This window comes from Gymnogyps californianus, chromosome 11 (genome assembly GCF_018139145.2).
Source record: "Gymnogyps californianus isolate 813 chromosome 11, ASM1813914v2, whole genome shotgun sequence".
Taxonomy (NCBI): domain Eukaryota; kingdom Metazoa; phylum Chordata; class Aves; order Accipitriformes; family Cathartidae; genus Gymnogyps; species Gymnogyps californianus.
In genome coordinates, this window is record NC_059481.1 from 19,077,831 (window position 1) to 19,222,009 (window position 144,179).

A 144,179-nucleotide genomic window follows, 5' to 3' on the forward strand; every position below is an offset into this window, starting at 1 on the left:
TCCTTTAAAGACATACACTATGTTTTAATTTATTTCCACTGCCTGTGCAATTCTATTGAATCTGAAAGGCTACTCATGTGCATAAAATTAAGCACAGTGAAGAATGTGGGAATACTTCAAGCTACATTTTAATATGAAGAATGCTACATAAGCATAATAGTATGAGATTCTTCTTAGTTCTTAAGTTCAAAATAAAGACCTGCAGAAAATCTATATGCTGTTTTGTACAAGTAAATGCCAGAAACCACATCTTTCTATAGTAAGGGCCCATACTGTTTACCATGTTGGCATGGCAGTACTGAGAAAATTAAATTTCCTTCACCATAAAGACACACTTTCTTCCTGTGTTACTAGTACTTTGCTTGGTTGTATTACGTGCAGCAGGCGTAATTTACTGTGGACCATTTAGAACAACTCAGTGTAAGCAATGCTGGGCATTTTGTCAGGGTGACAAAGGGGAATTACATTGCACCCATATATGGTAGACAATGCATGGACAACATGTAATATTCTCTGTGGGTAAAGTTCACTTCTGGGCAGAAAGCCAACAAAAGGCTCATGCACCACTTAAGTCCCACTTAAACCCTATTTTGAAGGCTTAATAGTACATAGGCCATGTTCTGGCCTCTTGCCCAGGAGTGAATTTTACCATGTTAGCATCCCCTCTCTCTGCATGCGAAGGGGGCAAAAGGGCAAAGCTTTTGTGCTGGGCAGTGAACTGATTTCTGGAAGACAACACTGGTCTCCTCTACTCTAAAGAAAGCAACAAATCCATAGAACAACATCTGTCCTGGTTTAGCGCTAATCCACCTTCCCTGATGTAGCGAGAGGTTACATTGTGCCAATAGTTCTGTCCTACAGAGCCAGGAATCTACCTAATGATTGACACATAGCTAGTACTGAAATTTCTCTCTGTGGCTGTCCTGCACTGCTAAAGATCTTCAGCTATCCTTCTCCAAGCTTGGATTAATTTTACCTCTGTGGTGACCATTAAGAAAATTAGAAAATTTTATCTCTGTCATTTCAAAGATTTCTGAGATCACTACGCTTGTTGAGCCCATAATCTAGAGGGGAAACGATAATGCTGTCTTATAACTCCATGCCTGTGAAGGAGTTTTCCATTTCAAGAGCTCACTATACACAACAGTGTCCAAATGACTATTCTGCTGTCACTGAATAGGATGAGATGACCTATTGCAACAACATGCTACATGAATAGTTTTCTCTGTTTCCCGTGTTAATTCATGTTTAAATGTACAGTGTTACTGAGTGTATTAAATAATTCCTAGAAAATAAATATTCATTATTATCATTAGCTTACAGTACTTTGTATTTTGACATCATATATTCTGGAGTTCTCTGCAAGACTGGGGGCTAAAGATACTGCTTACTTGCAGGCAGTTATAAACACAATCCCCAAAGTACAAGACCTCATGTTAAAGATGAACATGGTCAGTCTGTCTTACAGCTTAAGCTTTGTGTATGTTATTCCTCTTTTAGTTAATGAAAGCTCAACATGCAGAAGTATTATGAGATATGACTTTCTGTGAATGGATTCCAACCCATACTGATTAAGTAGACTAGAAATCTTATTTCCTAATCAGATTTTTTAAAAGTGCATTTCCTTCCTAATTAGTAAGCAGAACATGGAAAACAGTAAGTATACAGTTCCCTTTAATAATTATTTTATCTTTATTTTTGAAACAGAATACTTTAATGATTTACTTAGAATATCTTTTAGACACCATTTAAAAGACAGAAGCTTATGCCCATTAAAAATAGAACTCCTCTCTGAAAACTGACTTTATGTCACCAAAATACTTGTGAGGTTCTAAAAATATTTTGACACATTTTACTTTTCAATCGTTATAAAAGGATTTTTTTTGTACATATTCTTATTGTGTCTTCATTTCCAGAATTGTTTTTAATTAAAAAAAGACTGTTTTGTTACAATGGATGATTTCAACCCACAAAATATCCTATTGTGTTTGCTATCAAAACAAACAGGTGCACACAGCAGCATGCACGGTATGCAGTGCAATTGAGCAAACAGTTTATGTAAAGATTTAAGCTCATCTGAACAATGTGAGTTCAAGTGATATGAATTGAAGCCAAGTATTCTGGATGAAGGGCTCAGTTCTGAGGGGCTCTGGATGGAGCCCAGAACCTGTTGATCTTTGTGGGAACTGTGGGCACTTTATGCCATGTAAGAGATGACAGCCTCTGTCAGGATTAGTTTCTCAGTTTGAAATGCCTATGAATATTTATCAATAGGAGAGCTACTTTTCTGTTGAAACACCATGCTCCCTCCTGCCCACATATGAAAAACTCTTTCTGTTCAGATGTTTGCAGAGGTTTCATAAGACACGAAGACATGGAAAATAAAATCTGCTAGAAGTCAGAGAAAAGATGACTAGAAGTTAAATAAAGATATCTGTGAAGTTCAGGATGTCTCAGTTTCCTATGTGGTTGGCCTTTATGGATGATATAATTCATTTTTTTATTCCTGGATAGCCAAGGTACCCAGTATGAAATTTTCATGGAGAAAACACACTTTACAGCAATTGCATGCCTTTCCTTCCTACAGTCTCAGAGTTGTGAGGGTAGGGAAAACAAGGGGACAGTGATACAGTAAAATTCTCCTCACTAAAAGGCAAAGCAACCTGTCCTTTACTGACAGTGTGTTGTGTGGCCATCTATGAATATTTCATTAATGCTGGGCTGGGGCCACTGATTCAGTTCAGACTCCCAATTAGCACTCTGCACCTAACTGTCTGTTGTTACCTCTTTATACTCTGCTGTGATGTCTTCATTTATCTCAAGTGGATGGTTCCTTTATGTCTCACCCTTCCTACCCTTCTGCTCCCTTTCATGATATGTTGATGCCTGTAAGTTCTTACGTCCTCATCCTGCAATGGAAGGAGCTGCTTGCCAGGAATCCCTGGGAACGTTCTGGGGAAGGAGTTCATTGTCTCATTGTCCCATGGACATCCTAATCATAATAGCAGTAAACACTTTCCTAACCTGGCCTGTGATGTTACTTCTTTTACTGGCCAAGTACCCTGATTTCTCAAATGGCTGAGAAATTCCCCCATCAGCTATCCCTTTATATCTCTTCTATATGAACAGTCACTACATACTGTTCTGGCTCTAATCTAGATTCTATTCTCTTCTAGATAAACTAGGACCTTTATTTGTTCTGAAGAGTGCTATGCACATCTATAGCACAATTTCTATTAATAATATAAATTCATTCTGGTCACATGTAGTCCAGAAGATCCCGGACACTGCAAAAGATGACTCTCCCGGGGTCTGGAGATGCGGGGTGCCCCAAAAGGAGTTGTGGTGTATGGCGATACTAAGCAGCTTCACATATTTTTCATCTGAAATTGTTTGAAACTCTGAACTAGGCTGAATTGTTTTGTTCTAAGATATTAAAAATATTTGAATCCCTGCGACTCAGGATTGATTCAGCAAGTACAAACTCCTCCACCCTGAAGTGGAGTTAGAGAGTGGTAGGAAAGAAGTACTTTTCAAGGTGAAACTCCTAAGTAGACAGTATCATTCTTCCCAATTGACAGTTACAGTTTGGTGATCCCATACTTCTACATGCGAAAATACTTGACCGTCAAAACATAGTTATTGACTCAGAGAAGGAGAAAACATGTCTGCTAACTCATTATGTGTTAGCCTCTAATTCTGGATGATCATTATAAAATTTTGACTACACATACATAGGCAGGTACAGTTTTTGGGAACAGGAGATGGTTCAGTTTTGTTTCTACTTTCATTAATTTCTACCGCTATTATCTGAGAAAATCTTATACTGTAAAATATATGTTTATATTTATTTAGACACCATCACATGTGTGTGCATGTTGTGTGTGAAGGGTCTTTATTTATCTACCATCTTGATATAGAATGTAACGAATCTCTATAAGAGGGTAAAATGAAGAAAGATTTTTCCTTGGAGAGCTGTATTGAGAGTTGTAAGCTTTATTAGATAAATTTAATCTCATAGACATTTTGTGAATAATTCTCCATGGGCTTGTTCCTTCTGGGTCCTTGCTTTTATTTCCAGTAGTCGAAGTATTAATAGGGTTAAAGGTGCTGGCATGGTGAATTTATGGTCGACATCTCACAGTCCGTTAAAGCAAGATCACTAATGGGTGACCTTGAGGTTCGACCATTCCAGACTCAGGAAGATCAAGTCTCAGACCCCTCCTGCAAGTGCTCTGACCTCTCCATTCTTCCCCTCTATGGCCTAACCTTTAACTCACTGATCTTTGACCAAATTATTAAGCAAACACCTGCTTAGGTCTCTGACCAAAGACTGTAGACCAGGAGAGCTACCATAATTTCATGTGAATTAGCTTTAATAATAACAATACTAGCCTAAGGAGAAAATCAGAGGGTAGGTTTACAGTAAATAATCATGCTGCTACAGAGCACATACAGAACGGACCCTTCAACAGCTCTTACCTACAGTAAATCAATGCTAATCTATTTGACTGTGATAATAATGGCTCGTCAGCAGATATAGTTTCTTTATTTGACTTGACTAGGACAATGACTAGGTAAAATTTATTTCCTATTACTAAAGCAAGACAAAGACTAAAATTAATCCTTTGATGCCAGGGATTTCCCGTCGGTAATAATGCACAAACTGCATTAGTGTTCAACACAGTTGCTAAGAGTAACTGGAACAGAAGAAAAGGCTGAAAAATATCTGATGATGTCAAATATCAAGCCTGCGTAATGTTATCTGAATTACAAATGGAAAGAATGGTCTGAATTTCCCCGGATTTCCTTGGATTGCCTGTTCCTTTTTCAGGTCTTGTGATGTGATGTGGATTAATCCATATAGATATGGATTCTTTCTAACTAAATTGTCATTTTTTTTTTTAAGACTTTAATCACAAAAAGTAGTGGAATCTGAATTATTATACAACAATAGCAGACCCATAACAGACCCGCATAATTTACTAAATAGCGATTTTTCAGTTCACAACTATGAACACATGCTTACTCACAGCTGACTTTATATGCTAGCTAACAATGTATGCATGCAGTAACCTCGTGTCTGTTCATGGAGGCAATCTGCATGGATAAGCTCGGCATTTGCAAATATAAGTGTAATGGTCCTATGCAAAGTCCATCTTTTACCTCTCGTCTTTAAAGAGAATTATGAAGATAGTTTATTGTTGTAGGGGATGGATTTAACCTTTAGTGCTGCTAATAGGAGACGAAAATGAGATGAATTGGATGAGGTTTGGTTATAATATTAAGAACAATTGAAGCGAGGGTGCTTGGAGTTAGTGGATGCTATCTGATAAAAACCTTTGAGAGATGTACAACTCTAAATATATGAATCAGTTATGTGTTACTCATTTTGAAAGTCAAGTAGTTTTAGTACCGATCTAAAGCCCGCTAGAGTTAGAAGCTTTTTATTGACTGCTGGGGCAGGTCTGTCTTTCCCCATGTATGCAGAACGACTGCTGAAAAATTCCCCCCCTGTCAATTTTGAATATGCACTTACATGTTTTTTAACCATATGAAGAAGAAATAAAAATATCATTGATCTAAATAATACTTTCAAAATTAAACAGTAACTGTATTTATTTTCTGTTCACTTGAATGGCTCTGTTTCTACATTATTCTGTGCTCTTTTGATCTGTTTTCCAGGATATTGGTTGTCCTTCCTGAAGATATATGGTTATATTTTCATTAGTAGAATAAAATCTAGCTAACAATATTGTGAATGAAATTAAAGGCAACTTAATATAAACCCATCTGCTGCCTGTAAAACAGTATTAAATGTTTGTTTGATCAATGCATTCTGTTTCCTGTGTACAATGTTATTCAGATTGACTGTCCAAATTTAAACTGATTTACATAGATTATTATTTTCCATTCCCTGACGAGATTAGTTGTAAGATTAAACCTGGTACAATTGGCTAGATAATGTCATGGAGTGCATGCACATATATACTTGAAAACATATGTACTTTGCTTATATATAGGTATTCACACCCAGAGAGGCCTACAGAAACTTTACAGGAGGCCCAGAAAAATGTTGGTCAGATAACTAGGAATCTGTTGCATAAAATCTGCACTGGTTGGTACTACGTCCTTAAGCAAAATTTGTGGCTTCTTTTCTGGAGAAAAGAAATGGAATTACTTACGGTGAGGTATTAGTTTGAGAGAGGAGGTAAGTTAAAAGATAATCAATATTCAGTAAAAAGTTACAAAGCAAGCACTGTAAAGAGTAAATGGATTTTAAAATGATGTGTATTTGAATGCTCTTGCTTTACATAGCCATTAATTAGTGAAACACAAGACCAGATGATTACAGCACAACAGAGATGTTTAGTTAAACACACTGCCTACTTCTTTTCGTATCTGTCAGTATACAAGGTCAAATTTTGCCCAGATTTACACAAATGCAGCATCACTGAACTCATTTGCTGCCCTCAGTCGTATCAGGCACTTCCACAGATGATGAATTTTTCCATTTCATGAAAAAATACACAGTCGAGAGCTTGATTGAAAGCCCATTAGAATCAGTGGAAGTCTTTCCTTTGACTACAGTGAGCTTTGAATCAAACTTTATAAGGTTGTGAAACATCCATAAGATATTCGGCCACACATCAGTCTGTACTATGATACACTGTATATTCGTATTTTATTAATATAAAACTAGTTCACTTCACATTTTTGCTGTACGTTTAGCAGAAAATGATGTTAGCAGTGCTTAAAACGGGTCAGATTTGGATCGTAGGTATGTTGGAAGTTATACAAATATGAGAAAAATACTAGCCCATAAAGCTTTCAAATATTTTAATATTTTTTTCATAAATAATAGCAACCCCTCTTGGTTTAGAAATAAAAGGGAGAATTTATCAATATAAAAATTAAAGAAGTCATGTTAATATATTATTCATTTTTAATGTAGATGTGGGCAAGTTTTACTGGCATGTACTTTCAGTTCTTTGTTGCTTATATCCTCCTGATGCATGAAGTAGTTAAATTTATAAAACCAGAAAATTTGTGTGTGTGTGTGTTGGTGGACGTGTTAAAGAAAGGTTTTCTTACAGTAAGAAAGGAAAATAAAAACGTTTTTGCCTTTGTTCATACCTGCTCCTAGTGGTTAAATGTTGCATTCTATTACCTATAAGAATAGAAAACAATTTAAATGTAACATTATAAAAGAAGGAAATATAACATGATTTTATTTGAAGAACAAACTAATTTTGTGCTTACTGATAATTCAAGCAGAGAATTGTTTTAAAATATCACTGCAGGTAACGTCAAAAGGAAAGTAGGTGCTCTGGCATATGTAAGACAGGAAAAAGAGGGTATTCCTGGAAGACGAATGCACATCAGTCAAAGGCATCAATAAATAAAGCTCTTTTTCATATGTAAATGGGAATTTCTAAAGTAAAGAAGGTATTGTTTTATAAATAGTGAGATAATATTCTTGAAAAAGGTTACCAGTGATTACATAAGTTATCTCTTCCATAAAGAAATTTAGAGCTCATAGTTGCTCTTTTCATTAAAAAGGCTTTTCATCTAGTCTCACGCAGAAAGCCAAGCTCTGCATTTTAATTAGAGATAATAAATAATTATATCACTTAGGAAACTGAAACTATTAAAGTCTTATTGTGACGCTGTACAGCTATATCTCTCTCTAAATATATAAGTATATACATTCAGCTTTTGATTCATAGATCACATTAAAGGAGATAATACAATATAATACTTATATAAATATGAACAATATTCAGGGCCTTTTGACAAAGGGCAAAATACCTTTATATGCTTGCAGCAGAATAAAGCATCTTAAAATCTGACCAGCATGGCCAAAATATTAAGTGGCCTCAGTATAAATGCAAATAAAGACAGTAACACCGCCCCACCCCCCCCCCCAAAAGTATTAAACTAAGGAAATATCACATGACTGGATTTTAATGGGGAATATGTTCCCCTTGACGTTAGCAAACTCTGGATGAAGCCCTGCCAGAGCAAGAGTATGGTATTGGTTTTAACGCAGCCAGCTCTAAAGGAAACATTGGAACCGTCTCTCTCGTTCGAGCTTCTAAGTGCAAATTCCTCTTTTTTTATTATCACACATAGGGGCATCGTCTCTGCAGGAAATTAGTGCACCAGAGTCAAGGGCAGAAAAAAACGCAGAGACAGACTTCCCCAACTTATACACCCCACAGGGACCAGCTGACGTTGAAAAAGCAGAGAAGTGAGCCATTAAAGTACGGTTTGGGATTGACACTGACCTAGGCCTGCCATCCGGCATTGTCCTGCCATCTGCACAGACGTGAACTTTGCCTCTAAAATTTGGCTTCTCAATTAACATGTCCAGCTGGGGGGGAGAATTCCGTCATTTGCCTAATATCATTATTGCCACTGCTCTGACATATTAATATTAAAAATATATGTGAACAGATCAAGGATTTGCCTAAGCACTTCTCTTTTTATTTCACATAATAGGCAGGAGGTGAAAGAAGACACAATATAATTTGAAAAGGATAACCCTGATTAGGCAGTGATTGGTACACAGCTAGAGCTTACATTTAAAAACATTTTCATTATTAGCAGTGCCTGTCAAATACAATTCTTTTTTTTTTTTTCCCCCTGTTGTGCAAGTAGATGCAAGGTCATGTGATGTTCTGAGGTTTCGGTAAACAGAAAACGAGTTATATCTTACCAAGGTATTTGCAGAATAGACATTTTAACATAGCATTTTTGCCAGCGGACATTCTTTTTTAACTGGTGATTTTGTGAAAGCTAGACAGAGGCTTCAGTTGCATTCTTATGGTATGGTGAAATCAGTGTCTTCTCTGGGAAATGAACTAGGCCTTAGGATAATGAATGAGACCTTAAATATTGGGAGCTGGAGAGACTGGAGACAGAGTATGTTTGTAAAGCTTGGCACGATGCAGCTCCTCGTAAGCTTAAAGATGCTTTAAATGGATAACTAATAATAAGATTATATTTATTTCCAGTCCCCACTGGAGAAAATAACACGCTTTCCATAGCCTCTCCAACATTATGCTGCGTGCAATATTGTGCTGCCTTCAAAAAATGCTTCTAACATGAAGAAGTCACCTTGAAAATACTCATATTCTGCCTGCCTCCGAGTCCTGGGTTGTTTTCAGCCTTGAGCCTATAAACATGTGTGTACTTGCTTACTTTTTATACCTCAGAGTAATCACATTGAACCCTCAACAACTTGTGAGTAAATCTAAATCTACCAATAGCTGAACACATCTCTGTAAAATCCACAAGCTCCTTTGAAAATTACTCCCTTAACATGTTTGTAAAAGGTGGGAATTTTCGAAAACATCTCAGTTGCTCAGGCATACAAACATCAGTGGTTTTTAATAAGCCCCCATACTACCTAACTCACATAGGCACTTCTGAAAAAAAAACGCAAACTATTCCTTTTCCTACAATATGGAGTTTTTCTCAGGTGTTTCCTCATGACTTCTAAAGTCAAGGGTAATTCACTTCTCTGTTATAATGAGGCCTTTTGGAGCTGGATGAAATGGTGCAAGTTTCCAGATACTAATATGAGTCTTTGTACTGAATTTAATTATTCCTGGTCTTGTCTTAAATCAGTATCAGTGCAAAACATAGACAAGAACTGAGACTTCCATTAACAAAAGGTTCTGAGGATTAAATCGTTTCTTTGAATGTATCACATACTTTTATCATAACAAAACAGGGCTGTGCTGTCCCTTGTTGAAATATGCTTGTCTCTGATCTAATCTTAAATGAAAGAAATTCTATGTCCTTATATTCTAGATGGAGTGGAGGACCTAACTTATGGCAACTCCTCTGTCTGTTAACCTCGAAACAATGGAATTGCTCCTAAAGTTTTCCCACGCAGTGCATTAGTGACACTATAACTTCTTCTCAGAACATTTTTAACACTGTCTAATGCAAAGTATAAAGAGCAATAGAAAAAAAATATGCAGAATAGCAGCAGGAAGCAAATGCCGTTCAGATATCGGCTGTAGAGAGCAGAAATTCAGTACTGCTGTTTCTCCGAACTGACTGCAAGCTCTGGAAGTTCAGAGTGCTGCTGAGCACATCAAGTCAGAGGCTGCGAGGAGATGAGAACGGCTGATAAACATGTGGCACATTCCCAACAAGGCCATTTGTATCTCTGGGGTGTTTGTGTGGCCTTTTGTGACTTGAAATGTTATGAATGTTTCAAGCTGCTTTTAAATCTTGCCTTAAACACGTTGGATTTGCTGTTGGATCTCCTCTGCAAACTTGTCCCGCTGAAGAAGTTGTTGGGTGGACCAGTGGTAAAATGACTGAGTGATCTGCTGCTTGCAGTGAGGCATCTCTGGGAGGTAGATACTGATTTTTTCAGAGGTCTGTAGGCTGGGGATGTCCTCAAACACTACCCTCATCCCCTCCATGATTTCTTTTCCCTTCTCAGTGAGTACAAATTTACCAGAAATGCTTCAAGCTTGGTTTTACAGCATTTGCAGCTCTTTTCTCCCTCCAGTGCTGTTTTTCTTTGGGAGGTAGATGACATCCCTCTGTTGTTGGGTTTATTTCCCCTTGTGAAAAATAAATCTGTTTTCAGAAATGCTTCAAATACTTTCCTGTGAGCAATTCTGTCTTCTGTCTTATGCCCCAAAGGCACTCTGAGCTGAGCTGATTTAAGGATTTTGAAGGAGGACACTGGAAATGCTGATATACAATATAACTCTAAGGCACCTTCTTAAGCACATGCTAAAAATGGATTATGGCTTTTATTCTTTACTCACACTTCATCTTTCCAAACGGCTGATTACAATTTTCATCTGTTTATTTCAACATCACGTAGTGGGCAAGAAAAAGAAATGTACATCCTGTTTCTGGTCCCAGCTTCTACTACTTATAATATGATTGCGATCACACCATTAAGGTCCATACTTCAGAACTATCCAGGAGTTGGTCTGGGTTTTGGTACCCATGTTGACACATGCAGCCTGGTCCTCAGAGGGTTTGAGCATCAGTAAATGCAACTGAAGCTAAGTGAGCCCAGGACTTCTAGAAGTCTCTCCGTCTCTGTAGTTAAAAATAAAGCCAAAATGACTGGAAATTTCTGGAAATGTAATTTGTACATTCCTGCTGTTCCCATTTGCCATGCCGAAGAAAGATCCCAAATAATTTTATCAACACAGGTGAACTGGGCCTAAAAAATTATTAGAAAAGTATTCAGGATGACTGATGGCAGGTTGATACATCGTCTTACTATAGTCTTGGATCCTAGGACATAGAAATTTTTGGAATATAAGTCACATCTTTAGTTTTATATAAACTCCGGTTCCTAGTCATCAAGGCAATTCAGCAATAAATCAGATAGTTGCATTTGGTCTCTTTGAGTACTTAAAGGCAAGGCCGGGATTATAGACCTTGGCTGAGAACACTATAATTCTGCTTTTACAATATCCGTTACAAAAGGAGTTACCAGTTGTCTGTAGATATTTATGCTAAACTCTCTGGAATGTTGTGGGATAAGCAACACAATGACAACAACACATTTGTAGAAATGAGACCTTCAGAATTACTAAAACTTACAAATGCTAAAAGTTAAACTGAAAGCCTCTTGTGTGGATCACATCTGAAGTTGGTTCTCAAGAGTTTCACCAAGGTGCTTTGATATCCATGGCATATATGTTACCCTACTGATGTGTCTAAAACCAGGGCTTTTTTCTTGATTCAGAATCTTTTCTATTATCTGTTATAGCTTAGCAACAATTAACACATCTTCTCACTTTCATAGTCAGTACTTATTCAAATAACACTTTCGACAGTTTCAAAGGCCGTAGCTTCATATTTTTTTCTTCTTTAGCACATAAACTTCTCTGCCTTGTTTTCATTAAATGGAAATGCTACATAACTATTGCAAGGAGACTCAGACTGAAACTGGACCAGAAACATTAACTAGCTCAAATGAGAAATACAAACTAAAAAGCTGTCTGTCCATTTTGGAAACATGCAGATAATGTGTATGTCACTTGAAATTCACATGCATTTGGGATCTGCAAAGAAAAGTAATATACAGCAATGATATCTTTGATCATCGAAAGAACTCAGAAACATAGGAACTGTGTCGAGTGTGGTTATCATCAACCCATTTTCTATTCCCAGTGCACAAATCATTTCATGCATTCTACAACCCAAGCCACGATGCTGGGCTTCAAAAGCAATTTCAGCAGCAAAATAAGGTGCTTTTCTTCAATTTTCAAGCCATTTGTATGAGGTTAGTGTTGTTTACCCACCTGGTACACTGATATTTACATACCCCTTTAAAGAAAATTGGTAGGTATGATTTATGGAGTACTGTAAGAGCACAATTTTCCATGTAGTGCACCTAATCTGAAAGGGCACTTGCAAAGGTCACTCTGGCCATACAAATACCAAGTCTTCTCTTTGGAATAAGTTAGGATATTCATTTTTCTTGGAAAATGTCAGCAGTACCCTACTCCAGGGGTTAGTTTATGCAGATAAATGCGTAAGCCTTTAATCTTAAGGCAAAAATACTCTACACAAATGTAAGAGAAGTCCATCTATCACTGTTAAGACCTGTAATTTGTTTTTATTTAAATCCCAAGCCAGGGCAGCCTGGGCAACAAAATTGTTAACATGGTAGCTCACATCTGAGCCAAGATTAAAGTATATAAACATACATCTGCTTTCAACCTGGGTGAACAATACAGCATGTCTTCTGAAAGCCATAATCCGGATTTCAAGCATCTTCAATATCTGTTCTTGTTGTGCTACTGTGAAGTCTCAGAGTGCCTGACCCTAGCATGTTAAATTGTCCAATAAGTGCACTGTGTATTTCCAGCATTTTATCTCTCAATGAAGAACAGTGACAAATGTTTTTATAGTAAACACACCAGAACTAAAAAAAAGATTCGTTTTCCAACTTTGGACAAAAAGGACATAAGCCTAAGAGTTGCTTTAAATAATTCTGGTGCCTTTTTTCGTATAAAATATTGATTTTTTTTTTTAATGTGGGGAATACTTTATGGTTTTTTTTTCTATTTATAATGGCCCGTCTTAATCATTACTGGAAGTTGTTATTGACAACAAGAAACGCTTCCATCTTGGTTGTTAATCATATCCATGTGGGAAGTTGTTTTTATAGATAGTTTTTCATGCCTTGTTTTAAATCATGTTGCAGAATATTTTATAATGAGGAGTCTCAGCTTTATTCAAGTTCTCTCAATAGCCAGAAACAAAGAATGCGATCTTAATGAGGTCTAGGAGATTTTAAAATGGAAATAATGTTGAAGTGCTTTTTAAAAGTGATGTTTCAAATGTCTAAACTAGGGAAACTAATACATATTTTTTAGAAAATGCTGGTCAGTACTACTGAAATTTGTCAAGGTCTATAGTATTTCATACTGCATAAGGATGATGGATATAGTCGGTGGATCCAAGTGTATTGCTATTGTCCTCCCACTTTTTTTTTTTTTCCTATTTAAACAAGAACAGGGCGATGTGATATATAGTGCTTGTGCATCCTTATTTTCACATGAGCCATCTTAAAAGAGATCTGGACGTTGTGTAATTTATTACAACAATAGCAAAGAAGTGTGGTTCAAACAAGGTGAATCACTGAATTAGGAAGCTCCTCAGGACTTGATGCAACACAATGGTTTGTTTTGGAAGAATAATTCTGTTTCATGTGTTGTAGAATGTGCAAAATAGGACTTTTAAATGAAATTTTAATGCATATTTTTGTTAGCTACCTTGGATTTTCTCCTATGTGCCTTTCACTAGTTATTTCTAAAGGTAGAGCCATTTTGTCTGCAAGGTAACGTGCAGGAAAACCTCAGGAAGTAATCTACCTGCAAGTCTAATCCTTTCAGGTCTTTAGTCACCTTGGATGATATCCTGGTCCCTTAAAGTCAAGTCAGCATACACCTATGTACGAACACTGCCATACTAACGCTGTTTAAGGCTTCTCAGCATAGGGATTGACCAGTTAATAGACTGAACCACAGTACTGGCTGTGAAAATGAATCTATATAAGGCACTTTTAATTGCAGAGAACAAGAGGTGAATTTTTTTCTTTCTAGATTTGTGGATACTGTTGGGCTCATCTTTCCTTTGGTGCTTACTTTATCTGTACACTGTTTCACTTAGAAGCAACACACCCATGAAATGGAGATTAGCTGCAGTACCCAAAGCTCAATAGCTCTGTTAGCATATATTCACCAAGGTTAATTAATCTTGAAGTAGCTCAGCTGTTTCTACAGGATACTGAACTATATAGTTATATTGTAAGGAAAAAAAGGTTCCTATATATTCACAAAAGGTGTAGCCACAAGAGAGAAACAATTTGGGGACTGAGGTGCAGGTAGCCTTGTTACCATAAGAGATAGTAATTAGGAATAAGTGTGAACCTGTGTGAAAGCTGTGTGAAAAGGAACCCACTCTGTACGGAAAGCTATGAGTGAACCAAAGAGCTGAAGTGGATGAAAATACCAGCTTAAAATCATTGTTTCATTTGAAACATTAAAAAAAACCCCACTAATGATCTTTTTTTTATAGACCTTGAAAAAATTACACTCAGAGGGTTTTTTTTTCAGGTTCATCTGTTGTATTCTTTGCCTCGTTAGAACAAACTCTAATACAGGGAAATGAAGTCCTTCCACAGAAGAATGTAATACTGGTCAAAACAAACAGTTTCATTTTCCTTCTACTAATACCTCTGAAAGTGATGTACAAAAATACTCCTGTTAGAGAATCTAAAACTTTCAATATGGACCATGTTGAAATCTTCTGCAGCATCTCCATATTGCCATTAAAAAAAGTAACACAAACTGGATGAGATTCCAAACAGGCGATTAGTTTGCCATTGAAGCATAACCAATGCCTCAACTAAAACAAGCAAACAAGCAGTCGAACATGTTAACATAATTTTCTATCATTTCTTTTTGATGTGGATTGGATGGAAAAAATCTGGGATGCAAGCCATGATGTAGATTTTCAAAATTGATTAGCATTTTTGGACAGTGGCAGCAATTTCTGTGGTGGTGTAATTTATTTTAAGCTAAAATTGATTAGTGGGGGTTTTTTTGAAAAATGTGCACCAAAATTGCTATGCAAATCAAGGTAAATGGAGCCATGAAACGATGCTAGAAACACAAACTATAGTAAAATATTAGCTCAGCCTAGTGAAGGCCAGTCAATATTGCAGTATACATAAGATGACTGTGAACAGTTTTCCTTGGTTTTAGATTAGAGATTTGTAATTGTCAAACACTTCTTACAATGTGTAAAACAGATACCATGTTTGTGGAAGAAAGGTTTTGTTCATTGTCATGGCATTAATCATGGATAAATTCACTTTAATTCTAATGTGGATGTAACGTGTAATTCCACAGAAATTCCATTGTAGCTTAATGTTAATGTCCACTTACTTTAATGTTTCGGTGACTTTAAGAACTGTCATTGCAAATGTTCAGTCAACCCCAGCTGACTGCTAGTATAAATGGATCGTATTTTTACAGCTCTTTGACTTCCTCTCTATTTCCAATACACAAAACCGGTCCATACAGAAACTATGTTCTTTTGGTGTTATCAAACACAAACAGAAAGTTAAGGAGTGAGTCATACCAGGGCAATTCTCAAAAGAATGAGATCCTGCAAAGGTCAGCTTTTCTTGCTCGTCAATTGTTGACATTTAAGCATTTATTTCAGACGTTGCTGATAATGTTTTCTGAGATAGTGGGGAAGAATTGCTGTGGTGGTATGCAATTATGAGCATAATGAAATGCAAAAATGCAAATAAGGTGATACGTGCCAGTCCTTTGGAGTGCCTTTTGTCAGAATTGCAGGCACCATGAGACTTTGATAGATACCATGTCAGTACTCATTGCTAGAGCTGTGATATCTTTTAAAGAAGCATCTCCAACGTGTTATCGCTGGATGCTAATTAGAAGTAACCTTTGAAGATGAAAAATCCAGAGGTCATATTCCGTAAACTCTAAAAACAGCATCGAACTAATTGTGTCAATATCATTTTGCTGCACAAGCCAGCATTACCCTTTTTTATGCTGCATTTATACATCAACACTGTAATATCCAGTTCGGTGATACTTAGCATCCCTTCTGCCCCACAAATTTTTTTCATGTGGCTATATCCTGTTCATTAAAGGCTCTGCATTTTTGGGTAAACCATGAAGATACATTCTTGCATACTTCTTAAAAAATTTAGATACTGTCCAAGGTCTTCATAACTCAGGATAGTATTAGATCAGAGAAAGAAGAGTTGGACAGAGTGGATATGATAAGCTACAAATATACTGAGGCTGAAAATCAGAAGAAGAGCAACTGCCGTAGTGGAGTAATGAAGTTTCAATAGGGATAAAATGCTTTAGTAGTTTAAGATGGGATGTGAACTCCTTTTAAATTGTTTTTTATGAAGTAGTTGCCTGCAGTAACTGGGACATGACCTTGCTGAACTAGAAGGTCCTAGGTTCCTAAAAAGTGCTGTATTTTCACCGTCAGGTACCATACCTGCTATACAGTTAAAATGGAAAGAAAACAAATACATTTCGTACTTTAGATTAGAATGAATTTGGCCCTGGAGCACGCTGGTCTGATAATGCTGGTCTTTCAAAGCAGATGCTTTAAATGCAGCATTTGAATCATTCCATTAATTTTGGCACCCACAATTGCACTTACTGGAATGACTCGCTACAAAGGGAGGCACTTAAAAAGTTCACTGCTGTTTTGGGGCCAGTTTTTCAGCCCGTCAGGGAATGAGGCTCAAAAGTCTCTGTGGTTATTCCACTTTACAACATTGGGTACTGATAATCTTTTGTTTCTTTGGTAGTTTAAGTGAGCATGACCTAGAAATAATAATTAAAAAGTTGTGTCCACGAGTTCTACCTGTCAGAGAAGCAGGACTTAGGCATGTGAAATGTTCAGATTTAGTCTGACTTCAGCCAGCTTGATTCACTGTTACAAATTCAAAACACATTCAAATGTCAGACCCAGAGCAGGACTGCAGGTAAATGTGAAATAAAAGCAGAAAACAAAAGGAGGAAATACTTTAAAACAGTGGACTGGCTTAATGAGTCCTTATACCAGTTAGCTCTTGTAATTCCCCTAGAATCAGGGATGAATCAGTTCCTGAAATGATTTCTTCAAAAATTGTTTCTGTTGCCAAATGTTCCTGTGAAAGTGAGAAGAAAATTCCAAAAGCAAACATAGTTGTTCAACAGCCACTGAAAAAGGGGGCACGTTGAGCTTAATTGCATGGAATAGCTACAGCTGTCAATACTTTATTCTCTTTTGCAGCATCTAATGTATTCAGATTGGGGTTTTTGACATGGAAACCTTAAAAGAATTAGAATAATTTCTCTGTTTGTGGGTTGTTTTACATACAATATATATCAGCTTTGATGTTATTTCACTAGGGAGCTAGTTGTCAATCCCTGTGTACAGTTTTTTCCAAAACTTTTAATGTGGTTTTCTTTTATGATGCTCTCAGATATAAAGCTACTGTACTTTGGCTACCAACTTAATCAATCCTCATTATAATTATACTCAGCATATTATCAACTTTGTATTGCACTCAAAATTACCTGCCCCTGGGGAATGGTGCTAATAAGAATACGAAACAGATCTCAGACAAAACTTCGGTCTCTCGTGTTTCTTGCAGATTTAATTTTTAGAGGGCTATCTTTGACACTTTTGAAATAGAAGATGCTGCATTCTGAAAACTCCTTTCTTGCTCTCTCTTTCGTATTTGTCTGTGATAGGTTCTAGTCATCAGCTAAGGCTCCCATGTGCTATGATAATGAAAGAGGTAATAATTTTTAGTGTTACTGGAAGATTGTTTTGCCTCTGTCAGAAAAGCTTGGCTGTAATATAAAATCTCTATTATACCAGGACTCACTAGATGAATTAAAGCGATGAGCGTACACCTGCTACTTTAGTCCTGTGTTCTGCAGCATGCCAGTAAATTTAGCTTATAGGACTGCTAAACTAAAAAGACACGGGGTGAAATCCTTACCGAATTCAATAGCAAAAATCTATTCACTACCCATGTTTGCAAAGCTTATTTATATTTGCCTAAATGAAAGTTATGGAATTCAACTGTTTTTACTGCCGTACCTTCCGGTATCCCATTTTCCTATCAAATTATGACCATGATGTGGTAACCCATGTAATTAAGATTTGTCCTGTGTAAGGATCACTGCTCTCTGTTATGGTCCAGAGAGGGACACTATGAACCAGGGCATCCTTGTGTTGGATCTGTGTCTCATCACTGTTTATTTCTAAATATGCCAGTTCAGTTCTGCTACTGGGTGTAGAGACACAAAGTCCAGCCTGTGCCTCATTCTGCCAGTTTTGTTTCACATCCAGAAAAACATGAGCATCTGCCAGGACTGGGTTCAACAAGGAGTGATTCAGTTTTGGAACTTAACTGCATTTATTTGTGGCTTAATGACATTGCAGCAAGTAAAATCAATGTTTAAGCTTAATTCAAGACCTAAGAACTAGATGAATATTTCTGGTGGGGGCATACGCTCTTACCAAAACACAAAAAATCCCATGAGGGTGCATTGCCTGTCTTCTTTGGTCTAGCAGTCTGTCTGTACAGATTTCCGCACAGCTATAAGAAGGCTGCTGCTGATTGTTTTCCAGTGAAACAGACTCCAGCCTGATTTTAGATCTAATCCTGAGCTGATTTGACATTTCTGTGTGACATATAGTTTGAAGGAAACGTCTGCACAAGTTGCAAACCGTTTGTCTTCTTCAGAAAGGGTGGAAACAGTATGATTCATTTTCCTTGATTACCACTGAAGCTTACAGGTGTTTTTCTCATGCTGCTGCTGCTAGGATATGATAGACATGAAATCTAGAGAGAAAGCTGGTATCCTACTCCTATGAAGTGGTTCGTTTCCGATACTGTGTTCCTTCCAGGTGTCATAGCAACACAAGGGAAAATGCCATTAGGAAGCCATATTTTGACCCAGTGCATCCTTTCTCATTGAGAGTATAGGGAGTTATCTCTTAGCCTGGGTTTCTTAAAAATTAGGTTCTTCGTCCGTATAGGGGAGAAGAACATCCACCTGCACCGTATATAGTAACCCATTTCTTGTGGAAGGAGATGAATATACAAAAAATGGATATATTTGCATTGGATGGATGTTGTTTTGATGTCCCCCTCCTTTACTCCTAGATTTTTTTCTGAGAACAAGGGCATGTGGCTACTGTGGCATTCACCTGTGCTACACTGGCACTCCGAAATTCAGTGCTCTAAATAAAAAGACAAACACCTCGAGCTTACACTGCTGAGTCTGAGTCACGTCAAGATAAACGTGGCTTAGCTTCCTCCCTGTTCAGACTAGCATATTTTTTAAAGATGTGTTTATAATTCCCATCACCTGAAAAAATTCAGATTTGCTTTTTAATTGAGAAAGAGCCCAGCATCCCATGTACTCATATAAATACTTAAAATCCTTTAAAATCACGGTATTTAATGTAGTCAAAGTAACCCATGCAAAAGAAGGGCCACCTGACAGACTACATTTCCCAGGATCCCACACAGGTGCAAGCAGAGGACACAACCTACTCCCAGGTATAAATGCTCACATGTGGGTGCATGAGGGGGATGTTGGAATGTGTGTGGGGTGGTGGGTTGCTGATTTTTTTTGGTGTGCAGGCAGATGTGTGGCTCCAGTGCTTCTGTGCGAAGGTAACTTTCTGGCAATTATTCCAGGTGTTTTTCTCAATGTCTAGTTGCTTCCTTCAGTATCTACTTTTCTTTCAATTAACACTTTTCCTATTGTAACAGCTTTAAAAGCATAAGCTTTTTAAGATATCCCTTCCCTTTGTGCTTACCGCTCCACGTTTTGCTGTAAGCTTTGTGTATGTTCTGTGCTATAGTAAGACAAAAGAAATGTCCTGCTGGCTCTCCTAGTGTTGACGCTGGTTGTAATGGGGTTGTGAGCACCTGTGTGTGCGTGTACTGGCAGTGACCTGTGTTTCTGGTGCCAGGTATTTCTACCCCTTGGTCTAGGCAGTTAGTGACTGCTGTAATTACAGGAAGCTGTTGCATCCCAATAAATATTAGGCTGTGAGCTAATTAGTCTCAGACACCTCATAGAGGGAGACATCCTTCTGTGCACTGTGAACAGTGATGCCCAGGGGTGGTGGCTCCAGGGGTGCAAGAGGAGAGTGCTAAGCATCAGCTCTTTGAAGGCTCTGCTTCCTTACTGGTTCCCCTGCTTTATTGTTGGGAGGGAATGAGAACACATCCTAGTCCATCCAGCTCAGACGTGGCCTGTCTGACCCAACTAATGCTGCTGGCACTGCATGAATTTCTACCTCTGGATTCTCTAGTGTAAGCAGCTAATTTATGGTTCCTTCTTCCACTGATGGGGGAAGCAGCTCTTTGTGCCCTTTATGCCCCACTCATAAAAGTCTGGACTTAATTTGGCCCATGTGAATTAGGCCTGTAAAAACAAAAGGCAGGTGATGTTTGCAACACCAGGCTGACTGAATAAATCAGCTCTATTCTTTTTTTCTTTTTTTAATATGTTAATGTGATACAGTGAGCCTAAAATAAAATCCTCATTAATGAAGGAAAAATAAAGTGCCTCATGAACTGTATGCCACAGCCATGCATGTGACACTCCTCCACTTTATTAGCCTGCTGCTGTACCTCGCCAGTGATCTCAGCCTGCTGAGCTGGGCTGCCCATTTGTTCCCTGGGATGGGAGGGTAATTAGTTCTCCATGCTGGCTGTGTCCTGGGCCTCTCCTGAGCAGAAGCTGACAGCCATGTGTAGCATTGTGATGTGGAATACTGGTCATTAGGGACAGAGCTGAGATTACCTATCTTATTTCCTTTCTGACCTTAGGTCAGAACTGAAGCACAGTCCCTGAGGTGAAGGGCTTTTGCTTTGTATCTAACACTACCATGCTAACTAGCTCCCTCAGAGCTGGCACCTTAGGAAGACAGCAAATCTAAAATAAACATCATAACTAACATGAGTAATGTGAATGAAATGGCCCTCTCTGTATAGAAACACACTTTGTCATTTATGGTCAGTGTTACCAGGGAGGCAATGAGAGACTTCAGTATGTGTGTTTTGACATTTCTTGCATTAGTTGTAGTCTCAAGTCCATACTCCTTGTGCTGGTTTCATGGTGTAATTCCAAAGGAGGGAAAAAACCCACCCCAAATATGTGCAAGAGTCAAGGACTGCTTAATTTCTGGTGTAAAAAGACTATAACTGGGACTGATATTTCCCCACTGCAGGAAATCCCAGAGTGTTACTGAGTTAGACAGGATTCTACGAGTGTAGGAAAAAGATGCTGTAGAGTAGGATTCCTGGTGATAATATCGCTGTGCCATGGCTACACTCACTGGCAGTCAAGATCACCGACTCCTACCTGAAGAGGTCTTCCTATGCCATACAGCGGTGGATAGAGAGGCTGTATAAGGAGCCAGGCAACCGATGGAGCAAGGGGATGGCATCAAGGATCTGATGGGGAGAGGAAGGAAAAGAAAAAGGACAGCAAGTCAGGCTTCTGGAAACAGTGGCCCGGAGTCGCACTGAGCCTGGACTGAAGTGAGATGGCTCCTCTATAATAGCTTTCTCTTGGCTCCACTTAGAACCTATGGGACCCAAGGAAGTCCTAACTATACCTTTATAAGTGATATGCATTATCAGTTAAATCTTCCTAAGAACCTGACTCTAATCTTAATATTTCAGAATTAAAGAATAACATGTAAAGGAATCATCTTTTTTCCCTTTTGTTTTATTCATTGTTTCATTACTGAATCTACACCAGTGTTGTATTCTGAGTATGGCAGAAACACGTGCGTAAATAAACATAAGCATATAAATTATAACATCACCTTTTAAAACTCCTAGAGCTATAATTAAAACCATGTTTGTTTTATTGAAATTTACGTTCAGCAAATCTTTATATAATACAAGATTTTTATCTTTGTATCTATATAGTTTATGTAATACAATGTACTTGATTAGCCAACATTAGTTTAAATTCTTCATGGTATTCACTGATTTCATAGCAGTGACTATTTTGTCACAATTCAGTATGTTATTTTACAGCTGGCTTCTACCACTGCTGGTAGGTAACTATGTGATATATAACTTGCAAGCAGTCCTGCTGTTTGTTACTGGCAATTAATTTCTCTGGTGCCTTTCTTCCATTCAGGCCAGGCCTTTATGTTCTAAATCCAGCTATTCTAATACTCCCCACTTCTGCTGTGTAGAAAAGACTCAGACTGACAGATTATCGCAGGGCAGTTAAGCATGTAATTGCTCAAATGAGTTAAAATCCCTTCAAATATCTGTCTTTGTACCTCATCACACCACTTCATGGACTCAAATATTTGACAATTGATGAAGATAAACTAAAAGGATCTTCATTAGCTACCAACCACCGTGACAAGCTTCTTTCAGCTAAAGGCTGGTGAAGTTTGGGACTTATTATCTACTTAAAAACTGCAGGAAAGCAGAAAAATACTTTAGTGTACTTTAGACTAGAGAAAACTAGAAGCTTACATGGTAGCTGGGGTCAAACAGAACCGTGGTTTGCTAATCTAGAGCTGTACTTGTTACAAATGTGCGGTAAAATACCCATGGAATCTTACAAGATAAAAACATAAAGGAAATATTTCAAGCTTCTGATAGCAGCAATCATCACAACCTCCCAGCTAATGGTAAATACAGTGATCTTATTCATTACAATGTAAGTGTGCATCAGAAATCCATTTGTCAAATGATGCCCCTTTTTATTGCATTGTGGTTTCACTGGTGGGAATAAAAACTTTGATTTTTGGTACAGCCACCTGGATTTCAGGCGCTGTTTTTGAGGTCGCTGAACATCACTGCACCTAACGGAAAACTCAGGGCAGAGTGGGCTGGGCAGACTGTGTGCTCATGTACAATGTATCTGACGATACCCCAAGTCATCTTACATTTTGAACACCAGTTTTATGATGGCTAGGAATTCTAAAATCAGCTGATCATCGTGTTGAAGAGGGCTGTTGGAGCACTGCCAGAATTGTTGGGTGAAATCGTAGCTACATGGAGTAAGAGGGGGCTAGTGTGTCACTTATCAGGGAAAAATGTTGTATGCATGTGTGTGTACCTATACACGTACATGGCATACACGTGCTTTATTTTCACTGTTCTGCATAGCAAAGAACAGGCTTTGAAAGTGTAAAAAAAGATATATACCACCTGTAGAAAGGTAGATGCTTGATCTAACATAAGATGAAGTGGCATGAACAGATAGTACTGTATTTAGTGTAAAGTCCGCTGAGATGAAGCTGCAGTTCAGGTTTTCGTGAATACTCCTTAATGGGCAGATGGGATTTGTACTAGTTCAGTGCTTTGCATTGCAGCAGTGGCAATGTTTTCAACTAACTCTGCAACGTTCTGCTGCAGCTGCATAGGGGCACACAGCAGTTTAATATAAGAGTGTGTGTGTGTGTGTGTAGTAGATGTTTTAGGAAGTTGTATGTTGTATAGAATTAGACCCGTACAGTAAAGCACAAAGCCGTGGGATCTTGGTGTAAATCAGAAACAGTAGGGATGTTTTCTTCAGGCTCTTAGAAAAATGCACTACGCTCTTATATTCTGTATCATACCTGCTATGAGCTTTTAAACCATATAAAGTATTTTCTGGTACAGTTATGGATTTTTGTCCTCAGAATACTATTCCAACACACGTAAATATAAATTGTGCAGTCTCACAGATTATGCACAGGCTGCAAATAATAGGCATCTATTTGTAGTCTGAACCAGGTGGAAGAATCTTTATAAAACACGTTTGTTCTTGTTCTTCTTGAAAATCGGTAGTTTGGGGTGGGCTGCTGACGTTCCATGGTGTCGTTCCTCAGGGGTGTCCCTGCACCGGCATGGGCTGCTCACGGGCTGCGGTCCCTCAGGGATGTGTGCTACAGCGTGGGGTCCTCCACAGGCGGTCGTCCTCTGAGGTTCCCCCTCAGGCATGGCATACCTCTATCTGTGTCTCAACCACGTCCCCTTCCCCGATTCTCCCTTGTTTTCTTCAAAAGGCGCCTCCTCCTCTATCTCCTCATGTGTCTCCTCAGCCCTTCCCTGCGGTGTGCCCTCAGGTGTGTCTCCCTTGGCAGCGCGGCCACCGCAGCACCGCGCGCTCCCCTGACTGGCCGGCGCGGCAGGCCGCTGTCCTCCCTGTCAGAACCGGCCGGGACCGGCACGGGGCAGCGTGTGGCGCCCTCCCACACAGCGCCCTGCAGCCCCTGTGACCAAAACCCTGCTGTTTATACTCAATACAGCCACACAACTCCAGGATTTGCCCTGTTCTAGTCTGTGACAGTGAGGGATGTGTTACCTAAAATGCCCTGGGCGGGGGGGAAATCTCTATTATAGTCGCATTTATCTAGGTACGGACTTTTTTCTGTTTCAACCCTATCATGTTTATTTGGAATATAGTATGTTATATATAATGTTGTAATGTGTGGAAGGTTCTTCCATTGTATATTTAATGTTTAAAGTGGTTTCTGTGGTGATAAGAGTTGAGACAGGACAACTTTAATGGACCTCTGGTTTTATTAAAACGAGGTGGCTCTCGTTCTCGTGTTCTGCTATTACTAACTCATGGCCAAAGCAACTGAATCCCTTATCTGTAGTGGAACATTGGACTTGTTGCATTTTTATCTACCATCTGAAATTAAAATACAGTACTTCACATTTCAAATGTGTTTCAAAAAGTATGATGCCTAAAAAGCTTTTTTTTGTCCTTTCAGGTGTTGGACATTCTCTCATGATCTTATTCATCACATGTTTTTAAAAGCAAACAAACAAACCCAAAACAAAACAACTTTTTTAATTTTTTTCCTAGATCCTGCCACATGCTAATGATCTGAATGACCAGTGTAAAACCCTCCACTCATTTAATTTCCTTGCACTGAGATGAAGCTTGAAGTGTTCTGCAAAGGAAGAATTGTGCTTGATTCCCTCTGCTCATAGTAAGTTGAACTTTAAGCTTTCTATTGAAGTTAATCACACTTTCTCTCACGAGTAAAAATGTTTTTAACATGAAACAATACTCCACTGAGGTTTGACAAACTATATTTTAATTGTAATTGATTTATACCAAAAGATAAAATGAGTTAATTAGGGCATGCTATCAGAATTAGTGGCAAGGGAAATACTCTATACAGCTGGCAGGTAGGGGGTAGGAGATGAGAGATTTTTAAAGGGAATAGGACACTGGCATTTTTAACCTCCTAGTGCTGAACTGAGTAATGAAAATATTCTACCTCTGGCTTTTGCACAGATTGAGTGTGTGGATTTTCTGTAGTATGGAGTCTAGATAGAGGTTGAATGCAGTCCAAAGAGATTTAATTGGATCTGTCTTACTGGTACTCCTTCATATTGATATGGATAGTATTTTTTTGTTCTATCAACAACATAAAAAAAGCTTCTTTGGACTCAGAGTTTCTGGGTGGTGTAAAGCTAGGTTCTGGTTCTGTACGGCTGCCAAGCTGAGCAGGTACTATCCAATATGAGCAAGGTTTAGAAAAAACAGTCCCTTAGTTATTGGTAATGTTTCTGGTCATATTGACAAGTTCCATTTCAAGCTGTTGTAAACAGGTGTCACTTTATGCTGCTTGGCAGTGGTGTGTAGTGTGTCATCATTATGGCTGTAATTCGGTCATGGAAAGCTTAGCAAAAATCCAGTTATCATGGTGGAGGCATTACAAGGGGTTATCTCGTTGTCATCAAAAATGTGTCTTGTGCAGGCTTGTCATTGTGGAGACATAAGTCATGGAATGTGCTAAAAATTAGACGTGTGTTTGGCTTATATACGCTCTTCAGGGGGATGTGCTGTGTGGGTAGGGCTATGTCAGCTACCTAAGGTAAACCCTTTTTCCAATTTGAGCATAACAATAATTGCTGTTGTGTGAAGTGACGTGTGTTGTACAAAATGATGTTTGCTTTTATCTGAAAAAAAGTTTTGTTCCAGTTTTATGTGGAATTATTTTCAAGGTGAATTGAGGTTTAACAATTACAGCTGTTCTTCTGGTGTCAGAACATTCAAAACACAAGTAGTTGTATGATATTTAAGCCAAATTTAATTCTATCCCTTGAAGATCTGAGCCTAGAAAGACTGCAATTTAGAATGTCGGTTCCTATGTGATATTATTTCTTCTATGAGACATTTCCAGGACATGCTGCCCTTATGAGATCCATGTATGCAGACTGCATGTAGCAGTCACAGAGGAAGCACTATTTCCCTCACAGAACTCTTGCAGATAATTTATACACTTTTTCGCAGATATAGTTGCATATTCTGGTTTAATATTGCAAGGCTGAAATTTGATGTAAAAGAGCTAGGGAAGTGATATATATCACTTCAGGGACAAAGAGATGGTCTAGTTTACTCTCCTTATGGGACTCTGTCAGAAATGCATCCATGCCAACGTGATAGGTTTGTCATTTTTATCCTTACATGATTCAGGTAATTCAGGTCGTGCTATTGTAATATCTGAGATGAGGTAATTATTTAGGAAAGTCGGTATCAGTGTAGACTTTAAAATGTTATGGAGGTATTTCCATATGTGAAGAAAGTACCGTTCTTAGGGAAGGCTTAAAATCTACAAATGTCAATTTTGGAGATGAATGTGGGCCATCTGCATATTCCTGTTTGTTGGTTTTAGTTGCCTTGAGACCCTGTAGCACTAGGAGAACTAGTTAATTTGGTAAATTTTTAGGAGAAATCTCTCCTTAAAATTACAGACTCTTTCTAATCACAAAAAGTTGAATCAGAAAATACACAGGACAACAAGAGAGAATGGATTTTGGCAAAATTTAGTGCAGCCTTCTGCATTGCACCTTTGTCCTTCTCATCCTTTTGTGGAGTCCTTTCCTCTGTTACTGGTCTCATCCTGCATGACAGGTGAGGTCGGATGTGAGATAGTCAATAAAGTTTCTCATGTATATTTCAAAGAACAGCAGTCAATTAACCTTGAGAGAGTTGGACGTTCTCTTGTCTATAACAATAGGCCAATACGCTAAATGCAATCAGGCTATGGGTACGTATGGAAAGAGCTTGAGTCACTCACATGCAAATAAGTCATACTGAGGTCCTCTTCCCACTTTTAAAAACACCTTTAAAACTGTAGTATCTTTACCAAGAAACGTTCCAGTTTGTAGCAGAATTTCTTCCAGTGTGGCAGGGCATTATTATCACTGTTTCAATAGCATCATATTAAACTCATCTTTTCTGAGCATGAAGAAAGACAGGGTCACTGATCGGAGTGTGTGTAAACTAAACTTGGTCAGAGATGCAACAAGACAAATTGTCAGTGGGATGAGGAATTAGACTGGATAATCATCCAAAACAAAGCTCATTAATATTTCTAGTGATACGGCCAAATTTTGAGTTTTCAGGCTTTTTGCAAGAGCAGGTCAAACAGCTTTGCAATTTAAAATCTGGTAAACCCAGTGATACCTTTAAGGCAGGGAATAGCTTTGGGAGAAGTGTCACTAACCCCAAACTTCCCCTTTGCAATTTGGAAATTTGGAAATCTTTTAGTCTATTTACACATACCGTAGTCAAGTCAGAATTGTACCTATTTATTTTTTCTTTGTTATAATTGTAGCATTCAGATTTTAATAAGACTACAGGTTTAAAAGCAACTAATTATGCTTTTAAAGGAAAAAAGTTGCTATTATTATGACCTAACTTTTCCTTAAATCGAAGATGCAGAGAATATTAGAGTAGGGTATGTTGGTTTTTAGGAAATATCCTCCTCAGGTGAGGAGACGTGTGTGTGTATGTATGTGAAAGGCATTTTATATGCAGAAAGGATCACATGAAAGTAGCAGAATGGAAATTACTTTTTCATATCTGTTAGAAAGAAACCCCTGTAGACGTTGATATCCTTGCAAGGACTCATCTTCACCTTATATAAGAACTGCACTCATCTAGTTATTTTAAATTGGTTGCAAAATACAATTATACATAAAGAAACACAGTAAAGAGCTCTATCAAATGCACTAGAGCAGTAAATACTGTTTTCAATTAAACACTAATCTAAAGGATATTATTTCACTGTCCAAGACCTCTCCAGATTTTTTTTTTTAACAAACATGTTTTAATTACAGAATTTCATTTGCTGGCTCTGAAAGTTTGTCCTTTTAATGAAGAAGATATTTTAAAATTACTCACTATAGTTACTTGCAGAAGGCCTCATCCCGAATTTCATTAAGCACACAAAAATCCTTTTGAAGTGTTCTTTTTCAGTGAAAACATTATCAGGCCCAGAGTTGGTATGCTACTGAAAAAGAGTGTGGGTCAAAGTCTCATACTGGGCAAATCAGTACATATCTGTTGATTTAAATGAAGTTATGTTAATTTACTTCAAGTGGAACTCTGAACAACTATTTTAATGTCTAAAGATGTAGTATAAGATTGTTAAATATTTTAAAAGCATATAAACAGTATTTTTCAGGGTCTGAATTTTGGTTCAAATAAGATATTCACAAAATATTGAATAGGCTTCTGCCATTCTTGGAACTGCTTGCCTCATAGTGTATCTATATTGCTGCAGTACTAATTATACTGTATTTTTTCGAGTTGATTAAACAGTTATCCAATAATGAGATTCAACTGTAAACTACTGCAGGAAAAAAACAGGTAATTAGAACTCTGTTCTCACCTCAGTTCAACAACATGAGCAAACACCCCTTTTCTACAGGTCACTTTGGGATAGCACTAAACAACACACTGTTATTTGCGTATGCAGTTTGCATGATGTTGACGCTGTGCTGCCTGGATTTGCTGTACAAAGGAGCAGTTGTTTTTAATTTTCAGGAGGCACGTGCACAGATGTATAGGATGGGAACAAAGAACAAAATATGTTTTAGAAAGTTGTTTTGCAGTTTCTTGTTGGTCCAAATCTTACATTCACATGATAGGCATTTATATGGCAGGTAATCCATATACACACTGACTTTGTCAATACTAAAGAGTAATCAATAATCACTGAATTCAATAGTAATAGATAGCCTCTTGGGTCCCTGTAGTGGCAGAAGTTAATACTGACTCCCGAAAAGAAGCTTTTCTATCGTCTCTGTTCTTGCTGGGGAAAAGAAGTTAGTGAGCCAGACAAGAATTTCTCAGATTCATACCATCGAGATTTTTTTTAAATTTTTTTTTCCTTGAATTGTTTGGGAATGAGGGCTGTTCAAATGATCAGTTGTAGCAAGAATAAATTACTTGTTTGTGATCGCTTTAAGAGTCTTACCTATTCATGTGTTTGCACATCAGCGTTTTTAGACCAAGACTCAAGTCTCCAGACCCACCTAGATTCACCAACCCTGTTCATTAGAGGTTCACTATAGGCGGAAGGTAGGGTGGGAATGGCATTAGCTTACCAGCAAACAGTTACTCGCACATATAAATAAAATGGCTTGCTCCCTTTTTAACATGGAGGCCTATTTGTCCTTGAAACAGTTGCCTCTTCTTGTTTATGCTTGAGAAAGATTGTTCTAACTAGTGTTGGGTTTTCCAAACACCTCTGGAATAGGTGTCCTAATTCCATTAGAGGTCAATAGGCTTTGTATGCCTAAACCCCTTGGAGTCCTCTGAAAATCCCACTTGTAGGACACAGCATCAGTGGTTTAAACAGTTCAAGGCCACTTTACTCATTTGTTAAAGGACCCTCCAGATTTCTTTGATCTTTTCCTCAGAAGAAGTTCCCAGTGTTTTTGAAGGTGTAACTGCTTGTTTAGGAGGCAGAAGGCTGCCCCACATGGTGTGTTTTAACCATCACAGCATGTAAGTGTTGTGAAGTAGCTATGTCTAAACCTGTAGTTGATAGTTGGAGTCCAGGTAGCGCTTTTACCATAATCCAATAATGTCCAGCCACTCTGGTTTTGTAATGATTTCTGTCTCTGCTTGTTTCATCATCCAGGATTATGACCTCAGGAACACTACTGCTCCACATAAAAGATTACTAGGGTAAAATTAAAACATGTAAGAAACTTGTTAAATGTTGTCAGGGTTTATAATTTAAAACTGCTATGTTATTAGATATTGGAACAGCACAAAAGGTAACTCGTGCAAAGGTTTTAACCTCTGGCCCCTTCTATACCAATTAAAGTATAATGTATAATGAAATTTTAATCTCATATAATTAAACACAGTATTAATTTTGTAAAACTAGAAAGGCTTTTTAACCTGTATTAATCTTCCTTTTTGAAGAAAATAAGTGTGTTTCGTGCAGGTTGCATTGTTTCTTTTTAATTAAAGAAAAGAATTAAATTTCTTTGTTTATACAAGTTCATAAAATATTTTTCTCTACGTCTTTTCTCTTAGGTTAAATATCAAAAGCAAGTTGTTTGGGTTTTTTTTCTTATTAAGAAAAAGCATTGTTGAATATAGTTTCCTTAGGGTAAGGTAACAGACTACACAGATTTAATTAATCAAGAATATATTTATACTGTAAAATGTCTAATATATCATTAAATCCTTTCCTTCCTTGCCACACAGTATCTCTGCTCAGAAGGTATTAAGGTCTTCATGTCTTAATGAGACTTATGTCATTCATTAATCTTTTTAAATAAAATTCTTGTAGCTTATCTATATGTGTATATACACACACAAACACATTTCTTTTAAACATTCTAATTTTGCAAGACTTAAATGGCAAGATTTCCAATGACCAATATTAGAATATGCCCTTATAGGATGGAAACAGTATTGTAACACAAGATTGCTAGTAAAATGTCTGAGAAGAGTATAAGGAAATGTCTGTAGTCTAATAATTGCTTTCTTTAGAAGTTAAACAAAAAGAATTTACAGCTGGAAAAGATTCTAGGGATTTTGAGGAAGATGCGTGTGATATCTAATACTCAAAATGCATTAAAAGCTGTAGCATAAGCAGTTGGCATATAATGGATAATTTGGACTCATTATTGATGACATCTTGGTGTATCATCTCTGTGGCCTTGGTAGCATAAGCCTTAAAGCAAATGAAGCACAGTTCTGTTTTGCATGGGTAAGTGTTGTATTAGGTGCTTGAGAGTGACAGCGCTAATTCAATAGAACAGAACGTGGGTGGAGGGACTTCAGAGTTTCTTAACACACCTACGGCAAACTAATGCCCTAGCTTTCTTTTGTCCAGTGCCTCCATGTGATTATGCAAAAATAAAGAAAATGGTAGCATATTTGTATCTGTTGCATTTTATCCCCCCTTTGCACACCCGTTTCCCAAGATGGATGACTATGCTAATGGCACAGCAATGAGATACGCAGGCCCAGATACTTCTTCAAGACTAGGCCAGCCTTCATCTGATGGTAACTTACGTAGTCAAACACTACTATATCTTTTCTCTAAATTGCCTGTAGAATCTTTTAAAATATTACATCTTCCCCCCCGCCCCAAAATCTGGGGGTAGTATCAAGAGACTTTTTTAATAACATGCTAAAGGCTGTTCCTAGAAATATTACCCAAGTTTCAGAATAGGCATCATGCTTGATGAGCAGCGTGACATTTTGGTAATGTTCTTGCCTTTCTATTTAAAACAAAAGACAGCATAAAGCATCAGAAAACTCAGGTTACCAAAAGAAGAGATCTTTGGCTTTTATAGATACATTCACTAGACTGTCAAATGATGATGGATAGCAGGCAACTAAGATAAATTAGCATCCTGTCAGCCCTGAATAGCAGGGCAAACTGGCTTTCATCCAGGTCCGTATTACTTTCCTGTGTGTGTATGGTACAACTGGGTAACCCATTTGGAGATACCAAGGCATTTCTTTCATGTGCCCAAATTATAGCATTCTATGATGTTTTCAGGTGCAGACAACAGTTACTAAATCTCATCACAAGAGTTTACTGATAGTACTAAAAATCCTAATTCTTGATGGAACTGATGTTTTGAGATTTGTGGTGAGGTTCATTGTTACAGAACTGGGGTTATTATAGAACACTAGAAGGACAAGATGGTAAAATATCCATGTTTGCAAGTTATGAAGGAACTGTGAAGCTGTTTATGAATGGATGTACCTTCAATATACAGAAAACAGAGGATTAGAACTAATGCATTTTTCAGGTGAAAAAGCAAGGTGCTCATGCTTTCTGTATACATGTTTGGTTGAAAAATTAGTATTTGTCAAAGTTTTTTAGCAGAACATTATTTTGACAGTTCTAAACTTAGTGGCATAGAAGAGCAATTGGAGGATTGTCTTTATTTGTCCAGTAGTCTGCTGTGGGAAGACAGCTGAAGGAATCCAAGGGATAAATTTGGCATTGGCCCTTCTGTGTGTAGAGTGAGTACTCTCTTCACCCATCTGCCAACCTATGGACCTAGTCATGCTACCACGGGGATCAGTAAAATAATAATTAGGCACAGGCAGAATGAAATATGTAGTCCTTCTGTAGGTAGGACAAAGCTCCTAACTCTACTGTCAGCATGTTGCCTCATATGGCCTTAACCCACTCAGAATCTGTTGTTTCCTCTGAGAGGTTCTTAAATGGCAGAATATCTGCATGTAATTAAGAAACAAAAAGTAGGGTTGACAAAAAAAGTCTCATGTTCATGAGATTCTCAAACCAAGCATAAGCTTATTTAAAGTGAGCAGAGGTATTAGAAAACATGGAGGCTAAAAGAATAGAAAACAAAATAGGACAATGGAAGGAGGGAGGAATTCAGTAATGTTAAAATAAAAAGACTCTGCACTGGGCAAGTTTTCCCCAGATTACCTGCCTTTAATATTAAATTACTGTTTTCTGGCAGGATCATCTGCAAAACTCTGATTTTGTTTCTTCTTCTGTTCATAGTCTGATAATTGAGGCTGAATTCCCTTGTCTTTAATATGCCATATATTCTCCACCTGGCAAAGGACTCAGACAGATACAGATAAATACCCTGTAGACATACAGACAGAGAAACTGCTGTAATTGCTTTCATAATGACTCTCAGACATCAAAGGAAGGCAAATAATGGTATTTAACACTGTTTCCATTCTTTAGCTGAAATGAAATTTTATAGAGTTATTGTCAGGCAGTACAGTGAATGTACAAGTGCAACTGTCATAGTCTACTCATATTAATTAGCTGCCCACAAGAGGTCCAGGATAGTAATGGCAAAGTTCTCCTCATTTCAGATGGTCTGATATTCAGACAGAACCATAAGTACAATAGCTTGATTAACATAGTTGCTTAGATCAGGTTTTCCCTAGGAGTATGTCAATTGGCATTTTGAAGAATCAATTAATTAGCACTCCAAATAATCCATTCTTGGGTTAATGAAAGTATTTTGTACAGCTGCAAAAACTTACGTGAAATAAAATCCAAGCCTTTCCAAAGTGCTAAGGTGGAAGACTTGTAATTTGGAGAATGCTGGTGTACTCTGGACAATTTCATAATAAAAAGTTATTAAAAGAAACTCAGTTGACCAGAGCTTATCCAACAGTTGAACTTGTTCTGATTTGTTTGTTTATGTTCCAGAGGAGAAGGGTATTCCAGGGCATATAACAGTACAATAGAAATTAGAACTTTACTATGTAATAATATGATTAAAATACAAGGTTAATTAGGCTAACCAAATATCAACGTTTTGCCTAATATTACTTACCACTTATGGAAGTTAGATCTTGAAGACACTTTAGTTGATTTAGATTCTGCAAAGCTTTACTCATAGAAATAGTCAGTCTAAACCCATGTGATTACTTTCACTGAGGTCACTGAATTTTTGTTGGTAGCCCAGAAGGCTTTGAAATTAATGGAAGTACTTACCCAAGCAAAATTCTTCATGTAAGGGAACTTTCAGAAATGGGCTTCTACTTTCAACTCCTCTGGCATTGAGATTTGAATCCTGTACAGATGGAAATTGCAAATTGGAGGGAAGATTTTTTTTTTAAATTGCATCTGTAAAAACATAGCATTTCTTGAAAGACACTTGACATTCATTGCAAGATTTTGTTATGTTTTAAACTCTTACAAGTTATAGATCATTTTCAGTATTTTCTGTCACATACTTTTTCTGTTTTTTTGAAGGTAATTTATCACTTTTTGCTCTTGCTGTTCTCATTAGTGATGTGCCAAGGTAGAGTGCTTACGTGAAAATGCAAGCTTGTTTTCTATCAGGCTGGCTATATGTAAATCCAGACTCAACCCACCCCAGGCATCATGCTTTCTGAAAATCAAGGTATATTGCCACACCAAAAAGCGTGGTAATTTTAGTAAGCCATTAAATATCATTCCAGAAAATACTGGAATATAAATACTAAAACATGCCTACACTGTTTATGCTAGTACTAGAAATGGTCTTATTTTCCTCATTGTCCTTAGTTCTTGATCTCCAGCTAGGCCTTTTTAGACAACTTTTTGGCTTGTTTACCCTTCCATCTTCCTGCCTTGCCCTTCAGTCCAGTGGAAGCCAACAGAATAACTTCATCTCATACAGAAAAGCAGGTGTCTTTCACCTATGCAAGAGCCAAAATAGTGAGAGAAATAAGGTGCTCCTGTATTTGAGGATAATGTTAGGCTCAATTTCAGTCTGTCTCTATTTCAAGGCCTCATACTGTTGTTTCTCCTACTAGTTGAATAAGGAATGACTCTATGAAAACAACTGGAGCTGTGCTGATGTGAAAAAGGGGCATATACTCAGAATAAGTCTCTACTTGTATTCTGAAACTTCAGTTATGCTTTCAGCTAAGCGTGGTCAAACTCTTGTATTCTGAATGCCTGAGTCTGCCAGTTTTGCTTCTTAAAAGAGAATTTCATTTATGCTCTTGAGTAAGATTAGGAAGTAAATAAAATATCCCAACAACATGTCATCAAGCAACTTCCATAGTTAAGAATAAAAATTTCAAATCTCAAAGACTAGTTTTTCCAGATGATTTGGAGTAAGTAGTTCATAAAACCATAGAATCGGTGTTTGAGCTCTTCTATGCCATACTATGGTTCCTGTATTAGTTTAGGAATTGGTACAGAATATAGCCTTGAACATGGTGCATTGGTGCTTGTGGTGTGAATGCTATGGTAAAGCCTATGAGCTGAAGAGTTGGGTGTTCAATAGCTTTTGTAGCCACCAGAATCAGGTGAATTTCATCCAAAATCAATGATTACTGCACGGAAAAAAAGTAGAGATGAAATTCCAATGGACTAATTTCTCCTTTGCCAATGGAGTATATTCTATCATATCTTCTGGTCTTAGATTTGCAGCTCAGACAGCTGCTCCAAACTTTGGTTAGGCTTTACAATTTGCTAAACAGCGTTTTAAGATAAATTGTTCTGTTAATCTGGCTCATTTAAGCACATTGAGTGAGAATGTCATTTGACATCATCGCGTTATATCAAAAACCTGAAATACCACTAGATAAAGCTCTATCTGTATTCAAAAAATTGAAAACTTACAATGCTTCAGTGATCTGAAATAGATAAAGAGGGTGGCATTGTGGAAAAAGGTGATAGACTGGGACTCAGTTTAGCTGGATTCATTTCTGATCTGCAAGAGATCTTCTGCATGTGTCACTATGCCTCAGCTTCCCATCTTTAAAATAAAAATAAATCTTTGTGGTGTTTTTGTATGTTTAAAGCCTGATATTTTCTGCAAGGACGATTTCTAACGAAAATACCTAGAATACCCAGTATATGTTAATCTGGTGATTTAGATGCATGTGTGTAACAACCTAGAATTTTTTGAGGTTCGGTTAATTTTACTATGGGAAAGATCACTGGTATGCTGTAAATAATTTAGCTCTATGTTAAAAAAAACAAAAAAAGAAATATAGTCTAATTTTATTTATACATTCACTTCCCTTTCCATGGATGGATTTCGGGAGCTAAACAATGCTGCACAAGTAATTGAAAACAGAATTATAAACAGTAAAATAAGTCTGAGTATTTCCAACATATATTTCCTATATTGGAAATATAGCTTGTTTTCCAGCTTTCTAGAAAGGCTGTTATGTTAATAATGTTCTAAACCTTCCTTTTACTATAGCCAGCGCTTAGGAAACTGGTTAAGATCTATTTATTCCACATTTGTAGGTCCCTTTTGTTTTAAATGCTTAACTCTGAAGTTAGTTGTCAGAGCTTATTATGGACTTACGCCAGAAGTGAGATCTTCCTTATTTTGCTAATCAGCTTCCTCCATATCTGCATGCTCATTTTCTGATATCTGATGAGGCGACAAGGTCATTGGACATACAAGTACTTATTTAAAAACCGACATGAGAGTGAGATAGAGGTTAGTTGGGTCTATCAGAGCTGTCAATCAATTAATGAAAATTATTGAGCAAGGACACCGTGGGGGAAGCGAACAGAAGGAATGAAAATGACCATGGAGATGCAACATAGGGAAAATGACAGAACTGACTAAATGTGCTCACGTGAGTACTAAAACCAGACATGCTCACATAGCAAGTGAAAGACAGCACTGGGAGACACTAGGGCCAGAATATATGCCATTATATGGACCAAAAGACTGACAGATTACTTCAGCCTTTTGTCCAAAAGCACACTGAATGCTGCATTTGCTAAGTAAAGAATAAAGTTGAGCAGTCCCCAATGCATTCTGAATGGCTTTTGTTAAGGTTCTACAGACTTATTGCGAATTTGTAGCATGTAAAAAAAAAAAAAAAAAAAAAAAAAAAAAAAGAAATGTCTAGGGCTAGGCTAGAGTTTGCTGCTATGGTCTGGAATTTGAAATTAGTCGAGGGGGTACAGAATAGATTCCTACCTGTAAATAAACTGCAGATATAAATGGCAAAATAGGGCAGTACTGACAGAGCCTCACAAAAGCTCACTTAAAAGCTGCACTATCACTACAGTACACGATGTACTGGCACAAGACAAGAGTATACTGTTTATCAGTACAAAAAAGAAATAATTTATAACTTGATCCTTGGGGGGAAAATGGAGAAATAAAAAATAGACAAAAAAAGAAACAAGAGAGGAGAAAAATTGCCAATATGTTTGTGTGAATGAAAGATAGTGAGGGGAAAAATGAAAAGAGAGCGAAGTCAGAAGCAGGGAGATACTGACACCAAATCTCTGCAAAGCGTTCAAAATTCTCCAGCTGCCACGCTTTTAATTTGCTACCATTCTAATTAAAATGCAAATTAAATTTATAATTAGCATCAGCGCTTTCTAAAGAAACCTCCTTGTGTGCAGCACAAACATATGGGACGATGGTATAGTGTAAAGTTTGTAAAAACAGAAGGAGAGACACAAATGGAAGGACAGAAACGTTGCTACCAAATAAGTTTCTGAGTAGGAGGGGGTAGGGGAGAAAATGGGGAGACGTAGTGGATTTTAAGGGATGGAATTGGGTAAGTGTCCCAGTGTAACAAAGAGATTGCTGAATATGAAAGATCTGTCCGGGAGTTACTTTTTGTTGAATCAGGTGTCAGAGGTCATGCTGCATGTCATTGGTGTTGTATAGAGCATGCCAAAAAGGCATAAAGGGTCACAGCTTCTAATCAAAAAGTCTATGACCAAAAATGAACCGCTGCTTGCTTCCAGATAATTAATTTAAAAATTGATGGGAAACAAAGTACTAAAATCACATCATGATTTGAGCACATATACCATTTTAAAGCTTGCCACTTCCCATGTGAGAATCAAACCAGAAAAACTAGAGTCAATGACATGGAACATGCAGAATCTTTGTGCCTTAATTTATCTATGTAAATCTGGTGAAATTTCATTGTAGGAGCTTTTATTTTCTTAAAATTTTATTAATTTTACTTTGTGGCTGATGTGGAATAAAAGTTGGAGACAATTAGAAAATATTCAAACACTTTGATGATGAAATGAATTGCTCTGGTTAAATGTGTGTCAGTATGTACATAACTGAGTTTTAGTGGGAAAACCAGTTGGGTTCATTTATATTTGCAAGTGTCCCTTTAAGATTTGCATGTAAACCTTGCACCACGAATGCCTTTGCAACACCCAATCAAAGAGAAAAATGGTGTCATGTGATATACCAGACACATCACCACTGAGACACTGTCCCAAATTAAAACGTTAATTAGAACAAACTGTGGCATACACGCTCTATTTTTTGTGACTATTATTATTATTCCATTTGTAGAAAGCTTGTGGCTATTTCATGAGTAGCAAAAGCAGCTGCATTAATCTGATAAATGATTTGTTGCAAATTTTTCCTTCATCTCTACTGAGAATGCAGTTGGGTGCTAGTGCTTTTCTGTTGCTACTTTCACTGTGTATTAAGCAGCTAATGTGGTATTAAAGGTTTGATAAAACTACTAAGGACAAAATTGGCTTCATTATAGTAGCGTTTGGTTGTAGGGGTGTCTTTGAGTTCTCAGGGGAAGGGAGGGGAATAAAACAAGTCTGATCTCAAAAGCAGTAATTTACTTATTTTTCCACTAAGGATCCTTGCAGAAGCTTGAGTGCTTTTAATATCCTGGGAACTCTGCTTTATTTATTAGCCAGGCTCTCCATCAGATATTTTAAAATTTGAATGTAACAGGAATGAATATTTCATAGCTGTGTGTTAAACTGTTACAAAACTGATGTAAAGCAGGATTGTGGGAATATTTTTGTAAGTCATAAAGTCAATTAAAAATGATAAGCCTGTAATATTGTCATTGTGATAGCATATGCAAAATGAATTTTTGTACTGTCTTGGGCATGCAGACAAATTGTGACAAACAATTTTTGCTGTTGAAATTCACTAGAATGCGTTTAGTTTACTTTTAGGGGGGATGAGAAGGAAGTGCTCTGTTCCAGTGTCCAAGCTGGTGCAGGCTGGCAGTGGTCTGCTGGCATTAGCGCACCGAATTCTGCTAGATGTTAAACTCTTTATCTTTTAATAAAGATTAAGAAACCACACATTATCCCACTTATTTTAATCAATATTTAAAAGCATATCTAAGAATAACTGAAAGTGTAATGTCAAAGTACGCCTTTGTTCTGCAATTTAATGTATATCCTGTGAGCAAACACACACCAGCTCTGTTCTTTATTCACTATCAGTTCAATTTTTGGAAGTTCTAAACACTTGCAACTCCAACTGACTTCACTGCAAGTCTTATTGATTAGCTCTGAAAATCTGGCTGTGGATCCCACTGTCCATATGGATGATATCATTATGTCCTCTTCCATATCAACATATGTCTATCAAAAATGCTAAGGAATTGTGATCAACTGAAATAAGGGGGAGGGCAGCATGTCGAATAGTGATGAGAAAGAATACATCATAACGGTATGAAGTTTCTGGGAGAAAAAGTTATTTGGGACTTTGTGGATTACATAGAATATATGGAAACTTGAACATGTTCTAAATACAGATTGTCTTAAGCCTATTTTTCAGAAATAGACAACTCTGTGCCACTGTATAACTTTTTTTGTGGTATTGTATGTATGCATCATCATTACTATTAGTCTGGAGAGTGCATTATTTATTCTAACTGCTGCTCCTGTATGTAGCCCAAATGACTACAAGAGAGCTGCTTGTGATGAAAAGGTGAAGTTAGGTATTCGGAAGATATTGCAGATTTAGCTGAATTTGATTTGTCTAAGCATGGGGCCTGAAGCCAGGGTAGCGAGCACTTGCCCTTTAACCTAAATTTAAGCAATTATTTGAGACACTTAGGAGCAAAATTTCCTTTCGTTCTATGATCGCTAGAGATGGGGAAAAACCTTTAGAGAGAAGCTCTGCATACATAAGAGGTGAATTGTGGCAATACTTTTTTTTTTGACTGGGGATCTAACTTCAGATAAGTGGAATTCAAGACACAACACTTTAGCAGTTCTGCAAAATTGTAAGTTTACAAAACCCTACGCTTTGGAATGAACTTTGGCCCACATTGTACAGCTTTGCAAACAGATTTTAAAGTAACTCATTGGTTTTATAGAAACTGACAACACGAAATTGGAGTGTTTTCTAACAGCAAAATAATTCTACCAGCGCCATGATTTGGGAAGCATTGTCTTCTGCACAGAATTTCAGTTCCGGGTATTTGAAAAGGGAGGCAGTGAGCCTAAATAAAGTCTTCTGTTTGACAGACAAAGGGTGAAAAACAAAAAGGCATAAAAGGATTGCTTTGTGTAATTTTTAATTGTTGTCCTTTTCTTATTCAGTAAATGAAGTCACCTTTGTAGTGGTTTCATGAACTGCTGGGTAATCAAAATTATTATGCTGCCACCTGTTGTCCGTTAATTATTCTGAGAAGATACTCATAAATCATAACACTGGACAATAAATCAAACTGTCAGGACCCAGGTCAAAGGTTATGCATGAAAAGTTATAGGTCACCAACAGGGTGTGAAAGATCAGGGTTGTGGAGCATCACTCATTGTCAAGTAATGTTGGGAGAAGTGCCACTGGAACAAAAGAAAAACTAAAGTACAGAAGAATTCAGGCCCAAAGATAGGCTCCAAGCTCACACACAAAAGGAATCAAATTGACATGTCATTACACTGCAGATCTGACAACCAGCAAGATTGTCTAGCAATGCCCTGACTCAAATACTTTTGTCTCGACTGATCCTTGTTGCAAGTCAAGGCTTCTTTTGAAATGTTTCATGTATCTGGGCCAGATTCTGCTCCTGCAAGAAGTCAATGAGTGTCTTGGCCTCTGTGTATTTGGAATTTAAAGCAGTGTTAACTTTTTTGCACTCACTGAAGAAGCATGAGAGAGTCTGTATTTGCCAGGGCTAAAATTCATGAGCCTCTTCTCAAGTCTGAGTGATTGGGTGTCCAGGGTTTATCCTATTTGGGATGAATTAATTCCCTGGCAGAAAAGTAAATCCAATGTTACAAGAGAGTTCTTACTCCAACCTGCAGTCAGGCCTACGTACATCTCTCAGAAAGCATAAGCAGATAGGCTACACCTACCTTTCCTTAAGCCAAGACAGTGGGCTTCACACTGGTTCTGACTATTGCAGTCTCAACAGGAGAAGTAATGCCAGGGTCACCTTTCCTGCTGGATCTGTGCTCATGTCAGGAGATTGGCTTTCTGAGAAAAGATAAAGGAATGCATACCATCTGATGTAGCGTCCCTGAACTAATTCTTTTCTTGCCCTTTCTTCCTGTTACTCCAGCCCTGCTTATCCTAGAAGGCTGTTCATTCCCCATGGTTATGGGTAGTATAGATGCACCTCAGACTGAAGTGGCAGAGACTAAGCGGTGAGTGCACTTGCTCTGCACCTTCTCTCTCTTCACCTCAGGTTTTAGCAGGTGTTTGCAATGCCCAGATCCATCAGCCTAAACCTGTGCTCATCCCAGCATTACCTGCAGTAGGGGGAGAGTACATTTCCTCCCTGTAAGGCGAGGTGGGGTAGCATTATGAGGTTCAGGTCGGTCTGTACTTTTCTAGTTACAGAAGTGGAAATTGGGTCTTCCTGGAGGGAAGGTATTATTGGAGGACTTTGAATTGGATTCTGGAACAATGGGTGAGTTCAGTCCTTTTTTTTGTATTAAAAAATAAAAGGTTTCAGCAACGGTGCATAGCATGCTGGCGTGCTCTGAAGATACGTTCTATGGTTTGTGTTTGCTCTTAAAAACTTCAGCTTCAGTTCATATCCTTCAATTTACTTATATTGAATTGCATGTATTTAAAATAGAATAATTACTTGAAAGCAAATGTGCGTTGACAGGAAATCACTGATTTAAAACCTGGCTAGAGGTAAACTGTTTCTGATGTGAAAGAAGTGACTTTAGGAAAAAAAAACCCCACTTTAAAAAAAACCCCACCCAATAACGAAAAGGCTGCTGGAAACAGCTCTGATGTGCTAGCAATGTGATGTACTGTCTGCTGCCTGCTGTTTGAGTTAACTTGCTATTAGGATCATCTGCTGTAGGATCTGCAGCTAATGGGCAAGCAACTTTAATTTAAAAACATGATTTACTTCCAGGAAGTGTTATGATTTAGGTTTATTTTAATTGGGTGGTTTTTGCTCAGATAACCTGGATTTTTGTGGTGTTTAATAAAAAACAAAAATTAATTCAAGCCCAGCAATACTGTTAGCTTCAGCATTGACTTGGTCTTGATCTCCCTGTGAGCTCAAACCTGGATGAATCTCTTTCTTGTCATTCTGGGGAGGTCACTGAAGAATTGAGACATGGGTCTTGCCTAAATAGAGAAAAACTTGCTTGTAAATTAGAAGCAATTGAGGTTTTGATTAGATCTGTTCATTTCCCTTTGGTCCTGGTTCCTGAACATTTGCATAAGTGGAGTTCAAAGAAATGGCCATGAGCAGTAATTTTTTTTTAATTTTTTTTAAGCCTTTTAGAAAGATGCAGAATTCATTGATGATGAATAAACTTATGATGTAGAACTTTAGAACTATTAAAATCACTTGGGGCTCTGCCTTTGTGTTTCACCCTGGATTTTTATTTGTGGGCAAGAGTAAATTAATGTATTTTAAAATATTGTACAAGGAGCGACTTTTTTTTTTTCCTTTTGAAACACAGAAGAAGCTTGAATTCATGAAGGCCACTAGAAATTTTGTTGTTTTTATATTAGATGCACTGGTGGTGGACAGCAGCATTAAAAACTCTGAAAGAAAACTTTATTTGCATTGAAGGAGGGAGATTTTGTTTTCTGTTCAGAGAAGCAAAGACTTGTGACTTAACAGTAAATATCAGAGTTCAGCTACGAACTTTTCATTGCTCAGTACCTGCCGTGGACACTATAAGGAACAACTAACGTATCAGCTAGCAAATTTATTTGAAGATCTGTAATTAGAGAAAATTGTCAAAACCTATGATATGTACATAGATATTCCACAAAAAAGGGAACTTAATGCTCAGTATGTTCTTTATAACAGTTTTACTAATTACTTTGTCTTGAAGAACCAAGCACTGTATGTATACAGGAACTACCCAAAATGTGTCAGCTGTCAGGCTGTGGAGGAGCATGGGTTGCCACTCTCTTGCAACTTTCTTCACTATCATACTTGATTTCCTAGTAATCTTCTATGAATAAAATGAGGGTCTGGCTGTGGAAGTTTCCTACAAGCCTAACTGTTGTAACAGCACATAGAATATCCGCTAAATAATCTCCCCACCTTCTAATGAGTGGAAACAACACTGAAATATTAGGTGATTCTTCTTATTTTATCACTTTGGCGGGATCCTGAATATCATTTAATGAAATTTCATGTGTGTTAGATACTGATGCAGTGCGGGAGAACAGCCAGTGAATAATGTAGCATTTGTAGGAACTCAGCTCTCTGTTGGTAGGATTAAAACTCTGCAGACAAACTTCCAGGCAGCTTTACAGGAGGAGGGAATGTAACCCCTTTCTGTGGAGGGTCTGGAAGAGGCCAGACCAGACCCCAAAATGTGGGCAATGTATCAGGCACATATAGATTCACTGTACCCCTGTGTTTAGTTGACAGCATCCCACTGGCGCCTCTCAGCCTGTGAACCTCTCCACACTTGGATTTCCCAGGGTGCACAGGACCACAAAATAAACCCTACAATTATTCTCTGTATCTTTTGGTTTTGAGCAATTATCATATGAATGTGTGAACTCTGTGCGCAGAATGAGAAAGCTGAGTGCAGGTCCATGGTCATCAAAATAGTTATGAACTTTCTATTCCAAAAGTGAGATTTCACTTCTTGCATGTTACAGGTTTTTTTTCCTTGTAGTTCTTACAGATAATTATTTTCTTTTTTACTTGCCTTGATAGTAATGAACTATTTAGCCATCTGCTCTACTTTCATTTCACATAAAAGCAATTTCTGGCAATTCAGTGAAGGTCAATGAATAATACCCAATACTTTGATATGAAACACTTAAGGACATAAGTAACTTGACCCCAGAACTTTTTGCAGAATCAGGCTGTAAGTGCTCAAGTAGTGTTCCCATGACACTTGGACTCTGTCAGAAAAAAACAACTATACTTTGGATTAGTTGTATCAGTTTTTTGGTAAGATTTGTGATCAAAAGGGATTGAAATTAAAACTTTGCAAAAGTTGTTAGCAAAATGACATTTAATTTTGATAGAGAGGCAATGAGGCAGAACATTTTGCATGTTTGCAAATAAGTTTCGTTTTGATGTGTTTGGCATTACTGATTATATTAATTAACTTAACAGCAAGTGTGAAGATTATTTATGATGCATTAAAAATGATTGGATCTTAATTGCTTCCCTGTAAGAACAAGGAAGTTGAATTTCGGGTTGTGGACAACTCCACGGTTAGTCTTTTCTGTGACTTTTAACTGTTGTGCTTTAAAAGCGAAGTAATTGAAATAAAACTAACCCATACTACTGAAATCAGTGACTGATTGTGCTTGAGTGGTTTAGGCTGATGACACTAATCTGGTTTGTTCTGCTAAGTCTGTTACTTCATTAAGACCCCATTTTTTAAAGATCCACATCTGATTTCCAGAATTACTTGAGTAGGGAAGATCTTGCAATCTTGCAATCAAACTCAAGAAATGAGTTCCTTCATGGAAATCAGTTGCTTCATGAATGCACCACTCGGTTACGAGCAATGAATGTAATTTTTGGAAATGTGACTCTGCATCAAAATGTTGATGAACTCAATCTCTTTAATAGTATGTTTACCTTTATACAATAAACTTTTGTATAAGATGCAGCTTTTTGATGTTCTGTTATAGCATCTGTTACATCAAGGTGAAAGTACTCCCTTTTTACATGTTAAAAATTAGATAATTTTGTTTTCAGCTCTTTTAATGAAAATTTACTTTTGCACCTAGCATGAAGCAGATGCTATCTTAGACCTAAAGTGAGAAAGATCGGTATCCTAAGCAATGGCTTCACAAAGAGAGGTGCTTCAGATCATGATTGTTATAACCACAAAAAGCAGGTTTGTTGATACCTTTTTATCCTTAATATATTTAAAATTGCGTAGTTGATAGCATAGTTGGTATGAGAGCATGTGTAATATCTGTTTGATAAGTGTCTTCTCACACCCTGAGGTCTTTTATAGGCAATTTGCATTCTACAACGAGAGAAATCAGCTGGAGAGGCTTTATTGTTTTGTATAATAGAAAGGAGTGTGAAAATATTCCAGCCTTGCAGATGGTGTTGCTCGTTAGCCCTGAACATATACATGTAGAAATATTGTTTCCCCTTAAAAAATAGGGTCTCCCCATCTTTCCTTCGTACAATATATTTATAAAGGGGAATTCATAGTTTAAGTCATAGTTGGGTTGTACTGGAATCATTAGTCGTTCTTGAAAGGAAAAGTAATGGGATAAAGTCCTTTGAACTTTGATATGCTGGGTGGTTTAGAGATGACAGAAAGCAAATGCTTCGTTTCTTTGCTGTTGTCCGAATACTGAGTCCTAGATGTCTATATTAAGATCTGCTTTTCTAAAAAGTGTAAGCATAAATCTCGATTTTTTTCACATAGCAGCAAAGAAAATCTGATTTGATAAAACTTTGAACATATAGATAGAGGTGGATTGATGAAAATGTTTGTCTAAAATGTGGCATACATAAAAGTTTCAAATGCGCCAGAAAATTGAAGATTTTCACTGAATGGTGTGTTGTGAGAGAGTCAAAGACCATATGAAGTCTTTCTAGTGTATTCGAGGTTTGTGAGGTGGAAGGGTTCCTTTTGACTTTCATGCCCTTTGGTTTAGATCCTAAAAATTGTATTTTGCTTAAGTTGGATAATGAAATATGACTTCCATTACTCTCGCAGCAGCAGTCAGTAAGAACACAGAAGTGCTTAGCTTTATTAATGGAGGACACCATACTGAGGAAAGACTCTTCTGTGTTCAAAATCATACGAATCCCAGATTAGAACTCTCAGCTCTCATGCCTCAACTGTACAAGAAGAAAGTTACAAACCTCTTAAACGTTACGGCCAGCTGCAAGGTGCTGCAGCTGACATTGGAGGCATTTCACGTGGAAGTTCTACGTGAATCCAAATACTTTGGTATTGCAGGAGGCTGCAGACAAAGGTGACTCTTACTTTCTGGTGCTTTCTGTTTTGAATGGCACTGTAAATACTGCAAGACCAATTGCCTTCTTGTACTATACCAACGCTTATGATTTTTGTCCAAGGTATTCATTATTCCCGGAAGTTGTACGTGGCAAAACAGTCAGTTGCATAAAATGACAGAAATTGAGAATGTTTGATTAAATTACTCCTAGTTAAGCAGCTGTTTTCATATTGTTATGATAATTGACAGTATTCAGAACTTAACCTGGGTTCACAGTACTGTCATTTGCAAATCTGGTCCCAAGTCTGTGCTCATAAAAAGTGTTCTGGGGAATCTAACTGGGACTGAGAATGGCCGTAATCTCTTTACACTGCTGTATCTCTGACCCTTTCTCCTTATTCAATGAAAAGGAGTTTTTGCAGATATCTATAAATTCCACACTGAGTAATTGGAGGTGGCCAGATGCAGTAGGAATAAGCATAATAAAAGAATTGAGAGAAAGAATCTTCCTTTCTTCACAGGCCTCTAGGTCTTTAGCGTGCTCTGTTGAATATCACCTACTCGTCGAAACCCGCCATAACAGAAGGAATTAAAAGGAATCAGTCTTGCAATACATGCAGGTTGAAATGAGATACAGATTTCTAGAAGAGTTAAGTAGAGGGAAAACTCCAAATGGTGGTGCCCTTATTAAATTTAGACCCTGAAGAAATAGTATTACAGAATTACAGCTATTCAATATTAATTGCATTTTAACATTGTCTGAAATATAGACTTATTTTGAAAATAGTAGCAAGAAGCACCATATGTGACTCCCAGATACATCGCAGAACTGTGCATATAGTTATCTAATTTGTCTCTTTTATAAAACTGCATTTGATGGGTGGCACTGTGAATGGTTTATGTCAATTAAGTACAGCTCATCAAGAGACTTGAGTGTAAGGTATCAAACACACTGTAGAAATAAAAAATGCTGCTCATGTGAGAGGCTTTTGGCCTTTGATTATACCTATCAAACCATCTTCTTTATTTCTTTGCTTTGCATGATGCTGATAGCTTTATATGAGGGAATTTCACATCCTTTCTAAAGTCCAGCTTTTTATATTTTGGAATTGCTTTCTATAGTGTCAGTGTCCATCCGCTTTCCCCATCTTATCCGTGTTTTTATTTGGTTTCATCTATGGGCAAATCTCTTCTGCTGCTGTTGGGTAATGAAGTTCCTCATTTTATTCACTGACGTTTTTGCATATTAAATAAACGTTTGTCTATTACTGCTTCAGAAATAAGCCTGCAGTTGCAACAGTCTCTGTATAAATTTAATTCCTGTTCCATCTTTTGGCACTCTGAATGAAAGCACTATAAGCAAATCTGGGAAGCTGTGAGTACCTAATACTTGTAGAACTTACAACTCTACAGAAAGCCTTGAAGCCTTCATAGTTCAGGGCTGAGGTGACAAGGCAGTATGGAAGAAACTGCTCCATTACATAATACTGTGCGTGTGATGTGTACATGGCATGGTGCTTTTCCTATAAATACCTGGCTTACTTCAATGGTGGAAGCAGGAGGTGGAGCTAGATAGGCTTAAATCTGTTCTCAAATAGCTGTTCCAATTGTATATTCCTGTAGAAAAGTCACTCTGCTTAATAACCTCCAATGGCTGGTGGTTCATCAAGATATTGATTTTAAAGCTTTATTGATTGTTTATAAAACACTGCACAGCCACTTTCCAAGCTATTTAAGTGATTTGTTTGTCCCATATATTTTACAATGACGAGACTATTGAAAATCCCTGTGCAGATTCACTCAGACCATTACACATTATTAGTTTTCTCTTGCAGAATTTCCCCTCCTCCAGGGATTCTGAATATGAAGCACCTTGCTATTGCAAGGTCTTATACGGGGTGTTTGTTTTATATATGCTCATAACAGGATAATTATATTGCTACCTGAAACACTTTGGCACGTGTGCAGAAAGAGGGCTCTATGTAACAGTGATTGATAGTTTGAGCTTAAAAATTGTTATGGTGCGTTAAAAGTATACTAACGTTTATTACTTTTTACAAGGCTACAGACATTTAGATTACAGTCCAGGCTTCCAGAGCTATGACAAGTCTTCAGACTGAAGCACGCACAGTGGGCGCTCTTTCTCTTGTACTTCTCTTTGCACGTGTGTTTACCGCGTGGAATGCCCAGTTTAACAGGCAGCTTATTCTTTATTTTTAATAGCCACCAGTTAGTTAAAAACAAAAACCAAGGAGGAAAGTCTCCAAAGTTCCAGCTCTAAAAATAAATGTATAGGGGTTTTAAAACTTTCTAGTTCTCAATGTTCAAAACCATTAGGCAGCCTTGAAAGCTTGTGAGTCAGGATTCCTCCCTCCCCATCCTCCCCCGATGCTGGCATAAAAAGCAAGACAGACTTTAGTTTTCTGCAGTTGGTTTTGGCATTTTGTTTTAGGGTTGTTTTTAGCTGTTTGATATATTCAGGTCATACTTCAAAACTTTTTTATTTTATAATTCTGAATGACAGCTGATATGCTACTGTATGCAGATGACAAGAAGTTTGAGAGTTGGTGATGCTGAGCACACGCATGCCTACGTATCAGAATTGCAGACCCTCCTATGTATCCTGGAATAGTGAATTAAGCTAATGAACCCAGCTGATGACTGACTGTGTGAAAAATGACATCAGATATTGAAACAAATGAAATATGCTCTTCTGCAGTAAATACGTAAACTCTCCTTCACACAAAGTAATCCTCTTCTGCCACTGTTAATGTTTAGATTCCACACTCATTCCTTTTTGGCCCTATCGCGCTCAATAGAATAGTTAAAAAGCTGATTTTTATTTTGTACTGTGCTCTTTCGTAAGTCCCATTATAATATAAACCAATGCTGCACCTAAAATTCTGTGGGAGAAATATTGTCTGGTGAAAACAGAATAATTTGCTTGCAAATTTTCAGCGACTAATGCGATATATATGGCACTTCATAATACTTACACATTCCACAGTCCTAGCTATCTGCAGGTTAGACCTATGGGGTACACTTCAGAAAAGTTACATAAACAACTCTGAACCCTCGGCTGAGAAAATGTATACTTTGAACATGTTGAAACTATCCATATTAAGTCAGTTTAGCACTTTGATTAAAGAGTTTAATCAATCACCATCCTAAGCTGTTTATTAATCACTTTATCAAGCAGTTGATGCATTGCTGGTTTTAATAGAATCCATTTATTTTGATTTCTACCTACTTCATCTTTCCAAAGGGCTTTCTGAATCGGCTGTGATAAAAAAAGGCGGGGGGGGGAGGGGAAGCTTGGTTGCATCTAAACACTGGAAGGTAAGAGCTCAGACCTCCCTTGCACACACTTCATTATCAACATTCTGCACCGACTTAGCCAATTTATTAAGGGTAAAAAAAAAAAAAAAAACAACAACCCTGCTTGGAGTGAGTCTTTTGGTGAACCACACGGTTTAGCTCAGATAAACAGAGGCCATTCGTTTGCTTTCACACCTGACAACCTCATGATATACGATCCTAATAAGATTAATCTCCTCCCTCCCCCCATACGCACGCACACACACACTTTTGTTTTGTTTAGTGGCCTGACTTGGTGAGCTTCTCTCGTTCCCCTCATTGGGCACTTCTAATGCCTTTGGTTTGGGTTGGTGGTTCGAAGTAAAGCAAACAAATAATCAATCCCCCACCCCACTCACAGGCACTTTCTCGTTCCAGGGGAACAAGATTAATATAACAAGAGATACAAAGTAAGCAAGGGAATATTTGTTACAAAGCAGAATGTGCATAGAACAAATTCCTCTTTTATGCAGTTTGCCTTGAAAAGCATTAAGCACATGGGTAATGTGTGTCATCAAATACATACTTTGTAAATTGTGCGGAGGGGAAACAAACAAGCCCGGAACAAACAAAAGCATCACATGAGAAATCCACAACTTGGGCCACAGCTGACTTCTATTTTACTGCCTTTTATGAGGTTTCACTTAACTGTTTTGCTGTGTATGATCTCTGAACTTCAGAAATCTACGGGGAAGTAATCTAACGGTTTTGCCTGATTTGCTTTCAGTAAAAAGCATTAATGCATAGCTTTGAAATATGACGTGCATTAGCACCTATACAAACTTTCTATTTTGAGCATATTCTAGTTTTATCAGCAATATGCTCCGTGCTATATCACCAAAACCAAAAGTTTTTTTCTTTTCTTAAAGTTTGTCCAATAAAGGTGATGGGAGTCCTTTAGAAATATTAATTCTTTGGCAGGAATGTAAAAAAAAAAAAAAAGCATCTAGTTTAAAAGTCCACTGTCTCATGTCCCATACTCAATAAGATGATACAGCAGAAAGATCCCAGAGTGAAAATTCTTATAATGCATTTTAAACTCCCATGCAGATTCTGTCAGACATACATTATTAATATGGCTTAATTATGTTAATTGAAGAGTATGTATTCTTTCTGTGTGAGACCAAGTCTCCCTTTTCTAAATGAGCTGATAATATATACTTTATATGTGTACAGACATGTTTACACAGTGGGCTGTTACTGTCCTAGTTATGAGTTACAGGAACTGTCTTATAAAAGCAAGTCTGCTGAGGTGCAAAGGGCGTACATACACCATGCTGCCGAGAAACTAGCCCTGGTCCCGCTGAAGTCAATGGGAGCATTGCAGTCCCCAGACACGGGTGGTTGGGAACTTGTCACTGCAATGCAGTATAAGAGGCACTGACGAGATTTTTTCCATAAATCTTTGCTTCATGGATAAGGTATTGCTAAGAATGTCTCATTTTAAAGGCTTGCCATTAACTGTAAAGTAACTGTGATATTCTGGAAGTAACCTGCAGAGATGTCAAAACTGTGACTTGTGGCAGCATCAGATCTTTGTGCTGGTGTATGCACCAGGTTTAGAACTTAGTTCTAACACAGGATCCAACTGGCTACCAAGTGAGACAGCGTGGTCACCGAGCTGCTGTGCAGTAGTTCCAGAAATATTAATTACGGCTGTAAACAGCGCTGCAAAATTAGGGATATTGCAGCCTCCCTGGGCATTGGATCGGCAGCCCAGCTGTGAAAACCACTTCCAGTCAGCTATCAATTGAGATAGAATGGCCATACAGCTGAATTGCAGTGTTTCCAAAAATGTTAATTAAGAATGGGCCGCTGCTGTGAAGCGGCAGCTTTGTAGCCCTTTTGAAGCTGTGTTGCAGTTGCTGTAAGTGTTGTGGCATTGTACCAGTGAAACTAGTAGCCCTCTTCCTCCTTCCATCACCCACAAAAATAGAACTGCTCATGAGCTGAAATCAGAACACCTTGTTCAGGATCTGAATCAGCAACTTAGACATTAATCTTGATGCCATAAGTTCCTTTTTTCTTTTCATTTATTTTGTTTTGTTTGTTTTTTTCTTTTCATGTTGGCAGTACTGTTTAACTGCATGCAGCTCTTACTTTGAGAAAATAAGGTGTTGCTTAAGGACCAAGTTGGATCACTGAGACTTTATCCTAGGTTTACCCTCCATTTTGAATCCCCTTCTTCAGTACAGTCCACCGATAAGAACTTCTTCTGTAGGTAACTATATTCAATTAAAGCACCGAATTGCTGATATTGGGGTACAGAAGAGTATCACTATAGTCTGAACCTTTTCTTTAATAGAAAACAGTTCAGCAGAACTATCTGTCCATGCTGGTATTCAGTTCTTGAGCAAAAGAGTGAATTTTTTTTTAATCTTATTTTTTGAAATAGAGGCCACTTAATAAACTGAGACACACTTTTTATTTAACATGGTTACTATAGGAAACATGTAAGTGTATATTCAAACATACTTGTTTACAAATACAAGTCTTTGGATAACTTATTAATGAATTTGTTGAAGTACAGATGAGACTTCTATGTTTGAAATATGACCCGCCAAGTACAGTAACTACTCTCTGAAAACACTTCAGCAACTCATGAATTTCACCTAATGCATCTGAGGATGCGTTAAGTCCTATTTATGGAGAGACAGTATGATCTAATGGGGGAAAAAAAAAAGTCAGAAGCAAGTGTTTCAGTTCTATTCATGCTTTGCCTTCTACCTGCTATCTGCCTTGAGAGAAGTTATTTCTCATCTCTGTGCCCTTCCTCCTGTCTGCTATTTCTACCTAGATAAAGTTTGTTCAGGGCAAGGAATTTCTCACTATGTATTTATTAACTTATTATTCTTAACAAGATATGGTGGAAATTGTGGCTAAGGTAGGACTGCATTGTAAATGCTGTATGCTTGTATTTTGCTCTATATCAGCTCATCACTTAAATATCCAAGTGTTTAAGTTCAGTGTGGTGATAATATTTGCTGCTGTACCTGTCCTCTTCCTAATTTTATCAGTTTGGCTCCAAAGAATTAGCACAAATGTTTGACTTTCACTAAGAGTCAAAATAAAAATAAGAAGGTTAAATAGCCACAGAAATCCTTGCAAAAAAGCACTTTTTCCCACCATTTGTTCTGACCAGAAAAGAGTATGTCAATGAACCATTGGGGAATGTAATGAAATGAGATTTTCCTGAAAAATTGCTGATAGTTCCAGTTGAATGCAGCCAGAACAAGCCAATTGTAAGATCTCTGGGATGGTAGAGGATTACGGATTTTTTTTTTTTTTTTTTTTTTTGTCTCGCCCTTTTCACTTTTGGACAGACTGTACGTAAATTCTTTGCACAAGTCTAACAGGACGTGTATGCAACAGATGGTAACAGCAGAAATAACTGCTTGGTGTTAGGTTTTAAACTGGTACTTAGATGGGTTTATAGAAGATAGCGTTGAAACAATAGGATAATTTTACTTAATGGGATCATTTTTATAAGGAAGAAATAAGTTATTTAGAGCTGAACTGCAGGAAAAGCTGCATCATCAGCTGATTCGTGGTAACAAGGCATGCGCATACTGGTAGTCTGCGGTAAATGCTAAATATTTAAACTAGTTTAGGCCACATTTCCTGAAATCAAGCCAACTCAAATGTCTCTGCATTTGCATGGACACTGGAGCGTGTGTGGACAGTTACCACAGATCAGCCCACATACTGAAACTTACTGGTTTGCCTGTCCTCTCTGCAGTGGGGTTTGTGCCCCTGAGCCCTCGGTGAATATGTGGAGATGTGCTATGAAAGAAACCAAAGCTGCAACAAAATAGCAGTATTTCCAGAATATAAACAATCCCTGGAGAAAAAAAACCACACCTCTGAGAAGGAAATAGAGACAAACAAGAAATCACTATTATCTTTCCTTCATTTTGTTTCAATGATTAAGAAAAAAGGCAGGATTAGTAACTTATTTGAGAGCCCTGCAGCAGAAGAGGAATTTGGGGTGAATGTCCCAGAGTTTAAATTCTTAATTGTTTAGTAGTATCATATTTTCAATACTTCCATTGTTTTTTGTACTAATGCATGAAAAGTTATGAGCATGTTCCTATCTGGTACTTCCTGAAGAGCGCCCATGAGGTAATGGCAAAGTCTAAGCTTTGGTACATAAGCTAATTCCCTTCCAAGTAGCTAATGCAGATGAAATGCAAGCTGCAAGGAGGGCAATACAGGTAATAAGTTTTCAGATGAAGTTTCAGTAAACGCTGTGGTCAAGAAAAAGTCCTGAAGGGATGCGTGTTTAGTAACTCCATGTTGAAAGTTTTTCAATGTAGGGCAAAGTACCTAGCAGTTGATTGTCTGGTCACTGAGGCTGTCTTCTGAGGCAAGAGGGAGCCATTCTTAGAGTTTCTGGTGGTGATCATTCATTGGTGATCTACAGAGACAGCTATTTGTTGTTTTGAAAAATTGTTTCAAAAGATAGTTGATGTAGTAAGTAGTAAAATACATACAGCCTTAAATATAGCTTCTCTTATCTGTATGTGTGCCTTTGCACATTCAAATTCTGTGTGTTGTATTTTGCTCCAAATGTAGTGAGTATTACACAAATCACAGCCACGTACCTTCCAAAGAGAAATGAAAGCTTGTGGATATAAAAATACGGGTAATTTTCTTCTTAAATACCAGCACATTTTTGAATAACACTTGGCTTACAAAGAAGTTTCAGCGTGGAGAGTATTTTTCAGTGTTGACTACTGTTGATAATTATTCAATTAATTGCTAATTATTGGCTGTATTATTATTAGAGATTGCTTGCAATTATTAAATTAGATAGCATCAGTAAGAAAACAGTGTACATTAAAAAGTTTACTATCCTGAAGAAGTAACTTGTTTGGCCTCCAGTGAGTAGTTGTATTTACTTCTGTTGAGGTTTTTTTTTTATTAGTAACTGTAGAAGTTGGTGGGAGCAAATATGAAGAATTATTCTTGGCTTGAAAAAAAATACATGAAACAAAACTCCAGACCCCCAGAAGGAACAGAACATAGTTGTGTAGTCACAATCTGAAAGAGTCCATAAGCCTAAAAGACAAATTCAGAATAGAACTAGTAGAAAACTAATTTGGAAGAATATTATTTTTCTTTTTGAATCACCTAAATTTGAAAATTCTTTGATATGTCCTTTTTTTGGAAGATGTATAATTAAAAAGGAAAAATATAATAAAAATTTCAAAACTGGGGGGGGAAGATCACTTTTACAGAAGCTCCACCCATGTGCTTTTCTCAGCAGGGCACTGCAATGGTCTTAACAAGTAAAGTGCAAGATGGAAACATGACATCATTAAGACAGTCTAATTAGCTTGTAATTTGTCCCAGAAAGGTATCTGGTTACTAACTAATTGATGTAAACTGATTAACCCTTTCTCTAACATCCCATTCGCCACTTTTATTTTTTTGCTTCCATAGAGTATGGTAAGGGTCAAGGCTCTGTTGTGCTACGCACTGTGCAAACAGGAATCAAAAAAGACAATCCATACCCCAAAGAGCTTACAACTTACGTGTTGTAGGGGAGGTGATACCTGCATACAAAAAGGATTTAGAATGAATAGCTTAATACCAGTTAGCATGTTTGGCAGTGGTCTTATCCTAGCAGCAGCCGGACAGTTCTCAGGGCTTCTACAGACCTCAGAAAAAAAGGAAAAATTTAAGAAGGATTTGAAGACATATAATAAGGTGTCTCTATAGACATTTTCTCCCAAGAGTGAAGGGCAGAATGTGTGACAGTGGAAAGGTGCTTGTTTGAAAAATATAACAAGTGTGCGATGGAAGCTGGCATTATTGGCTCCTTGGAGATGAGGTTCAGCATCCTGACAAAGAAAGAGAGATGATTGCTAGCATAAGTATAATCTCTGAAGGGCCTTGAAAGTGAAGACAAGTAGCTTATGTTTGATGCAGTTTGGTGGGGGAGGGCAGCAGAGGGATGTAGAGAGAGGTGACATGGTCAAAGCAATGGGCTCGGAAAAGTGATCTTTATGGAAATATTCTGAAAGGATATGAGCGGGGCAAGGTTGCAGTTGTCAAAGCTGAGGAGAAAGATGTTTCGTTAATCACAACGCAAGATGACAACAGTTTTAGCCAGAATAGACAAGGCTGTATTTTTGAGAAGTACTTAGGGCAAGGTTGTCTTCAAAGGTAAAGGCTGGGTTATAGGTCTGAGCACTAGGCAGGATAGTGGTGATCTCCACGGCGACTAAACAAGAGGTAGTGTTGGGGGAGCAGAGGAGGACACTTGTTGCTCTGTTTGTTACACTGAGCTTGAGCTGGCTTCTAAATGTCTGCGCAGAGGTGCTGAGAAGAGATTTAACTTGGACAGGAAGCACATCTGGAGTAAATGGAGAACTCTGAGTCATCAGTATAAAGATGATAATTGAATTTCTCAGCTGAACTGGCCCAGAGGTGAGGGTAGGAAGAGAAAAATGGGTCCAACTGAGAAGGCAAAACCTTCACAGAAAGTTGAGCGGTGTCAGGATCAGCTAGAAGGTGAGAGGAGAGCATGAAAGGTCAGTGTCACGACAGTCAAAGAATAGCAAACTTTAATGAAGAACATCATGGAAAACTGTGTCAAAAGGACCTTGGCATAATGAGAAGGGTATGGTTGGAGCTTTGAGTAAGAAGAGGTCACCAGAGACTCTGGTGAGAACTGTGTCAATTGAGTGTAACGGGCAGAAATTAGACTAGGAACAGTTTAGGACAAAATGGAAGGAGAACTGACAGCAGCTATAAACAGCTTGTACAATGAAAATGAGAGGAAGTGGTGATTGGAGAGACAGGAGTGGGCTAGAGTGTGTATGTTTTCGGCTTTAGATGAGAGACGCTACAGCATGCCCATATTGTGGTGGGGAAGAATCAGAAGAATAAAAGCAGTAGAAAGTCTGACAACTCTGCTGGAGTTTGAGCATAATCTGATAGGGGAAGCTCAGTGCAGCTTCAATATATCTGGCCCTTACATTAAAATAGCTGCAGGCAGCACATGCTTTTCTATGTGATTTAGAATGTGCTTAGTGTTGTACAAAGCAATAAGCATAAGATTCATCGCGTGCCCTGTTATCTTCCCCTGGTTATGCTGTAAGCAAGCAGGGCCTACTTGTACCACAACTCAGTAGCAGAGGACTAAATCCCCTCCCCTTCATTGTAATTAACACTGAATCGGTTGGATATTTGAGTGCGGTATGTAGGTGCTGTACAGGTATCAATTTTGCATTTCTTTTCTACAAGCACTTTTCAAATAATTTGCATTTTTAGTTTTTTCTGTAAACAAACAACTGTCTTCCATGGAGAAAGCTGTCTGCTGTGCAAAATAAAGTGTCATTTTTTTACAGGTAATTAAAAATTCTCATTCAAAAATGTCAGTTCAGCTGCATCCATGGTGGGAAGTGCTGAAACATTTTCTCTCTCATTTTCCTGCTTTTCATCCCACTTTATTTGAATTTAAAAAGTTTTCTTTGATTCCCCCTTTATAATTTTTCCAAAATGAAACATTAACTGAAACACAGAAGACTTTAACTGAAATGAAATATTTTGATTTCTTGGAATTTTTTTCTCTTTATGTATTTATTTTTATTTTTCCGTCTAACTCTCCATGTTACCTGTACATGTTTCAGGTTTCTAAAGTTTGAATAGTGATGCACAAAACAACAGCCAAAGGATCTAGATTCGTCTCCATGAGCCAGAGGTTACATGCATAAATTCATGTCCATCACGCTGTGAATAAATTCTTTTGTTTATGCAACAGTTTGCGCAAGCACAACACACTTGCAGCTGAGCACCAGTTGGTTTACAGCTTTCTGTGCCATTCTCACTTCTGGGTGGGGGGTTGAGTGCATTGAACCCCACAGCTGGTAAAAGCAGTCCAGTGCGAGTTTATTTGCATCTGAAAAGCCCTGGTTCCAAAGGTGCTGTGACTTGGCTTGCACTTGCATGTGTAGGTTGCTAAGCGCAGCCCCTTGCGTGCACACTTTTTGAGCACTATTACTTGACATTGTGAGTGAAAAAATTTACAGAGAAACTGAGCTTCTACTGAAACCAATGGAAAGATTTCCACTGACATCTCTGAGCGATGGCTCCATTCCTAAACTTTAGAGGGTTTGTGCGTGTGCATTTTCAACGCAGACATGCATGAATGAAGGTTTCTCTATTTTGCTGTTAGAATGGGCTGTGTTTTCTTGCAAGCAAAAATGACATTTCTCTCATGACGAGTAAAGGCAAGGCTGACAAGACGCGTGATCTTCATTCTCTTTGTGCCGGCTTCACAAGGGCTCACTCAATGAATGAATTAGTGTAGCTTCTGGTTCACAGAAATACAAGTGACAAGGGAATCATGGTTTAAGGGAGACTATAGATGTACCCTAATTTTGTAGAATAAGCGCTATTTTGGTAGAATGCTTTTAATCCAGAACCACTTTAAAAAGATGGTAGCTCTACTTTTATGATTTCTGAACACACAAAGTTTTGTGAGGATGTAAATGAACTCTTCAGGTTAGTCTGATGCAGGTCGCTTGTGTTGAGAATGTGGGCCTGTTGGGGATGTTCCAGAAGTGACAGGGAGAAGCCTTTCAGCAGACAGCTAGGGAGGTCTGCAGATTGAGAGGTAAAAAGCAGTTTCCTGCTGGGGTCCAAGAGACATGTTTCTGGTTTCCCCCACAATCTCACCTTCCTTGCCAAAACACAAAAGGCCATAACTGAGCACGTCTCTTGCGCAAATACTTCATCAGCTTAGCGCCATCTGAGCTATTTCACATCCCATCCCCTTGCTCCAAACTGATACATGTGGCTCGCTACATTTAAAATGAAAAGTCCTCAAACAATTCTAATCGTATTGTCAGTCAGATAGTCATCTTCTGAAAGGGGATCCTTCACCTTTAAGAATGCATGTACAATAGTGATATGTAAGCAGCTCAAAGACTCAATACCCCTTTTTTCTGCAAAGCAAGGCTGGGTTAGGAAAAAATCAATATGTTAGAAGTAAAGGTCATACAAGGAAAAGTGACATGAAACAGTCTTCATGAAGGATGTTGTTCCCTTAGTTCTGTTTGAAGTTTTCTTTACCCTTGTGCTAGCCTCAGAACAAATATATTTTGTCCTAGAATAGAAACATATTTTTATTCAGCTTTAAAAATTTGTATTTTAAATATTTGTCTGTTAGGGCATGTTCATGTTTTATCTTGTTTTGGTTTTGTCCTATGGGTGAAGTAATCCTTGGAGAAAAGAATATTGTGTGTATGCCATCCCAGTGCATTTGCTGGTCAGGGTTCCTTTAGAAATGGAAGTATATAATGCACACAAATGTATTTGCCTATCTTTTTAACAGTTCTCAATTTACTTTTCAAGTGGGCCAGATGCACTACTATAGCTCTTAAAAGGGTCAGGAACATCTCCTTATTTCCCCACACTCTGTACTTATTGCCTGGGTATAGTTTTAAAGTAGTCCATGAACCCTTTTCACTCTTGCAACACATTTACCCACAATTAACAATCAAACCATCCTTACTTCATTCAGGCTCCCATTCTCTCTCTGCCTCATTTTCCCTGCCTCTCTCTTGATCTGCCATTGTGCCGAAAGCTGTTTGTGCCATCGCAATCTGCCCTCCTTACCAGCCACACAAGGATGGGGAGGGGGGAGAGAAAAAGCACACAGCATTCAGGCACTGAATAGCAAATTGCTCTTGAGTGTCCTTGCTTCCCCCGTCTCTCCCCCTTCCTTCAGAAGGACAAGGGGGCCCCTGAAAGCAACTATACATTTTGCTTAGTGCTCTTGAAAACAAGCGTTTCACACCTGAAGCCTTTCACGGCAGCCCAGAAGCACCCCTTCAAACCACTTAATTGCCAATTGCTTCTGAGCTCGTTGTAAAAGTCCATTATGTCAGCCAGCTCTATGGCGAGTGACAAAGTATGGGAAATGAAAGAGTCCTCCTTGCAGGGCCAATGCAGTCTTAAAAATCCCCAGTTCATTGGTTTGCTTGCTGTTAACAGACAGTTACTGGCCACAGTCAAAGGTATGCCAAAACCTCTATCTTGTATTATTATTATTTTGTTACATGAAAGATGCTGTTGTCCTTATGTTCTTTCACATGTGTCTGTATACAAACATATGAGCAGATTTCGAATGTGGCTGGGGAAGATATCCTCACACAGACTTCGTCTGTACTTGTGGACCTCAGATTGTATCATTGCCACTATTGTTCTGCTTAGGTATTTTTTTTCATTAGGTGAAGTAATAAAAAAAAAAAAGTGATGTGATGATTTTCAAGGTTGAAGCTGTGCTCCTTAGGTATTAAGGAAAAAACGTGCAGGTACTCAAAGGAAGAGGGGAGATCACCTTGAAGAGAAATGAAATAGATTATTTAAAAAAAAAAAAAAAAGAAACAGTCTTAGCTTGCATCTCAGCTGTGAAGAATCACTTTGAAACTATATGTGCCTTCCTGGTGACTAAGCATCTGGGAAAGGTTGGTTAGTGTTTGAGCTGAGCCAAAAGTGTATGGATATAACTTTATACAGCAAGGCAGATGTTGCAAACATTCCCTGTTTTTATTTGAGTATTTATAATTCGTTGGTTTTATGGTCCAATTTGGCCTTTGTGGAACTCAGGAGAAAACCTCTATCTGATTCTCAGAAGTTCTTGATTTTGGACTCTCGCTGCTCATTTTTGTATTCCTACCAGGGAGATATTCCAGTGAACTAGTTTACTTAATTGTGAAATAAATTCAAGCTAATACTTGAGAGTATTTGCAAAAATATCAAAGCTGGTTTATTCAGAAGATCGTGTGCATAGTATGAAACCTGATTCTAAAAGTGTCTCTCTGACCTATGATGGAATAGGAATAACATCATATGCCAGTATGTCAAATCGTGAATAACCAATACAACTCACACTCAGACTATTAAATACAGCTAACTGATTACTAAGGAGTTGCAGATCTGAAGAAATCATTTTAATATTTTTTTGAACAAGTTCAAGAAAATTGCTCTTTGCATATAGACAATTCATGGGTCAAAAAAAGGGTAGCATTAATTGCTTAAACTGTTCATTATGAACTAATCACCTAGTTCTAATTAACACCTTTTAGTGGATTTTAAAGAAAAACAACATTACATAAACAGATGCAATGTAAACTTGACTAAATACAGCACTCTTAAAGACAAGTTAATTCTTAGAAATGGATTTTAGAGTATTATTAAAACATGTATGTAAATATGTACTCAGTTTAGGGTTACGTTAATGAAATACAGTAAGACAGAATGATCTCCAAATTGTGAAGCCATAAAATGTATCTGGAGCCTTTTTAGAATTCAGACTTGCACTCCCTCTGACCCCCCAATATATGTTTAAAAGGTCTAGTCACTCTTGATTTTTGATTGTGTTTACAGAGATTATTTTCAAGTGTGGTGGTCTGTCAGATGCTTCAGATAGTTTTATTAGCTATATTACCAGATGTTTAAAGACGGGCTGATTTTTATTCATCAGAAATGAACAGAAACAATCCCCTCAACCCCCTTACTCATCTGAGTATTGTGCTACAAAGGCATTAAATAAATTAACTAACTAACTTAGTAAACTTCATTAATAAGAACCTTTCACTAAAACAAGGCCATCAGGTATTCTGAACGGAGGTAGAGCTATTAATATCCATAGAGTCTGCTGACCTACACCTGCTGAAATCCACACTACATTTTTATGAATGTGTGTGTCCTGTTTTGTTAGTAAGAGCTACACTTGTGTTAAAGAACCACCAAAAATGTCTACTGAAACTTATTGGTCATTTCGTAATTTCTTTTACTTTTCCAACAAGCTATATATCTGCTAGGTTGATTTCTTTATAAAACTTGGTAGCTCCTTTCATCTGGCACAGTGTAGAACTCCAGGAAGTTCTGTTGCTCAGCATTTGGTGCAAGCATTCAAAGTCCCTGTTCAGTGGCGTGACAGAAGAAAATGTGTAAAATGTAGAGTTTTTTTTTTTTTTTTTAAACAAGCTATGTTTAGTTTCCTCTAGTATTTGCAAGGAAAATACTGAGTTTCATAAAGAAATCATTGAGAAACTTCTCCAGGACCTCTCTCACAAAAGTCCCTTCCATTCTCAAGGTGCAAATCGGAGGAGGACACATAATGTGATTTTTCTGAGCAGAGATGACTTCTCAGACAGCATTATCTTCTTTTGCTGCAAGAACACACATTCATCACTCCTTTTCATCATACTCTTTACAGCAATTAGACATTTTCCTATATATTTCACACTGCTATGTAATTTTTTCTGACAGCTCATCAGCCTCTTTGACTCATGACCTGTAATGCCATCCTTGTTTTTTGAGATGTTTTTTTTTCCTCCACCAGGAGATGTGAGTACATATTATCCTAGATGCATAAGGCCTATCAGTCACTTTTTCAGAAAGTATCCAGTAATAGACCAATACTGTTCCCTCTCCGCCCACTTGTGATTTTTTTGCTTACCAATTTCCCTCAACTCCCTGAAAATAGCAGGTGCTTCTCTCCATTCACCTCCGCTTCATCCAGCCCATCTGTCTGATTCTTCTATGAGAAAGATTAATGGGACATAACTCACTTCATCTCATGGTTTTTAACAGATCAGGGCGGAGGGGTAGGTGGAAATTCTATCCAATTTTAGATAGATGTTTCATGATGAAGACCCGATGATGATATCGCAGCAGTAAATTTGGGATCTTTCATAGTGTTGGTCTGTTTCCAAAGTATTTCACAGGCTTGTGTTTTGAATGTCACCATAAGTAAGTTGCTCTCTACCCATCCATCTCAAAAGCCATCACTACTGTACCAATTAGATGTCTTAAGTGTAGTTGTGATAATATTGCTTTAGCTTCATAAGGCTAAATACACATTGATCCCTTACTTGGCCTGCATTCCTGTGCGGGATCAATCTTGGCAGGAGTGTTTGGGGGGGTTATAGGGGCTGTTTGCTTTGAAACATATTTTCAAGTAGCCTGTTTAAAGCCCTTTTTTCCCCTTCTGATATACATCTGTCTGTTTTCTCTCATATTGTAAACCTCACAATGTAAGTCTTTTTTTAGTACCAAATGTCTAAGTTTTTTTGTTGTTAAATTTTGTGACTTTGTGTTGAGTACTACTTTGCTCTGATTATGGTCCTTTTGAAAGAAGTGGAAGTACATGAGTAGGAAGATGCTTCTGTGTATGCAATAATATGACATGCCCTGACATCTGTTACTTCCCAGATCCATACTCAGCCTCTCTTACAGGTCTTTACTGGTGTTTTAGTGTTATGCAACCAACTGTTATTTTCTGTCCCACTCTAGTAGAGGCTCAGCAATGTAAGAAATAGCACACCTTGTCCCAAGGAGCGGGCTAGTTGATTTCTACTTTTTGTGCATGTTTGCAGCATGCGCATGTGTCAGACCTAGGTCAAATGGTTCATCCTGAAGGTGATACTTTGCCTTCTCTTGATGCATCTGTGTCAGCTACTAAAGCTGGCAGCTTCACATGTAAATGTGAATTCTGAAGAGCTTAGGTTTGCCTAGAAAAATGAGTATGGTTGTGTGTAAACATACTGCATTTGCAAGTGCAGACTGAGTACAAGCACCCGCTTTTAAAGCTGTAATGACCATACATGCATCTTGAAGATGTTGCTGTTTGGCCACCCCCTTGAGAACTTAGACCTAAAAATGTCATTCTGCAGGAGAGTTTTAGAACCACAAAGTCTAATTTTCTACTCTGTACTTCCACCAGTTTTATTTACAAAGAAGAAAATGGTCTATATGTATACTCTACAACCTTTTGAAATCCTCTTTGCTCTTTCAGACTATTGCCCAGAGTGTAAATCAATGCAAAATTTGGCTTTAATACTTCAAGTCTGATCACATCCACAAGGCTTGTCATTTTTGTGCCATGTTGTAAAAGAAAGCTGCCCTACAAGAGCGTTACACAATCTAACCAAAGAGAATCCCCTAGGTAGTTCAGTATCTGCACAGAGGCAGATGGATTGGTTGTAGTCTGTGATGCCAAACCAGTGTCTCCAATAATTTTTGATTTAACATAACAAGCACTCCTAAGATGAAGGGAATAAGCAGCTACCTGAAGGCTACCTCTCCTCTAAGACCACTCTGCATTGTTCCGCTAAGGCTAAGAGCTTTTCTTCTGTACCCCTGATTCCAAACCCACATCTGTCATGTTTCCTCTGATCATCCAGTGTTGTTCTTAGTCTTGTAGTTTTCTGTCCAAGGATATGTTTCTCTTTAGGTTGACAATGAAGGCATAGCAGTATGCTGATTTTGTTCGATATGATGCTGTGTGATAATAAAGGTTTGAGACTTTTGCTCTGTGTGGGAAGAGAAAAACTTTAGCGTAAAACTTTTTGTCATGTATTAAAATATTCAACACTTTTGGATCCTCTGCTTCTAAAAAGTAAACAATGGGGAATAAAGCACTCTTGCAAAGAAGTAGGTGTTAGAAAAACAGGATTCACTTTACTAAGAGGCAACTGGTGATGACAGGGTGTGCTATATCTGTCTTTGCAACTCTTAAATTCTCTTGTACTTGAGTTAGCTCTTGAAGCGAAGCACATGCTGCATACAATGTGTACAGTGCATTGCGTACTTTGATTTTGTCTTATTTCTCTGTTAAGAAAGAAAACAGGCACCAAATCTTGCCAGTAAACACAAAACTTTGAAATTCCAGCAGTTCCCTCTTGTTACTTCTATGTGCAATGAAGGGTGGTACTCACTGAGCTTATCCAAGTGGCAGAGATGGAAGATCCCACAAGGTGAAAGCCATAAAGCTGCGTGCACAGAAGAACTTTGAAAGACACAAGAATACTGCGTCCTTCAGGACCTCAGTGCTCCCAATTACACGGGACACCTGAAACATGCTACAAATTGTCTCATGTCCGAAGACTTCAGTACCAATAATGTAAACAGAAAATACTAATTCATTGACATAAATAATACATCTGATACACTGGCAAGAACATGAAGCTTTCTTTCATTGCTAAGCCTTCTGATCCAGGCCAAAGTTAGAAAAATCACGTTTTAGATCAGTGCATCATGATATTAGGGGGCAGCAGCATATGCTGCACTGTTCTTGGGATCTGGACCAAAGATAACTGCCTTAGGGTGTAGAATGAAGTTAAGGTGTCAATTAAAAAATCACTTTTCTGATTAAAAATGTGTATTTGGGGGTAATTGTTTTGCCAGCAAAATTATCAAACATTACAAGTAAACATATATGTTTTATATGGAATCAAATAATTTATTTATGCATATAAAAAGGAAAGAAATAGAACCTATTTCTTCATCGAGGAGTTAACTGGATTTTTTTGCAGTACTCTCCAGTGAAAATGGCAAATGCCTGCTGTAAAGAGCTTGGTTGGAGAAGTTTTCATTACTTAACATTTTTAACTTAAAACTATAGAGGAAAAATAAGGATTTAGGATATTGAAGTTGTATTGGTTGATTTACTGAAGTTGATACCAGGCCATACCATGGCCATAACTTGTGTTGTAAGTCAAATTCTGAAACTCCTCAGTGTTAATTTCCATATATATAATATATTACAAAAAATAATCCTCCAGTTTTTGTGTGGGCAAAGGTCCTGAAAGTCCGCAACAGGAATTTTTGCTCTAGAATACTCCCTAGCATCAGTCGGCTCTTAATTATGAGCACAGGACTTTAAAAACTATAATTTAACAAACTTCTCCTCCGGAAATTCAATAATGCTCTAAAGTAAACACAGCAAATGCTGTATTTGTTCTATTAGGAAATGAATACTGAGTTTAATGTAAAAGTGAACAAATACAGAATATACATTTGAGTTCTAAGGAAATGAGTAGTGCCAATGAGAACTTAGTGTTTTAAAGAAAGCATCAGCAAAATCTTGGAAAGTACTTTAAGCTATGTTTAAAGCTCGATGTACCAGAATATCATGTTCTTTCATAGTATGGTCAACTCTAGATGAATGTAAATGAAGTGTTTAGCTATTTGTTAACTCACGGTAGCTGATACCAACAACTGCAAGTGCTGCAGGTCACAGTAGTCTAAGACTGTATATTTCTATAAAAGTTTGTTGATTCCTACGCGTCTGTTGAAACACAAGTCTGAAAGATGCAGTGACTAACTATTAAAAAAGGCCAAAGGATGCTCATGAGGAGAGGGTTTTTATGGGACTGCATTGCTTTTCACACTTAATCTACAACATAGGGATTTTTTTAATATTGAAAACTTCCTGAATTTTGGTTGAAATATTTGTCCATTTGCTGTAATTCTCTAGTTTCATCTTTAAAACTCAGAGTTTACCTACTAAAATTTATAAAAATGAACATGAAAAAAAAATCTTCACAAGGAAGCATCCTGGCCATTATTAGACTTCAGCTTAAACTTGGTATGAGATTTTGCTCCATTTTTGCATCTCATAGATATTGGTTCTCTTAGAAGCTTGGTCATTTGTTCCGTTCAACAATGTGACTTTGGTTTTCCGGCAGCAAACTACAGGTTTGTAATTTAAACTCAGACTGTTGTCTCGTGTGTGTACATTAGAAAATATGGGTCTATTGCCTACAGAAGGAACAGTGAAACTCAACAGATGTTTTAAATCACTACACTATTGGCAATTAAAATGTTTGGAAGAACTACAGTGAGTAGAGGAATAAGAGCTAAAATTGTGCAAAGCTATTTAAAGCAGGGAGAAGGGTGTCAAGGAAGGAATAGAGGATATTTTCCTTGGAATATTTGTTTTCAGCGTGAAATTCCTGGTCAAGAGTACACATAATTTATCTTTTTCTTCATTCTCCACCCATCAATTTTTCTTCCTTTTTTTCCTTAATCTGAGCTCGACTGCTGCTATCTGTGTCGTTCAGCCTTCCTGACCTATGCAGCAGCTCAGGAGGGGTAGAACGAGCTCTTAATGTTCTGCAGGGGAAAATTTAATCAGAAAAATAATCATCTTCCTTGCAGTGGAGAGAGAAAAAAGGGGACTCGGCATGCATGACAGAACATGCGTGGACCACCAGAAAAGCGTGGTGAGGTTGGAAGGTGGTAGAGCTCTTTTTTAGAACAATCTGATCAGAAGGCAAACGTCTAAAAGGAAAAGGAATCCGAAAAGAGTGTTGAAGTGCCAGAATGCACCAGCTAATAACTTTAAATAGTTCATTGAGTCTTCCGGAATTTTTTTTGTTCTTCTTCAGGAATAATCTGCTTACATCGTTAAGACCTCAGCTAAGCTCGGTAACACAAATTACCAGATGTTGTATCCCCTAGTTTTTTCCATCAAAAGACCAACCACCAAGCTTGTTGAAAGAGAGAGGTCATTGTCCTTCCCTGGCAATAAAACTATTTTTGCAACTCCTAACAAATGAAATGAGAATACCTTTCAGCTGTAGAGGGGATCCTATCTCCTGCTTCTTCCAAGTTTCCCTGTTTGGCTTTGTTATTTTCTAATAATGCACTCATGTGTAAGCTAATAATGTGAACAGAGGGAAAATGAAGAGTTTAAAAAAAAAAAAAAAAAAGGCAGAATGAATTAGGGCAATTGAGGTCGCTCTCTTTCATTTTTGCTGGAAGGATTTTAGCCCTAGTTTTTACCTTATCGCTTATTACACAATTTATGATAAAATGAGATGTGATTCCATTCTTATTGTTGTGCTATAGCCTATTGAACATGCATATATAGAATTCATTTCGAATTTAAACACTATCTTAATTATAAATTGAATAAAATGGACAACCTATCAGATTCCCTAAATTGCATTCTAACAAATAATTTCATTTTCCATTACTTTTCCACCAATGATATACTGGGCATAACAATGTTGAGTATACACCCTGTTCCTCTACTTTAATTGAGGGAGAGATTTTGCTGTGTGACAACTGTTTCTCTGTGGGCATGTGTGTTGCTTGCCATTTGTTCCATAAACTGTTTTTTAGATTTTTAGTAAGGCTATATAAAACCCTAGAAAATATTTCTATGAATTTTATTTTGCTTTGTCTTTTAAGTCTTATTCTACCACAGGCATTACAATTCACAGCTTGTAGTTTTACATGCACAGCTTGGTTTGAATTAGGTTATTCAGTTTTAAAATATAGGTACAACTCAGATTCCATAAGGATTTTTAACTTACGTAGGATCTGAGGTCAGAATGTGGTCCATATCTTAGCTGGAATTTGAAAGATAGTAGCAAAACAGATCTAACAAAATAACTGATGTCTGTTTATCACTCTGCATTTTCTAAAGGAATTTGGAATTTAGATAATATTTTCTATAGTAAATCAGTCTGGTAGAATTTAAAAAAATAAAAAAGCATTAAAAGGCTTAGTGATGTTTTCTACTAACTTTTTAGAAGCATTTTAAGAATTAGTATGTGGAAAAATTATGATAAGGAGTAAATACACCAAAAATGATACCAGCAGGGAAAAGGATAGGAATGTAAGTGTGTTGGCTGCTTTATAAGACTCATGAGTTTTTAATTCTACATATAAACCTCTGTTCAGATTTTAACTCAACTTTACCATTTACTTCCATTGTAATATCTCAAAAATTGCAGTGATAAAATGTATAAAAGATTTGACCTCTTTTTCATTATATAGTTTTTACTTTCTAAATAAACTTCCATGTATTTTAAGATTTCAAATGTATTTCAGCCAAATATAGACTGTTTTTTACACCTGGCAAAAGACTGATTGTATTTAAAAATAGCCAAACATCTGCTTTTTTAAACACAGAGTTTATAATTTATTTAGATTTTAGTTATGTTTCATTTGGCTTCAAAGAGCGAATATGCTACCGAACCCTGATTTCTCAAAGGACTTCTGAAAAACTGTTGTACTTTCCATACTATTATTTTTATAGAATACTAAGTATTATTTAAATGCTAAATTCAAAGAGGTAAGTCACAGTAATTTGTTACATTTTTTGAGTCTAAAGTTAAACCACTTGAGCAAACATTGAGACTTTCATCAGAAGAAACAAAGTTGTACAATAAACACATTTGAATGTTACTAATTTAGCATTTTTCTCATGTCATAAAGATTATATTCAAATTCCTCTTCTCCTTAGCTTTCTTTTAAAAGTATCTTTTATTTTTATTTGAATTCCTTCAGCTTTTTCATAGCATAAATTACATACAGATCAGTGTAGTGTTAAACTGGCAAAAATAAATAAATAAAATACTTGTTGCATCTCAAAGGATATTTCTTCCCTTCTGAAGTTTGCAAGTAGGGCATAAAATCTAACAGTGAGTGCCTGAGAAATTCTAGGAACAAGCTGAAGTGTCCCAGCGATGCAGCAGTGAAGACACCTCTGAGCTTTAGGCACAATACTCTTCCCCTTTATTTCATATTTTGTACTTTAAGAGTTTTATCCAACACAAACCCTACAATTTTTAGCCGTTTTTCCCCCGGTTGAAATGATTTGCTATCACTGTAACTCGATCTGTTATCTCCCAAATAGTTTCAACTGTGTTAATGTGTGCATGTACTTTTTTTTTCTTATCAGGCTCTCGGCAGCATTTGTGATTCATAGCAGTCATCAAAGTGATAATAAACTCATTCACAATACTAACAAACATGGGGCTCCCAGTTATTTACGAGGCAAATTCACTGCAATGCTGGGCAGTGGAACAGGGGAGAATCAAGATGGTGTTGATTGATAAATTGACAGGTTAATTTACAAGTGGATAATAGGAGTTAGACCCAGAGGGAGCGACGGCGGGCCCATGCTCTAGCTTGGTTGCAGTGCCATCTGTCTTGTGCCTGGGAACCTGCAGGAGCAATCCAAGTCCAGATCAGGCGCACACCCGCTCTTCCCAAATTAAAGACAAAGACCCCTATTTACGGCAATTTTAATTTGTTTGCTGTCTCAACACAGCACACTGGACTCCCCTCCTTCCTTACGTCTCTCTGCCAGCCAAATGGCGTATACCTGCAGAAATGCCGACAGTCTCTCGTTACTTAAAATGTTAAGTGTTTCTAAGGTCCTGGAGTACTTTTGCTTTGCTTTTGATTGAGGGGAGAAGATAAATATTTTGTAGTTGATAGTAGGATATACAGTTCTGTGCTGTTTGCATTGCTTAAAAAGTGATTGCATTATTTTCTGTTTAATATCCACCTGAAATATATTTTTAAAGTCAGTGGATGAAATAAAACTTATTTTTAACTTATTTTAAGATTAACTTATTTTTCTTTCTGAAAATATATACATTTCACTGTTCCTTGTCTGACTGACAGGAACTAAGCTTTGTAGCCAAATATTTCTTCTATTTAGTTGGGAACATTGAATAACTTTTGTGAGTCTTCTCATTTTTGTAATCCCTAGGAGCCATTTTTATGGCAATCAATCACTGTTTTTATGTCATTAAGCATTTAACTAAACTGGTTGTTGGCTTCCCCACAATGACCTGAAATTTCATGGAATTCAAGATCAAGGAACAGTTGCCATTATGTGTCTTTGAAGTTAATATGTTCCAGTCTTGCATTTTAGCATTAAGAAAGTTTTATTGGGAAAATAAAAGGGGTGGTCAGAAATGCAGTTTTCTTTTTACAGTAAGTGTTAAACACTGGAAAAAGTGTTTTGTTTTAAATACCTAGCATGCTTTAAGCTGCAGTTGCCAAATGTACATCAGCTGCTCTGTGCCTCCAACACAGGGTGAGCTCAGAACTGGATCTCAAAAACCAGGCGATAGTATGTGCTTATGTCTCCTATTGTTAGCCTGTATAAGCAAGCGCGTGTTACGCTTATTGCATGCCAACTTCTGGGAACACGAGTTCTGCAATGCCCGGTGAGACCATGAATCCTGGGCTTTCATTCTGCAGCTCAAGATCTGAGTGGGTAAAAAGCACAGCACTTGAATGTCTGCTGATTTTGTTTTCTCTTGAACTGTTGTTAAATTAAGGGATACCTAGCACACCTCTCGGATCTGGGTTTGTCTTCCCAGTTGCTCTTGGAGCCCCAGTGGAGAGGAGTAGATGCTGGTGGGCTTGCACAGAATGTAAATTGTTGCAGCTTGTCTCTGGTGAACAGTAGTGATTCGTAATGCTCTAAATGCTTCTAAATGAAGTTGTGAAGGCATTCAGGGGCAAATCCTTTCCTCCACGCCTAGCCCAAATGTAGAGGCTTGACGTGGGGGAACTCTGCAGGGAGCAGGGGAAGGAATAAACCTTCCCTTGCACGGGCCACGGACCCGCTTGGCTGTAGTCTCCAAGCTACAGGCACCCTCCTCTGTGGTTTTGCCTGTCTGTCAAAGGGTAAATTGCTGGTGGATCTGCATAGTAACAGAGATCCTGGCTCTGCTATTGCTCACTCCAACCCCAGTGTCAGCAAAGAGGACCCCCTACATACCATCAGAGAAAATAATATCCTGATATTGTGCTAAGGCTCTTCAATGAGACAGTGTTGTTTTCTGATGCTTTGCTGATCAACAAAATGTTCTCTCAGTTGTATGAAGCAGGCTGAACTGTTCAGGGACTGCATCTGTAGCAAAACTAGCACTTTTTTTTTTTTTAAACAGACTCTAGAGATGAAACTCAGTATTTCCTATGCACAAAAAACAGCCAATCGAAGTTTTAAAAAGATAATAAAAACACAGGAAAGTTGGGCTCTTACAGGAAGAAACTTTAAAATATAATCTTCCATTCTTTACTAATGAGTTAGGAAGACATTACTGGTATTTATACTAAACAAAGGACTAACAGCTGAGTTTAGCAGTCTGTCTATCTCATGCTGCCCACCATTGCATCTGAGCAGTTTTTCTTAACTAATTTGGGCTGATTTTTGTGTGCAGTGATTTTTGGTGGAAGAGATTAGGTTTCTTGCACAGAGTCATTTAGTTAAAACCAGAACGAAAAAACAGTGCCTGGGAAGACAGATACTTATTTACAAAAAAATCCGAGCAACAAGAGAGCCAAGATAATCTTGAAGTATGATCACTGGAACGAAGAGCAGAGTTTTAAAGCAGCAGGTGAGATGAGGGTTCACATGACAGGAGTTTGTGCAAGTTAGCGTGAATCATCCTGATCCACCGCTTTACCTGATGGGCTTTGCTGGTCTTCCAGCATGGATTTAGCGCCCCCTTCACCTGCCTTGTGCTGATTTGGGTCTGTTTGTTTTGTGGTAGCTGTCCATTGTGGTATTGAACTGATTTAGGGTTTGTGAGTGTGGTGTTTTGGTTTTTTTTTTTTTTTTTTTTTACATCTTTGATTTCTTTTGAGCCATCTGGACAGTGACAGGTTTGTAGGGTCATAGATTATAATAGTAATTAGTCTTATAAATTAATTTTAAAACATTCTGATAGAAGTCTTTTTGCAAACATTGAGCAACAATAGCAATGTAATAAGAGTGAGGGTGATGTTTGGTCCTGCTTTTTATAATATAATGTGAGAACTGTGAATGTTTAAAAAAAAAAAGTGTGTCTGTATGTGTGTATATACACACATGCGTAAACTTTCCCAATTCTCACACGAGTTCAGGTGGCTTTTTTTTTTTTTTTTTAATGCTGCAGCATAGGGCTACAAATAACATGAAATGAAAAAGGTGCAGACGCATTTAAATCCTTCTCCTTCTTGGACACACACATAACCATAGCAAACGACAGGTGAGCTACAAGTAGAGAATATTTAGACTCATTGATTTTCATTATTACTTCCTTCTCATTCCATATGTCACATCAAAGCATGGTGATATTCTGTTTGGAAAGGAGATCAATGCAAGGAGATAGGACTGATCCTTGCTATTCAAGAGGAGTTTCCAAATTCAGTGCGTGACATAAGATAAAAGTGACCCTGGATTTGCTGTGACTGTTTTCTTAAGTTCAGCCAGACAGACTGCACAAAAAGAAAAAAATGCATAGATTCGGGCTTTGTACAAAAACTGTTCTCTTAATTGAAGCTTATTTAAAAACTTAGATATTCTTTTCAACTATAATGCTTGAAGATTGTCTTGACTTCTCTTTATTATTCAGAATCATTTCAAGTAAAAGTGCACATCTCTTCTCAGTAAACATATTTTATGAATCAATCCATGCAAATAATGCTTTCTTCAATTGTGCACTTCCTAAAATAACATGTTGACATCAAATCATCCTGTTTTGAAGAGTTTGTAATAATAAATAATAATCAATGCTGCAGACTGAAGGATGCATCAATTATATTTATTTTACCCACAGTTGAGACTCTCTCGGTTGTATATTTTTCCCCAATAATTTTGCACATTTTATTGTAAAGTGTACTTCAGTCTAATTGGCAATGTGGCTACTGACTGATTGAGACAAAATTACACTTTGCCTGAAACAAAAATTGAGTTCTATTATGTGAAATCTAAAATATTGCCATAGTCTTGCAGGATTATTCTAGAATGTGGTTTATCAGGGACAAAAGAGAATTGAAGAACAGGTAGTGTAAAGAAATAGAACCTGATGCAAAAAATTGGAGAATGTTGCTTGAAATCAAATTCAATCACCAGGGAAGTAAATTTGGGAGATTATCAACATTATGAAAAAAAAGCCTCGTTTTGAGATTATGAAAGTATTTTAAATTAAACAGGTTTTGAAAACAATCCACAGACTATTTTAGTGATGAGAACATTATTTTAACCGTTAGTATGAGTATGTGAGAGAGAGATTAAAAATTTTAGGCTATTTAGGATCAGTATATTCTCAATAAACAGAATAAGTGCTTCATGGAGTTGTTGGTTCTTTTCAGAGTTGAAGTACATATTGAATATGGTATTACAGAAAAGAGGGCTGCAGATTTAATAATATGTCCTCAATTATAAAGATTTCTGGGGACATTTTGAGGGGAGAAAAGATCACAGATGTCATCAGAACTGAACAAAAGAAATTCCCTTTCAGAGAGTATAAAATTCCCCTCCAGTCTATGTCCTATTTTGAGCCTTTAAGAAGTAGTATTTGAGCCCATGGGGAGAGACTGCTTGCTAACTTGTAATTTCATATGATTTGAAATGTGGCACCTGCTGGCCTCCTATGTGGGATCACTTAGGAGAAACAGCAACTATCTGTAAGACTGGGTTGTCTAGCCGGTTATCTTGAGCTAAAATCCCTTTTCACATTTGTCTTACATACATAGCATAGGTAGGGGGTTATTTTAGTATTGGCTGCCAATATGTAGATGTAATTTTGGTAAATCTGTTCTTTACTTTAGGGAAGTCAAAGTTCCTGTAGTACCTTATTCAACTAAAGCAAATGTTAGAAATAAGTACCAGATCATAATATTATCTGCTTAGCTCTATGGAGCGGTGGGCTAAGGTAAGAAAGATGCAAAACAAGTCATCAAATCAGACAAAGGGACCTAATTAAAACATGATTGCTGAGTTCTACGAAAAATACAATTAAGTTGTAAGCTAAAGAAAATGAGATGGCAAAGTTAATGTATTTGCCATTTATCTCTTGAGATCTCAGTTCAAAGACTCACTTTCAAATCCTACAGGATCAGCTCTTTCAGATCCTACAGCAGTCCAATAGATTTAAAATTAGATTGGACTCATCCAAAGATATAATGTGTGAATGTAACAAAGCCGCTCTGAAAGTAAAAATAGCACACTGGCTGTCATTGCTTAACATCTTCCCAGGATGCAGCATTCAGTATTGCCTCATGTAGACAGTAAAATTGAAACAAGGAAATCCAGGTGCAAATCACACTTCAAGATCTTTAGATGAAATTCTGGTGTTGGAGCAAAAACGTCCTATCTCTCTGTAAAAGAACTCAGTTTTCTTGACACCCCCCCTGCAGCTTAAGTAGCCAAAAGATCTATATTATAGTTGATTTAATTACACTGGTTAGCTTCGCTGTAGATCAGATGTATTATCTTATTTCCTCAGTATCTTCAAGACTAATTCATATCTTTCTTTCATTTTTTTTATTTATTTATTGCTGAGTTGCAGGTCAAGAAGGGGGATAGGATGAAAAGAGTGGGACTTAAGTATATGAGTTCAAAATTCAGGTCTGCCACCCATTTCCTATGTGACAAGACATGTAACCTTCCTGTTCCGTGAGTTTCCAACAGATAAAAATGAGCATGTGTTTGAGCCATGTTATCTGGATGTTCTGAGTTGGGGACAAAAGCATCTTATTCTGATTTCATTCAAGCAGTGTTGAGCGCAACAACGTTATTACAGCCATCACCTGGCATGCTTCTGTGGTCAAGCTGAAGTTGGTTTAAGCTTATGGCTTGGCCTGTAAAGACACAGGGTGACAACTGTCGCCTACTGAATCATTGTGTTCAACAGCTCACAACCTTGTGGTGTTAGGCGCACAGTGCAGCACCTCTCATGGAGGGGTAGGTATTTGGCAGTTAATGTATATCACTTTTTCAGTGATTTTTGTCCTGGTGAGAAACTGGGCAGAACATAAGTCAAGGTAGAAAATATTTCTTTCAAGTGAAGATGCCCCCCCCCAAAGATCGGTCCTATTCTAGTTCTTTTATTTTATTCTTCCTATTAGTTTTTGACATTCTGTGTATGGAGATATTTCTTGTCAAGATGAAAGTCACCTCTCTGTTGCTTGCAGTGCTCTGTCAGTTCCTTTTAAGGAGTTAAGTGCACTGTGAGTTCGTAGGAACAATGAACCCCACTCATTCTTGCAGCTGTCTGTAAAAACTGATTTTATGATTCTTGTTTTGTGGAACAAAATTAGATGTTTTTAGTTACCTTGCACAATTTGTTGGCACCATGGCTAGGTACAATATTTAAAGCAATATATCATGAACGTGTGAAGCTGAACAAATAATCCACAGATATCTTGGTATACCTGAGCCTTCTTACTGTAGTAGCAGAATTGGTTGTAGATTAAAAAAAATATATGTATGCCAAATCTCACGTGGGGCAGAGGTGAGAGAACCACAGACTGGTGTGGTGTCGTGTCCTACTTTCCCACTCTTCCAGCTTATGTTTCAACGGAAAGTAAGATTTGCGTTCTGGGCTGAGGTCTGCCCAGCACCATGCAGCCCTGCAGCTCCGACGGGGAATTAATTTCCTACCCCTGCACAATCTCCGTTCTTATGAATTCAAACCTAAAAGGGAAATTTTCCTCGTGAGTGACCTTGCACTTTTCCTCCTGTTGCCTAGAGGAGAGCAAGATCAGTGAGCGATGCTTGATGACACACACCATACCCCTGTTCCTCGCTGCCCCTGCACCCCAGCCACCACAGATTGTAAAACCACACGTCCGTAATCAGTGATAAAAATAAGTCCTGTACTGGGAGGTGAGTAGTCTCCTTCTGTTGCATTCACATAGCCCACTTTGAAATGTTGAACAAGCAGGGGAAAGTGCATCAGACATCTGTAGAGGATGCTGAAGTTGAGAGATGGATATTTCAGCTAGGCTATTGTCTTCGAACTCCAGTGGATATTCATTATTCCTGCAATTTTCTATGCATATTGTGCATAAAATAGATAAAAACAAAACACCATGTTATTACAGGTAAAGAGGAAAGCTGTATGTTGAGCAAGAAAAAGCATTGAACTGCTAGAGTAAGGGCAAGAGGCGAAAGCAAAGGTATGTTCTGTTGTTTCCTTTGAGGAGAGGTGAAGGCAAAGGGGAGATTTAGCAGCTGTTCCTTGTGGCAGAAAATCATCCCTGATTGTTTGTAGAACAGAGGCATATGAGTGTCAAACAGATACCGTAGATCCACAAAGATATATACTGACCTGCATGCCTGCTGGATGTGCATGTCATGACTGTAATTTTGTCATGGTAAAAATGTCAAAAGTCATGAAAACCTACTAAAAATGAAAGACAGAAAAGTCACTGGCAAGTTTTGAAGTAATCAAATGACCCTTGTGGACCAGGATCTCTCTAATCTAATTTTCTTAAGGTCTGGAGGGTGGCTTATGCACCTTCTATTAGGCAGTATCTAACCCTTACCTCTTAGAGTTCTTGTGTACGCTGGGGCCTTTAGGAATCTCTCTGTGCTGGGTTGTGCTGTACCACCTCTAAGATGGTAATGGTAGAATATGAAATTCCTGTGCTGGGGCCCAGCTGTCTTGTTCCAGTTAAACTCATGGTATTGTCACAACGTGCTGATCTATTAGCCTACAACCATATTATTCATCATGGATGTACTGCTGTATCATATGTGTCCTCTAGTTAAGGAAGGACAGGTTTGTGGATTGTTGTTTGTTTTGTTTTTTAAACAAATTTGGGAGTAATTTTTCACACTGATCCTTAGCATTTTGCTCCTGCTTTTTATTGCAAGGTTGAGAATCAGATCAAATGCACAGCATTGTGGCAAGAAGGAAGGAACGGACTGTGACTCTCTATAGAATCTCTGTATCTCCTTCTGACAAGAAAGCTGTCTTGTGTGATGTATCCTCGATCTTCAAATACATCCCTAAAGCTATTAGCCAGGCTGAATTACTTCTTAACTTGTAGTATATGTTATCTAAAGAGACCATTTTTGGGCTAGTATACATTAAAGCCTCCCTTCGCCCTCCTTGTCTGAACCAAACTGGCCGTTTTTCAGGTTCAGATCAGATCACATCAATCTCCCCTCCAAACATGCCCCCAGCTTCCTCTTTCTCATGCCCTACAGCTTCTCTCGTGTTGGGAGATCAGGTGGCAAGTTGTCAGCAAAGCCCAGCTGCTGCTCATCTTGAAATTCACGCTTGCTCTGAGCTCCCCCATTAGTTTTGCCCTAGAGAGTGTTGTTGTTCGCTGCTAACAGGGAAGCCCAGAGCCATCCGCATTTCTGCCAGCTCTAAGACTTCAGAGGGCTGGAGGCTCTAGTGTAACTAATAGGGAAGTCTGGAAGCAATGGGAGATTTGAACGTAGAGACACAGCCTGGGGCCTGAGCCAGTGGTCTGTCACTACCGTTCCTCCTCATGCTGCTTCTAGAAATACAAAGTGGGACCCTGCAACCTCAGATGAATAGACCCCCCTATACTGAAGCTGTGGCTTCAGCGAAGACAGTGGCAAATAGATTGCTAATGATAAAATGTATGTTGAAGACAAAGGAACTGGAGAGAAAGGACATGTTAAGAGTGACCTTGAAAATTTGACCTAGTGCATAGGGGAAGGGAAGGTACCAAATCAAGGGACAGCAAGCAGGTTTCTCTGTCACAAGGCTACCCAGAAACATGGAACGTCTACTCTTAGGGCACTGAAAACCACAACAGAGCTGAAGTGTTCCCACACCATCCTGTGATGGAAGGGGATAACCCCTGTTTTATTTTCCCCAAGAAGGCTCAGCTTTCCAAAGACTGGGAAACACAACACTGTGTCAACAGTTTTTCAACAAGAGTATTTTTGTACAATTGGGCAGAGCAACCTTTGCTCAGCTTTGGACAGCCCCTGTGATAACCGTCTATGTGAGTATCATCCGTAGCTGTGAACAGTGCCAGACCAAGAAGCTAGTTAGAATAGTGAGAATAGCCCTCTAGTTTGATATTTTTTCTTAAGTGTTTGTAAAACTGATCCCGTCATCTGTTCAAAATGAGTACTGTGAAACAATAACTCGTACAAAAATGATTAACAGATAAATGAAAATTTACAGTTCAAAGACTGATTTCATATGAATATCCTCCTATCATGCAAGTGTTCTCTGGATCCTGTTTGCCAATTGACTGTACCTCTGTGTCCTCTGGTTAAGAAAAAGATGATGTTTTTTGGGTAGTGATATTTGTATTTTGAATGTGAACGTTAAATTTCTTCTTAATATGTCAAAACAGGAAAGAAAAGTCTAAGTAACCTTTCACCACAGTAATAAATTTTTCTGCCACTGTAATAAGTAATATAATTATAGTTTAATTATCCACACATATTCAGTGCTTTGCTGTATTTACACATAGGGTCTACTTTGCTCGTGCCAGTTATGGAATAGTTTAAAACTACCACTTAGCGGAGTTAGTGCTGATTAGCACTGATGTAACTAAATAGAATCACACTTTTGTGATAGACTTGGTTCAGAACATTCACTCTCTCTTGAAAATCCTTTCAAAGATATGCCTATGTGGAGGAAACTAGTGATTCTCATCCCTCTTAACTGAAGTCTGCTTTGAAATCTGTGCATCCCTTCCTCATCTCTCTCTCCCGCCCCGCCATCCCTCTTTCTCCCACTTCTTGTAGTTGTAAGCTAGTACCTATGACCATGCTGTTACGCTGTAGAAGTCAAGAATGAGTCAAAAGTCACTCCTGACTCTCCTTGAGTAACTTCACTCCTTTCCCCTGCAGAAAGTTGATTTTCATTGTTGTGTAGAAATGTTCTGTTCAAACAGAAGGATGTCAGCTCTGCATTTTTACACTTTTCCCTAATCATTAATCTGAGTTACAGATGCAAGTGGTTTGTGTGCCAAGGAAAATGGACTAATTCAGTCCCTTTCACGTTTGTATTTCATGCTTTTCCTGTTGCACACCACAGTGTCCCATATGTTCCTGTGATAATCCCTATAAACTAGAAAACTTTACCAGCTGAGTCTAGGTAAATCCCAATCAAGAGAAGGTGATGAAGGACTTGGGTAATGCTGTTAGAGTGATAGAACAAGAAGAGGTCAGGCAGACTGAAAGTGCTCTACCAGCATGGCTAGCATGAACTAGGCAGGGAAGTTAAAATGTACTTCCATATGCAACCTGCTCTTCTCACCAAAGTGGAAAAGGCTTTTCTGCTCATGTTCTATTGCCAGTGTCAATGAACAATGGTAAATATATATGGCTGCATGGACAGATGCATCCTCAAATATGAACTGCACACTTTTAGATATTTGTTTGGTCTCTAATATAAATTAATGCCTCAGAAGATAATAATAATAATACATGAAACTGTCAAAGCCATTTGATGGCAAGACCTTCTTTCCAGTCTTTGAATAATGAGTCTCAAGGGGTGAAAGCATCACGCTAGTAAAGGCAATCACTAGTTCTAAACAATTCTTTTCCTGCTGTAAAACTGTCTATCTGTCTACTGAAGACAATGCCACTTGAAGTGACTTCTCAAAATCTGGACTTATTAAGAGAAGACATTTATGTAAATAGACCTTGTAATACAGGAATAACTTTTCAGTTTCCTCTTTCATTATCAAATCATTAAGTGACGAGACTCTTTAAGTGCAAGATAAATTTATGACAAATGCATGATAAATTTATGGTGTTGAATTAGAGAAAAATGAGTTTTTGTGTTACGGTAGCTTGAGGGTTTTTTGTAATTTTTCCATTTGTGGACAAGTTTTGCCACTGACAAGGATGCATCTTCATGAGATTGGGCATATCACAGAATGCTGCAGAATTTACTTTATGCTCTAAATTCTTACTTAAGCCCTGGTCAATCTAAACACTAGTATGGGGAAAGTAAACCAAAAGGGCCATATTCCTTACCTTCTTCCCAAAGTAGTTCTTCCTTGGAAGCCTCCATAAACTTTTTTAAACTTTGTTAACTTTAAAGTTAACTTTGTTAAAGTTTGCTAAACTTTCAGTGGTAGTGTGACCTGTATGAAACACCATATATCCCACAAATTTTCATATTTTTTGTGTGTTAATCCTGAAGCCCTTAAAAAAAAAAAATCTACCTCTTTCCTTGATGTGCGTATCAGTCAACTGCTTGCAGACTGGTATAATGAGTTACCTCTTCAAACTACGCATTTTACTTTCTCTTAATCTTCCCTTACAGGCTAGAGTTCCGTGCCCAAGTAGAGGGCTTACATTCATGGTGATGCTTTTTCTTGGTGCAAAGTTTGCCAAAACAGGTCCTAGATTTGCAGATATTCACTACACTGAGTTCTGGGCTGCATTTGTCTTATATTTGAATTTGAGCCACAGAGGGGCAAAGAGTCTCAACTCTTGAGTACCACTATATTAGTGTCCTTGTAAGCTCAAGACTTTGTAGGATTAGACAGCATATTGCATAGAGTAAAGTTCCTCTGGTCCATGGCCTGTGGTCTCAGGCACCACTGCAATGCATATCATAATAACACCAGTTCGGTGAAAGTGCTGGAAGATTCCCCGCCCCCAACTAAAGCTCCTCAATTAGGAGGTAAGCCATTTCTGCTGAAATAAATACTAAATGACTTGACTTCGCATTTTGTAGTTGGTATGTGTTGAAGACCAGAGGAGACCTATTTCTGTGCAGAATACAATGTCAGTTTCCCAATAATAATCTCCTGAAAGTCTCCATTTATACAGGGAAATTATTTTACTGCTTTTAAAGGAAGCTGTTGCATTTATGGATTCTGGCAACTTAAATCCACCATTAATGGGAGAGAAGAAGCAATAGCAGATTAATATACTTTTTCCTCTGTGCATTATGCTGTTTACCTAATCACAAGTTCACGGAGGAAGATAATTCAGAAGAAAATGTATCACATGAATTTTGGATGACAGCCTGGCTTCTCATAACTGGCCAACTAACATTAACTCTGCAATTGTATTTCTTGATGGGAAAATTCTAAAAAAAAGTGTGCACGATAAAGGCATTGCTTGTTATGGTCTAACTGACACCTTTCTCAAGATCCTGGAGGGGTAATCACAGGCACTTGGCAATAATGGTGTAAGCCTGACTTGGGCAATGTACTCCAACTCTGTGACTGCTAATGGGTCGCACATCTAGTTCTCATTTCTGCCTTTGTGCTAAAGGTGTGAGCAGATCATAGTCATCCAACGTAATATACTGAAAGGGCCTGATCCTGCAAACCTTCACTTGTGGGAAGGGCTCCAATGACTCGTCAAAATTGACGTCACCTAAGCTCATATAAATAGTAGCTTCAGGACTGGCCTGATATTTGCAAGAGACATCACTTCCTAATTGTCCAAGTTTGTGGTAGCCATTTTCCTATTTAAAGGAAAAGACTGTTCCTTCTTTTTCTCCCTGAAATAATACCTTGATATAATTGTTTTCTAAAGCAACTTAAAATTGTGCCATTTAAAACAATCACTGACTGTTGTCTCATGTTAGATAGAAGGGAACTGTCTCAGTATATTTTGATACACTTGGATCTTCATTTATATCTAGTCAGAAAGTTTTAATGCTGTGGCTAAAGGGGAAGATACAAAGGACTGAAAAAATAGTTAAGGACCCTTTTGACAAACTGAAGTGAGAGTGTATCGCACCTGACACCTTAGTCCTCAAAATAAATGGTTGATTAGAAATAATTTCTGTGTACAGGTGAATTCTTCTTGACTAATAAACCAGCGTTGTCTATGCTTGTGTGCACGTGTGAATGTAGTGTTGTTTAAACATCATCTAAAATATGATAAGCAGTGAATAAATTAAGAATCTGTTTGTTAAACTATGCATATATTTAAACACAAAATTAAGTTGTGTATATTTTGTTGAGATTAAATATGGAAATGTTTCTATCAAGTGAGCATAGGCTCTTCCATTCCCCCACCCCCTTTCAATGCAATCTTTCTAATGCTGATTTTTTCTTTTTTCTTTTTTTTTTTTTTTTTTTTTGGCCTTTATTGACATTTCTTTCAGAAAAAGCATGGATACTTCTCCATGCCTATACCCCTTGTCATGCACCTTCATTTCTGGGTTCTGTTCAGCTTCTTACCTATAGCCCCAGGCATTGCTGTCTGCTCAATAGTTTCCAACCCCTGTGAAGAAGAAACAAGATGACGTATTACTTTTTAAACATAAACCACACATGACTAAGACCCAATAATTCACTCGCTCCTGCTAGGATGCTGAATGATTAAGTCTGACATCAGTCAGTGCCAGTAGTGTATTTTTGATAAACCATAGTTGTCTGCTTGCATACTCCAACATCTGTATTTTTCACACCAGAGGCATCTGTCTTGTTCAAGAAGATGAGAGACATGTAGCACACTGCTTGTGCAAGTAGTAAAACTGATAGAAACTGTACCAGTTATCATTCTACATAGAGCTCTTTTCTTAAGTGATAGCAAATGACATATTTGGACCACTTTTTATAGAAACCATTTCAGGGAACATACTTCTGTGACCTACTATGAAACTTGTGGAGATCCATCCTCAGACCCAATAGCATCTACAAGTGGCAGAAAAAAAAGCCCAAGACTTAATTAAGTTTGCCATTACTATTTATCATTATATAAAGATTTCCCTCTTCACACACCAGTATATTTTCATGTCTTTAGAAATTTAATCTACTGAAGGAGATCTCAGAAGTCTGTGTTCTTTGGAAACTACAAAACTGGATTTATTATATGGCATAAAATGTCTATACTGTAAATAAATATTTTAAAAGGTAAATTTGTCCCTGGCTCTTTACCAGTGATGTAGGAAGAATTGCATGTATTTATATCAGAAATGAAGTTGGACGAATATTCTTCGTGAAAGTAGTCATTCTAATCATGAAGATTTTGTTCACATTTTCTGTCTCTGTATTGTTAAGTCATGGATCGTAGATCGTTGAAGTTTTATTGATTTCTATTTCTACAAGTACAAAGTTACAATAGTCGGAAGGCAGGTATCTCTTTCTCTCAATATCCTTCATGTGCGCAGTAGCAATATCTCTTTACCAGACAACCTCATTGCTATTTCATATTTATTTTTTTAAAAAATTGTCAGTATTTAATATTCCTAATCCATCTTAATTTAAAACAAACTTCCAAATGTGACCTCCTGGAACAAAAGTGAGAAAGAGGAGGTGCTAATCTGACATTCTTGTGTTAGCAAAAACAGAATGGGAGCAAAAAGAAAATCTTATATTCAAGTTAAAAAATCAGAAAGTCACAATGCTGTGACTTAGCAATGTTACCTCTAGCAGTGCATTTGCAGCTGGTATTTAGCAGCGTCAGCACTCTATCTCTAAAGGAGATTGTGGAAAGCCGTCTTTTTCAGGTTTTACTGTGAAGGGAATGTTTGACTTTGATCACAGTTAAAATGATGGCATAGTCAGTAGGTGAAATACTGCAGATAGTTAGAAAAGGCAACTGCTTTGGAGTACGTCCTTTAAACTCTAACGGATCAGTTAATTCTCCAGAATATTTACTGGGAGAAGTCCTAAAAGGGTTAAGAAGCTGCTATAAGAAAGGCTAAAAATGATAGACTGGAAGAAAAAGAGGTAGTAAAAATTGAAGGATATAAAAAAGCAGAGGAATGTGGCTGGGGAATAATAAAATAAGAGAGAGAAGTTAAACCAGTGACCCTTGTCGGCAGTGAAAAGCGGGAGATTAGAAAATGTTTCATGCTAATTTCCATGGAGATTTCTTTAATTTATCGAAAATTACTTTCTTCTGCTTTGATTTGTCCAACTGCCTGCCCCCTCGCAGCTTTTTCGGGGTGGTCCTACCCGTCACGCCATGCTGAATATGGGCCTCATTTGCCCCCACACTGGGCCAAAGCGTCGTGAGATTAGTGAAGCGTCTCTGACGTCTCTATCAGCTTGTGCCACCACAATGCCCTATTCCCTTCTTTCTCTTTCTCTCTCTCTCTCTCGCCTCTCCCCTCCGTAACGGAGTCTTAGGATTCCTGTCACATGATGGCTTCATCGGGGGCCCCTTGCTGAAGCGTTTTCACTTTTCTCCTGATCCGTTCAGCTTGGTTCTCTCTGCTGCCTGGCATATCAAAGGAGATTTGTGGGTCATTGAGCCATGGACGCAGAATATAAAGTCATCAGCCTGCCTGGCAGCATCAAAACAACAAAAAAACCCCCCAGCCATCATTTACCATCTTCATCCTTCAAGTGGCAGGAGATTGTTAGTCTCTTTTACAAATGTATATTGAAAGCATTTAATTTCTAAAGGATAATCAGGATGTAGAGGTACCAGCTAAAAGACCTTGAATATTACAGCTCCTTATAGGGCACTTCGGATTATAGCATGATGTAGTAAGATGAAGAAGCTGCTTATATCTCTCATTTTAAAGACACAGGCTAATATTAATGACAAGCTGGTATTTTTGCAGAATAATAAAGTAATTTGCCTAACATCTCCAACCTTGTCACAGATAATAAATGGATGTATTTGATTACAAGCATTCTAGGCCAGTGGAAATTAATATCGCTTCCTCAGTCTAGCCTTGTTGAGGATTCGATCCCGACTCTTTATTTGGGGATGCAAAGAAAGATTCATTACAGTAATATTTCTAAATGTAGCCATTACCATCATTTGAATCATCTCTACCCAGTCCCTTTCTGAGCACTGGGGCTATTTAGCAGTCAAGTGAGTGATCGTGGTAGGAACGCCAGGATTGATTCTGTATTGCAGCGAGTATCCTAAGTGTAACAGGGAATGATGGCACTCAGCACATGCGAAAGGTGAGGAGTACAATACAGCAGCAAGGTTAGAAATATCTGTCTTGAAATGTCCATTGTACCTCAATTAGAAACAGGTTCGTTTGAAGTGGTTTGGAACTGTTGGGGACTCTAAGCACCTTTTAAAATGAGTTCTCATTAGTCTCTTCAAAATCAGTCTTTAAACCATAGCCTTAAATGTCTCCCTCAGTTCCCTCTGGACAGTGAACTTGCATATTAAAGACCTTCTTTATCCTGTAACTAAGCCTGCTGTGTATTCTGCTAAGCTTAAGGCTATCACTGCAAGGTGACTCACCTAGATCGATTGATTTACTAGGAGGTATTGTGGTCTGGGGCAACGGAGATTTGGCTGTATCTCCCTAAGGCACACACTGCAATAAGACCTCTGTAAGGTCCTAGGGAAATAATCCTGAGGGATGATGGATAATGGATGATGCCACAAACATTGGCGGGAAAGTCAGAGCGATACCAGGAATTCACGATGGCTGGTGAACAAATTCTGACAAACTACAGATACTGTGACCCCTCTAACCATAGCTTGGTGTGTACTTGACAGGACAGGCAGGAATATGGGCAATTCTCCCAAAATCCCAGAGCAGGGAGATGTACATAAAAATGTAATCCGAACCCACAAACCCTATGCTGGATTCAGTGCTGTTGTGGTGTGTCACCTACTATTTTAAATACTTACCACATCTCTTAAATCTATTTACCTCTTGTGTCTTCATCTCTGATGCAGCTGATGGACCAGCAAAGTCCCATAATATATAACTGTATCTCTGCATATTTCCTATATAAATAAAAGTTGCCTGACTTTTTTTTTTTATATATATAAACATCCCTCTCTATGAGTAAGTTTGCTTGTCGTGTCTGTATTGGCTTTCTCATTTCTACATAGCTTGATCTGTCACTTAATATATTCGTGCTTCTCTTTCTAACCATCGCCATCTCTGTTTCCTCTTGTATTTAAATCTTGGCTACATAAATGATTTTAAATTCCCTCATGATCAAACACGATCATGCAGAGCTTGAAGTTAGAGAGAATGTTAAGTGTTCTCGAATTAATTGCATAAATGTGGACTGCAAAAATTAAGTGTTAACTGGTAATTTCTGTGTGCAGTAGGCTTCCTCAATATGTGCTAGGTTATAATAAGTCACATGCGCTGGGGATACTAACTATTAACAATTCATATGACACTTGTTTTCCAAGGGTGATCATGATTCTTTCCTTTAATGATTCTAAAGTTTGCTAATGTATTAATAGAGGAATATCTTAGAACACAATTTTGTCATGCCTATTGTCTATACACTTACCTTTTTCCTTCAGTTGTATGTGCAAGCATATGTATAAATGTGTACATACGTGTACTGTATCGTGTTAGTGTACAATTGGGAAAGAAACAACATTTACACAGCTATGGTTCATTACTTCATTTGAAATATAAACGGTGTACTTTTTAGAATTGTTTATGACTGTGCAAACCTTTCTCTTTCAAAACTGACCAATTATAATGACTGCTCTGTTAGATTTTAAAAGGCAAACCTTTTTGTAGTATGTGCCATTTTGTTACTTATGTTAGAAAGGAATGCTTTAATCCCCTTAGAAGTTAACCTTAAAAAGGAAACATCTACCTTATTGTGGTATTGACCTTGTTCTGGTAAATTGCCATGTTTTCCTTTACCTACATTGCCATATCAGTGTGAGATGTTTACATCAAGGATAAGGTTAAATGTTTCTTTTCTGAGGTCACTTTCTCTAGTTATTTCTATGTATATCTCTGAAAAAAAGAGAGCAATCAGACTGACTAACAAAGCAACCTCCGAGAGCTGTACCGAATGCATCAATTCTTTTGTGTAAAAGTTACCCTCACTTTGACATTCTTGTCTGGACGACACTCAAAATGCAAAGCAAGTTGTGGTTAAATCCAGTAAGGTTTTCACAGAAGCTTATGAAAACTTCTATTTTACATGGTCTCCACATGTAAAACTTTAAAGTGCCCAGACTTGCCTTAAATCTTCATACATTTTAAAGAGTCTCTTGAAGATGTTAGGTATGGTTTCAGGTTTGAACTGAAACCTCCAAAAAGATGAGCTTTGCACTATTTTCTATTTGATTTGGAAACCAATTTATATTCTCTGTGGAAAACAAAGGAAGTGAGAATTAGTAGACAAATTGATTTGTTTTTTGTGAAAATTTTGAGTGTCTGAAAATAGTTAAAGAAGTTTGAAGTTGCTTCAAGTTCTCCAGAAGAACCCAGAATTTGCACGTTATCTACATCAGATTCATTGCAGGCCTATAAAAGAAACAGATATGTTTATGGAGCAACTATCTTATCACTTTGTTGCCCTTGAAATGAGATTTTATATGCAGGGTATGCTAAAGCAACTTTTTGGTGAGATATTTGAGTATTTGCCATCTAGAGGAAATCAGGCTGAAACACTGCTGAATGTTCATACCCAAATTTCAATTTCCATATGACAACTGAATATAAATACAGAAAATTCCAGCTCTTTTAGGTGCCTCTCATTACAGAAGACTTATTGAGATATGCCTGAATAATTTGGGGTAAACCTTGTAGGAGCACAAAATCAAAAAGACACAGGCAGAAATGAAAAAGCCTGTTCACATCAATGAATCTGGATTTCCTCCACCGAAGATTTAGACCGTGGTATAATGTTCAGTAGTCCTTATTTTTTTCCCGAAACACAAAACCAAACTGGAGGACCAAGAATTCTGAATTCAATTAAGGTAACTTAACAGTAACAGGAAACTCTTTTCATATGCGTTATTTTTACTGAATCAAATATTTCTCATGCCTGTTTTCCACATTATTGTGTTAATACTTATATAGGGTGGCTGGCTCACCTTGATGAAAAAGGAAAGCGTTTATGAAAATGGAAAATTTTATATCTCTCTTCACTCTACCCCACCCATTTTGATCAGTTCTACTTGTTTTCATAATGTAGCCCCAATAAAGATCATAGAGTAATGCAGTCAGCATTTGTTGAACCTGTAACTTTAATGAAATGTAGTACTGTATTATCCCTACAGCTAAGCTGAAATCTCATAGGAAAATATTGTTAACTGATTTTATTCTCTGAAATATGATCTAAAAAAAAATACATTGAAGGTTGTGTATAAAGGCTCTTGCAGCATACCTATGCCAGCCGCTCTTTCTCTACATGTATTGTGAGCTAACATAAACACAATTAAATGAAGTATTTACTTCCTTTGGGATCTTAGTACAGCAGCAGTTAATAATAGAGCACTGCATTTCATTAAAATTTTGGGTCTGAGGCTGCAGAACTTAGATATGGAGAATATCAAATGGAATAGCCAGGAGAAATAGTCAGCAGAACTTATTACCTAGAGCAGTGCCTCTATGTGTTTTATGCATAGTCATTTCACCAATTATTCCTAATTTAGTTGATGAGTTGAGTTAGTTGGTTTTTTTTTTCTTCCCCTTCTAAAAACAGAGCATTAGCTGTTGTTTTGTGCATCTGCTTATACCAGCTCCATTTTAGAGTAAAGATGTTTGGTATGGGGAAGCATATTGTCTCTCCCTGTCCCTTACCCTCTAGGACTTGGTGTGTGGAACATGGGAGAGAAGGCATCTAAGACTTCCTGACCTGCAAGGCGCTGCTTCATAAGGACATGATTGATAGTAGCGTAGGAAGGCAAGATAGATTCAGGGAAGTGGCTACTGGCGCTCCAAATAACTTCTGTAGTGGTGTTTGAAGGGTTATTGCAGTACAAGGACTTTAGTAATAACCAAAGAATATATTTGCTGGAGAGAAAAAAGGGTTGTCACCTCACAGTCCTTCTGCAAGGAACCTGTTATTTACTAGGGTTTTACCAGAGGGAAAGGAGCTAGGACTGCACAGTAGTGAGCATGAATATTCTGCTGAAAATATCACACCAGAAAGAGTGGAGATTGGATTCTCAAATAAGTGGTAGCTTTCCCTGTTATACCTGTGAGGGCAGATTTGGCCCATGGCAAGTAGCATGTGTTCATATCTTGTCCCTATCGCTGCAGCCTCAGCTGGGGAGCCACAGCTGGGGGTGCAGTCAGCATCAGACTCAATAAACCCAATTCAGCAAAGCACTTGATGTTTTGTGTTTGATTTTCAATTCCACACAAATGGTTTCTACTGAAAGTCAAGAAATGAAAGTTAAGAATATCCTCAAGTGCCTTTCCTGGGTTTATTTTATTTATTTGATCTATATCAAAAGCAGTGGGAAAAAAGTTTATCTGCATTGTTTGCAGGAAAATAAATTAGGCCAAATATGGTACTACATTTGGCAAAGGTATTCTTAATTAAAGAGAAATATGTGATGTCAGAATAATGACATATGCCAATCACTGAAAACTCCGAAACTTTTAGGACTGCATTACCGAAAAGATGCATAATGCAGCTAATGTGATAGCCATGGAAATTCTTATTACTTATTGTGTCCTACTATGTGTATTATTATGTTCTCATGTTACTTTCTCTAAAATTTAGAATAGATGGTTGAAAAGTGCAAGTCAGTAACTGATTACTATGAGAGCATACAGAATATTTGATGTTTTTAATGGCAGCAAGGCAGATGAGTAAAGCAGGAAGATAAATGAATTTGAAACCATTGAAAACTTTATTCTGTGCATTTCATTGATTTTGAGGAAAAAAAAATAATGTAAGACTGTGTACTCATGCCTGTATAAGTCTGAAGTAATTGCAATAAAAGAACAATCTGCATGTGATTTAAATTAAATATAAAAAGAATTACATTCTAGTCCCACATTATTTGGGAAGATTTCAATTAGTGTGTTTTCTTTGTCAGTTTGAATCATCAAACCATAACTTTTTTTTTGCTCTTTTGTTCAGGTTCTATGCTGTTTGTTAGTTGCATGCAATAAAACAGTCATCTTTGCATATTTAAATGTGAAGAATACAAATAAGAAAAAAAGTAGCTTTGACTCTGGAGAACTTTTTTTAAAACCAGTCAGTTTTCTGAGTGCCCCAAGGGCAGCAAAGGAATATGACAAAGCTGGCAAATCTGAAGCCCCTCAAGAAAAAGAAAAGTTGACGTTACTCCAGCTGCAAAGCCTGATCTGAGAAAACTAGGGCAGTATATTCCTTAAGCTCTGCTCTTGGACTGACCAAGGAAACTTGAGATTTATTGTTTTGAACTTTAGCTCTCTTGGGTTTGTGCTCCGTGTCCCTGCCTAGGTGAACAGAGGCCATATCCATAAATCAGATCTTACTTACGAAATGCAGTGTGTCACAAACTTTCCTCTCAACAGTAGTGATTTCTATTCTAGTGCTAGCTTCCTCAGTGCTCTTGCGTACTTGGCTTGCTGAGAAGCCTCAGTAGAGATCACTTGTATGTAAACAAGGAATTTGGCAGGAACTCAATCCCTTTCAGCAAAGTTTTCATGATATATTATTACCCATAAGGGAACTTCACTTCCTTTACTAGAAAAGTGCGGCATCTCATTTTGTTCAGTTCTTATCTTCTTTCTGTCCTCTCTTTCTCTCTTACCATTTTCATATGCTGTTGTCTCTCAGCTTTCATGGGAAGATTGCTGTTTCAGAAGATTAAGATGAATCTAATTTTATGTTTCAAATCCACATAAAACACGGATAGTTGCGGAAGCTTGGACTCATTGTGACAGCAAATTCAGCCTCGAATGCCCTGCAGGGAATTATGTCTTAACATGTTGTATCTCTTTTTTAATGCCTGCAAGGCTGTTTCTTCATCACCATGTAAACTGCATGGTGGGGAATGCCAACAAAAAATAAGATGCATTGGAAGATAAAAATTCAGTGTAAATAAGGTGTAAGATAGACAGTAAGCTACAAATGGCTTGTTCTATTTAAACCTACTGGGTGGAAAACAGAAATGAGGGACACATTTCTGATTATCTCACAAACTAAAAAAAAATCTATTTAATATTTGTTGACAGTATCAGTAATATGCATTGGAATTCAGCTCGCTGGCATCTGATGCAGTTAAAAAACACAAAAAATACACAATATAAACCAGCATTATATTTGTATGTGATGGTAAATGTTTGTTTCTAGCACAATTCCCTTTGGGAGAGGTGGGGGATGGGAGATGGTATGTAATTCTGCTTTTTCATTTGCAGCAATCACTAATTTCAGATGAGTTGTTAGACCACACGCGAGTAATTTTCCTAAACAATGGCTTCAATTAGTGGTCAGATCCAGCTTGTTGGTGTTTTAGGCTGTTTTCTCACCCTGGTCTGTACAATAGACATTTTGCAGATGTCATGCAGTGTTCTTACAACAGCTGTGTGAGATTTCCTTCTGAAGAAAGTGTTCAAAAAAGGGAAGTTGGGGGGCCCATTTGCAGAAATGCATGCCTGTGTTTGAATGTTTAATTACAGAGATTGCTAGGCAAGGCTGTTGCTGCCTGCTACCACTTAGCACTTACACAGAGGGCTGAGTGAGTAGTGGGGTAATGTATTTGAGAACATGTTTGTTAAGACCAACTTGCAATTCATTCTGGCTGTCATTATTCATAAAGCTGGATGGGATTCTTCCCCGCACACGTGCACAAAAAAGGAGTTTTCATCCCCGAAAGGAAAAGAAAATGTATCTTTGGACTTTGGTGAAAACAATTGTTTTTTAAAAAATATTTTAAATAAGAAGATATTGTTAAATATTTTAACCAATTCTAACGATAGAAAATGTTCTTTTTCACAAATATTTTACAGTTAGGTTTTGACTTTATTGGGAAAGGGGAGAGATCGCTTCAAACAGAACTTCAGCACAGAACAGTGCAAATGCAGGGAATCTGAAAACATTTAGGCAGGATCCCTAGCTATATGAATGGGGGAGGTATGGCTTATTAATATGGATCTATGTATTTATGCTTGAATTAGTGTATCTGAGGGAACAAACGACTTTGTGCTGGACAGGCTATATACACAAAATTACTTCTGTTGTGACAAGAGAAAATGGAACATAAAATCTAATAGACAATAAATCTGGTTTATATCTTCCTGTCTCTTTAATCAGGAAAGAATCTGGCTATTTTTAACTATAGGGTCCAATTATAAAGTGAAATATAATGTTCTTTCTTTATCAAAAGTGTCAGGAAAATATTTTAAGGGTCAAATCCTTAGCCAGTATAAATTAGGGGACTGTGTTGATTTGTACCAGCTGAAGATCTGACTTTACATGTCCCTAAATTTTCAGATTTATCTAGCTCCTGAGGTGTGTGTGTGCATGTGCATCTCTTAAAAAGACTAATTTTTTCCGATTATCAGCTTATTGTTTGGAGGCAGTAGATCATAAAAGACACTGTCAACTTCCAAAATGTCTCATGTCTGCATTTTGTCAAATTTATTGATGTGAGTAATACTGAAATCTGTGTTAAAACTCATAGATCCACAAACATTAATAAAGCTGTTGATTAAGCAAGTGTAAATTAAAAAGATGTTAGCAAAGTGGTAACTGGATCATGGAAAAGTAATGAAAAGGGGACTAGAGAAAGGGGGACATGGCATGAGAAGAAAGACCAAAACAGGTACGTTCTGCTTGCTCAAGTGCTCTGATTGTCACTGGCTATTGGGTTGCAAGCAAAAGTTATATGGCTAAGTATTCTTTTAGTTAGTAATGTGTGCAGTAATCAAGATTAAAAAAAAATTGTTAAAAATAGGTAGATATCAAATTCCAAATATCTCCTTACTCTGTAGCCTTATCACAACGCGCTGCAGTTGGACATATCAGATCTCACGGTCTGAGCAACACTGATAAGCTCAATTCTTCAATATGATATCTCCAAAAATGTAGAAGAGAGAATAGTAGCTCGGTTGAGTCACTTGGTAGCAATTTCCTTTGCCTCAGCATTAGCCCAAAACACAGGATGACTGTTTTCTGCTGGAGGCACTTTTTTTTAAGATGATGTGTTTGAGTGCTCATGGCTATTAATGATTCCCTGACACTTTTCGTAAGAGCCTTAGCACCATCTTCATTCCACCAGGTAACCTGTGCTCATCTGGAAAGCTACCGCTCACTTCCTGAGGGTACAGCTTTGCAGATGCTGGCAGCAGGGCAATCTCATTAGCAGGCCCACGCCTTTGAAATTGTCTCCCTATGTATATACACTTAAGTGTGAATCTAATAATCAGTTGAGCTCTAAGAACTTGTTCTCCCTGCAGCCAGTATCAGGAAGGCTGGTGTATTTTCAATCTCGTTAGGACAATTCAGGTTTCACTAGAGGTGGCTAGATGCCATGGTGATGAGTGCCCTATATTTAGCCATCATTGTAATAACAGCAATTGTTTTTATTATGCCTTCTGATGTTTCAGTAATAACAAGAACTGGAACATTTCAAGACTGAACCCATTCTTGTGGTTTCCTGACCACATGTCTTTGGGACAAGCTCAGCTGAGGCATCTGCTAAGGTTCTGTCACCTCTGAAAATTTGCATTGTTCATTAAGAGGGTTCAAAATAGTTTGCTGGCATTTTGATGCTTTAAGGAGGTAAGAACTGGGAATAAAAGAATGTTATTTTGTACTGATGAATTTTGAGCAGGCTACACACCCAAAGTCCTTTCAGTCCTGTTTAAGGGCATAATTCAAAGGACCAGCAGAAATCCTTTGTTCCAATTACTATTTTATGACACTAATATAACTTTCGGAGGTTTACTGTTTACTATGAGGCCCCGTACAGTGGATATACCAGGAGAGGCAAAGGGCATTCTTGAGGCCTGGGCCACGACAGTAAGCCTTCAGGTAAAGTATGGAAGAGATTCCTGCTCATCTTGTCTCAGCTCTGTACTGTTGGCTTCTTGAGCAACTGGGGATTAGCAGCAGTATTTGCAGAAGTACAGGTACACCTTAGCGAAGAGAAATCACATACAGGCTGTCAAGGATTTCTCCAAAATAGTTGAAACATACCAAAAATCCTGGAGTAATTTCATTTGCAGAGGGGAGCTAAGTTGCAGACAAGTTTTTACAACAAATCTTGTAATTCACTTGGTCCATCCGTAAAATCGACCATGCTTTTTGTACAAGTGTAAGAAATGAGCTCGTCTGAAAAATACTCCCGGTTTTCCTAGCCCAGCCTACAAACGCTCTTACAGAACACCATTAATAGTGGTGTTCTATATACGCAAAGACAGGATATGGGTTTTTTCCATACTTTTAGCAAGTGCCACTTAAAGTTTTGTAGATGGAGCCGGAGCCATGGTGTCTAGGAGGCCAAGCATTCTGACAGGCTTGCTTAAGTGCAGCAATTCAAGTTTCATAACTAGCGACCCAAGGGGACTGTGTACTAACAGCATCCTCCTATATTGGCTCTGTATGTTGGGAAAGTCACAGGAAGTCTAAATGAAATTGCCAAATACCCTTGGGCCTCAGACCTATATGGTGGCATCACTGCTGAAAAATAATAAAAACGATGCTAAAAAGTACTAGCCCCAGTGAACCAAATAGTCAATAAAGAACAGGATCTGTGCAGAATTGATTGTATTCATAGTGAGATTTTGTCTACTTATGGTATCAATTAGAGTTGTATTAATAGGTACAATTTTGACTTTACGCTGGCATTAATTTTAATGATGAAGGTTATCAGTCAAAAAGTAAAGCAATGATATTTGCTATAATGATTTCATAGTCTGGACCTTCCATAAGTTAATGCAATGCACTCTCTTTCAAATGGATTGTCTGCTTAGAAACAATCTAGCAGTTTGTCTCGGATCCTATGTGTCACTTTTTAAACAGCTGAAGTTACCAAGGCACTGTGGTGACTCTAGCCCATCCATTTCTCTGAGCAGGGACGGCTGTTCATTCCATTTAAACTGCTATTGTTTGCATGTAAAACAGTATAAGCAAGGGCTCTCAAATACATGCATGTTTGTGTGTTGGAAAGGGCAGGTGTAAAATTTTCTGGAGAAAAGTTGGGTGCATTGGAGTATCAGACTTAATGCAGGAGGATCATAATGCTCTTGCATTTAACTATATCTGGAAGTCAAATATATATACGTATAATAGATTAAAACGATGCATGTGCCCTGTATGTAAAGTTTCTCACTAAATGTATTCTGGCTCTGGTCTGCAATCTGTTGTCCCATGTCCCAAAAGACTCTAAAGAATCAGTCCTGTAGTTCAGATGTGACACTATGAGAGCACGACCATACAGTCTCCAGACCGTGCCTGGCTCGTGCATGTCCACTTGGGCCTCAGCTTTACAAACTGTGTAGGTGAACGGAAAGAATAAGTTTCACTGACTATCTGTGACACAGATTACTTCCTCTGAAGAGCTGGTATAGTTTTATTGACCTTGTCTGTGTGGTTGGGAAGAGAGCTGATGACAGAATTTGTCCTTCTCATGTGACTAGAGTGGGGTTTTTGTATTCTCACTCATTGGCTCTTCTGAAGTGCAATATAGGCAAAGTAACATTTGCCTCTTACATTTTACAAGTAGACATGAGTTCTTGCAATAACAGGGAACTAGAACATCTAATAATATATGTTGTCCTCCTTCTATGCTTGGTAACAATTTGAACCGTCAGGGGTGCTCCCAGGATGTATTTCAACAGGAGGACTAGGGTCTGGTTTATAGGTGATTGTTGATCTGAAATTGTGTCTGTTTTTGTCTGTGTGACTGGAACAATTTGTCAACAAAACATGGCAATGCCACAAGAGGAGATGCATGCTGGCAGTGGCAAAAAAATGTTTATTATTAGAGTCCACAGTTACAGAGCGTGTATAGCGACTTGGTATTGCACGAGGATTTCCTCTGCACAGTGTTCCTGGAGTTTGGCTTACTGGAACACAGCACAGGGCAACACGCAGAAGCATGTGGCAGGCTCCTCACTGCAGCCTGTGGATCAGATGTTTGCAGCCTCTTCTGTGCCCTGCAAATGCCTCACTTCTGATGACATGTATTAGCTGAATTTTTGTTTTTTGAAGGAGGAAGTTGTGAGTTTGTGAACTTTTAAAATCCAAGCTTGGCAAATTCTCAGCTGAAAACACTGATTTTTTTAAAAGTGCGTTGGACACCGTAGCTCTCCTCCCAAATGAAATCCAATAAAGAAAGCTCTGTTTGAACCCCCTGCATGGGGGTTTTCAAACCGGAGTACACATGATTTATACGATATTATAACAGAAGAAAATAGGAGGTTATTTTAATGAAATGGGAATAGAAGAGAATGGAGTTTGGTTTCAGATGTTGTATGTATTGTGAGTCATCCCAATGCTTTTATGTTAGATTTCTGAGTTACACCAATCAATGAAATTGGCCTGTGCTTTTCTCTCCCTTTCTTCATTTAAACGTCAAAGTGAAATTCAAAGGCTTGTGCAGAACTACTTGAGTCATTCAGAAGATCACTGCCCCACTGGGGATTCTCTTTGTTTCAGCACTTGAACACTATTGGTTTTATTATCTCCATTCAGGTTTTGTGATTATTCTCATCCATAGTCTCCTAACAGTCATTAGAGATGCAGACAGACAAAGAGTTCTGCCTTTGCATTGCATGAATAAATATAAATACTATTTTGTGACTTGTCAACAATATCTACCAGTGACACAATGTAGTAGGATATTCTGGGTACTAACAGCCCCATTTGTGAGATATTAAGCCCCCTTCATTCCTGTTGGTTTCACTGGCGTTAACAATTCTCAAGACCAGATGGTTTTTCACTACACTGGAAGATACAGAGGAACAATAATAATGATGATCAATGAAGTTACAAAGTGTTTTAGCTCAGCTCCACAACAGCCACTAATTACTTCAGCTCTAAACTTAAGGTGTGGTTCCACGTTACAAATCTTTTGATGGCAAAGCTGGTTTAAGTCACTGTTGCTCTTATTCGGACGAGTTTAGGTCTTTTTGAACCAATGCATAGTCCAGATATGTGAAATGGTCTTTTTTTTTTTTTTTAAGTGACATTGTGTAAAGGATTCCTTCAGCATGAGTAAGGGAGTTACTGGGGAGCAGGAAGAACAGCAGGGAAGGAGGGAGAATGGGGTAGGAATCTCTTAAACCAGCTCTTCCATTGAAGCATTCATAGCAAGGAAATGAAGAAGAAAGTCAGTGCTTAATTAGAGAGGCCTTGAGGGTTGTTTAATGCACTTAAAGTTGCAATTTTTTTTTTCCAAATTGTTTTTCTTTTTCGGTGTTTGTTTTTTTAAATAATACAAAGTTGGAATTGCACTCAGATATTCTGGATTGTGGTAGCTTTTCATTACAACCTGATTTACAGTGTGCTGAGGTTATTCAAAAGTTGCTTCTTGCCTACTTTGTAGACTCTGAAGGACTACATAGCCTGTTGATGAGGAATAAAGAACGCGTTCAGGAAAACAAACAAATGAAAAAAACCAGTGATAATGTCCCACAACTCAAACCAAGTTAAAATCTTACTATAAGGTTTTATAAAGTTAAGCCAGCATTTTTAATGATAAGAGAGAGATGCATGTGCAAGGCTGAGCCACTTCAGCTACTGCTGGTGGTTTCTAGTAGTGGTTTATGTGGGAGCAGGTGGGGAGGAATGAAAGGCTGCTTTGTATTTCAGAATGTAAAGCAGACTTGCTTCTGGTTCTTCTCTGGCACTAGTGTGACATCGTCTGGGTGGTCTTCCCATTGCTCATCAATGTAATATCAGATCACCTGTAAGAGAAATCTTTTAATTAGTTTGCAGTTGTATTTGAGACAGATGAGCTTGGCAGGAGAAAACATAGGCAGTGGTGACGAGTTTTGAATTTGACTCTGAGAAACTGCATTATGTTTTCTCTGAGGTTAATTCTGGTTTTCAGGTCCCACTTCTAACCGCTGGGAAAACCCTGTCTCCTGCACAGTCAACCTCCAGTTAAACAAAAGTTTCAGTGGAACATAACAGTCATGGGTAGAATGGAAATTATCAAGTCAATGGAGAAAGGGTAGTGCAGGAACAGAAAACAGACCACTGAGCCGATTTAGACATATCATATGTCAATTAAACAGATAGCTCTGTTTTCTAACTCAGTCTATTTCAGACAGGATTTAATTTTGTCCAGACTAGAATAGGTAGTGGTGGTGTTTAGTTGTAGGGCAGTGGAGTTGGTAATTCATGGCTTCAGCTTATGTTTTTAATAAGGAGTAGTCTCAGCTTATGGTTTTGGTTGTACGTACCTATTGCTCCAGGGAGAATGGACGTTGCAGGCCAGGTCTAGAGCCGGAAAGGACTTTCCCTTTGCTGCTGGCAGGGGGTGGAATAACAAAGTTAAAGTTCCATCTCCTTTTTTAACTCTGTTTTCTATGATACAGCCAAACTGTAGGCAGAGAAGTAGTCTTTTGCCTCTCTCTCAATATGTGTGAAGCGAATAAAAATCTTATTGATTCTGAGTAACAACGAGTAGTTTGGAAGGAAATAACACTTAGAAATAGGAAATTTCCAGCCATATATTGCAGTATGTATGCAATTTTTTTAAGCAATACAACATTATAGTCCATTCGGTGTTAACCTAAATGGAGACAAGTGCTGCAGCAGATACAGCTATCATGGTTTTTTGGTATTTCCTCTTGAAAGTTGCTTGGCAATATCAATCTGAAATACAATAGCCATTAACCCTCATTAACCCTATAGAAGTATGATCAAGACAGGTGTTCCCAATAGGACAAACAGAAGAGAGGTCTTATGCAGTAGGCCATGAAGTAAATTGAAAATGATCTCAAAATAAATCTTAAAGATGAAACAAAATGAAAAAGGCACAATATAGAGAAGAAAGCATGGTAGTGCTGAGGCAAGCAGTAATTTATTAATGTTTGTCTGCAGAAAAGTAAAGAAACTCTGTATATCTGTTTTGCTTAATTATCTGGTTGACCTCAGTGAAAAGAAAAGCTGAAGTTAAATGCATAACATTTCTCTTTACAGTGTTTTTTTCTCAGTTCCTTTCTTATGAGTACCCATGTGGTTTCTCTGCTTCTAAGCAGAGTGATAGCTCTAGTCATTTTAATAACCTCTGAGAAAGTGCTTCAGGACATATTTGCAGAGCTGAGGTTGCCATGCCACAGCCTTGTCTCCTTACCATGCTCCAGATATTGAACCTTCCCGTAACTACAATTACAACATAAACCACAAAATGTAGATTTACAGATTGTTTTCAACAACACCCATTCAAATTTACTTATATTTACACTAGAAAAATTAGGGTAAGTGCTATTGTGACCAGAGACATAGACCGAGATCAATAACCAACCAATTCTTGGCTAATAAAGCACTTCTCTAAGGTCTATGGTTGCTTTATTCTGACTTTGAGGTTGGCCTCTAATGTCTTATCCATTGACTTTTCCCGTAAATATGTCTAATAGAGACCAAGCTGAACCCTGAGAAGAAAAGATACACTCTGTTTGGTAAGAATTGCTAATTAACTTGGTATGTAAAATCTGAAGCTACTCTCTGCTTTTAGCTTGTCTTTGCTGGCAAATATGCATGTGTAACACAGGTATAAGAGTCAAACATTAATTCCTGTGATATAGGTAGAGGTTTCCTAAAGTAGCAAGCAGTTCAAATCTACGCTATTTCTTATTTTTTCAGTATGAGAGTCTTGTGCAATAAGGAAAATGACTACTGCAGAACACATTTGGAGCAGTGTAACAGGATATCTTTGTCATGGACTCTGGTCATATATATTTTACATACATCGATTAAAAGATAAAAGGGTTTTGTTTTGCTTTGTTTTTGAAAAGAGAAATGCGTTAGCGTTTCATTGCTTGTGCTAATCCATATGAGTTGTTATATTAAAACTTAGGGCCTGGACACCCTTTGCCATGTTCAAATTTGGTGAAAACTGAAAACGTTGTGCACCATTAAATTTTAGGTCCTTGGGGCCTGATTGTGCAAAGAGTTGACAAATATGGTCCAAGTCCAGTAAAGCCTTTTAACATGTACTTTAAAGATACTGGATACTGAGTTGTGTCATTTTTTCCAAGACACTTCGCTACCTTCTCAGGAGAAAAACCCCCAACATTAAAATTTCATATATTTGAATCCTTTGTCAGCTCTTGAATTGTCCGGTAGTCTGTAGTTAGCAATCTGCTTGGTATTTTCACGTGATCTGTGATACATTGCTCAACTACAAGAAGCAGAACAATTTCGGCTCTGTTAGTGGCTACAACAAAACACAGAAAAGCTGTAAGCAACATGTTGTTTCACCAGTGTATTGGAGAGGGTATACTAAGGTTACTGCATGGATTACAGAAGAATGCAGTACACTTTCTTTGACTCATATACCAAATTTTGCCAGGGATGGGCAGACTTATGTATCCATAAAGATGCATGGAGTGTGTTCATTGAAGCTGTTAGAGTAAAGAGAGGATAACCTCCAACTGTTCTACTTGCTTTTGGTCTGGAAATAGTAGAAGAAAGACCAAAGATTGTGACCAGAAGGGTGCAAATTTCTGTAGTAGTGGTCTAGTCTGATGGGATATTTCATCTGAAGTAGCCTGCATGTTAACTGATAGGGAGTTTCCCGTCAGAAAACAGGCAATACCACTTTGAAAGGTGCGTGGTGTTTTGACACCGCTTAAGCAGGTAAGCTGGTGAGGTTCCATTAGACAACATTAATGACATGGTGCGTTATAGTAGCAAATCATGTTCCTCTTACTGAAAAATTTTGAATAGTACAAACCCAAAATTATCGTATTGTCAGTTAAAAATGTTCCAGTTCAGATTTTCAGGATCTGTTTTTATTAGTACACTAGTGCATTTCTACGTCCTCTTTCTGTATGTTAGAGCTAGGAGAATTTACCTATCTAGCTTGCTTTCACACCTCCATGGGAGAGGCAAATGTATTGATACATGCTACTACCCTGTGGTTATTTAGACCTGGCAAAGTGCATTTGTATACGTGCACTGCATTTCTCGTCTTGCTCGTCAACAGTATTACTTTGCAGACTCCTCAGACTGGCAGGGTAAGTATCACAGCTTTGGTAGAGCAAGCGTGTGACAGAATGGATTAAAGTCCTGTTCTCAGAGCACTGCTACCCAGTCAGCTTCAAAGACATGTAATGGAAAGCCTGGTGCCTTGCTGATATAAACAAGAGAGTATGATAAACTAAACTTTGTAAGGGATAAGTGTAACTTTGTGAGGTTAAACCTGAGGTTATGCCTTAATCTTTGTTAGGAGGATGAGAGTATCACAAAAGATAAATAGTTCATGCTACTTATCGAGTACAGACTTTTGATAGGGTGAGTTAGGAGGGGTGTTTTCCTTTGGTAGTTCCTTATGGTGCATATGATGTGACAGCACTTTCAGAGGTGGGTATATCCCCTCCCTACGTTCAGGTCAGGGCTGTGCCTGGTACTGTATACCCTCACATTTCCTGTATCCGCCTCTGGAGCATTTAAAGTTTGAACATTGCCAGACAAAGAATGCTGAACCTTAGGTCTGATGCAGTTTGGAAGCTGCTGGAGAGAATCCAGGTGAAGTCAGAGAAGCTTACCCCCAGTTAGACTTGTGGGTCTGGCCCAGTTGTCTTGGTTCTTGCTTCTTTATCTGAGTAGATCCCACAGTGGAAGAACGGCTGCTGGTTGTTGCCCTCCAGGTGACAATATTCTATTTAAAGACATCCATATTAACCACTGGGAAGTGGTGGTTCATTCTGCCGTTTTCATTTTGGGTGTTGCATACTTTCCAAGTGATGTGACTCTGACATAATTAGTCATGCTTGCATGAGAAGATCTCTGTATTGTTACAGTGAACAAAGCAATTAATATGTCTTTAATTTGCACCTGACAAAACAAAAAGGATGCGTTTATTCTGTGTGACGTGTAGACAAATTTTTCTTTAAAAACAAAGTTTCATGCTGTGACTACAATTAGTGTAATTGTCAGCTCTTCTCTAAAAACAAATATGTATTAAGAGAAAAGCCAGTATTGTGCCCTCCTCTGGTGTGAAAATGAGACAATCAAAATCTATTGTAATTACCTCAGTGATATTATAATTAGCAGCGATTAAGTTATTCCATGCTGTTTTTTTCCTCTTGGCTACAATTAAAAAAGTATATATCTTTCTGTTGCACATTACCACTGATCATTTTACCTCCATACGTGTCTCGTAAGTGGATAAATTAGAAGTAATTTTAAAGCACAACTCCGTTAAAACATATATCTTTCTATTTAACTGTTTTAACCCTTTGCAAGTTTCCTACATCTTTTAACATCTGTGTAAAATAGCCTTGTTTGTTTGTTTTAAATACTCTCTGGGCCATTAAACCAAAGCCATAAAAACGTGGAGAGTACCCTACTTACTTGTAATAGATGATCTAGGTTTTTCAAAAGTCACTATCCTAAGTGACAAACGAGTGACACCAGAGATGTTTTATAAGCAGGAACTCAGCATCACACCAAAATCTCATTAGGAGGCACATTTCTCCATCTGTACCCCCAGCGGGGTTCTGTTTGGGAGACATGCTCTGGGCTGTCCTAAGTCACATTTTTCAGATCAATCTCCACCCAAAATGTAGTGATTTCCACTACTTTTAGGGAGGAGGAGGGAATACTAGAAAGAGTGTATCTCTATCTGATAGACTAGGTGTTAGTGGTTCCTATATACTTGCGGCATACAGAAAACTCAGGTTTAGCTTCTTTTTCTGCCTGAAAGCAGGTGGATCCATGGGCTGTCCTTATTCTAGGATTGAAGTAGTCTCAATCTTCTTTTTTTGTTGAATCTGTTTTGCCTTGTGAAAAACAATATGGATCAAGAAGAGGGGGAAAGACTGACTTTGAGCCTTCTAGTAGTATTTCAGGCCTTCAGGTGTAACGGAGGAGACCCATGTTCTCGAAAGATAGTTACTGTTTTTTACCATAAAAGAATACAAGATAATCCACGAGCATCTGTGTCCCAATCATCAAAACAAAAGCCCTCCCAACTCACAAAGATGAATACAACCAATTTCAGAATTGCTGGTTCTATATAGAATAGCTGCAAAATATCCTAACTCCATGTCCGAGGAGATGAGAAGGGATACTTAAATCAGGCAGGTAGGAAAAAGCATGGGCCAGTTTTACAACAGAGATTAAAAAAGCCAAAACACAACCCCAAAAATTCAGTCACATCACTTTTCATAAATAAGTTATTGCATTGCTGACCAAAAAGAAGCAGCGAAGCAGTATAAGAATTGTATGAACTGTAGATCTAGTGTATCAGCTGTAGGAAGAAATTCTCTGTTCTTTGGAAATTCTCTGTTCTGTTTGCATCCCCAGTATCTTACAAGAGTTAGTTTTCAATCCTGATGCTATCAGACTTTAAATCTCGTTCTCTCACTGATCATCTAGTCTAGCAATGCTTATTTTGGCACCACTCCAGGACTAAATATGGCAAGTCCTGGACCTTGGACCAGTGTAATTTTCATTCCCTGCTAAGTGCCTACATTTTTAACCACACAGAGGCAGAGCTCTGAGCCTCAGGCTTCCTTTGTGTGCATGTCAGTGATGTTAATAATGTCTCTATTGGTATCTTGTCTCTGAAGTGAACTCCTAAGGCTTTCATTTTGTGAGTGGAAATCCTTTCTAAAAACGATTCCATCTCTGCCTCTGTATGGGGTACTGCAATCTAGTCTCATTAGAGACAGAGAAAGCTCTTAGGCCAGCTATGGAAAGACAACAGGAAACTTTATTTCATCCAACTTTACCCAAAAATGAATCTATGATTTGCTTTTTATTTTAGTCATTAAATGGCTGTTTTCAGATCTCATACTAAAAGGGCCCTATCCTCTGAGGTTCAGAGTGAACTTTATTCATCCAGGAGTTAATGATGTTCTTCACTTTGCAGGATGATAATGCCAGAAACGAAATTCTGAATATGTTGGGGAGCTGCTGTCCAGTTCCGGAATACCACCAATTGCTCCTTTTAACATTGGTAAGAGGAAGAGTATGTCCTAAAAGAGAGCTTCTGGCTGAGCCTTGGGGTAGCAGTTACACAGTACATTGAATCAGCTACAATACCTGTGTGAACAGAGAATGTAGGTTTAACTCCTGCTGCAGCTGACTAATTCTTTTAGCTTGCAACTTATTCTTTCATCTCTGCATTTCATATTCAGAATAGTCAGGTATATTTTTAGAAACCTGTGTGTACCATGCATAGGAGAAGACGCAACCAGATAAAATCGGATAGAGAGTGAGTTGGCCTCTCTTGCAATGGAGCATACGTGTGTAGTAGTAATGATATTTATTAATGTCAATTGCTGACTGAAAGTCTCTTCCTGTAAATGATCAGCCTGAGATGTGACATGTGGGAGTTGAGAAGCACCTGGATGTTACAGGGAGCCTGTCAATGCCTTTGTTTATGTTGCATTTCTCTCCTAAATATGCTTATGCTTTACAAGGCATTTGGATGCCTTGTCTTCACTCCTCTTGCCCCCTCAGATACTCCTTAGGTGCTCCTTATATTGGTATATGATTTTTATTTTTAAATGCTACTTACTTGTTTACACACTGACCGCTTATTCAAGACCAAGCAGTTTGTAGGAGAAAAACATAGCTCTGGATTCCTGATATTTCTGATTTTGAGAGATTTTAAAGGCACTTCTCTGTGTCTAGTCTGATGTACATGTGCTGGGCAGAGTTATTTATATGCACCCTGTAGTAGCAATGCTTCATTACCGGCCTTATGAAGATTGCTTCATAAAAGAGCTTGGCAATTGGGTTATCAAAGTTAACACTACATCAAAAATACTGATTCTTACAAGTCTGTTAGAAGTGGAACATTTTTTTTAATGTTGCAATGTATACAGAAGTAATTTGCATCCTGGCTTTTGGGTTTGTCTGACCTTAGGAGAACCACTATCATAGCTTGCAATTCTTTTGGTTCATTAGCACTAATGCTTTCCTCTGACAGTGCGTAAGCAGGTCTAACAAGTGTCAGTGATGGCTAATTATTCAGGTTGGGAACGTGCTGCATGGCTGCAGAGGCATTTATTCAGTGATATCATACTGATGTTGACGTATAAAGCTAGCTGGATTTTAGGAGCTCATGGGAAGTCTTCATCCTTATATCCTCTAAGGATTCTCTTTTCACTTTAATGTGGAGGACTGAGTCTATGCCATCTTGCTGACAGTAATACAGAATTAGTAAGCTAATCCTGTTCCTCACTGATGATCAAAGGTAGGGCCTTGTAAAATGAGAAAAGAAAAATGCACAGACCAGAGAGACAAAAATAAACTAAGAATAACTCGGTTATTGTTCCTGTTTCTGGTAAAGTGCTCAGTGCCACTCTGACAATGAAGAGCAAAGCCAGAATGAACACTTTCCTGTTAGCATGAATGTAGCCCATGTCGTTAGAATACGGAAATGATTTTAAGTAGACTGAGCTGTGTTGCCTTTTGTACACAAGAAAGGCTAATCCCATTAAAAGTAATGGTCTGAGATTGCTCACTCCAAGTACTGTTAATGAGTTAAGTTTGTTCTGTGTGTAATGAGTCCTCGGTGCTCTTTATGTCCTCCTTGCTGATGAACTGCATAGCAGGAGCTGTCACAAGCTTAATTATGAAAATTTCCATGAGTGAAAATATCATTTTAGAAAGCAGAGATAAATAAAAGTCATTTGTGAGCTTCATTGTGTAGAGCACAGAACACTCTGCTCTCCTAATTTTTCTGGTAGTTGCAGCACTTTGGCAAAGCTCAGATTTAAGCCTGTGTTACTTGACTTAAATTTTCATAATGTCAGACCTAAAAAGCCATGTTAAAGATTGCACTTATGTTATATAGATCCCACTGCACAAAATCAGAGCAGGCCTCTTTTTACAGCACAACTTAATTTCCTTTAGTCTGTTAAGGATTTTTGAAACCCATGAAATTGTTAACATCCATTGTTTCCTTTCTTCCCTACCTGTTTGTGAGGTTTTATGAGCCAAATTGCAAAAGTCTCAAATCTTGCTTCCATCTCCATTTAAATCCACTTCATTTTGTCTTGGGTGTAAACATCACATGTATAGCCATTTGGTTATCACGGTTGCAGGGATCAAACTGGGCAAATTCTCCACGTGAGGAATTTGGCCAGCCCAGGAAAGAAGTAGGGCACGCTTGCCACAGCATTTTGTGTGCTGGCAGCTAGCGAGTGTTTGGAGGATCAAGTCCGAACTTAGACTGAATCATTATGCAATATTTTTTTCACAGCATGAAAATACTGAAAATAATTATATCGATTAAGGCACCTTGGAAGGGACAGAAAAGCATCTTACGCATATGCAGTAGTGTAACAGTTTAGAATTTTCTATCTTTTTAGTATTGAACAGGAGCGTTTGATCAGCTATATAAATGCTGCTTGGCAAGGAATGTTGACTGTATCAGACAACATATGGTTCTAGAGTACACATTTGCAAATTAAGTGGTATCTGGTCACAAAATGTGTTCACTTTTTATTTTAAAACACAACTTGCCTTCCCCCATTTTCAGTCACAGCCCATTTCATTTGGTGAATAGATTATTCAATAAAAAACACTCTTGGATATAAGATGGATCAGACTCAATAATAAAAAATCTTAACAGTGACATTAATAACCTCAGTTCCTAGCTCAGAACTTGTTAGCCAGATCAGCCTCCAGCACAGTATTAATGTATCCATGAAAAGGAGGAAAGAAAATGTAGGTGCTTTTATTTTATATCCATATCTAAGCTCCTTTGCTGGTGGCAGCCACTTTAAAGCAGTCAGTGCTTGGGAACTGGATTGTTTTTGGTTTTTAATAACGAGGTTTTCAAGCCACGATGGCTGTTCTGTTAATTGGGAGGCCATTTGTAAGACCTTGAGACCTGGCCCTGATCATGAAAAAAAGATCAGATCTTATGGACAGAGATACCAGGTTGAAACCTGCATATTTAGGGGAAAGTCTGAGTACAAATTTTGCCAATGTTCTTTAATTTGCTTTAAAAGAAAAAAATCCAAAACCTACTTGCAAAAGTATCCCAAGCCTCAGGCATATGAAGCAAGTCCTGAATCTCATACTAAATTGTCTTCTGCATTAGGCTGTTCACTTAGGCCTGTGTCTGAAAAGACATTTGTGTACCTAAACTCCTATGGAACTTGGTAGGAATTTAAACACTCAAACAGAATGTAGGATCTGGCCTGTTGTATAAATCCATGCTAGCCTGATTGTAAACCAGTTTTAAATAGTGCTGTTGCATGCATGAATAAGATCAGGCCCTTTAGATAGCATTTGCTTTCACTGGGTTGAGACTGTCCTGCTGCATGGCATTTATTAGATGAGAAAATAAGCTTGTCCCAACCAGTATTGCTCTGTTGCAACCCTTTCCTCTTTGTATTGCCATCAGTTTCCTACCAAGGTTGCAGCAGAGCAATATCAGTGTTTTCAGCTATCTCGTAACACAAAGTTGTGGGCTCCCTTAAAGTTCCTATTAATTCAGTTATTGTTCAAAATAAAATCAGGGCAACAGTTACATGCAGTTTATGGAGTGGCAGACTTCAGACTAGCCCACTGTAGCCAAAGCAAGCCTTGCTTGCAGAGATAATAAAATAATTGAGGTTCTCGCAGTGTTAAAGGTGTTTCCATCATGACTGATGCTCTCAGCAATGCAGAACTTGGTGGCTACTACTGTCTTTTTCTAGTAAATTCTCATCCATTTCTTTTAAATTCAGAAGTCTGGTAACCACGAAGTAAGGAGGCGTGGATGCTGAAAGGTCTCTGGAAGCAATAGGTGTTGAACAAGTTGTTAAACAAAGAACTGGATGTCTTTTTTCTTCCTTCTGTATGTAGCATTGATTGATTGGAGTTTGAATAGGTATTGGGTTTAGGTAAGCAAGACAAAGTGAAAGATCAACAGCAGCTAGTGAGGATGAACATTAGAAAAGGACTGTAAAGATAGTACCTTGTGAGGATCTGACTAGACATAGTTCTGCTCTCTTTTGTGCTACCTTAAATCTAAAGTTGCCCCGTAGTGACCACAGACCTAATGGACTAACTTCAAGGAGAAGATAATTTAGTTTAAGAGAAAAAGGAAACTCAGATAGTTTAGGGTGGTAGAATGGCTGAAAGTTAACAGTTTGACCTACCAAGGATGTGCATGCAAAATTGCCTTCCCAGTGCCACTTGGCTGTGAGAGCTTTGCACTTCAGTAGAGAGGTAATGTAGGCAAAGAAAGGCAGCAACTGCCAAAGACCACAGAACAACGTGGTCACAGAGCTGAGAGCAGAGCTGGAGTTTATCGAGTGCCAGAGTTGTTCTGTGACTGCTAAATTACACTTCAGCCCTCTCACAAAAGCTGGTTTTAAATGTAGTTGTAACTTGACAATATACACAAAACCTTTTACCTAAAACGTTTTAAAGCAACCAAATTCAAAATTTTATACAGTAAGCAGATGTATTTTGATTGCACACATTAATTTTTCTGGTAGGTACTAATAATGATATGAAAATAGGTGGGAGACCAGCATTTCTTATGGGAGATGAACAGCAGTGATGGAAAATAATGCATTTATTACTGTAGCTCATCCTGTGGGGTCTCTAGGTCTCTGTAGTCTTGGAGTAGCTAAGTTTTTGCTGAGGTACAATCTCTTTAGAAATACAAAGGTTAACATTCTTGTGACAAGGAGTGAGGCTTTGGGTGAGACATGGGATAATCCATTGGTGAGAGCCCCAAAACAGGCGATGCAGATCTAGGCCTTGCTTGATCACAGATCCACCATGAAAATTTGTGCCAGTCACACCAGTCTTCTCAAGCTCTGTTTTGTCTGTCCTATTCTTTGACTGTTAGCAGTTTCTAATAGTGCCTAGCTGAAGGGACTCTTGATTTCAAGTGGAGTAATATGCATTTGTTCTGTAATTAAGAAATCAAATTAGCAGAAGTGCGGATGTCATCTATCCACTTCATGCCTTTAGGACATGAAAGTAATAAATTGACAGTCTCTCTGAGCCAAGTGAGATCCAAAGATGGGTGCAGAAGACCCTGCAAGGGTAATTGCACAAGCAGCCCACTGAGAAGGAAGTGATCACGTTTGTAAGTGCAATGCTACATTGTAGGACTGAAAGCAAACACTGATGCACTCTGAGGACCATCATTCAGTTTGTGATGTAAGATAGGGATCCTACCTGTTTACAATAAAATTGGAGAATAATTTGGTCCTGAAGAATCTTTTCTCTTGAGAAACAGGGAATTCCTGTGTTATGGTTTAACCTCAGCCAGCAACTAAGCACCACACAGCTGCTCCCCCCTCCTCCCTCCCAGTGGGATGGGGAGGAGGATCGGGAAAAAAAGTAAAACTCGTGGGTTGAGATAAGAGCAGTTTAATAACTAAAGTAAAATAAATATAATACTAACAATAATAATAAAAATATAATAATAATAGTAATGAAAAGGAATATAACAAAAAAAAAAAGAGAGAAATAAAACCCAAGAGAATACAAGTGATGCACAATGCAATTGCTCACCACCCGCTGACCGATGCCCGAGCAGCGATCCGCCCCTCCTGGCCGACTCCCCCCCCGTTTATATACTGGGGATGATGTTCTATGGTATGGAATATCCCTTTGGCTAGTTCGGGTCAGCTGTCCTGACTCTGCTCCCTCCCAGCTTCTTGCACACCTGCTTGCTGGCAGAGCAGGGGAAACTGGAAAGTCCTTAATTTAGGATAAGCACTACTGAGCAACAACTAAAACATCAGAGTGTTATCAACATTATTCTCACACTAAATCCAAAACCCAGCACTGTACCAGCTACTAAGAAGAAAATAAACTCTATCCCAGCCGAAACTGGGACATCCTGTTAAAATCATTCCAAGCTAGGTATTAGGGATGGCCTTGACTACCAGCACAGAGCAAACATCCTAAGTCTGATACTGAACTTTCCTAGACTTGCAAGCTGAAAAAACACGCCATAGAAGACACTGGAGTTACCACTGTACTACAGTTACAGCTGTGTAAGCAGGGTCAGTCCCATCCTCCTCAGCCCCATCAGCCTTTTGTTTTTCTTTATACTGAGATTGGAAAGTAGAGCAGTAAGTTTTGAATATTCAGTCCTCTGCTGTAATGTCACAACCTTTAATGTTACAAAAGCCCCCCCCTTTTACTTAAGCATTTAATTCAATTTTTATTGTGCAAATTACGCTCACCCAAGCAGTACTGTTTAATTGATTAATAAATTACCATTGACTGTCGATGTTCTTGGATTTCCTCTCTGTGCTATTGGAAGCACAGCTGACAGTAATTAAATAATCATTTCATCACCAGTGATGATTGAGTTTATCTAATTCAGTAGCTCTCTTATGTAACTAGTGTTAAGTTTGAACTCTTATAGGATTATATTGATTGATGGAGGAAGACCAGAAAGATAGCTATCGTGTTGTTTCTTGCATTCAGAAGAGTAGGTAAGAAGAATTGACCTGATAGGTTATTTGACACATGGGTAAATAGGTATTTTTTTAAACCTTGAAACCTATAGTGCCATAACATGGCTCATTTAAATTTCTGCTTGTAGCACTCAGCGTTCAAGAACACTAATTTGTGTTCTCGCTACTGTGGAAAAATGTGTAATACAAATGATTGCTATTCAGGTAAAAAAAATGAAGAGAAATCTAACTTAAGCATTTTAGCTTAACTCCTAAGTATACCTTTTAAAGTAATAGCATGTGAATATGTGTACCCACATACATATATGCTTAAAAATGTGTTGTCTCTGTCTCATCAAGTAAGTAACCATGCACTCAAATTACACTTTCTATTTCATACACTCGTTAAGTAGCATCTTGTAGCTCTCACAGGCTACATTGTGATTTCAGTAACACCAAAGTGTCCCCCAGTCAGAACAGTTATTCTGGATTGACAAGAATATAACTGAGATCATCGTATCGAGGGAGAATTATGAAATGTGACAAGCAGGAGAAAGAGCTCATGGAATTTTCTTCAGAAGAGTTGTCAGGGCACAATTCAAGCCCAATTGATCAGGGATGGTTTTAGAAAAATGAAATTAATTCTGCCATCATAACAAGAAGCAGATTAGATGAAAGGCTAGAAGCTCAGCTACTTGGTGCCTAGCCTTGCAAGTTCTCCTGGAGGGAAAACTGGCATTTTCAGCTAAAAGTCAACCTTTTGGCATTTGAAGATGAGTGCATAGTTTCAGGGTCCGTCAGCTGGGTGTAAGGAAATACTGTGGAGAATTGTGGATGATCCCCAGTTTCAATTTTGCTTTGTTTTAGTTAAGGTTGGGACTAAACTTTCACTGTAAAGTGTGCCATCAGTAAGTGTGGTTGTTGGGGAAAAAGGGAAAATCTGAAATTAAACATGCAGAAGTAGTGAATGGTCAACAAAAGACGACCTCAGGGATGCCTGTTTTTAAAGGTACACAGCAGGCTTTGTGTCTGTCCGCAGAAGGAATGTCTTTGGAAAATCCTCTATCATAATCAAGAGAAACCAATTTCTCCACCACATGCTTTACACGTGACATTTAAAATGAAGGCCCAAGTCATGTACAGAGAGTTCCTTGTTCATAAGTACCATGTGGTTTTGAGTCTAAATTTAATGAGAGCGAGGAGTAAAATACCCTGAAACTGAGCAGATGAAGCACTCACGCAGCTTTTATGACAGTGATAAACTATCCAAGCTCTGCACTTCTTGCTTTATGATGCTTCTGTCACCTCCTCAATGAAAATGCCATCTTATTATGTACAGTGCGTGTACATTATTCTATATATATTCTAAATCATTTGACTATTTTGGCTCTCCATTAATGGCAAATTACAGTAAAACTCTAAAGGAAGTGTCTGTGATGACTGTGAACATTGAAAGAATTAATTATGATTGATTTTGTTAATTAAGTTCAGTGGCTAATGTCTTTACAGTAATGGGATGCTTAAAAGACAGAGGCAGTATTAAGTGTTGCACCTATAGTTGAGTTGAAGAGGTTCAGTGCAATGCGGGTATCTATCTCCATGTACAAGACAGGCTGTCAGGGAGTCACTTTTATTCTAGGCTCATGTGTTTTAGATGAAACTTGTCTGGTAAACAATTACCAAGCAAACCCTCCTTGTTTACATGGCACTGAATATATTACATTAAAATGATATTTCTGCCAGTTCTATTTTCTCATTAGGTCTAAGAGTTTGGGATAGATTCTGGTCTTAGCTGTCTGGTTTACTTTCTTTCACTCATGTCCAGCTGTGTTAGCCCATCTGCCTAGACATAACTCAGTCTTTTCCAGTCAACAGTGGTTTCCCAGAATCTCTTCCTTTCGTGACACACTTGCTAGTGAATCCTCGTGGAAGGTGTCTTTGCCATCTGGCAATTGCCTTCACTCGTTGTTCCCTGTTTTGTCCCCATCTGTGTCCCCCCTTGAATTTAAGTTAGGAGAATAGGAAAAGGCTAAATCCACCCACTGAACTCATTCTGTATATGTGTATATATGCACATATGTGCACTTCCATGGGGTTAGAAGCAGCAGAAGAAAGAATCTGTAATTGATACATATTTTGCTTCAAAAATGCAAAACCTATTTACCATTGACAGAACCATGCAGCTGGATGGCATAAGCTGACTTTGTCCTCGTGACAAACGTACTTCAGATAAAATGCCTCAACACATAGATTCTTCTGATGCATGATGTATTATCTTCTTGAAAAGGCATCCTAATGCCCAGTGTAGATTTGGCCTTGAAATTTTTTTTTTATAGCTGGGTATATGTTGCTTTAAAAGAAAGCTGCCACTTGCTATCTCTGTACCCTTGCAGAAGCTTGCCAAAAAAGGTTTCCCTCTTTTTCCTGCAGAATTATTTGTTTTTCCTGACACAAAGGAGAGTGCTTTGTCATTGTTTTCTGTATAACATTGATGGATTTCATGTTGAATGGGTATTGGGTTTTAGTTAAACATGACAGGGGAAGAGATTTATAGGCAGCGGCCACAGAGGTTGTTTGAAAGGCCCAATAATGCTTCACTGCACAGATGTGTTTTCAGTGTTCTCTGATGGTAAAGAACCAACCGGCTCATATACACTCCACCCTCATTACGGAGCTATCCTTGAAAAGCCGAGTGTTAACAACTATATAGGTTTTCTTTCTTTGGAGTTTCAAAGTAAACAAGATTCAAGGAGCAGCCTTATGTCAGGAATGCTGTACTAATGAGGACAAATTATATTCTAATCAGGTTTCTCCATTATTAATTCACTGTTGTTCTGCTCTCTTTTTTTCCCCTCTCCTCCTCTTTGTGTCCAATTTAAAGTTGCAGAAGAAACATGGGGTGGAGTGTTTTTCTTCTGGTGCTTGTTATTCATATTAAGTAGTCTATTCTGCCTTTGGTGTGATGGTGGGTGTTAAGAATTTAAATCCCCCGTAATGCATTGATAGGATAATATGAATCACCACCCAGAAAAAAATCCTATATGGATCTCAACAGCTAAGGGATACTAGTGTGGTTGAGTGTATTTCTACACACAAAACATAACTCATTCTGGTTCATCATGGTCCTACATAATTTCAGTATTTTCTTAGAGATATTTTTGTATTTTGCTTCTGCAGAGAAATTTGAAGAAGCAAGTAGAAATATACAATACATTTTTGTAATTGCATTTTTCGTTCTTTGTTCTACTATAACTTATACACGTTTTCTTAAACCAAATCCTAAAAAAACCTTAAAAGTACCATTAAAATGTAAGTGTGATAATGGAATAAAATAAATCTCACTTGCATGCATTGCATCTTGTTTATTTTATCTACATCCCTTGGTTTTGGACCATGTGTATTAGACATTCCATCAGAAAGTGCATACCAGCTCAGCTCTCATGGAGAATAGGTAGTGAACCATGTTAAGTGCCAGCTCACAGGGTGTGCACGACCATTCAGTTTCCACCACAGTCACATTGTCATGAATCCTTACTATCTCTAGCAGATTCGAAGCACTCGTGGCCTCATTAGCAGCTTGCCAAGAGCTGGAGAGCTGCAGCTAATACAGAAACATCATACTGGAAGGGATTGCCTAGGTCATTGAGTCCAGTCCTCTGTCATTGCAGGCTACCGCATCATATAATTCCTTTCATCAAATGGTAAAGCTCCATCTTAAAAGAAGTCTGCTACATTTAGCACTGTTTTGGTTGTTAGAAACCTCCTTCTCATTCCTCGCCTAAGTAGGTAAGTTGCTCATTGACACCATTTTTTCTTATGCCAGCATTGTCCATGGTTTTAATTTGTTCTTTATTTACCTACCCCAGTCCCATTTTGTGTTTGTCCCCCAGCAATCATCTGTCTCTCATTTTGCAAGGCGCAGTTGACCAAGCTTGTTTAGTCATCTCTTGCAAGATGGGCTCGCTTTTCCTGTGATCTTCCTATTTAGTAGGTCCTTCTCTCCAATTTGAAATACTCTTTCTTGAACATCAGTGTTCAGATTTGGACAACATAATCTGAATGAGGACTCAGTAGGAACTGGTATCATGGCATTAGCATGTCCTAACCTTCACTAGAAAAATCTAACCTGAAGAATAGAAGAAAATTACTTTCCATACTATGTTGATGGTTTACAGCAAGAACACTGACTTCTTTCTCCTTATTAATTTCCAGCTGATGAGATCCTGTATTATAAGAGATTCTTGTTGGTTCCCACAAAGCATTGCACTTGGAATTTTTTGATTGAGTCCCTTTTCCTCCCTGAGGTCATCAAATACTAGTAGGATCCTCCTCTTTCTTGAGGCTGAGGCATACAGATCTGCATCTATTTAAGAACACACACCAAAAAGCACCCCAAAACTGCCCCCAAACCCAAGGAGTTTGCAATATGATGTTGCCTGTACTTCTGTCTTCTTTCAGAGTTGGAAGCTAATTGCTCGTTAGGCAAGCTCACCTGGATTGAAAACACACAGTAAAGAAAGCTCTTACAGTAATTGAAGAATCATAATGCATTTGGGTCTAAATTTTGGAATAAGATGGATGGAGTTGAATGCTTTATTTGTGTGCATAATAATAGCCACAATTGCTCATACAGATAATTAGGTGCACTAGCTTACCTTTAGTCAATCTGTAGATGCCATTCCAGAAGTATACTGTCAAGCAGAACATCAAGCTAATTCCTTCACATCTTCTGTCATAAACCCAATTATAAAATATATCTGGGATAAATTGATGCCCTACTGTCTTTGTCATCTCTGTCCTGAGCCTTTGAGATGATTAGATATTCTGTAGAACAGAATGATCCTTCTGGAGCTTGGCTTATTCATGAGTGAATTAACCCTCAGGAAACACTTCCCCCTTCCACAGTGGCTGTACAAGCTTCCATAACTTCCTACCAAGATGTGCTTACCCTTCCAGTTGCCTTGGCCTCCAGTGGTCTCAAGTTGTGTCAAGGGAGGTTTAGACTGGATATTAGGAAAAACTTCTTCACTGAAAGGGTTATCAAGCATTGGAACAGGCTGCCCAGGGAAGCAGTTGAGTCACCATCCTTGGAGGTATTTAAAAGATGTGTAGATGTGGCACTTAGGGACATGGTTTAGTGGTGGACTTGGCAGCATTAGGTTTATGGTTGGACTTGATGATCTTAAAGGTCTTTTCCAACCTAAATGATTTTATGATTCATTTCCACCCACTCAGACTTCTTCCCTAGCCCCGCACGAGAAGTGCTACAACTCAGTCCCCACAGGTTGTCGAGGAAGGAGGGTTCATGTCTGTTCTAGGATCTCTCACGATGATTCATGTAACTTGTATTTCATTCCTGCTTCTAATCCCAGAAGGCATTTCTTTCAGTCTTGTCACATGCTTGGGTTTAGGACATCTTTAAAGGAAAAGAGATCCTGAAAAAATTATGCAAGGCCCCTCACCTTCCTGAAGAAGGCCCCTCATGCAATGCAAATAGAGGTGACAGTCAACATGGAGCTCACTGCAAGATTGGGGCCTGTTTTTGAGATGTAACTAACCTGAACTGTATCTGCCTTTAGTTCTTAGATCTCTGTCCTCAATCTGTGGTCTTCATTGTTATAAATATTTAAATATTTTTATTCCTATTAATGTTTTATAATATTATTTATTAAATACTAGAGTTTAGAGCAATTTGTCATCTGAATAAAAATAGTGCATTTCATTTGAAGTCCAGCTTGTGCTGCAAAGTATCAATGTAATACAATGTGTTCAAGATGTTTTTTTAATGCTTATTTCCCCCCTCAAATTGGATGCTGGCTTTTAATTTGAATATTGAGCTACCTGAACTGAATTATTTATCAACTTTAATTGGATTTGCAGACAAGTCATATTTGCACATCTTTTCTAGGAAAAATGGAATTCTTTCTGGGAACTTTTTAAAAACACCAGGTTGAGGACATACAGCTAATTAACTTCACATTTCCTGTCAAATTCACTCTTTCTTCTTTTTTTTTTTTTGTGTCTAGAAAACTAAAACGTGGGAAATGATGTTGTAGCTCACTCATTCTGAACTAAAACATGTTACAGCACACATCTTAAATCTAAAATTAGGTAGTTTTTGATAATTATTATTAATTATTTGTATTTCTATATTACTTAAATTCTCCAGCTAAGGTATGAGTCCTGTTATGTTAAGCACAGCATGAACACAGACGCCCTTTCTGAAGGAGTTTACCATGTGGCTGTCGCAAGTGGCTCATGTCTCCAACCACCTGCAGAAGGCAGACAATGGAAAGTTTCTACAGAGTCACCTTGCCCTACCTTATCTTCTTCGCAGGCTGACCCAAACTTATTTTGGCCACAACATAGCATCAACCCTGAATTATGCTATTCACCCTGAATTATATCTCCATAATCCTTATGAACATTTTTTCTGGCTCCTCCAGTATGCACTGCTGCCAAAGTTGAAGAAAACCACTTCTGGGTGGAATCTGCAGTGTGACACCATGGAAACTATTGGAGAATTTGAGAGTGGTGCCTTTGCCTATAGGGCATCCTTCATTGCTGGTAATGTGTGGATTGAGTTTTAAATGTTACTCTGAGGCATGGCAGATTTGTAGCTAATTTCCAAATATAGTCCACACAGTTTATGATTAAAAAAGTAATAGTGTTAATATGTTAATCAAAAAGAACATAAATTTTGTGCAGTTATTCATAACTTTATACCATGATTACATGTAACTACATTGTTATTACGGTCTTAAAATTACAGTATAATTACATTTAGTTAATTCCAAAAGCAATTGCTGCATGGCCAGAATTCATTTATATAAACCTAGACTAAGCATTGAATTGACTAGGAAAGTGAGGTAAATCTAATTGAGATAGATTGTGCAAACCTAATCAGCAGGGATATTTAATGGCAAAGAGAACAAAGAATTAAATAAAGCAATGCAAAGGCTATTCAGAAGAGTGGATATATGAGATAATAGGCCTCTCCATCTCTGATGTCATCTGTCTGATTCAGTGACTCATTCCCTAATATTTTGTTAGTTGGCTGCCAGTTTGCATTATATGTAAATATATATACGCTCACATATATACGGAGGACATGTTTGCCATTCTTATATGGGGTTTTATCCTGGTATCACACATCCCGCTTCCAAATGCTGGTGCTTTGCAAAATCAGGATGATGATTAAAGACTTGCTTGCTGTCCCCATCTCATTTATCATTAGCTGTTACGATTCTGTGCTAAACCCCTGATGAGCCAGAAGAACTCATATTTGCTTTTAAGCAGTCGATTCAGTTGTCTAAGAAAGGGGAACTTGTAGAGGTACCATTGGGTACTCAAGACCTGCATGGGGCTGGAAAATACAATGTGTGACCTATGGGAGTTTCACACTCTTCTGAAGTCACATGTGAAGGCCAGGTGTGAAACCCAGAGTAGCTTAAAACATCATTAGATGACTGTGGGTTGGCAACTGAATCAAACGATAGGCTACATTACCCTGATGGCTGAAAAGAAGGCTGAAGACCATTTCTGCATTTCCCACTCTGAGTGCAGTCTCCTCAGAACTGCTAGGGAGCCTGAGGGTTGTACTTAGGATGAATGTTATTATATCAGATGATAATTTCCAGTTTGCAGAACACAAGCTAGTTCTGACCTCATCCCTTGATTGCATCCTTTGATTACATCCCTTGAACCAGCTACAGAGAAAATGGGAGGCACGTAGCAGCTTTCCATCAAAGAGACTCTGCATAGCAGGATATTGAAAGGGTATTAAAATGGTTTTAATGTAGAGGAGGATTTGAAGTAAATAATATATAATGATTTTTTTAAAGAAGGAAATCTGAAAAATCAGCTTGTTCCTGTAGGTTACTTTCACTTTTAAAAGCTGTAAGTTCATATTGATCTTCCTGTTAGCACACGCATGATGTTTATTGCCTTAGAAATCTTTATATTGGTGTGATATTCTTTTTTTTTTTTTTTTTTGGTATGCTGATCTGCCATTTAGTCATATAAAACATGTAATTTCACTGATTTTTCCATACAGAACTTAGATGATCTTTTGGTGCTTGGATTTCAGTTACATATCTGAATACTCGTTGATATTTCTGCAACTTTAAAGGAAAACTTTCTTGTTTTTATATAGCAGCATTGTGCAAATGATGGACTCAAACATCTTATTTTAAAAATAACATAATTACATTGTTAAATAATGCTTCAAAACAGGAGGAGAGAATATGGGCGGGTGGAATTTTCATCCAAAATTGAGATGTGGAGAGGCAGAGGCAGAAAGAGATGGAAGTCCTATTTTTGATGGCAGAAGCTGCAGTACCGAAGTGGTGAGTCTAAGAAACTAGAGGCAGATGGGCAGAGCAGATGATAGGAGACCAAGGAAAGTCAGATGTTCACATTTTGTAATAAACACAAACAACATACTATTTCTCTGGTGTTCATTATCACTTACGAGTTAGAACTGCTGACTGTCATGCCAGATGAGTGCTTATACCCTTGGTTAGAGATACAACAAAGTTCAAGCCCATTAGTTCATGAGCTGTGAAGTTCTGATTTTGGAATCGTACCATAAGCAGAATGAGCATAACCCTGAGTTTGAAAGAAAAAATATTGATCAAAAGATGAATGTCTGATTACTTAGAATCATATGCATATCCTGGAAATTTGACCTCCTATGAATGTATAGAGAGAAAAGTGGCAGCTTAAAAAAGTTGTATTGATGTTTGGGGGGATTATTTTGGCTGTATGAACACTGATCAATGGATCCACATGTTATAGTTGAAAAGATTGCTTTTTCAGTAAAATAAGAAACTGGATATGGTGTATGTGGTAAAGTTTAGCAAGTATTCACAGAGATATACAGCAAATTAACCTTTAACTCTTACTAACCTTAGAAAAATACTTGGTAGAAGATAGTGCAGTGCTTCCTATGGTGATTTGGGTTTTCTCTAAAGTATTCATACCATTGTGGATGCTTATGCTTAAAAATTTGTTAGAACTTTCCTATGATTCTCTTTTCATGCCATTTATCTTTATGGAGCAAAAAAGGATGGTACCACCATATACGTTTGTGTTGGAATTACATATCTTGTAAGGAATCATAATCCAGATAGTTTATTAGAAATACTTCAATAAATTTGTTGACTTTATGGTGTTACTATGAAATACAGCAATAGCCATAACTGTGCATTAATCGAAAGTGAAAAATCAAATGTCACCAGAAATACTGGCTCTTTGTTACCCACCTACAGTTTACTCACCAGAGTTTGAGGAGGAGCTGAAAACAAATGCTTTAGGGGCTTTGCACACATATGATGTATTCCTGAAGTGTGGCAACATGAATTCAAAGAAGGTGTCTGAAAAACCCATCCAAGTGGCACGCTATGTTGTATCAATGCACAGGATTGTAATGCTTTTAATATCCAGACCGTTGACCTCATACGTTTATGATGTATGTAGTCAAACAGTAGCAGAGTACTGATTGGAATGACTAATAATTCCAGTGGAGTCATTACAACGTAACAGTGTCAACATGTACTGCTAGGAGACTCTTAATCCTTGGACCATTAATATTACACCGCATGTAACGGTGTCGCATGTCAACACATACCACTAGCCATGTGTGATACTCATCACTGCAATCAAAAGACACAAGGTTGTGATACTTTCCAAGTTATCATCCTAATGTTTTGATATTACTTGGCTGATATTAAATACCATTTAGATACAGAGAAATGGTATCAGCACATGCACAGTTAGCTGAGAGCTTGACTGTGAAACTCAGGCATATACTGATAAGCATTTACACAAGTCACCCAATGAACGCACTGAAATTATTTGTGCAAGCAACAGTTCAGTGCAAAAGAATATGGGTTAGATAATAGCTAGTAATATCAAACATTGTACTGTGCTACCAAAACCCCCATACATTATGAATTTACAGTATCTGTGGATTATGCAGACGTCGCTGAGAATTATGTCAGATCTGACACAATATAGGTCGAGAATGCCTAGATGACATTTTAAACAGTCCCCCAAACTCCTGTTTGTCATCCATGTCAGAAATAAAAGACCTTTAAATCTTGACCCAGCCCTAATGGTAGTCTATGGCTGCATGCAATGGTAAACGCTGAACTGCAGATTTATGGCCTCTGTGCACGGTGCTCTCCCAATGTTGGAGTTAGCCCCTCAGCAGACCTTAACTGCCATAGGACTGGAGGAACAAAGATTCACAACAGCAGATCTGGCTCTGAGGACTTCCCCACTGAAGCCCCGAACACCTGCAGCTACTGTTGCTTTGAAGTAGAGTTTTGGGGTGCTCAACACAGATATAAATCAGGCACTTACTGTGCTTATTTTCTATGACTTTCTCTCGTGGTACCACAGGGGTAAACCTGAAGTAATTCCAACAGCTTCAGTGTAGTTGCTTTAGATTTATACCCACATAAACAGGAGCCCTATTTGGCCATTGTTTCTAAAATATGGTGTTTCTCTTTCATATCAAACTTCAGTGGCTTATTTTATATTCCCTTACATCACATTTTATCACAGATAATCCAGGAATATTGTTTCTCTGAGTAATAAAATTGTTCTTTAGTGCATGACCAGAGTAAGGGATATTGTGTCTTTTAGACATCACGTATAGACAAGAAGATATAAATGAGAGTTAATAACCATCAAATGTGTCTATTTCCTTTTCCTATAAATTAGAGCATACTTTCCTACTGAATTTTGCAAGAAGGAAAACAGACTCCCTCCTGCTGATGTGGGGAAGCAATGCTAAATCTCCCTAAAGATTCACTCTGGCTTCTTACAGCTGTATGTTAGTACCTTTTTATATGCAATTTTACTTCATTTAGTCTTTAAGGTTGTGCCTGAGGTTAGTTTAAAAGGTTAGTTAAATGTTAATGGATGTTAATGCTGCAATTAAATTGTTAAATCAATTGAAAACTGTGGCTCCATCTCTATCTGTGTTAGTGCCGGCCTGAGTTGCATTGGCGTATAAATTAAAAGCTGTAAATCTAGTGAAGTCTAATTAGAGACCAAATTTCTCATTTATCTTATTTTCACAGGACTGTAAGCACTGATAGATAATCAACGAAGGGCTAAAACTTTTTAACATTAAAAAACTATTTTATCTATTTCAGGACTCAGGTGACTGATTATAATTCAGATCCAATTACTGTAAAAGGTCATATGTGAAATGAAGTTCTTACAGACACTACAAGTTTTATTTTACAAGTTTGCATACAGTGCTGCAACATCTACATCCCAAAAAGCAAAAGTAAATACACTGTACAAGATTATATAATAAATGCTTTTCAATTAGCCTCCCTCATGTAACCCTTTGAAGTTTGTGATCTTAATACACTAGCGCACCTAGTCTCCAGTACCGCAGCACACGCTTATAGCTTCCCAGGTTACGCGTGCGCATAAGAACCTTGTTGGTTCTTGCCTTCAGTAAGTAAAAATAATCGGCAATACCCTTAAATACATTTGCCGTAGATACGGCATTACAAATTTTTGAATTGGTGAGAATGATTATTTCCATTGTTATGTTAAATCAGCTACTGGCAATCTGCCATTTAGGGAAAAAAAAAAAAAGCCCAGGCTATTTTATCTAGGAAGGTCTTGAGGAAAAGGAGATGCTGATCTTAATCCATCTTGCAGTGCCACAGTTTTGAGGATGTTTTCATGCAGTAAGAACACATGCTACTTAATCTTAGTTCCTCAAAAGTTAAAAGTGAAATTTGATCATGCTGCTTCTGTTGGCTTATTTTTCCAACACCCCCTGTGATTCTCCAAAGTGTAGATCTTAAAGCTGCAAAAAGGCCAACAACAGATTGCAGTATGAGCATAGGGAGCAGCATCAAGACTCATTAGTTTACAAATAAACCACAAGACAAATGTTTAAAATGTTTGTAGGTTCCAAATCACAGTTCTAAAATTGCATCCTTTTGGTCATGTAGGAGTGTTAGAAATGTTACAGTTTTACATGTTGATTTCTTTTTTAGTGACTGTTCTTGGAGCACTCGGGGAAACATGTTTTGCTTTGGGGAAAAAAAAAAATCCTCTGTCCTAACCAATTAAGACTTCACAGAAAGAAGTCATAAGCTCGTGTTCTGCTAGAAGGCCTTCTTCCAAAGGAGTGTCAGCTCATGTCCTTTCTAGTGGCTTCGGCTAAATTTCAACATTCATTAAAACACAAAAAGAGATCAAATCTGAAAATGAATTTCTGAGTGACTTGAATGTTCTGAACTTTTTTCTATTCTAATTTTGTCACAAATTCAGATCTTCTAAAAACATCTTGATCACAGACTCTGCAGGAAACATGCCACGTTTTGTTGTGTGTCCCCTAGAGCAAATGAAAGGATGTTCTGTTTTTATTCTAAAAGGTGCTTGGATTTCCTGACAGCATTTTCTTTCTTATTTGCATCAGTTTCAGTACTCGCAGACGTGATACACCAAATTGCACCCAAAAAAAGTTGTAAATGAATGATAGTCAGATATCTTCAGTGATTTAAGTGGGGAGACCAGCTGTGTACTATTTTGTTAACTAGTGCTTTTCCAATGATTTTGGTCCCTGATTAGTTTATCTTTCAGATAATTATTTATCTATTTTTATATCACAGGAGTTCTGCATCTTCATAAGAAATGAACAGGACCATTGCTAACAGTGATCACAAATCACTTCTGCTAAAAGTATTCTCTTCAAAATTGTGACTTTCTTTCCTTTCATTTCTTTGGTAAAAAAAGACAGCAAAGAACGATAATTCTTTTTACTAAGTGCTCAGAATAGTAAATAGTTGCCTTAAAGCAAGACATGGTGTCATAAAGCAGGATATAAAAATAATAATAGTTGATCATTAAATAGCATGTTTCATCCATAGAAAATGGAGCTCTTAGCAAAGATGACTAAACAGCATTATCCATTTCCTTAATACATCTCCTCTCCTTAGTAGTGATTTGATAAAATACATGCCAACTTTAGCTTACCTTGAAAATAATAGTCTAGTTACACCAAACTTTCTCTACTACTTTCTAAAAACTTGGGTTTTGACAACAACACTGTTTAATTTCAGTAAACATCTGAGAAAAAGTCATAGTCCTCTATGTCAAAAGAAGGAACAACAGATACAACCAAATGCACTGTCAAGTCAGTGACTAATTGTATTGTAAAAGAGAAGCTGAAGTTAACACAAGAGTCGGAGAGATCCAAGTATTTCTCCATAGTAGATCTAAGGCCTGTTGAGTTCATAGGGAATACTCTGAATCCTGTAAGAACGTGTAGGCTGGGTAGGTGCTTCGCAGGCCGATTGACTTGGCCAGGGAGACTTTAACTGCTGATAAAATACGGGACTTGTGGATGGATTCCTTGAATGGGGTGTGGGAAGGAAGAGATACTTCCTTGGGAAGTTGATTGAGAGGTCACGGGCTGACATGAATCCCAGCATTTGTCGTTTGAGGTGATCATGAAATCGAGAATGTAGGATTAAGGGACAAATTATTAAGTTATACATTTGCCCTACCAACTTATGCTTTGCATGTTTTATGGCAGATTTACAACAAGGAGAAATATCTGAAGCTAAACAGTATTTTGCCATAGAACAATATCATGGTATCACTGTTCATGAAAACTCACTCTGGTGTGTGTTTCTAAAGAACCTGAGCATTATCCACAGACGAAAGAATACTTTCTTTTTCCATTGTTCTTGTCTTGTTGACTTTCATTGCTACTTTTACTTTTTTTTTGGGAGGCAGAGGAGTTCTTATCTTGCTTTGTATACCTTTGCTGTGCAGTGTCCTTTCTGGACATAACAAAAGTACTCCAGCATCATACTGTGGACCCTGCAGGAGAAGGGCAAAATTTGGAGCAGTTGAAAAAAGGACCCGCCATGTTCGTTATTTCAAACTTTATTTTTCTAATTCTGTTCTGATCAAGTACTAAACAGCTACGATTTCAAAGCTTTTCTTTGTCAGAGTGAGCCTCCCCAGCCTGTAATTCAGACACAGAAACCTTCCTCTGATTTTGTAGCCCTCAAAGAGTTCTCCAGGAAACCTTTTCTTCCCTTTCTCTTTGTTAGCCTTCAGCTTTCACATAGATTTTGGTGTGTGAATGCCTAAAGACAGGCCTTGGTTTTGTGACTGGGTCAGGTGTTGCTCTTGGTCTGTCTATTTCCATGGCTGTAGTACATATTGCATGAAATTTCAGGGGAGAGGTGTTACATACCTGTGTTGGAGACATGGATTTATCTGTGGCTGAGTCAATCTGACAGCTAGCTGCTGCTTCCCTTGGGCCAGCACAGGTCTCAGTGGGCCCTACAGTGCTGGTTCAGGGAGCTACATGGGCAAAAATTTCTCCCAACTAAAGAAGTAAATAATTTTCTGCTGGACTCCATCTATAAGAAAGTCCAAAACCAACCACCACCCTCTGTGCAGAGGAGGGGAGTGATGGGGAGGCATCATTCCTTTTGGTAACAGTCCACACGTAGGCTCATTCAGCAGTATCATAAACTTGTATCCAAAAGAGCAGCTTCTTTGCGAGGTTATATTTTTGTCGGGAGGGGGTATACTTACTGTTACCAAAAAAAAAAAAAATAAATTCCAATGTCAATATGAAACAGTGGTCTTTCAGACTAGGTTTTATCTGATGGTCACCACCCTGTCTATTGCTAACTTCAGCAGGATTTCTGTAAATAACTTGGTGCTATTTGCTTGCTGAGCAAAAGCATCTCTAAATGTCTGGGTTAAAGTACTGGTAAGAGAAAACATTTACAAGTCTAAGTTTGTTCCCCAGTGGGTAATATACTAGGAGGCAGATAAAATCATCATGCTGTCTTTCATGACTGGCAGTGTCTGGTAACACAGCAATGAGTGCTGAACATCTAGATAAAAGAGTAAGGCACCGGAATAGCAGGGGATACTGCAGATCAGCACTGAAGTACGTTGATAGAATTACTCCCTGTAAAGGGAACTTGGACCGCATCTGCCTGGAGATACCTGACGCTCATCAACATTGTCATTGTCTTGCTTTCATGGGGATCAGATATTAATTTTAAAAAGCCTAAATGCAAGATAAAAACAAGACAGAGCAGCATATTTTAAGCTGTCGCATTTAGTCTTGTGACGCTAGCAGCAGTGCTTAGCTGGAACCTCTGCAGGCGTGTTGTTTGCTTCAGTAATTACGTGAGAATGACGAGGGACAGAATGTGTTAAGCAGAAAGCAAAAGTACAGGGAATGATGCCCATCCATTAGGAGCTGATAGTGGGATGGCTCTTGGGAGAGATTCTTGTCTGTGACTATCTGACCTCTAAACTGTGATGATAAACAACAGAACTTGAGAGCAAGGCAGGTGACATCGCCTGCCTGATTCTGGAGATAGCAGCTCCCTGTGAAAGTGAGTCGGTCAGTTTTTCCTCCTGCCTTCCAGGAAATAGTGTGTCTCAGCAGCTCCCTGAGACAGGAATTCTTTTTCTTTTTTTTTTTTTTTTTTTAATATTTTGGTGTTTTTCTGAATGAGAGCTATTTGTAGTGTGATCATCAGGAGTTCCCCTTCCCTCCATCTCTCATCTTCCCACTCCTGTGCAAGCAGGAGCTCTCGTCTCTGACAACAGGGGCCAAGGTGGTTGTTTGCAGCAGAGCGATTCAAACATTTGTGCGATCTGGCTGTTTTCAAACAATCCAGGCTCCTGCAAGCCTTACCAGCTGTGACTAATAGTGAAGGGAAGGGGGAAAGAAAGCTTCTTGGGCCTGCAGGCTTCAGACAGGCAGGCTCTAGGGGAAACAAGAGAAAGCCATTAACTAACCACAGTATTATCTTGATTCTCTCAGAGAAACGAGCTAGGGACGGCTAATGAACTAGCTTTAACGTTTCAAACTGAATGCACCTCTGGGAGCTCTGCTAGAACAAACAGTGTGACAGATCAATGCCTGATGCCTATATCAAGAGAAAAGGTTATTTGCTTCTCTAAGGAATTATAGGATTAGTATATCACTATGATACACTTTGTATCCTTTTCAAAATATGGTTTTATGTGTTGTGCTAATTTTTATTTTCTAAGTTGTAAACTCCATTAGTGTGAGCAATAAAAATGAAAGGCAAGGAAATTCATTCTTTTCTGCCCCTCTCTCATTCCCAGGATTCTTAGGATCCTTTATGTGTGGGAGCCTAAACATGCACTGTTTGACTGCTGTACGCACCTTGCCCAAGGAGAGAAACACCTTTGGAAAGATTTTTTTTTTAAATTCAGTTTAGAGCAGTGTCACCTGGTTGGGACCCTATGAAAAGTCTTGATAGGAGGCAGATTCTTAATAAAAGGGACCTTGTGTGGGGAAGGTTTCCCTTACTTTCTGCTGCTGTCACTGGTGTCTTCTGTGTCCTTGGGCAGTTCAGCCTGTCCAAGCTTTAGATGCCCATCTCTAAAATGGAGTCTTCCTTTCTGTTACTGCTTGTCTGTCTCTGCTATTTAGATTGAAACCTCCTGGACAGGATGTTCTTCCTATTTATGCTGCACCTAGCACAATGGGCATAGATCCCAGTTGGGAGTTTTTGACAATTTTGTTAATACAACAATAACCTCCAAGTGTAACACATTTTGTAAAAGAGATGAGAGGAAATGACAGAGATGTAGGTGGGAGCTGGAAGTTGTTTACCACATAAAATTATTAAAATTGGTAAGCTTTGTGGGCTAGGAAGAGGTCAGGCTAGCTTATTCTTCATTCTTGTGCCTTATCCTTTGGTGCTTAGAGCCATACCCAGCTAAGGGGCAGTCTTACCTTCTCAACAGGAGGCAGAGTTGTTTTTAACTGTTGTGTATGATTTCACTAAATCCTTTGATATTGGCATTTTTCTTTAAAGCTAAAGCTCTTGAAAACTATTTTGATCAATTTCCTCATTCAGGAAGCTGCTGTACATATTTAACCATAGATACAAGCTTTGGTCAAGCTATCAAAGTTATTTTCATTTTTACAAATTATTACTTTGATGGGAATTAGATGACGAGTGAATTATTGTTTCTTTAAAAAAAATCTCCAGGTGATTTGTCAAGAGATAATTGTCTGAGTATCAGCATTTAAGGAGGTCTGCATTTCCTTTTAGGAGGGAAAAATGTTAAATGCTTAAATTAAAATAATGTTGTAACTTAGAAAATGGAACAAAATTAGCTTTATCTCCCCCCAGTTGTACCTAGGAATTAAATCATAAAGTGATACATATATCCCAACTTAATTGCTTTTTGTCAAATTCTGATATTTTTATTCTGGTTCAGTGGCTATTACTTCATCCATACTTCTACTGATGTCAGTGGAACTACACATGAAATAACGAACGATTCACTGTGAGTAAAGCCGTCAGAATTTGGCCTTTTGAAGTTAATGTGAGCTTTGCTATTGACTTCATTGAAGATGAGAAATTGTTCTTTGATCATCTTCTGAAAACCACAGCTGAGCTTTGTGGGTTTTAACCAAACATAGCACACTATTGTTTGGTTCAGGACAGATACTACAGAATTTTTCATATAAGGTACAAAGTTAGTTCTCCTGGATCTTGCGTTCTGTCACACAAACCAGTGTTACTAGGGCTTTTGTAAGCTAATGTTTACTTTTAGAATTAATTTTCTAATGCAGAGTCCCTGCAACAAGTTGGAAGAAAGTAATCATTAATACCAAAAAAGAAAATTACCGATTTCTGAACAGCTTTCCTTTATTTATGTGTTTTAAATCATGGTGACCCTTCTGCAGCCATTACGAGTTGGGGGAAGGAAAATATGATTAGGGAAGTCACAAGATCCAAATTTCCTCTATGTGTAAGAGAATGAGGGTTGATTATTTCAGGGGATATGAAATATAATATCATGTTTTCAGTCTCTTTCTGTGTGCATTCAGGCAAAAGTCTCCTTCAGAACTGAGTTGGGAATCGGCCCAGTCATAATGAAATGTGAAATCTTGTAGTCACAGAAATTCGAGCAACGTGCATGTACAAGGAGGAAAAAGTCTAAATTGATGTAAAATGTTGATGTCCTGGAAAGGTGGATGGATGAAGTAATTCTTGTTTGCTAAAGTTTTTTGAAAGCCTCTGTGAAGCAGTATTTCAGTGCAAGGCACTAACTAAGCTTATTTTATTATTTAAATCAAAAGTGGTCTGAGTCACGCTGATTTTACTCAGGTAAACTGTCCCAAAGAAACAATTCATTGTTATCTGTCTCTCATCTCATTGAAGGCAACTCAACCAGTCGTCTGAGTTACACAATTTAGAACCGGAAACAAATTTCTCAACAGTCTCCTCATGTTTGCCACTGATAGACAGCCATGGCTTCTCCAGACTCGGTGGCTCACTGTAACTTACTAATAATGTTTTCATAGCTGTGCCCATCTGAAGATATGATCAAGGCAAGGTTTGCAAGGAGAGATATTAAAGATTTTGTTGCTTCCCACAAACTTTGTCATAGTAACTTAAGTAGAGGAAACTGAAATGTCCTTTTATCACTATACACATACTGCCTTGTTAAAGACTATACTTTTTTCCAATTCCCAGTAACAAGAAGTAATTGATAGCAAACTGTTTTGGGAGAAGCGCCGGGCTATTGTATCAGCCCAGCTCCTCCATTATGTGCCTCTAACTGTTACCACGTTCTGGAGCTTCCCAGTAAAACACAAAGGAGTGTGCAAAATCTCCGAAACTCAGTACAGTGGTCAGTAAGAGTTTTCCAAATGAACTAACTGAATAAAAATTTGGTCCAAATTTCCACTGAAGTTAGAACAGACTTAGGTGTTTACGTGGGCTCTTTAGTTTCATTTTCGTTTTACTGCTTTATTTTTGTAATGACTAATGGCACTTTATGCAGCCAGGAAGCTCATTTCCCAACAAAAAGACATTCTTTCCTTCTCCAGATACGTTTGAATGCCTCTGTTACTGCAGTCTTCAACAAATCTACAATTTTGCCAAATAGAACTTTGGCAATTTATAAAATAAAAAACATTTTCATTAAACTTCACCTTATACGAAATACATAAAATATCCATTTTAACATAGAGCAAAGATTTTGTAATGCTTCAAGGTATTACAAGGCGTGTTTATACATTCTTTCCCTGTCTCTTGCTTAGCTTGGACAAGGTCAGTTCAAAAGTCCTTGTTTATATATTTTTCAATGGTCTCATCTTACTTCTGTGTGTGTGACGCAACTAGGGAAAGGTGACCCAGTGAGACCATTTGCTGTATGGATGAACTTGTAGACGATGGCATATCAGGGAGCTTCTAAAGGAAATATTATATCGTCCATCAAGGCAATCTCAAATTTCCTGATTGCATATATTTAAATAGGATAAGCTCCAGTTACCTAAGCACTTGTTTTGGCTGTAATGGAAAATAGGAGACTAATGCGGACCATAATGCCTATCTCATCCCAGCCCATCAAGGTATAAGAAAATAAATCTAAATATCTATTATTAGAAGAACAGGGAAGGTGGATGAGGAATCAAGTCTATACAACTGTAGACAGAAAAAAAAGTTTAGCTGCATCTGGTTTAAGATTATACCTGTTCATTGAATACATTCATCAGTGTCTGGTTTTGTATTTCTTCTTCCTCATGATACCCCAGATAAGAAGTGGTAACTAAGTCTTAATGGTTTTAAAACTTTCTGTCTGTAACCATAAAGTGACCATTTACAAATTGGAATGCATTGTTGAGTGGGGATCCAGTTCCTTTCTCTGCCAGACCTGTCCGTGCAGGTAGATCTCTGAGTTAAGACAACAGCAGACTGTTGAAAAGGTAGATTGTGTGTGTGTGTGTGTGTTTTGGGTTTTTTTGTGTGTTTTTTTTTTTTTTAAGCAGTATGCATGTTAGGAGTTTTATCAGAAGACAGCTGCTTAGAACAGCTGTCTGCTTATGTGCCCATCTTAGGAGAGAATGATTAATGAATTCACTTGGGCAGTAAGAAACTCAGTTCACTGATCCATAGTTTCAGCACAGGTATTGATGTGAAACTAATGAGAAATTTGATGCTCAAATTTGAATGTTTATTCCAATTACCAAACAACAGATCTAAATTAAAAAATAGCTTGAAACCTTAACCTTTTATTAGTAACGTAGAAAGCTGAACTGTGGCTTTGCATCACGTGATGCAATCTGAAGACTCGATGCACTACCACCTACATTGTTTTGGGGAAGGGAGAGAGAATGGCTTCTCCTGATTGACTCTGCTACCTGATTGACTACCTGATAATTGGAATCTTTTTCCTTCCACCCCTCCCACTCCAGTTTTTAACTTGCATATTTTTCCCAGGAATTAAACATGCGCTAGGAACTGAGCTGTAGGCATCCCCTACAGGTCTATTAAAATACTGCATTCAAGAAGTTCTCTGAGCTATGGTTGCTATCTGATTGTGCTGTAGTACATGGGAGTCCCAGGCAAGGTCTGCCTTAAAATGCTTACAGTCTCTATAAGCAAAGGATAGAGGAAAAAGGTAGATACTACCTTTAGTTCATAAGTAGGAAGTTAAAGCATGGAGAAATTAAATCACTTGTTGAAGGTTATATACAAAGTTTGTGGCAAAATTGGCAATTGACCTTTAATCACTGCTTTTTCAGTCCTGTGATGAATTGCTGTCCCCCTTCAAAACTGACTTTTTACAGTGTTTCTATCAGAAGGGACTAACAAGAACTCTTGAAAGTTACTTGATGCACTCAAGTGGTCCTGTCTGCTAAAACCTGGTGTTTCCGCAAAGGATAAATGCTTCTAATTTTCATACAAAGCAGTGGCAGTTTGTAACTCTGCATCTTGCACAATCAAGTCATTTAAAAACAAAGTTCAGAGGGAAAAAAATTAGCATTTTAAAATAGGAGTGATTCATGAAAGCACTTATGGCTGGGCGAGAATATCTTTGGAAGAATTTAACTGCACATTCAAGACTGAACTTGGAGTCTCAGTACACTTTGCTTTAGATGTCTGCCGTGCTAGCTTTTTCTTATTTCATGTAGGTATTCAGAAGTGTGATGGCAATTCTATTCTAATAGAAATAAGCCAAGGCGCTGAAAACGTGCAACAAATGTTGCCAAATTCTGCAGAATGGGTCCATCAAACGCCCGTAAAAGAAATGGAAGATTTTACACTGATTACCATTCAAGGATATCTATGAACAATTCAAATGCCTTTGCAGTACTTGGACTCTCATGCATTTGGTAGCAAAGCAGTGCTGGGGCAGGTGCCGCCGCCTAATCCAGATGACCAGCTCTTAGTCTGTAAATTTCCTGACGGTGTCAAGTCACCTTCAGACACAGCTGCGATGCCCCACTTAGCCCATCCACCAAGGAATGGCGGCACCCATGGCAACTGCTGTCGTCTCCCTCCTCTGAAACGTTCCCAAAGCTGCCCTTGGCTCCGAGAGTCGTGGCATGTGTCTTGTGGCACTTGGCCATGTGAAAATCGCAATGTGTAGGTCAGGAAAATTATGTCATATTGTAGATTTTAGGTCAAGCCACAGGTGTAAAAACAAGCAGGTGTTTGTAAAGCAAACAACACACAATAAAAGGTCCATACAGTTCTGAGAAAACTGTGTAGATTTGGGTGAAGTTAAAATTAAAAGTGAATGTGCAAACATTATTTTTAGGTTCATATGACTATGAATTAGCTGTAACACTTTTCAGTTTCAGCCATAGTGGAACAATGTTTTATAGGCTGGATTAATCTCTCTTTCCTATTTAATTTTAGGAAGATAGTTTGTGAAATTGCTAATGTTAACAGTTTATCTTGCCAATACGCTCACTTTTGGTGAAATTCACCCATTTGTGCTCGGGATCAGGGAAGGTCCTCGCTTCATTAGAAAACTCCTGGCCCTGGGAGGCACTAGTGGTGAACAAATGCATAGAGGATCACGGACAGCAGACTTTGAGGAGTCCTGTGCTGGGACAGACATGATCACCGGGTCTGCGTTCGTGCAGATTCATAATCCATGCATTCCCAGAAAGAATTGGTCATGGATTGCTCAGGCCAGTGAAGATGGTTAAAGCAGTTTTGTACATTTTTTTAATGGGTGTGGGGCTGGACCTACACTGGCAGTACCCAGACAGTGAATCTGCAGCTGTGTGTTCAGAGGGTATGATTCTGTTCCTTTTCTCCTAAGGTCCCCATTCATTTTGTTATACAATAGCCACTGGGAGGATTAGAGCACAATTTCCATCTTGTTCCCATTAGTTATTTGTATTCCAACATCAGCTGGAGACCTTTGTCAAGAGCTAGACCTTGTTGTACTTGGTGCTATGTATATCCATAGCAGAAGGCAATTCTTTCCCCACAGATACTACAGTTTATAAACCTTGAGGTTTAGAGATATCTGCTCTATGACATACATAGTGACAAACTTCATTATTGTTTTAATTCTAGCTAATGCCTAGAAAAATGCTGCTGGATCAGTCAGAATAAGGGCTTTAATTCCCCTGCTGGGTCTCTCCCTGTTGTGTCGTTTATTTGTAAAAAGAAAGTACTTCTATTTTTTGTTTTAATTTCCTCTTTTCAAACTGAAGGTTTGGAGCTTCTTGGAATAAAAAAAAAAAAAAAATTCTTTAAGCCTTTGTAAAGCAAAGAAAACTTTGAAAAGAAATGACCCAGTCCCCTCTTTGGTTCACACCTATCTGGTCAAAGAGTTCAGCTCTCCGTGGAGGCTCCCAGACCTAACAGCAGTCATGCGGAACCTGTTTGCTGGCTTTCAGGCTCGGCACTTTCCAGGGTGCCCCATCTCAACACGCCTGACATTCCTGGCCTGGCAGCCAAGAGGAATAAAACCTTTGGGGAGTACCTAAAATTAAATGACTCCTTTTGGTCAGATCAAGGTTGTTCACTTCAGTAACTCTGCTGCAGCTCTGCCCTTCTCTCGTTTAGTGGCCATGGAAAAGCCTATTCTCCCCCTCGCCTTTTTTCCCTTTAGTGGCTTTAAATGCAGTCCTTGAATTTTTCTTAGAATGCCAAGACTAGAAAAATAAGCTTCATTTTATGAAGAACAAGAGGAAAGAATAATCAGACCCTTGTTAGTGTTCTCTTATTGTATAAAACATTGTTTGTACATGCATTCCTGTATGGATGGTAGAGACAGTAGAGCATCCTCTTCGTTTATGTAAAACAGTCTCTTGATCCGCCACCTTTTTAACATGAAATAAATTAAGGACAAAAGGGTGTTCTAGTCCTTGTCCTATAGCTTTCACAAACCTCTTAGAGTTTGTTTGGTTTTTGGGGGGAGCACAGGGGATGGCAGAGCATGCTTCTCTCCATGAGCCTTCCACTTCAATAGCACTTACACCTCCTACTCTAACACCTAGCAATTTCTATGCATGTTTTTATCACGGGGATTTTCAAAATGGTCTCTTAGCTGGAGGAAAGGCCCTGCTCTGCAACTTTGATTCTGTAAGGTACTTAAGTGTGAGCCTAACTAATTGACTTTAGCAGGACTGATATCTTAAAACTAGGCATGTGCTTAAATAAGTTGCTCAGCTAGTACTCAAGTTTGAGTTACAAGAAACACCTGATGTGTAAGTGGCTGTGCTAACCACTTCCGTGCAGTAGGACACTTTTTTCTTTACCTGAGCATTTTCCTCTGTTCACAGCCACGATCTATTTATTTTCCTTTGCCACTTGGCTTCATTTTTCAGCTTTTCTCCTCTCTCCTCCCTCCCTTTTGATCAATTCTTTCTTTCTCTTTTTATCCTTTACGGATTCTCTATAGTGGAACAGAACCCAGTAATATTTACACGAGTTCAATTTTTCAAGCCCTGGTCAATTTTTTTCTTTTTTTTTTTTTCCAAATGAGGAAGAATTAGCTTACTTAAGCCTAGTTTTAAGCATTTGGCATAAAAATTAGGGTTAAACCAAAGTGATCTGAAAAATAAAATGATAAACAAAATGAAAATACTCATCAATGTCTCTCGCTAGCTGGGTTTTCTGCAGCTTTCTACACTGTTGCTCATCAGTATTGTAAGCCAGAACTGTGCACTCTTGTAAAGATCATGGGCCAAACTATATTTTTGTTTTGAAACTAGGGATTAAGCTCACTGATGGAAGGTCACTAGATATGGGTTGCATCCCCGTATGAGGCAACATTGCCTGAATTCAAAACTGGGGGAGAGCTGGGAATGTCTTGCAAATGCATCTCTCAACGTGCTGCAGGTGCCAGCCAGAGCTACCTCTGCTTTATGCCATTTTATGCCACCACCGGGCTGCAGACTACTGACTTGCTGAAAGAGTCCCAGCCGATAGCAATCTGTGTTACTATTTTGGGATATTAGTTTGCAATTCTTTGTCTGACAGAGTTCCTCAAATTTTGATGAGAAGCTCTTGCTGTGCCTTGGTAATCCTTTAATGGTCTTTAGGCTGTGTTGCTTTCTGAGGGTGAATGACATCTCCACTCATGGAACAAGGGGCTCAATCTTTCTCACCTGCATAGCTGTCCCAATGTCCCAACATCTTGTTACTTTACCAAGTACTCTGGTGATGCTGCTCCCTGGATTCAAGAACTAAAGAAAATGAGTGTTTTCTTGGGAAAGGACTGAAGACTTGGTCCATCATTACCAAGGTAGTGTCTACTTGTCCCTATGCTTGGTTGTCTTTCCCAGTCTTGTTCTTCAAGATGTGGAGGTCTGACTATTAGACGTTCCATTCCTCTATCTACGTGAAGTTATCTTGATGATACCATCCCTACTCCTGCAGGAAAACAGGGGTGCCAGGATATCTGCAGCTGTTACTTTCATTGATCCTTTCACTGAACAAACCATGTACAGCTTACACATAGGCTAATAAATTAGGAAGACATGACAGTAGTGTTGCCATGCTTTACAGGTATTTGCAGATTGGAAGGAATGGTGATTTTTCTGAAGGCAGCAATTTTTTTTTGCTTCCCCCCCTTGATAGAGAAAAGGTCTAAAAATAAAAAAGGAAAATTTCATGTTGCATACAAAGGAAAACAAAATGAAGCTAAGAGCAATTAGGCTAGACAGATGAATAAGCTGCCTAGTGAGGTAGCTGAGTCACCATCATTAGAGGTGTTCAAAAAACAGGCTAGATAAAATCCTTGAGGGGGTCAGAGTGTATGGGAAAATCCTGCTCGATAGAGAAGGCTGACCCGGCTGACCCAGGAGGTCTGCTGCTTCTTCTGCGTCTCTTTATTTAAAAACAGAGTTGAATTCAGAGACTAGAAGAGGAAAACAAAACCCAAGCCAGGTGCCCATGTCTGGTAAACAGTTTTCTTTTGTTCTCAGTGATGAGAGTTGGGGGAAAAAAAAAGAAAAAGAAAAAAAAAGAAAAAGGAAAAAAACCCTAAAATAAAAATGTATGTGCACCGTTTGCAGAAGTGATGTGATAAAAGATCTATGTCTGCTTAGCAGAAAGATGGAGCATCTTTCAGCAGACCTGATGGAGCCTGGAGGGGAAATTCTTTTAGTGTGAAGAGATGGGGCACACAGGTGAGGTTATGCACCTGTGCAATGGAGAGAGAAAACAGGCAGTCGTTCTCTCGAGGACCTTCTGGGAGCGGGCCCGTGCAGCCCAGCAGTAATCCTTTTGGAAATTCAGTGCCTTCACTATTTGTGAAAATTTGACCCAGTGACTGTGGTTCTCAGCTGTGCGTAAAACATGAAGATGGAAGCCTGGGCTCCCAGGGGCAAGGTCCAGCATTGACATGCTGGGAAATCCTGTGGCTGGTGTTGTTCCCAGGGTCAAGCTGATGATCAGAATTAGCCATGAAGAGATTCAGGCTTAAGGCAATAAAAGTTCAAGGAATCCCCAGAAGTCTTCAGCACAACCACAGAAAAAAACCCAAAAGTCACAACAAGCCAACAGAATCTCCCAGAAGGTGGTTCAGTTCATCTTTGCCAATTTACTTTTCGAGAGAGGCCTAAGAGAGGACAGGAGTCAACTGCTGAGGACCCCATGGGACAGATTTCTTTTTTCCCCCCACACTTAGGTTTTGTAATACTTCATGGAGCTGCATTTAACAACCCATCATATCTTTGTAGTTTAGCTACCTAAAGTTTGTAGTCTCATTAGTCAGCCTGGCTTAAAATCTATTTCTTCTCTCCCTGCCTGTGTCTGCAGTGTTCTAGTGCAACTGGTGTTGAGCCATGATGCCACCAGAAAGGGGATGCAATTGCAGCCAAAGACTTTTGAAACGCAGCTGCATGCTGGCCTTTTTCTCCATGTGCAATCACTGACACAAATTTTACTTCTGCAGGACAGCATCGTTCTTGGGATTTAAGAGTAGAAATGCTTTCTCTTTAATGCCCAGATGTTACAGATCCACAAGACTTAACAGATAGGCAAGAAAATAAATGAGGAGAGTGTTTTTCAGTCTTTAACAGAAATTCAGAAACATTCTTCAGTCTTCCCACAGCATGACAGTGAATGGTAAGAAACAGAGGGAAAACTGTTTTGTTAAATGCAGAACTGTAGATTTATTTTTTGCTAGGCTCCAACTAAGACGAAGCCTCCTTATATACTCAATATTTCCTGAATGCAGAATAAGTAATAAAATACCCTACATTCCCCCGAAACCTTACGATACTTGACTTAAAAAAATGGGAACAGAAGCTAAGTCTTCAAGGGTTATATTCTTGCCAGTGGACAACACTACTTTCGTGCTACAAATGCAGTGGTCGCTGGTGTTGCGTATGTATTGTTATCTGCATAACAGGAGCTGTGTGCGCAACAGAGCTGTGCTATTTTGCAACAGTTTGCTTTCAGAGCCGGTGGACTGGAGTCAGTGTTTATCACTAAGTTACTTCTCAGGAACTGGGCCAGATCAATACTGTATTCTTTCAGACCTCTCTAAACCCAGCAGGGAAGGCAATCACAGTGGTGCAGATCTCTGCACCTTCTGGAACAGATCAATACCCTGACAGTGCTAAGCTTTGTTCCTTCACCAGCTTTAAGATGTTCTGCATGCTCTACATGATTGCTTAAAGGTTTGTTTTCTCTTCTTCCTATATGACAACACTGCTCCCTCCCTGATCTTTCCTAATAACATCACTGTAATTGCCTTGACATGAAATAGCAGCACAAACACAGATGCTTTGCTTTGAGGTGTTTTATCTCTTCATGAACGTCTCCATTGGTTGAGGGTGTTGATTTCACTTTAATATGAAATCAGAGCTTTTTTGTATGCCTTTTCTTATTCACATTGTTTTACTAAACTTGACAAACTGATTTTGGCTATGGGGATTACATATAGGGATTGTATTGCAAGGTGCGGTAGATATAATAATCTGTACTGACTAAAGAATATTAGTTTAAACTTTGTGTTGTTGAAGTCTATTTTAGTCTAACCCCATTCAACCATATCATTTTGTTTGTCTCAGAAATACTGCAGGGCAGTTACCTTTCAATTAGTGCTAGGTGGAATAAATCAGCTTTTATTTTGTCCAAGCTGGATCTAGAACTCCTGCCCCTCCTTTCTTTTTCCTGATGTCTGTTGTCATCTGAAGCTGCAGAACTTGTAGTTTTCCTTCAAAACCACATCTGTTTTTCTCTTTTTGAGAAATGATTGCATGTTATATAGCCTTAGCCAATTTAAAAGACAGTATTGGCCATTGCAAGTTACCAGCCTTTTCTTCTAGAGCTGGGAAGTGCCTGTAGTTACAGAATTGTGTTTGGAAAAGGCTGATGTTCAGTAGCTTTTCATCTGTACATAACTATTTGCAAATCTGTAATCTAATGTACAAATTTATAGTATAGCATTAAGGTACTTGTTGCTGAAGCAAGGAAAATGGAGAGTTGTTCAAAGCACGAGATCGAGCAGTCTGAAGGATGTTCTAAATTGCACATGCCTCGAAGGCTGCTTACTGATGCTCTGCTGGCAAGGAACACGTCTGTTCCATATACTGAAAATAAAAAGGAAAGGGTGGTTCAGAGAACCCCCTGTTGTTGTATTTGGACAATTGTCAATCCAGTGGGAATCCTTTGTCAAGGATCTGTGTCTTCAGAGCTGCTCTGCTGAAGTTGGTGAAAATTTTTCCCAGATGCCAGTGGAGGTGGAAGAGGGTTTTTAAACTAGAAGGTCATCTGTTTCTCAAGCAAGAACTAGCTCAGAGAGCTCCTGTGCTCTGGAGAGGGTCAGACAAGATGATCACACTGGTCCCTCCTCTATTTATTATCTGTAAGTTTGTAGCTCTTGTTGGACAGATATACAAAGGGAGTTCTCAGTCCAAAGTCTCCCTGATACTTTGAACTGAATTACCACTTCATCACATGAAAACCTTCAGTCCTTAAGACTGGACCCACGGGAATGTTGCTGTTTTTCTTTGATAGTTGACTTCCGCTCCATTTACCAGGTAAAGCATTAATCCCTCACAGCCCTCTCCTCATTTTGAAAGTCTTTAGCTGCAGTCCTCTGTTATGCTTTGAAAAGCGTGTTGTAAGGAGTACAAATTAGAGATATACTGCCTTCAAAACAGCCGCTGCCCACTTCTGCGTATGTGTAAAGTAGGATAAGATATGCAATTTGTAGGTACTGTGATTACTGGCTTAAGCAGAAGATACAGCATTTCTCAACATTTTTGAGGCATTAATACAATTCAACCAGGCCATTTTCTGTAATATGTGGTTCACTGTATCTGATGTATATTTTTTTCATCTCAGACATAAAGGTAAATCCTTTTCATTTACATAAGCGGGCTCTATAAACCAGATTACCCGAATTAATCATAGATATTTAAGCATATTACATTGCTCTGTACCACAAGCTAGCATTCCTAGAAGGTGGATCAGAGATAAGGGTCCCATAAATTACTGACCAAATCCTTTAGTCCATCAGGCTTTATTTCTACTAAAATCAGTTTTGCCTGAGTAAGACCTTCTGGATTTGGCCCTGATACGCTTTTATATTCATAGACCCTTCAGATACAAAAAAGGCTTCATGAAGCAATTGTATAAATTTTTTTTACTATTATTAAATTCACTCCTTCAAATAAAAGTATAAAAATAAGCTATTTTTTAGTTATGGTGCTTTTAATAATAAACATGCGTGTTATACCTCTATCATGCTTGGCTTTTATTAGCCTATTAGATTTTATTTAACATCTCTATTATGTTATTTCCAGTAAACAGATTAAATCATGAAATGTGGGAAGCTGGCTATCTTACCCTCAGTAAAAGAAAGATCTATGTACAGTTATTCTCTGATATTTTACCCCTCTGCTTCCTAGAAGGCTCTAAGTTTCATCTGTCATTTGGAAACCGGTTGGGCTACAGGCAGCTAGCATACTGTCACATATGAAAGTATAGGGAATATTCCCCCCCCACGCTTCTTTTACCCTAATCAAACACTGCAGATGCATCTTGTCAAGAGAACGCACCTCATCCTCAGGAATCAAAGGAAAGTGACTTCAAGGAGGACAGAGCAGCACAGCGGCAGCTGACCCCACACCAGACCCCACAGGCAGGTCTGTCAGCGAAGCCAAGGAGGAGACTAGGGAAGACGAGCTGACACCCCATGACACTGCTGCAGAGATTCATCCTGGAGCTGGGCATCTGGGTCCTTCAGCTGCCAAGGTCACCGGAGCAGCCAGCTCCCATGCTGGAGCAGTGAGAGCGCCGCACATGTCTCAGCACTCACACAACAAGGGCTGAGGAGTAAGCCAAGACCGGTGTGTGTAAAGGTCTGGATATGCATGCAAGTCAGACAGATTTAGACAAGAATTTAGGAGACTGAAGTATTTTCCTTACCAACTTTGTTCTTCCTGTAAATAAGATTTCTCCCCTTTCTCCTTATTATTTACTTAGTTCCTATCTTAGCCTCATCCAGTCAAAAAGGTTTCCAGCAGAGAATCTTTCTCTACTTCTAGTGCACAGACATATGGACACATTTTAAAAAAGGTATTTTAATTTCAAGCTCCCTTTTAAAAAGAATTTGTCACTACCTGACATATGCCTTACTCAGGGAGAATGCTAATGATTTCAGCAGGGTTTTCTATGAGAACTACCAGCTTTTATCATATATTGGAACAGCAGCAGGGTACAGCAACATCTTTATTTCAACAAATCAGCAGGCTGCAGTTCAGAAGAGGTTAATAGAACAAGTAGCATTAAGTATATTTAAAAGGTGGAAGGAAATGGAGGGGGGGGAAAAAAAAGATTCCTTTTCCATAATATAGTTTCTATACTCCATCTTCCCCTCCTATTTCAGAAGAGCTTCAGAAGCCTGAAACAGTCCATCCTCTTCTGGTCTCTCTCGAAGCCCTGCAATTCTTACTTCCCATTTGAACTAGAAGCAGGTTTTGTCAAACTGAGCTTGCTGAACCAGAGTCCTGTGCAGGGAATGGAAGCCCTTCTTTTTTTCTGTCACGGTGATTGACAGCTTGCAAAGACAAACATCTCTTGCTTCTGCTTTTCCTTTCTATCTCATTAAATATGCTGCACTCCACAGCTTGCTTATGAGTGGCATCGCAGCGGAGAAAGAGAAATTGTGCTGCCCCAGAAGGACTTTGCTTGTGTTTGTTTTGCAGTCCAAGATTCACCCATTTTTCTGTTCACTTCCATTTTGTCCATATCTTCCTTTATCTTCATCGTCTAATAGCAACTACGATTCCCAGGTGGCTACATCCAGTGCTGTGGGATGCAGTGCAAGGACAATAAGCCTAGAGCTGTGTCACACAACCACATTGCATCTATTTCATCTCTTAATTATATGCATCCATTTAATCTCTTAATTATACTCTACCTAATGATGAAACCAGGACTGGCAGGTTGTTTATAGCTGGCCGGTTTTTCTTTTTCTGGATTATTCTGAGTTTGGACTGTCCTTCTTGCTCATTTCTTTTTGTTTTCTTCTTCTTCATTAACCCAGAAAGGGGCCTACTTCAGTGCTGTGGTTGACCAGGTAATTGAGAGGAACATTGAGCTCCTACCACACAAGCACAAGCAATTCCTACAAACTCTGGGATCACTCTGGAGAAGGCTGTGTTGGAAACCAGGATGCTGGTGGTACAGTTAGTCCAAACGCTTTCCAGTGGTTGCCTTTTCTGGTGGCTGTCCTGGACCAAACAGGGAACAGGCTGGATGCCTCACTTCAGGATGATGGCAACCACAGTCTTTCTAGGACCCCGTGTCTCTCTGTTGTACCATGGCCAACAAAAATCACAGCATGAACCTGCCAACCTATGGGATTTCTGTGCTTTTGCAGTACATGTGTCCTTTTCAGACTCTTCTAACAGTAGATACCCTTCAAAATTTCAGACTTTCTGTTCTGGTCTACAGGGTCTGCTCACTTCTATCTATGAAACTAGAGGATAATAACTAATACTGAGAATATTAGCAAAGAGACACAAAGCAGGTATGCAACAGAGAGGAAGAAAATGTATTCTCAGAAATATCCTGGTACTTGTGAATCCTAGGGACTACTGATACAAACAAAAGATGGACGTCATGTGAGTTCCCACATACTAATCGGCTGGGAAGGCTCAGCAGTTTCTGTGTTGATCTGGCAACTGAATTGTTTTGTACCAGAGGTGTCCACAAATGATGAGGCAAATACTTTTGTTGTCATTTTAGTTTGTGATCTTGGGCTTTGATTCTAATCCAGTTTTCCGGAGTGGCTCAGAAATGTGCCTGACCATTGTAATGCTGAACAAGGCGTCCCGAAACAGAGAAATCTGAACAAACTCACTGTGTTTCGGGAAGGTCTTGAAAGTCAGTATGTCTTAATTAGCGGCTCATTTCTCATGGCTGTTTCAGCTCTTTAAAGGTAAGGAACGCAATGCATGGAAAGTGAGTTACAGGAAATAGATATGGAAATTGAGAGGGAGGAGGGAATGCTTATGTCTGTCCCGCACAGGTAAATGGAGTAAAAACAAAATCCAAAAATGAAAGTCTTGTTTTCTCTTTTAACAACAAAGCCCAGCACTTCTGTCCTCTGACTCGCCAGCTGGCAGAATGGAGGCTAGGCTAGTTCGGATGCTGACGAATTAGTCTGAATAGTACAATGTTGTAGTTAGTGTCAATTAGAGACTTTGAACCTAAAAAAAAAAAAAGGCGTTCAAACATTGCCTCCCTCTGCTCTGTCATCCCACTGAGAGACACAGACAATTTTTCTGCCTGTTATTTTAAATTATTTTCTCTTTGTCCAATGTTATATTCTGGCATCCCTGGAGAGCTTAGGAGAGTTCTGATGGACTAAGCTAACTTGCAGTATATAGGTAAGGAAAAGCAGCACTGCTTGTAGTGATGAGGATAAATTTTAGCATATGAAAACCACCATAATAAACAAAATAATAGAAAGGAAATTGGCAGACTGTGGCCTGACTGCGCGTGTTTCTCCTAACGTCCATTGGCAAATGCAGGACACTGACCTGTGGTGTATTTCTAATGTATCCTAATGCGTCTTTCCTCATTGTCTCAGAAAAGAGACAGAAGTACAAAGTAGCAGGGCCTTAAGTTTTGTGACTATGTGCAGTCTTGCCTTCAACAGGATAGTTCAATATTTCATAGTGCACAAAGGTCTCTGGCCTTCTGTATTTTGAATTTTATCATCTATATTCCTAATTTATTAATAGTATCAAGAGATTTTTTGGGGGGTCAGATTTTATTTTCATTTAATCAGTACCAGGGTTTTAATTTAAGTGATCCAGACTGCTGTTTAAAAACAGTATAGTTACCTGATGAGTGATCTTCTGCTGCGACTCTGCAGTCAGGTGAGAACATAAAGCTACCTTGACGGTATCAATGGTCACTGCAAAATGAAATCTGTAGCACTGGCTAAACCACAGCCATTAGATGCTATCACTGGGATTTGAAATTAAATTAAGCAGCTGGAATGCCTACTATCCTGCTAACAGCATCAACCATATCAAAGATAATCGCTGCTTTTATTACTGCAAGCACAGGATGCGGCTGGAAGTAAAACTGCCGATTATCAGATCTCAGTTTAGCCAATTTCGACTTCCAGTTCAGAGATTTGAGTTGTCAAAAGGGACATTTAAAAAGAGATCAGTGCCTTTGAAGTGATAACACACAGGAGCCTGGGGGGCAGAGTCACAAAACTTCTGTACACCATGTGGACTAAAACCGTGGAAAATGTTTCCTGTTTTATAGGGGTGCAGGGAGAAAATTAAAACTGTAAAAGCTGTTCAGACTAGGATGTAGACAGTTTGGTGGTGTCAAGAAAAAGCCTTATTATCTCCTCTGCTTTAATGCTCTGGTAATGTTTTTTCCGGGAACACGAGGATTCAGAGAAAGCAGACGTTCCGATTACTAATTATCTTCATATTCACATTGCTGGACTTTACATTTAGGGCTCTGCCTTGATCTAAGATGTGTGGTTGTGAATTACCACAAGCTTTGAAAAAAAAAAACCCAAACACAACCCTGCTGTTATTGTGGTTGAGACACTCGGCGAAATATGCACTTAAATACCTGGAGTTGGAGTAGCAACAGGGGAAAGTCACTTAGCCCCCAATTCAGTGAGGTTCTGTAGTACACCCTCCACAGGATTCAGAACAGATCCAGCCTTAAGACTTACAGGGCACACAAAGCCACCACACTTTTACACCAAGGAGTAGTCCTGGTAGTAGAGATCTCATGGAGAAAGACTGAAGAATGTGGCTGCACCTTCCTTACAAAGTGAGGTTATTGGAGAAAACCAGAGCAGGGCATGAGGTCCAGTACATCTTCTTAAGCATACTATTGCTACTCCATTGGCTCTCATATTCAGAGCAAACGGATTCCACAACTTCTAACAGCTTGTTCAGGTTTGAGGGGTACATCAGATTTAGAAGAAAGATATCCAAAAGTGCACCAAAATATTTCATATTGACAACGAACTTAGTTTAGCATTAGAAATGTTAATTTTCCCTTGGCATTAACTTGTAGTTGTAAGGGTTTGCTTGGATCCAGATAAGAATCTCTCTTTCAGAAGGAAAAATTAATGTACCTTTGTGTAGAAAACTTTATATTGTGATCTGGTCAGGTGTGATCCTTTAAGGGACCAGTTGGTGGGGACTGCAAGTGAAAACAGTCTAGTCCTTTGATCTGTAGCTGACTGTCACTTCTTACCAAGAAAAGCCTCTTAGCTTTATCATTTGTAATCCCCCAAAAGGTATCTTTTTTTGACAAAAACCCAATTGATTCGTTGTCTTCAGTGCATGGGCACTGTAAGGATGGCCCAGTGTAGAATGTGGTGTGAAACTCCTGGAGTGCCTCTTAAACCCAAGGTTTCCTTGCTGTGTCCGGCTGGTCAGTTAGGTACCCGTTGTGTAGGAAGGCATGGACTGTAACAAAGCCAGGAGAGACCTTTAAAAGAAAGGTTAGTTCATCAGTGGCCCTCTTACTAGCTTAGAAGGTCAGCTCTTCTCTAGAATGTGTCAGCATCCTTGGAGAGCTGGTTAAAGAAAATAGTATCATGTGCCTTTTACAGACAGAAAAGAGCAGATCCAA

At 38.3% G+C, this 144,179-nt stretch overlaps 1 long non-coding RNA gene across 1 annotated transcript; it reads left to right on the forward strand.

Annotated features, from left to right (window-relative positions):
* Nucleotides 1-19,698: 19,698 nt before the first annotated feature.
* LOC127020769 (uncharacterized) lies at nucleotides 19,699-116,030 on the forward strand. Its single transcript, XR_007767106.1, has 4 exons — nucleotides 19,699-19,750; nucleotides 24,924-25,050; nucleotides 113,424-113,541; nucleotides 115,925-116,030. It is a non-coding gene; the product is annotated as an uncharacterized LOC127020769 (long non-coding RNA).
* Nucleotides 116,031-144,179: the final 28,149 nt, after the last annotated feature.